This window comes from Gigantopelta aegis, chromosome 4 (assembly GCF_016097555.1).
Source record: "Gigantopelta aegis isolate Gae_Host chromosome 4, Gae_host_genome, whole genome shotgun sequence".
Classification (NCBI taxonomy): domain Eukaryota; kingdom Metazoa; phylum Mollusca; class Gastropoda; order Neomphalida; family Peltospiridae; genus Gigantopelta; species Gigantopelta aegis.
In genome coordinates, this window is record NC_054702.1 from 69,333,187 (window position 1) to 69,456,564 (window position 123,378).

The window sequence follows — 123,378 nt, forward strand, 5'->3', positions numbered from 1 at the left end:
TACGTAAAATTCATAAAGGTAGTTAGCGTTTGTTGTTGTTGGGTTTTGGTGGATTCAGTTTTTAGTTCAATTGGTAGAGCGTTCGCCTGAGATGCTCGGGCCGTAAGATCGAACCTCCTCGGCGGACCCAGTTGGTTTTTCCCCCCGTCCCAAATAATGTCCTACCACTGATTTGTCAGGGTCGTGGTATGTGCTGTTCTGTCCTGTCTTTGAGAAGATACATTTAACAAATCCCTTGCTTCTAATGACAAATGTAGCGGGTATTATAATCATCAAATGCTAGACATCAAATAGCCGATGATTACTTAAACAGTGTACACTGGTTGTGACATTGAACAATACCAACTTTAATGGTGCGATGATTACTTAAACAGTGTACACTGGTGGTGACATTGAACAATACCAACTTTAATGGTGCGATGATTACTTAAACTGTGTACACTGGTGGTGACATTGAACAATACCAACTTTAATGGTGCGATGATTACTTAAACTGTGTACACTGATGGTGACATTGAACAATACCAACTTTAATGGTGTGTTTATTTTGAGTCTGTTTTGTTATTTTTTTTTCTTCTTATGTAAGGAAGATAGTGGTAAAATCTGTGGAGGTGGTTTGGTCTTTTTAAACGAAAACTATACATCAAATTTGGTATGCATCCTATTTGCAACGCTTAATTGTTTTTTGGTAATATTTTTAAAATTGCGAACACCCTGAAAACGCTTTAAATTTAGATTAAACAAACAACAAGGTGACGAGGTGTAATGGGGATTTACAGTAAGTCTTCACTATCAGTAATCATGAAATAAATGTACAGTAATATTTAAAGGTGTTTGTGTTGCTGGGCGAGTTTCGACCGACGTGTAAAAGACTGCGAGCGCTCAAGACGATTACAGACTTCGGTCGTGTTAAACGGTCAGCTAATGAGCGCCATGTTTCTCTCGTTTCCGCACGATCGAGATTCGACTAGAGTTTCTTATTTGCACGGGCGTTTCTTGCCGTGATAAGACAGTCGAGTGGTATATATACTATTTCGTTCTCGACGTAAAGTACCTCTAACTGGATCTGAATTGATGGAGGGGGCGGGCTACTTAACGTATGTGAAGGACAGATAACAGATACAGCCCATATCAGAGAGGCGTCCGCAGGAAAGCGTGCTTGAATCTCAACTGAAAATTAACTTGAACTTAAATCATATTATTGATCTCAGGTAACATGGAATATCGCTTTTTTTGTTGAAATTATTGTAATAATGCAAGTAGACAAATATTGTACAAGAATTGTCTGTGAACAATTTTAAAACATTGATATATTTTAATAATATAACAGTAGACATATTGTTTGGGTGTCTGTCTGTCCAGGGGCGTATGATATGATATTTTACTTGGTAGTGGTCATGGTAGTAGTGGTGAGGCCGCTACCGCCCCCTCCTTAAAATTGGACTTGGAAATAATATAACGTGCAAGTTCAGAGCAAGCTGCTGTAACGAATCCCGGTCTTGAGCGCAATTCTGGCGTAGGCCAGTTCTTTCGTCTAGTAGAATAGAATAGGTGGTTAACGACACCCCAGCACGAAAAATACATCGGCTACTGGGTGTCAAACTGTGGTAAATGCAAACTAATAAAGTGATGATCAACATCAATATATATAAAATTCAAGTCAAATAAAAACACAGTATAAAGAACCGAGTTAAGAGGAAAGTTGGGAAGGAAAAAGGAGGTGGCTCGTACACTCAAACCGGCAAACGTAGGTGATCACAGGCAACCCGGTACGAGAACCAGAAGAGCACGCGAGGGTACTGGACCCCCCGTCTTTTACGCCAGGGTGACTGTCTGAAATTGATGAGGGGGCGGGCTACTTAATACATACCGCTGTTAAAGTCTCGTTAATTCCCACGTGCCATGTGTATCTGTCCTGTTTCATAATGACGCATTTGTCACACTGACTCATTTCCCCTCGTGGCTTTTAAATAAGTTATCTAGGTATCTGAATTCAGCTGTAATTGAATAAATCAAAAGTTAAGAGTCCTCTATTGCAGTTCATTAAAGATTTAGACAATTATAGCACGTTCTGGGGAAAATAAAAACCAGAATTTACTGCGACCAAGTTGCACGGCGATTCCCTGATGGTAACCTTGACGAAATATTCAACACGTTGAGGAGAAACTGTGAAGTTGTTTTGTTGTTTTTGGACAATACAAATAAAGATGTGATTAGTATTCGACGCACGAAGTAAGGAAGTTTGACTATCAAAGCTGCAACAATCTATCCCCAAATTTTCTTTAGATGTGTAAGAGAATTTAAGGGAGAAATCTTAGCTTATAAATTTGATAATAGGCTAAAAGTGGTGGGTTATTTTTTTTTTTTTTTTTTTTTTGGGGGGGGGGGGGTGTTTGTCTCCGCCTTTTGTACCTGATTTACAGTAAACAACATGCCAAAAATTAGGAAGATTGGACTAAAAACGACACAGTGTTTGTTTGTAAAGAAGGATTAACTGATTGATTAAAAAAAAACCCCAGTGAATATGTTTCAGCTAGTTAAATACAGAAGCGAAAGGGCGGGTACTTTTTTAACGTGCCCATATCCAATTAAGGTTCAGGCACGCCCACCCCGGACTTAGTCTCTGACATCGTCAGTGACCAATTCCAGGGCAGTTGGCACAACTCATACTAATGGCAGTTGCTGGACTTTTATAGACTAGTATTAACAATCGTTTTCCTTTTCTTCGGTAAACTGATTATGCATTCGTTGAAGTATTACGGTGGTTTTTGTTAGGCAGTTGTATCCAGTCAAGGGGTATGCATGCACCCACCTAACGAGACGAGACGTAGCCCTGTAGTAAACTGCCATCGGTCTAGGATCGATTCCCGTCAGTGGACCCACTGAGGTATTTCTCGTTTCAGCCTGTACTCCACAACTACGGCTGTCCTCTTTCATGATATCTATGCGATCCTTGTAGGCATATGTCTGAAGCCACATAACCGTAGATAAAATGTGTTGAGTTCGTCGTTAAAATATTTCTTTTTTTCTTGTATTTACCAACCAGAACACATTCTGAATCTTAAACATTAATGCGTCCATTTTCTATATTGAGATTTACACGTTAACACATTAAATGACTTTAATCGTTAGTGTGGGCGCTCGCCTGATCCGCAGTCTGTCTAGGATCGATCCCCGTCGGTGGGCCCATTGGGATATGTCTCGCTCCAGCCAGTGCACCACGACTGGTATATCAAAGGTCATGATATGTGCTATCCTGTCTATGGGTTGGTGCATGAAAATGTAGCAGGTTTTCTCTCTAAGACTATGTCAGAATTACCAAATGTTTGACATCCAATAGCCGATGATTAACAAATAAATGTGCTCTAATGGTGTCGTTAAACAAACATTAACTTTAATCATTAGTGTTGTAATATCAATGAAACTCGTGCAAATTGTTCTGGCACTTTCCGAGGTGACACCTGTTCAGGTAAGAGACACGTGGTTTGTGAGAAGGAGAAGGAAATACCTGAGTTAAGAAAGTTATCAAAGTACGAAAGTTCATCACATGCCGACATTTACTCCCACAACTTCACATTTAGAACGCAGCACTATTTGCAGGTTTCTGATCTTATCGCGGTCGCTGTCTGCTTTGTAAATGCTAACTACGTTTCGGTCGTCTGTCATAGTATATAGCACTGCATTTGAAGATGTTGTATGGTGTATGTATGCTGTGTGTATGTATTTAGTATATATGTATGTGGGTGGTGTATGTTTTTGATGTGTATATGGGTGTTGTGTGTAATGTATCTATAGTGTGTATATATAATATATATATTATATGTGTGTAGTGTGTATAGCATGTGTAGTGTGTGTATGTGTATATGATATGTGTATGTGTGTACTTGGTGTATGTATGTATGTATGTGGTTTGTATGTGGGTATAGTGTATAGTATAGTATCTGTAAGTATGTGTATGTATGGATGTATGTGTGTGTGATCTGCGTGTTTGTATGTGTGTGGGGGTGGGGGGTGGGGGGTGGGGGGGGGAGGTAGTTGAGCCCCTTGACCCTCCCCGTCTTATAATCTTATAATTCACGACACGGTACAACGATATGTCCCTTCTGCATTGAAACAATAATAAACGTGGAGACTATAATTATCGTTATCCTTCATCATGGAACTATTTTCCACAGATGCAATAACCTTCCGTCTTAGTAACCTAGTAACCTACCGTCCTTTTGGTACCCTCTGGTACCAAGAATATTGTGTGGTTAAGTTCATTGACTCGGTAGCCCCAGTTCATTGATGAATGTCCGCTGGAAAGAACGCATTCTTATATACATTCGTTGATACAACACCACTGCGAATCTCAGTGAATTTTGGAATTATTCGGATAACTACGTTATATCTCTGGCATATTTTAGTGTGTTCTTAAATCACGCAGTGCGCACCACCTGTTTCCTAGTCTGGATGCTAAATTACCTGTAATCCAAAGACATACTTGGCAGTGTTTGTAGAATGCAACTTTCATTTATTAGTTAGTTAAAGGGTAGCGCAAAAACAAATGTCTGTTGTAAATATATATATATTACGTCATCAGCTTTCCGTTGACGGTGTAATTAAATCTACATCTGATGAGTGAGAGCAATTCAACTCTCTCACGAAACAAGCCTGTCATGTAGAGAAAAACATACACTTTTTAACGATATATATATATATATATATATATATATATATATATATAACTGCAGAACTAATTCAGATGTGTTCTGTTTTATGTAAAAATAACGTCAATCGTAGTACATCGAAATTAATTTATTCCGTTATTGACTACTTGTAATAATAATATATAATTAAAATATATTCGACTTGAGCACATAGACTACAACACAAAACTAATTATGTAGAAAATATACAAATCTGTATGTATCATTTTCCATTTAACCAACATACGTGATTGTATATTGATAGAAAGAAATAGTAACACAAAGAGTAACAGCAAATAGTGACTGGAACCACATTTTTCAATCCATGACGTGAGAAGTTGACTGTGGTACTGGTTGTCAATTCGACTCAACTGACATTGAATCCCACATTATAACTCTGTATGAAATATAGACATTACTATGCTGGTAGTAAATTAAATTTGGTCTACAATTCCACATGTACCCTCATTTCTTTCCATCAGTATATATATATAAGTGGATCGAACGAATAAAGGAATATACGAATGAGTGAATGTTTAACGATATACATGTATGTTCCAACACGACCCCACCCCAAGACCAAAAATTGACTACTGAGCATTACATGTAGATAAAAGGAAAACCGAAAAAGCCAAAATAGTATTTACATGTATAAAAATGTAGTCACGTGTATATCTGTTAAAATAGCCATTGGATTTGTTTTACTATTATGTAAAGTATAAGTTTAAAACAAACAAACAAACAAACAAACACACACACACATACACACACACACACACACGCGCGCGCACGCACGCACGCACGCACGCATCCCCCTCCCGTCACAAAAGAAACAGGAGATGGAAGAAAACAGTATAAGCAAAGTCCAACAATGTACTATCGAACAGTATGTTTGGTTTATGTCTACAGCGCAAAACCCCGGTGGGAAAAGTACACCTTGCAGTATCCCAGTATATGTTTCGTTAGAAGCATTCGTTGCCAAGAATTAATCTTAATTAAAGTCAGTAACTCTATCAACATACAGATTAACGTGCTAACGAGTGGTTTTCATGACTTTCTGGGGTCATTTCTTCAGTGAAATGAAAACAACACAATATTTATTCGTTTACACACCTAATAGCACACGCAAGCAAAAAGCGCCAAATACCACAGGCAGCAAACAAGTAACCCGTCTGCAGACTTGATCAGTTCATTCCATAGATTTCATTCGTAAGAGCAAATTTATCGCCTCGTTGTCCAGTTGAACGCTGTTTGCGAAGACAACACAGTTGTTTAACCGTTTTGTGATTTTCAGCACTCTTGTAGCACACACTTGTTTCATTCTTCAGAAGTTTCATTTTGACGTAAAGATGTAGAAAATGTTCGTAGTTTGTTCTTGCTTTTAGGGAAGTTTACCGACTTAAGACGGTTACAAATTTAACATTTGTTAATGTAAAACAAAACAACATTCCAACTGGTTCAAGTTAATGGAAGTGTTCTGCGATGTTAAAAATCCCACATTAATGGTCTGTTGTTGAAAATGACTCTATAAAGTGTTTGTGTGTGTGTCTGCATGTGTGTATACGTAAGTATATGCGTGTGCGTATTTTTGTGTTTATGAGTGCATGCGTGTTCGTACGTGCCTATTAGCATTGTTTGATTTTTTAAAAATATAACATATTCAAATGCTATTTTGTTTATTTTCAATATTTTTATGAATTACATAAAAAACCAAAACATATACCGGTATATTCAAATGAAATTTATTTTATTGTCGTGTTTTTGTTTGTTTGTTTTTTGTTTGTTTGTTTGTTTTGTTTGTTTTTTTTGTTGGTTGTTGACGATATTGTTGTTATTTTTCTGTTTTGTTTTTTCATTGGTATTTATTATGACCTCTTGCCTCAAAAGCCCCTGAACCATGAGAGGATCTCTAGATATTTGATGTGTGTTTGCGAATGCATACGTGCGTGAAATCTTTCCTTTGACCACGGATGCTCTTAAACTAAACCAGTGGTAAGGAAAACAGTTTCATTAGAATGAAGTAGCTGTAGGTTAGTCTCGAGTGCCGTCGTTTAGCAGCACCTGTCAGTGACAGCCACTTCAACCCCACACTAGATGGCACAGTGGATAAAGGCTTCACTTAGCAAAAATGATCAACATCGGTCCATTGATCAAGCAGATCAAATTATTGTTGTAAGCAATCTTTTTTTATTCTCCCCCAGTCTCCAGTCACATCTAACAAAATATAAATGTGGTCGTAAATCCTGTTGGTTAGTGGAGAGCTCCTTTCAGCGTGCTGGTGGTCCATTAGTTCGAATCCGATGAGCGGAAGACAGGCACGGCGGAGCAGGGGGGGGGGGGCTACCCCCCCCCAATAATTCTGAATCAAAAATATTATTGGTAGTAAATCTTAAGGCAGAGATGAATCTTAGTTGTAGAATGCAGGAAATTGCATTTTAGGACATCTAGTTTTCAAAATTTTACGGGAAAGTATACCCCCTAAGCCCATAGAAACTTTGCTTTACGCCCTCGATCTCAGTCAGCCCCCTCCCCCTCAATGTCTACTTCCGCCGTTCCTGGGAGATGAGTTATTAATTTTGTTATAATAACTACTTTCAATGATCATGTGCTGCTAAACTTAATTAATAATCAGTCGCCCTGGATAAAATTATAAACATGTTTACTATTTAAGTTCAGTATTTAAAAATCGAAATGAATTACATGTATACATGTATATCAAATTACACATCTTCCTGTGAATGTTTTAAACTGCTATGTTTTCAAAGTTTTCTGATGTATAAAATATTTAGTAATTGAAGAATAGGAAACTTTTAAGATTCAAACTACTAGTACGCTGAGATCTAAGAGTATATATTAATGAGGGTAGACATATACCTGTTCCATAAACTAAATCTAATATATTGCTTTAAAGTTAAATAAGTTTGTTTTGTTTTACGTCACTACTGGAGTACATTGCTTAATTAAACATCAGCTACTGTGTGTCAAACACGTTGTATTCAGAGAAACACCGCTACATTTTTAATTAACAACAAAGGATCTTTTATAAGTACTTTTTCACAGACAAAACAGCACATACCACAGTGTTTGACATAGCCTGCCAGTTGCGAGGCACTGGTTAGGACGGGGGTAAAACAATGGAAATCCGCAAGCGACTGAGCTAAATCCAGTCCCTACATTGGTTGAAAGATTTTCTGTGGAAAATACCCTGCCCAATGATAATTCCGCCTTTAAAGTACACCCTACTCCCATTGGCTTAAGTTCTAAATTGACCTAAGTAACTCTGCCCCGGGTCCGACCCCTGGCTTCCAGAGGCAGGACCCGAGGTAGACATGCTCGAAACCTTAGTGGTATATGAGCATGTTAAAAACATTACGTTACGTTTCTAAAGTACACTTCAGTATTAAGTGGAATGGCTTAGGTGAATGATCATTACTTGCTGGCCCAAAGCACCAAATTTGGCACAACTTAAATCTTCAAAGCCGTGCCTGGCGAGATTGTTAGTGAGCGGTGTGGGGGTGGGGGTGGGGGTGGGGGTGGGGTTTTGTTTTGTGGTGGATAGAAGACGGTAACGATTTCAGAACAATACGAAAAGCACCCTTTTTTAACATTAACAGTCTCTACTCCTTGTTTAAGTAGAGCAGACCCTATAATCACTACCTTTTTTTAAAAATTTAAATGTATTTATCTCTCTGTACGAGCCACCTAACAAAGATGAACTAAGTGGTCATTATAGAAAGATATGATTGCACATGAATAAAAAAATAGTTCACACGAGACTATTAGAAACAAGACTGTAACAACTAATATTTATAGAAGTTGATTCCGATAAAATGACCTTTAGGAAACTGTTTGCTGCCCGTATTCTTTGATGTCAAGGTTGAATGATACTTCCATCAGTAACAGGACACGATCAAGCTGAGTTCTTTTGTGCATTGTTTTCTAAAGACGATGTACAAATACATAAACAGGTGAATTTTGTGTCTACTTAATCTACGTATCTTTGTAGCAGCTAAGACAAAATGGACCGGTGTGTGATTGTGACGTGGGCGAACGTGAGCGCATGCGAATGAGCAGTTAAAATTTGTTTTGTTTAACGACATCACTAGAGAACATTCATTTATTTTTAATCATCGGCTATTGGATGCCAAACATTTTTGGTAATTTTGACATATAGTCTTAGAGAGGAAACCCTCTACATTTCTCCATTAGTAGCAAGGGACTTTTTATATGCACCATCCCATAGCACATACCAAGGGCTTTAATATACCAGTCGTGGTGCACTATTTGGAACGGAAAATAGTCCAATTGGTCTACCGACAGGAGGGGGGAGGGGGATTCGTATCAGACGAGTGCTTTACCACTGGGCTACATTCTTCCCCGCGTATGCGAATGAAAATGTGATAGATTTAATTAGAACATGCATTTTACATTCATTAAAGTAATAACAATATTACTAGTATTCTGTAAGTATAACACAAACATATTCTACATAATGATCACGCCCAGACTGGGTTGTTTCAACTTGTTTGTATGTACTTTATAAACATATTGTGTACTCATGTAAGGTGAAATTAAAATGAAGAACTTGTTTTTGTCTACCGGCCTCGGTGGCGTCGTGGTTAGGCCATCGGTCTACAGGCGTGTAGGTACTGGGTTCGGATCCCAGTCGAGGCATGGGATTTTTAATCCAGATACCGACTCCAAACCCTGAGTGAGTGCTCTGCAAGGCTCAATGGGTAGGTGTAAACCACTTGCACCGACCAGTGATCCATAACTGGTTCAACAAAGGCCATGGTTTGTGCTATCCTGCCTGTGGGAAGCGCAAATAAAAGATCCCTTGCTGCTAATCGGAAAGAGTAGCCCATGTAGTGGCGACAGCGGGTTTCTTCTCAAAATCTGTGTGGTCCTTAACCATATGTCAGACGCCATTTAACCGTAAATAAAATGTGTTGAGTGCGTCGTTAAATAAAATACTTCTTTCTTTCAGATACACACCAATAATAACAGCTACTTTACAACTTCTAGGAACTAGCCCAACACTGATATACAGTGAAACCCTCTAAACAGGACACCTATGGAACAAGTAAAAAGGCCGGTTTTAAGAAATATCTGGTTCAGAGTTTATGTTCTGTGCTAGCAGCTGTAACTGATATTTCAAAAGGGACTGTGAAAAACATTAGGTTTATATGGAACTCTGGTTTAAAGAGGATCCGGTTCTGAAGGGCTTTACTGTACAACTAGCTTGTATTTTAGGGTCTAGAAACACCTAGAATAGAATAAAACATTTCTTTCATTCTTTTTGTTTTTGTTTTTGTCTAACTAATTTGTTTGTCTGTCTGCCTTTGTGAGCTTAAAGATATAAAGTATTACATGTAATTAGTGTGGGGGGTTTTAACTTCGAATTGGAATAAAAGTTTTAGTCTAGATCATCATTATACCAGTGTGAAGACGTATTTTAGCTAATATCACACAGTGATTTATAACTTATATTTTGGTTAAGAGATGTCCACCTTTTGCAGAAAATAAAACCAGAGACAGACAAAAAACCACAGTGAAAATAGCCTTTAGAAATCTGACTACAGTCCTTTCGCACTAGAACATCCCTAACGTTTTGATAGTCTTTTAATTACAGGATGAATCCATATTGACAAGAAGATGGTGAAAAAGGAGAAAAATAAGACGATTAAATTTTAAGCACGAACATAATACACACACACACACACACACACACACACACATATATATATATATATATATATATATATATATATGTATTTGTGCACTTGGCGGGATGTAACCCAGTGTGGTAAAGCGCTCGCCTAATGCGCGATCGGTTTGGGATCGATCCCCGTCGGTGGGCCTATTGGGCTATTTCTTGTTCCAGCCAGTGCAGCACGACTTGTATGTAAAGGCCGTGGTATGTGTTATCTTGTCTGTGGGATGGTGCATAAAAAAAAATCCCTTGCTACGAATGGTAAAATGTAGCGGGTTTCCTCTCTAAGATTATATGTCAAAATTACCGTATGGTTGACATTCAAAAGCTTATGATTAATAAATTAATGTGTTCTAGTGGTGTCGTTAAACAAAACAATTTTTAACTGTGCACTTTATAGATTGTATTTAAAGTCCCAGCAGAACTATGTGCAGTTTTAAGAAGTATGTTAAGATCGAACCCCCCCCCCCCCCACCAAAAAAACCCACCTCACCCAAACACCCCCCACCCCCCCCCCCCCCCACCCCCCCAAAAAAACCCCACCCAACCCCAATCCACCAAAAACATCAAAAAGAACAATACTTTGATATAAATAAAAATACTAAATGTTTCTTAAATGCCAATTAGTATTTACTGTTTCAAATGAGGGTCGTAGTAGCAGGGTATTGATACAATCATCACATTTTTAAAATTCCACGTTACCTTTAAAATATTCCAGAATGCACCTGAGAGCATTAATGATTCAAATATGCATTGACCCCACCCGATAACTGGCGGACTTCCGTTACTAATATTAATCATTAGCTCTTTATACATGTATATACTAGTATATGCCACTCCCTTTAATTGGACATTTTCTTGCCTTTACGATGCTTACTTCCGTCACGATCATTATTCTTGAAGGATAGGAATGGATTATTTGTTTTAATAACATTTTTAACTACCGATATTGAGTGTCTATTGTATTAATATAGTAGGTCTAGAATTAGAAAAGAAACCCACACTGCCATCACGAGCCTTCATATAGATTACTTTTACAGATTAGAAGCAAAAGGTCTTATCTCAAGCAGAATAGTACCGAGTACGTACATATACTTCATACCACCGCCTTTGATATACCAGTTGTGGAGCACTGGTTGTATCGAAAACCACCAAAATGGGTCTATACACCTACTTGTATCAATCCTAGGATCGACCTCAAATGAAATCTCTACCCCTGCACGACATCCCCGTAGATGTGATGTCACTAATTCTTAAGATATTTAATCTTAGTAAACGATTATCGATACAATGTCCATATCATCAACTGGTGTATTAAACAATAATATAATCGCTGATATCGGTGCATCGTTACACTTTTAATGAGTAATATACGCTAGAGTATTACGCCGGTTGAGCGTGTACAAGACAGCTAGTGATGTGCATCTTTATACAAATGGGATCGATCCCCGTCGGTGGACCCATTGGGCTATTTCTCGCTCCAGCCAGTGCACCACGACTGGTATATCAAAGGCCGTGGTGTGTGCTATCCTGTCTGTGGGATGGTGCATATAAAAGATCCCTTGCTGCTAATCGAAAAGAGTAGCTCATGAAGTGGCGACAGCGGGTTTTCTCTCTCAATATCTGTGTGGTCCTTAACCATATGTCCGACGCCATATAACCGTAAATAAAATGTGTTAAGTGCGTCGTTAAATAAAACATTTCCTTCCTTCCTTTATACAAAATTTGAAAATGTTTTCGCTTTAAGGTTGCACTCCACCATTCACTTTTGCATGGATTTCAATACAATTTCTATATATCAGTTACAGATTGTTTTGTTTAACGACACCACTAGAACACATTGATTTATTAATGGATGTCAGATATTTGGTAATTTTGACATATAGTCTTAGAGAGGAAACCCGCTACATTTTTCCATTAGTAGCAAGGGATCTTTTATATGCACCATCCCACAGACAGGATAACACATGCCACGGTCTTTGATATACCAGTCGTGGTGTACTGGCTGGAACGAGAAATAACCCAATGGGCTCACCGACGGGGATCGATTCCAAACCGACCGCGCACCAAGCGAGCGCTTTATCACTGGGCTACGTCCCGCCCCTTCTATATATCAGAATATATTCTGTGAAAAATATAACAATATCAATAGGGCTACATCACGTCTGGTTTAAATAAGTACCCTCACTTGATAACTACCAGGTCCAAAAAAATCAACATGGGTTGACAAAGAATTTATGAGTTATCCACCCTTATGCCAGAGACCCGCCTCATTTTGCTGCACAGTTGTTATATTAGTATTAAAACTAATAAGTAACTTCAAACCAATGGGTTATTTATATACTACAACGGTCAACCTATTGAAATAATCAAAACAAATTTGAAAACACATTTCACTATTTTATATTACTGTTAATCAGGAAATGTTAGCAAGCATAAAATGTTAGCGAATTTAGCGTGGACATACAAGACGTTAAATTAAAAGAGACATACAACGGACTGTTCTGAAGAACTTTTGTTTGTGATTAACTGAAGACACAACAATGGTTACATACTATTGATTAAACCAAAAGGATAGCAAACAACAATAGGTAGTTAGCATGCACATTACTGCAATTATTCTATCAAATTTAAGTTTTCTCTATGCTACTTAACGTCAAGATTCGTCAAAAACATTATTTTAGCTGAACTTAAGCTTATTCTTTTTTTTAATTTCTGATATGACGACCTCGCTAGTGGCCTATGTCGCTAATATATTACTTATTTGTATTTCGCTAAATTTTAAGATCACTAATATTTTATGATTTATGATTTATTGTTTAATGAAGAACTATTTCTTAACCTGGACCATACGCTGCTACAACTAGTAACAAGGCAAATTGTGGCGCAATGCCTTAATGCTAGTTAAGTAGTCAAGACTCATCTTTAGCCGCGAAATCTCCAATAGTGTACCGTCTGAACTTTCCCCTAATCACAAGGTAACGCTATATCATCTCCTTTAATTCCCACATAACAATGTGAATAGGTATCCCGCTGGCAACTCCGTTCAACAATGGCGGCCTCTGTTCGCACGCTCGATAACGTCTGCTTCCAACATAAGGCCTCAGACCACAATTAATTTCGCTATATGTTTCTATATAGCCTTAGTGGCTATAACATTTTTATTAATATCAGCAGGCCCGTGAAGTTTTGTATGTACCTTTGCCTGCATGGGGGACACATACCCTGAAAAGGACAACCCCTATTGTCCAGCTCTTTCTCCCAGCATATTGGTTTAAACAGACACACCCTCTAAACCAGGCCGGAGTACACCCATTTTACACAAAAAGCACTACTTTTGCATGGGCCGGAATTACCACAAACAAGTCTTCAATGTCAACAAGTTACACATGTTTACAAACTACATGCTATCCCCTGTCACTTCAGTCAAACAGTTGCCACTTCATAGCTGTCTGCCATGAAATAATCACAGTCAAACAGCAGACTACTTGCGCGGTCAAACTTCCGGATTTTCGACAACCAAATGGGAAGATAACTGTAATCTGAGGCCTATCAGTCCATTTTTTCCCCTAAAAACTGGCCCACACTAATGCATTCCAATGATATACATATTAAAGCAATGCTCGGTAAGTATCGGTATGTCACCTTTAAACTGAGAGTATACAGAGGCTGTGTTAAAACACCTACCACAGTGCCTTGCCATGGCCAATTTTAGCAATGGAAACTTGAGGGACACCAACTTCAAAATGTAATAACTTTATCAAATTTTGGAATTTCTTCATACAATGAGCAGCTATTTTTTCTTCTACATATGTTCTATCTGCACAGTGTTGTCTTGGAAAGATTTTGAAATATTTAAAGGAAAAAAAATCAATCATTAGATTTTACTTCATTTTTAATTAAATATTAAACTTAAATTTAAATTTTTGAGAAACAAAAAAATCTAAAACTGTAAAATTTTGCATTTTAGATATGATAAGTGGAGGCTTAGTAAAGATATGGTGACTGAATTCATGATACATTATTAGAAATGTGTCAGAGGGATGGTGAAAGTCACAAAATTGGGGCCATTTGCAACAAATGTTTACACACTAATTTCAGGGAAAATTAGACATGATAGGCCTCATATTCAATTTTGACCTGCTGTATTTACTTAATCTACTTCATTTACTGTATTAGACATGTAGCCACTTTGTAAAAGGCAAAACAGTCCATATAAATGCATATTAATATGAATATGCCCTACAGATATCACTTAGGTATACACCATAATTTTTTTTTTGTTGACGACAACTTTGAAAATGAAGATTTTGTCACAAAATGCTGATATAAATCCTACCAAGAGGTACTTGCACCATATTTTTCAGTTTCCAGTGATAACTGTTAACAAGTGTAGTCATGTGCCAGTGTCTGGGATACCTCAGTGTAGGATTTCTTGATTGGAAGGATGTTTGTAGTAATGACCACTGAATATGCATTATGGATTATTCTGCCATATGTATTACAAGCCAAATGTTAACCTTTTTGGCACATTTTCTGCAATAAACTTGACAAGTATACCAGCATCTGATTACTGAACACAATAAATACATTCAGACAGCATAGAATATTAGCCTATTAGATTTTCTAAGGATAAAAGACCATTTTTGAAAAATGACTGAAGTGTGTAATTTACATAAATGTAGGTGAAATGTATTATTAGAGTACTTAATCTTGTTAAAAACTGTATACTATTTATTTAAAGTGTTTAATTACATTTAGTAGTGATATATTCATTATATTTAGATCTTCTGTCCAATTGCAATAATTGAGAAACTCATTAAATTCAATATGTAAAAAAAATTAAAATCTCAATATTGACTAACAAAATCCAACTTTTGCTCTTTTTTACCAAATTATTAGCTCAAAACTGTTAAAAAATATTGCAACAACCTGTAGTAACATCAGAGGTCATCTTATGCTATTTTGGAGGATACTGAAATTTAAAAGTTGAAAATTTTAATTTTAATTTTTAATAAATTCAAAAAAAATGTTTTTTAATTTAATAAAATATTTAGAAAATAAATAAATTAGTTTTCATATTCCTTGTGGTATGCACAATCAGTCTGTGTAATTTCACCTCTCTGGTTATAATACTTTCATCAGAATCAAGAATTTAACCGGTGTAATAATGTGTGAACTATATCAGGCCTCAGACCACAATTAATTTCGCTATATGTTTCTATATAGCCTTAGTGGCTATAACATTTTTATTAATATCAGCAGGCCCGTGAAGTTTTGTATGTACCTTTGCCTGCATGGGGGACACATACCCTGAAAAGGACAACCCCTGTTGTCCAGCTCTTTCTCCCAGCATATTGGTTTAAACAGACACACCCTCTAAACCAGGCCGGAGTACACCCATTTTACACAAAAAGCACTACTTTTGCATGGGCCGGAATTACCACAAACAAGTCTTCAATGTCAACAAGTTACACATGTTTACAAACTACATGCTATCCCCTGTCACTTCAGTCAAACAGTTGCCACTTCATAGCTGTCTGCCATGAAATAATCACAGTCAAACAGCAGACTACTTGCGCGGTCAAACTTCCGGATTTTCGACAACCAAATGGGAAGATAACTGTAATCTGAGGCCTATAACATGTTATACACCTATGCCTGAATGTTTCGACCGTTTGATTCTTACAGTGTCCAGTCACTTCATCATTTTTATCTTCCCATCTGAGTTGTGCTTGACGCGGCGTTTGTTAAGTTTCCAGTGAGTACACACGCGGTCTTGTTGTCCTCACACCACAATTCTACTACGACTGTCTGTGATTAGTATCATATCTACTTCGTTATTGTTGCGAGGAATTCTGTAGTCATCAGAAACGATCACCTCGTGTACGTCCTTCAGTTGGTTCACTGCATCTTACTTTTATCTTCTCTTTTTTTGCATGTCATAACCTAAATAACCCGTCACGGCGGAGCAGGTCCTCAATCCCAGTCAGCCGCCCCCCCCCCCCCCCCCCCCCCCCCCCCTCTACTTTCTTCTGCCGTGCCTTATTTGAATAGAAGCCCATTTTGCCTGTCATCATTTTTTAAATATATACTTACCTTTGCTTAACACTATAGGTGTGTAGGATGCCACTTTCCTCAGCGGTCAAAAGGATATATTTAAGGGTTCTCTTATGTCTGCAAAAATAGGTAATGTAATGGTTAAGCCATCTGACTTGAGGCTGGTAGGTAATTCATTCGAACCCTGGTACCGGCTACCCCACTCCCCAGAGCTAGTTTTAAATGATTGAGAATAGAATAAAATAGAATAAATGTTTAACGACACCCCAGCACGAAAAATACATCGGCTATTGGATTTCAAACAATGGTAAATGCAAAAATTAAATGATAAACATTACAGAAGTTCCGGCGAGGCACTAAATGATTCAGCGTAAAGCTACCTCACTAACGTCCCTCTCACTAACCACTAGCCCATTATCCTGTACAGACAACCGACACAACGTGCTTGAACCTTAATTAAATATAAGAAGATTACGTGTCAAAATTACAAAATATTTGACATCCAATAGCTATGATTATTTAATAAATATGCTCTAGTAGTGTCGTTAAATAAAATATACTTTTTAACTTTCATTGATTCGTTCGTTCATTTATTCATTCATTTGACTGGATACATATACAAGCTTACGTCTTGGTAAGACACATTCATTCTGGCCAACCGGCCATTGTAGAAGGGTCCAGGCCACACAAATAATGATCTATTAGTAATCTAGGAAATAAAGGAAAATAACACCACTGAAATACAGTAAACATAAAACTATGCTACACGAGATAAACAAGAGAACAATTTGAAGTGCCATTCCGGCCAGAGACAAATGGTCTTCCTGCTCATCTTCTACTAGGACCTAATTGTGTATGTCAGTCAGTGTAGTTTATGTGTTGTGTAAAACTAAATGATGACCCTTCGTTAGCGAGACCATACTAATGAATATACAGATCTGTACCAGTAAGCATGTGCTAAACGTGTTGTTACAAACATCGGTCTATAATATAGTTATCTTTACCGGTAATCTGAAGTATGAGCCCATGCATATGGAGATAGAGACTCTTCTGTAATACTTTCGACCATTCATTCGTATACTTATCTCTGTTCGACACCCAACGGCCGATGCATTTTTTGTCATGCTGAACTGCTTTTAAAAATATATTCATTCGTTCGTTCGTTCGTTCGTTCGTTCATTCATTCTTGTATTTTTGTGCCGTTAAATATTTCTTCCTTCCTTCATTCATTCATTCGTTGGTTCGTTCGGACGTCCTTTCGTCATTCATTCATTCATGCATTCATTCATTCATTAACTGCAGACCAAGTCACATAATAAATTTGATAGCTAATAACAGCTTTTTAAACGATGCTCTAAGGTGTCAACTATTCATGTCTCCTTTCTTTTCCTATGTAGTATTAAAGAGACATTCCTGAGTTTGCTGCATTGTGAGATGTTTCCGACTAATAAAATATTTCTACGATTAAACTTACATATTAAATATATTTTCTTGTTTATAATATCAGTGTCTATATATTCAATGTGTTTCTGATCGTCTTAATATTTATAAGAAGCCCAAACTGGATTTTGTCTTCAAATGATTTTGTACGTACGAAAAAACTAATTTTAGGAAATAAAATGAACAAATATTAGAACGATCTGAAACACGTTTAATATACAGCCACTGATATGTTATGGAGGAAAATATCTTTGATATGTAATTACAATCGTTAAAAAGTCTCTGTTAGTCGATAACATCTTAAAAATTGCAGCAAACTCAGGAATGTCCCTTTAACGTAGCCAGGAGTCGAATATATTGAGTGGGGACCCTTACATTGTCGTGAGGCGATAGGCAACAAATATAAAAGGTGGTGGGCTTCATCCCCCACCCCACCCCCCGGCTACGTCAGTACCGCTACGCCAGTGGTCTACAGTGAATTGTACATTCTTTACATATACACTTTATATATTTCATTTATATCTTACACCTATTACTCAACTACCTGTAAAAAAAAGTATATTACGTGACACTGCATTTTGCGGAAGAATGCCGAGATGAAAAAAATAAATAATACCATTAACGTTACTTTGATGGAAATAATATTGCTTAAAGCTCTCTAAATGCCAGACAAATGTAAACGCATTATTCATCAGACATTTTGCTAGTAACATTGGAAATGCCACAGTAAACACATTTATTTACCGTAAATCCTCAAATAGAAGTCAGGAACGTCTGCGCTTTTGGAACCTAGCAGATAATCATATTGATCGTGCGTAACTTAACATAACTTGGGAGTGGGGTGGTGAGATTTAACGGTGAAAATGGTATCAATTCATTGATGTAGGGTCTTCAACTGGTAGACAAAAAGAGCACTTTTAAACTAAAAAAGTTAGTTTGTTTTGTTTAATGACACCACTAGAGCACATTGATTTATTAATCATCGGCTACTGGATGTCAAACATTTGGTACTCTTGACATATTATAGTCTTAGAGAGACAACCCTCTGCATGTTTCCATTAGTAGCATGGGATATTTTGTATACACCATCCCACAGACAGGTTAGCACATACCACAGCCTTTGATATATCAGTCGTTGTGCACTGGTAGGGACGATACATAACCCAGTGGGCCCACCGACGGGGATCGATCCCAGACTGACAGCGCATCAGAAAAACGTTTTACCACTGGGCTAAGTCCCGCTTCTTTTAAACTAAAAAGTAACGTTTCAATTTTATTTTATTTTTCTGTTTTTTGAACGAGGAGGAGGACGATAACGTATTTAATCAGCATGACCTTTGCCATATGGAAATCCATCGTTGTTATTCAGTTCATCTTAAACGGGCGGGACCTACATGTAGATCGGTCGGTAGAACACTCGCCTGAGAGCTTCAGTCGAAGGATCGAATCCCCTCGGTGGACCATTCTCTGATTGGTTTTTCCCTGTTTCAATCATTGCACCACGACTGATATACCAATTACCGTGGTACGTGCTATTCTGCCTTTTAGGAGGTGCATGTAAAAGATCTCTTGCTGTTTTATGGGGAAATGTAGCGAGTTTCCTTGACATGCAATAGCCGATGATTAATAAACCAATGTGCTATATTTTAAACAATTTTACAATAGTGGCCGCTGGCCGCGTTGGATAGGTGTCCGTTCTATAGAGGTCAAAGAAAGAAAGAAATGCGTTGGGGAATTCAGGGTGGCCGTTATGGACAGGTGGCCGTTAGTTAGAGGAGCCCGTTAGACCAAGTTCGACCGTACATCTTAATTGGTGAGGTCCTGGACCAAGGGATGTTATAAACAACCACACTTTACGCTCCAATTCTCGGTCTGCAATAGTGCTTTACACGCTTAGATAATTATAACATACAAGAGTGCCATCACTATATGTTTTTTATTGTTAGAAATCGGTTAGTTCAAAAACGAAATGTACTATAAAATAAAACTCGACCTTTATTGGAATTCCGGCTTTTATGCATCAAAGAACTGGCAGAGTTCAGTGGTAAACGCTCTCTTGAGATCGAAGGATCTATCCCCATCGGTAAACCCGTTGTTTTTCCTCTCTCGCGACCAGTTGCAGTTCTGCTTATGTGGAAGGAAGGAAGAATGGAAGAAAAGAAGGTTTATTTAACGACGCATTCAACACATGTTAATTACTGTTATATGGCGTAGGACATATGGTTAAGGACCACAAATATATTTAGAGAGGAAACCTGATGCCGCCACGCAATGGGTTACTCTTTCCGATTAGCAAGGATCTTTTATTCAGCATGGTCAGGTCAAGTCAGAGGGTTTTACGTGCACCTTCAGAGCAAGCTGTTGTAGCGCACGCCTGTCATGGGCACAGGTGCTGGCCTTGGCAGGAAAGAGTTTATTCAGCATCCTACCGACCTGTTTAAATATGGAGTGCATGCAACAGATCCATTGCTGCTATTCGGTAGGCGAAGTCAGTTTCCTCTCTCACTTTCTATACGTGCTGTCGAAATAACCATATATGTGCTACTGTATCGTTTAAGCAAAAATTCCTTTCCTTTCCTGTTTTGATTTTTAGACTCTATTCAAGACCGGGGCAGGATTTAGCTCAGTCGGTTAAGGGCTCGCCTGAGATGCTAGCATCGTAGGATCGAACCACCTCGGTGGACCTATTCTTTGATTGGGTTTTCTTTCGTCCAAACCAGTGCACCACAACTGATATATCAAAGGCCGTGATATGTGCTGTCCTATCTGTGGGAAAATACATACAAAATATCCCTTGCTGCTAATGGGAAAAGACTAAATATTTGACATGCATTAGTCGACGTTTAATAAATCAATGTACTCTAGTTGTGTCAAAATAAAAACAAAAACATTAACTATTCAGGGGGTGGACGTAGCCCAGTGGTAAAGTACTCGTTTGATGCGCGGTCAATTTGAGATCGATCCCCGTTTCTCCTTTCAGCCAATGAATCACGACTGGTATATGTTAGGCCGTGGTATATCTTATCATGTCTGTGAGATGTTGCATATAAAAGATCCCTTACTAATAATGAAAAAAATGAAGCTAGTTTCCTCTCTAAGACTATATTTCAAAATGACCAAATGTTTGACATCCAATAGCTGATAATTAATAAATCAGTGTGCTCTAGTGGCGTCGTCAAACAAAACTTTTCTGTTCAAGTGCCGGGCTATATTTAATGATTTACGGTAGCTATGATAGTTTGTCTGTATTGCGAGAACTGTTTCCAGATGAAAATTCTTTCACAACGTAACATAATGATTTGGACCATTAGCAGAGTGCGCGAGTTTTGGCTTTTAATACCACTTAATCCCAGTAATTTTGTCTTCTATCAAAAACAATTTGTGTTAAACTGTTAGACACGTCCATTGTTAAAAATGTTTCGTTTCCTGTGATCTATCACATCATTTTAGTAGTGGCTTTATGAGTATTAAAACTATATTATCTAAATTGTATTAAAAAAACAAAATGAATGAACAAATTAAAATGGCTGAAAAAGGTTCGTCCAAGGAAAATGTCAAAATTATTTTTTTAAGTGAGAAGAATCGACCTCAGTAATAGGAGTGGTAAGGTTGAGCGGTGAGGTAAGTGAAAGAATCGACAACCTCCTCAAGGGGTGCATTGGGTCATTTACTATTCCACTTCCACCTACGCTAGACTGGTGTTTGTGTCCATCGTTAGATAAATATATATGATAGAAGATGATGGTACCAGTTAAAATCGCCGCGATCACTCAGCCTTCTGAACACGCCATTACTAGGGCATTAGTGATTCGTGACTGATATTTTAAAAGCTGTGGTATTTGCAATTATCTTTGTAGATAAATGTGCATAATATTAAAAGACTCCACAGCAGTAAACGAAGGAATGGCAGTATAGTGTGGCTGTACCGGATTCCTTCTGTAACTCTCTGGACCGACTGTTACAATTACTGGTAGGGGCGTAGCGTGGTCTGAACCAGGGTGGATTTCCAATGTGAACTTATCGACCCACTTCGTCTACATTTTCCCTGGACACACAAACACAGAGAGAGAAAGACAGAGAGAAAGAGAGAAACACACACACACACACACACACACAAACAGAGAGAGAGAGAGAGAGAGAGAGAGAGAGAGAGAGAGAGAGAGAGAGAGAGAGAGAGAGAGAGAGAGAGAGAGAGAGAGAGAGAAACACACACACACATACACACACACACACAACATGCACATACACACACACACACACAAACGCACACGCACATGAAAAGCCTAATATTGCACTGTAAAACTCCTTTAGCCTCAGCGGGGTGGGTGGAGGGATTCGTCTGAACCTCCTACCCACACCCTACGCCCATGTACTATAATAACATGTTTTACAGCCACTGATAAAACAGTATGCTGAATTATCATTTTAGCAAACATTCCTTTCTTTTCTGTTATTGAGAGGACTACCTCAGTCTACCTGTACAGCCGAAGACGATACGTTTCCCGTTTAGCAAGATAGGCATGCGCACGAGCTTTAGTCATCCATGTACCTGCAGCTTGGTTCAGGGCCGATAAAGGCACTGGTTACGTAACACCTCAGAATGAAAAATAAACACATACCTAGCAAAGGTTTTTTGTTTCGTCTGTGCTGCATCCACTATCGGCTTATTGCCACCCAGGTTAACTTGGGGGAAATTCAGAAACAATTGATGCAGGATGGCATTAGACAAAGGTTCGAGGTGAGGATCAAAGAGCTAGCGTGGGAGTGCGCCCCGTGATGCAAAGCACACATGGAAGTGAACATGTTTCCTGATAAAGCAGACAAAATACACACCAATATAGCAACTGAACTAACTCGCTCTCCGCGCCGGTCGCATCTTGATTGATAACATGCTCCACGGAGAAAGGCGCAAAACACACACAGAAGAAAGGGTCCGGTTACCTGCGTTCTTCGCTTCGTTATTATGCCTAGAACAAGAGTCTGTCGGCCCGTAATTAAGATACGATAGTTTCGCTATAAAAAGAAAACAAAAACAGTATATGTAGAAGAAAATATTTCAACTTTAAAGTTAAAGTTTAACAAAACCACTATAGTCTGAGCACACTGATTTATTAATCATCAGCTATTGGATGTCATACATTTGGTAATTTCTTGACACATAATTGTTTTTCATTAGCAGCAACTAAAATATATTTTATATGCACTTCCCTACAGGCAGGACAACATATACCTTGCCAGTCGCGGGGCATTGGTTAGGATAGGAAAAACCCAGTCAGAGAATTGGTTCACCAAATATTTTCGACCCTACGATCCAAGTATTTCAGACCAGTGCTCTACAGACTGAGCCAGGTTCCGCCTTTTTCAATTTTAAAGACACTATCTTGGGTTTGCCTTCTCCATAATTTGACATAATTTTATTTATCTAAAAATTTATTACACAAACACATTGTTTTGATTAAAATAGTCTAATGGTGTGACTGCACGTTTACTATCTTTCCTTCTTTTTCTTGTATCTCTACTTTCTTTCAAAATCCTGTTGTATATATTATCTTTTTTTGACATAATAAGATCAGTAGTATTTTATTAATGCATTAATTAAAGACAACTACTAGGGCAGTATCTAATCTAAAATGACTGAGGCATTAAAACGTGAAAGCACAGTAATGCAGAGTGTTCTAAATGAATAAAAGTGACAGTTTGAAACTAAAAAAGACTTGTTTTCTTACACACCCGTTGTTGAGAACACCCAATCTAATTAAAATTAGCTCCACTATTACATGTGGCTCTAACAGCAACCCGTTGGAGCTCATGTCCAGGTGACCTTTTATTCGACCAATCAAAACCTTACTTGCAAAATCATGCCAGTGATTTGAAAGGAATTTGAAAACATTCGGGATTATGCCGAGGGTATACGAAATGATTCGGGTAAATTACGAAGTATGCCGGAAACTAACTGCAATATAAATTTTTATATAAAATTCGTTTCAAGACGAAACATTCCCAGTCTGGAGCTCCACGCGGTAAGACGTGTTTGTTTCGCTTGTGCACACTGCACGTGCTTTCGTGTGCTCGACTTGGGGGTCCTTCATTTCGTTGTTTTTGTCAGCGGCCATTGGAACTGACTGAACGCTGGAACGCTTCTCGTTTCGACAGCCTGCACCACCAGGTTGGATTTTTTTTTTAGCGAGATTCCTTGCCTCCACGTCATTTCTCCGTCTGACTGTCGACTTGTTTTTTTTCGTGACTCGTATGACGGCCATTCTGCAGAACGCCACGGTTGTTCGCGTTTAGTTTCTACATGTCCGAGCCTGTCCTAGCAGCACTGGAAGATTGACCGCCCCACTCTAAGAAGAAATAGGAAGCGGGGTCGGCCCCTACTACTCTTTTTCTATACTTTACCTTGCTTTATAGTGATACCATCTCGTATCCTCCGGAGTCGGGCCCGTCCGCACCACTATACCAACCCATGACGACTGGACAATACCCTAGTCTGATACTCTCTCTCGTTCAGACGAATCCGGCTTCTCAAGATCTGTATTTCAGCACAGCACTACACCTTCAACGTCTATCGACTGTCAATCTAGGGGTTTTCTTGACGGGATGCAACCCATCTCATCCCTTTAAGCTGTGCACCCAAATAGCCTTAACGAGGCCAGTCGCGTGGACATATCGATCGGACTTTAAACTTTTAGATCTGCGTTCAAAATTTTATGTCGAAATTACTTCTTTTTAAAAAATATTATTAAATAGTCCGATCCTCTCTTCTTTCTCTTATTTAATTTTGGACTGTCCTTCTAAAATGCTCCAAATTATATACTCTTCAAAAAAAGAAACGCAAAAGGGTACAAATGGGTTATAACTCCGATTTTATGTTTCCTACCGGTTCATGCTTTGTGAATATAAGGTCATTGCATGTCCCAAACACATTCCCACGGTTACATTCGATAAAACGCAGCTACTGTACAATAAAGTTCCAAAATGTGAATATTCGCAAAAACGCAGCCACGTGCAAACCATGTCACCACTGCACGTGCGTTGTCTGCACGTGCAACATGAACACCGACAGTATAAAAGTGCAGGGTGTTCGCTTGCCTGACCTCTGTATCTAGCCGACAGTTGACAATCCAGGACATGCCACGTCTCAGTGAATCGCAGAGAAACAATGCCATCGGCCGACTAGACGCAGGCGAATCCAGAACGGCCGTTGCCAGGGCATTCCATGTGTCCCCAAGCACCATCTCCAGACTGTGGGACCGTTACCAGCAACATGGATCAACACGTGACCTCCCTAGATCCGGTCGACCACGGGTCACTACCCCCGGGCAGGACCGCTACATCCGGGTACGCCACCTTCGGGAACGATTGACTACTGCCACCTCCACAGCCGCAGCAATACCAGGTTTGCGCAGGATATCCGACCAGACCGTACGGAACCGCCTACGTGAGGTAGGAATTCGTGCCAGACGTCCAGTTCGAGGTGTCATCTTAACACCACAACACCGTCGACTCCGACTGCAGTGGTGCCAGATTCATCGACAATGGCCTCAACTGCGATGGAGACAGGTGTGGTTCAGTGACGAGTCCCGATTTCTGCTCCGACGTCATGATGGAAGATGTTGCGTGTATAGGCGTCGTGGTGAACGTTATGCGGCAAACTGCGTGCAGGAAGTGGACAGATTCGGCGGGGGTAGTGTCATGGTGTGGGCAGCCATCTCACACACTGGCAGAACTGACCTGGTCCACGTGCAGGGCAACCTGAATGCACAGGGCTACATTGACCAGATCCTCCGGCCACACATCGTTCCAGTTATGGCCAACGCCAACGCAGTGTTCCAACATGACAACGCCAGGCCTCACACAGCACGTCTCACAACGGCTTTCCTACAGAACAACAACATTAATGTCCTTCCTTGGCCATCGATATCACCGGATTTGAACCCAATTGAGCATCTATGGGACGAGTTGGACCGACGCCTCCGACAGCGACAACCACAGCCCCAGACCCTGCCCGAGCTGGCAGCAGCCTTGCAGGCCGAGTGGGCCACCATCCCCCGGGACGTCATCCGTACTCTGGTTGCTTCAATGGGCAGGCGGTGCCAGGCAGTTGTCAACACACGCGGAGGCCACACCCGGTATTGACTCCAGATGACCTTGACCTTGGTGGTGTGTCCTATCACTTACTCACAATGGACTAGAGTGAATTGTGAACAATCCTGCAACATTTGGTAATTACCGGACTCACCATTCAATAATTAAATCAATTCTCCAAATGTTACGACAATGTGGTTTTGCGTTTCTTCTTTTGAAGAGTATATAAATATTCGGCCGAGCAGCCAATTCTTTTTATTTTTGGTTTGTAACCTTTTTTTTTTTTTTTTTATTCTATTAACTTTTTTTTACTAATTGCTATTTTCAAAATTCTGCCCATTTTCAACCCCCCCCCCCCCCCCTCCATCCCGAGTCAGCCACCGATCTTATCGGAGGTCGGACTCGGGATGAGCGTGTTCGAAACCCTAGTGGTATATGGGCACGTTAAACTAGTTATCATCATCATCATCATCAAGACGAAAAAAAAAAACGTGATGGTATGGCCATAAAATCTGTTTATACTAGTATACATTCCAGAGTTTATTATTGCACTTTTCACCCTGTTTTTTTTTCAATGTTGCATAAATAGTCTCGCCCGATATTTTTAGAATGTGTATGCTCCCGAATAACGCTATATAAGAGGCGAAGTGTAATTGGTTGATATTGAAATTGTTATTTATAGATGAAATGTCACCTGGACATGGGAGTCCACGCAATGCTGTTAGATCTACTGGTAGACCCAGTAGAGCTAATTTTAATCACATCGGAGAACACCATGCGTTATTTTTGATAACACATGGGTTGTTAAAATACGTAAGTTCTCCTAGGTGATGACCAGGTTGCCAGTGCCATGCAGCCAATGAAAAACAACATGGTGTAAATAGATTACACTGTAACGTATAGTTAACCTGACAATCATGTGTCTGTGACGCGTAAGTTATCTACAAGTGCAACGGCTGTAAACTACTTTTAGTTGAAAAAGATGATAAAATTTGCTTAAAACCTGGGTTTTGAAGATATGTAAGAAATAGAATAATACCTTTGTGTCCGTTAGATATCATTAAAGGGACACACCCTAGTTACGGCTATTTGTTAACCATTACGGCGTTGTTTTTCGCTATTAAACCCCATTTTTCACAAATAAAATTGCACTTTACCTACATTTTATTATTTAGAATACACATTTCCATTCACCTGAAGTGCTTTTTGGTAATCTTGATGTTTGTAAAACCACGAAATGCATTTTTTTGCATTTTTTCACAAGATGTGCTGTCGAGAAAAAACCGTTAAGCAAGCGAGGTCCAATCTATTTTTAGAGGGAATCTTCCTGTGTAAACGTCACAGATGTTGGTATACCACGTGACCGTTATCATTTTGGTTCGGTTTGTTTTCTCGTGCACGGTTCGCGCAATCAACATCCGATTTGTTGTTGTTCATTTGTGAGATTTTTCTTCACAGTTCGTGAACATTTTCAGTAACAATAAAGTTCAGACAAGTAAGTGTCTCAATACAAAACGTTACAAACCCTTAAAACCAATAATTTTGCTAAGTTTTACGATATCTGGAGAGGGGATACAACCAGGACAGAACAGTTGGAACATGTCCAGGAGAGGTGAAAAGAACGCACCCCCAAGTCTGTGCGCACTCTGTGAAATTTGTCGTGACGTAGGCATTGTTGTGCTTCGAGCGACATCTACCGGTGACATCAGAATACTAACTTTCAAAATTATTTCAAGCAATTGGGACATGGGGATTCCCATGGTATTTATCGATATAAAACCTGCTTTTTCACTCCATTTGATAAAAACGTGATCTAAGTGTGTTACAGGTTTGTAGATTAACCAAATTATAATTTATTTTCGCTGCACGGAACTAGGGTGTGCGGCTTTAATCTCACAAATCGTTGTTTAAAAACGTATCAAACTCGCTTTCGCTCGTTAGATACCTTTTAAAACAACTCGTAAAATAAATGGTATCTAACGGCCACTCATGTATTATTCTCTATTTAATTAATAGAATGCTGGAAACAGCAAACTGATTTAACGAATCTCAAAATGTTCTCTGAAGAGTAATTTCCAGGTTTTCGCAAACAAAAAGAGAAGAAAAGTGAAGCCAATCAACAGTCTCTGCAATGTTACAGAACCCGGAATTGAATATAATAGTAAGAGAAGTGTATTTGATTCCTGTTATTTTTTCATCAGTCTCTTTTATAAGCTTTAATCATTTTCTGAGATTGTATTACGATTCCTACTTCTGTCATTTTACCTTTTTACGTCAAAGAAGTAATTCATTACAAAACAACAAACAGGTTATGTGTGTGTGTTGCGTTTTACGTGGTGTTTTTTTCCTTCTAAATCAATGCAAGTCTACGATTGAAAAGCTTCATGGGCAGCTTCATCTTTGATCTAGGTGTGTTCTTGATCTCACACTAATATACTGTTCGTCTAGCGAGCCGCAGTCGTAGAGCTACACCTCAGGCGATTGATCGTTTTGGCTTTGGCGTGTTCGTGCGAGACCATTTTAATTTCCGTCGATACACGTGACAAACAGAACAGATGACGGATTTCGGTATGGTTTTAATGTATCATCTTTCTCGGTTAATTCAGGCCTGTAAACATTTTACGCATTAACTGGTCATGATGTATAATCATCGCGGGTATTTTCAGTTTTATTGACTAAATGTTCAGACTCCTGACGTTGGCCATTTACATCAACGAAAAACCCCAACCCACCCTCAAAGTATTATATTGCAAGTGATGCATTGACTACTAGTATGAGACAAGTACCTCTATGGCCGTTTGCAGTTTTGCAGGCCTCTTTAAATTTGAATGGTAAATTGTCACTGACTGAAGGTAGACCAAAGCAAAATAGTACGACAAAAACGAATTACTCTTTAAATCTGTCCTTTGATTTATTTATCTTCAACGACGTTTTTGCCTCGACCGAAGTACAGCATGATCAACACTGAGAAGACGTTAAAGGGACATGCCCTAGTTTTTAAACACTACGGCATATTTTTTACTATTAAAGCCGTGCTTGATAACTGCAATCAGACATTATTTAGATTTTATTTCCATTTCCGTTCATTCGAAGAGTTTTTGGTCATCTTGGTGTTTTTAATATCACAAAATGCATTTTCATATTTCTAAAAACGCACGTGCGTCTGAGAAGTAACAGTTATGGAGGTGAGTTTTATCTATTTTTAGAGGGTAATTCACCATTTCAAAGTCACAGACTCATATTTCACTCAATTGTAACTTTATCCAAATGTGTTACAGGTTTGTGGATTAACTAAACTTAGTGTTCATTTTCAGGGTTGAAACTAGGGTCTATCCCTTTAAAGGGACTGTCCTACCTATGCTGCCAGTGGAAGATGTTACCGACTAATTAGACCTTTTTAACTACTAAAATTACATATGAAATATTTTTGTTTGTTTAGAACATCAGATTAATATCCAATGTGTTTCTGATCGTCTTAATATTTGTAGTTACTTTAACGTTTTATTTCATAAGTATATATTTTTTTCATTAATGGGGGATAACATCTAATTTGTATTACTACAAACATTAGAACGACCATAATTACTTTCAATATACAGACACCTATATTCTAAACAAGAAAATAATATACATGTATTTAGTTGTCGTTTAAAAGACAACTAATCATGAACGTGTTACAATAACGACTACCAGAACAGTCTCTTTAAAATAATTAGTGATGCAAATGGCGACTCCATCATTATATTGATTTGAGAGGTTTTGTTTTTATCACCTGACCAACAAGTTTTAAAAGTGAATATTATTCTACTTTATTTAAAACAGTAGCAATAACAGCAAAGCGAAGATGACTGGGGTAGCTAGGCAACTAAATTCCCCCTTTTATTACAGCAGCACCGAACTATTTTCTTTAGTGTCTCGCCTACCAAACAATTTTAAGTCATTATAATGTTGTAGAAAACTACAATACAGTAAAATCTAGTGTACTTTCAAACAAAGTTTTCACGAATCCCGTCTCTGTTTAGTCTAGACAATGGGTGTGGTGCACTTCAGCACTAATAAATCTTCATAGATTTTTTTTTTTTTTTAGTCTTCGAATGTTGCCAAACTTCTAAAATAGTTTCCATGCCTCATTAAAAGGCTTCTCACACGGCACCGATTGACAGGAGTATATTACTGTGTTGGCAGAGAACGCCGATGATGAACGTAATGTGCATAGAATCCCAGATCCGGGCATTTTCTGTGAAAAGGTTCTGTCTGGTCGAAACACGTAGTGCAGGGCGTGCAGTGTTCTTCTGTGTGGCTATGAAAACCGAGGCAGTGGGACAATGCACTGTCTGGTGTAGTAGTGTGTTTATTAATACGCCAAGGAGACGGGTTTGCGTAAGCGGTTTTTAATGGCTCTATGCACACCCCTGAGTATCTGGTACATAAAGTGTCCCTTCGATACCATTTATCTTATGTCTGGTACGTAAAGTGTCTTTTAGATCTATACCTTTTATCTCATATGTACAACGATGTTTTTCAAAATGTATCGAACGAGAGCGAAAGCCAGTTGGATACATTTTTAAACGAGGTTTAAGATAAATCGTATCTAACAAACATAAGTATGGTATTTTATTTCTTATCTATCTTAAAAACAAATCACTTTTAAAAGAAATCTAATTGTATTTTCTAAATAAACTTATTCCCAGAGCATTCGTACTTGCACAGTTAACTTATACATACGCCATAGGAGAATCCGTTTCGCTAGTGTTAATTTCATTGAATCGTGTGGGTTTTTGCTTCTAGAAGTTAAAGTTTGTTTTGTTTAATGACACCACTAGGACACATTGATTTATTAATCATCAGCTATTGGATGTCAAACATTTGGTAATTTTGACATCTAGTCTTAAAGAGGAAACCCGCTAAATTTTCCCATTAACAGCAAGGGATCTTTAATATGCACCATCACACAGAACGGATAGCACATACCACGGCCTTTGATACACCAGTCGTGGTACACTGGCTAGAACGAGGTATAGTCTAATGTGCCCACCGACGTGGATCGATCCTAAACCGACCGCGAATTAGTCGAGCGCTCTACCAATTGGTTCTGGGCTACGTCCCGCCCTTTTTGCGTCCGAGTCATAACCAGTGATATGTCTTTAAATAAATCTCCCACATGTGTGATTTCACTTTGTGATACCAAAAACACACAATTCTTTCCAATGGATGTTGCAAGAAACTGATTTTTAAAATCCGTCTATTAGTTATAGAGCATGCAGTGGTATTTCCTATTCCTATGTTTGAAATTGCATCTAAATGATCCCATGATGCATATCAATAATTATTATAAATGTACCCATATGGGTCTTCCCATTAAGTGGAATTGATCCTATGACCCATGGTCCCCCAATGAAGCACTCTAAATGATCCCATGATGCATATCAATAATTATTATAAATGTACCCATATGGGTCTTCCCATTAAGTGGAATTGATCCTATGACCCATGGTCCCCCAATGAAGCACTCTAAAGATGAGACACATTCAGTCGGTGTTCCACAAATGTTGAGGATTGTTTCTTCTTCTTGTTTTCATTTTCTCGCTGTAGAAACTGGGCGTTACATGTGCTGTGTAAAATGAACACATTTAACCCGTGCTAAACTACATGTCCATTCTGAACGCCTTCATCTGATACGAATTCCGCCTCTTTTCACCCCAGGTAAACCTTACACGTGGCCCGTGTTTACTCCAAAAAGTAGTTTATTTTGTTTTTGTTTGCTTTTCCATTTTACCCGTGTGGAACTTATGTCTTCATTTGATTGCCATATGTTTCTTGTGCATCCTTCCTGATCCGTTTGTTTTCATAATTCAGTTTTTATCTATACCCTTTCCCCGTGCATATTTGTGCATCCAGGTGCTGTGGGTCAACATTGTGAGTTTCCGCCAACTGCTCACCTAGTCACGAATTTATATAAACCAGCGCATTAGAAGGTGTGTTTTGTTATTATAACCAACGAGAGAAGACGCTGTTTATCATGGAAGTGTAGTAAACCACAAACAAGTGAGTTTTCGGGTGGTTAATTTAATATGACAATATACTTCATAGCTCATCTAATATTATACTAATTGTGCCCTGTCAAGAATTCGTTCCAGGACTGCAAATGAAAAAAAGAGGTTTTATTAAACAAGTATTAAGACTACTTAATGTGTGTCTTGTGGATTTTGTTTTACTATAATGAAACCATTGTTGTGATTTGTGAAACATATGTTGTTACTGAGCACGTTTTTTAAATTTTTTATTGAGACCACTGGTTAAGAAACAATAGTTTTGAGTCTCTCTCTCTCTCTCTCTCTCTCTCTCTCTCTCTCTCTCTCTCTCTCTCTCTCTCTCTCTCTCTCTCTCTCTCTCTCTCTCTCTCTCTCTCTCTCTCTCTCTGTGTGTGTTGTGTGTGTGTTGTGTGTTGTACTTATATTTTATTCATTCATTCTGTTATTGTTTTTTTAATCTAGACAATAATATTTTCAAAATGATAAATGAATTGCTTAGTTGTTTATATTATTTTAACGCTGCAGTGTCTAACACAGCCCCGTCTGCTTGCAAAATGAAACACTTTCATCAGTTGTCACATTAATCATCATGTTGTGTGACTTCATTATTCTCTCGGCGTAACGTTATTTTAATGAGAAAAAATGTATTTAAGCTGCTACCGCCAACCTATTCTCCATCCATCACAATGCCCGTATACAAAATGTCTGCCACACGGTTTAATAAATACATATCTAGTGAATTCAGATTGTCACGGTAAACAAAAAAACCGAGTTTGGCATACACTAATGGCTTTGAAACTTGCTAACATGATTGTAAAACCATACATAATAACTAACGAAATAACATCTTTCGTATCATTTTCCGAAAAAAACATTAATTCTATCTGTCCTCTGTCGGGTTGATGAATTATATGTCTCCAATGGCTTTACAGAATGTCATTATTGTATTATATAGTGATATACACTGTGCATTGTGGCCGTTTCTTGTTTTTGTGGTACTTTCTATGTTTAAATTCCATTAGACACTTTATAAATAATTGCGATAGTATGTAACTTCTATGACGTTGCCATAGTATTCTGGCGCGGAAGTTATTTTTCTGTCAGTCCAAAATAATGTTAAACAAATTCATTTAATGCATTAATTTTAACGGGGTCAGCTCTATGTTCCCTCAGCTCTATATTCCCTCAGGGTTAGAGTTAGAGTTAGGGTTATTAGGGTTAGCTGGGGGTACACAGAACTGAGGGAACATAGAGCTGAGGGAACACAGAACTGAGGGAACATAGAGCTGAGGGAACATAGAGCTGAGGGAACATAGACATGATCCCTATTTTAACACGATTGTGTGTTTTTTGTGTTGTTTGTTTTTGTTTTTTGTTTTTTGTTTTCTTTTGTTTTTTTGTTTTTTGTGGGGGTGGGGGGGGTGGGGGATGGGGGGTTTAAAGAGGACCGAGATATATCTCAGTCGGTAGAAGGGCTCGCCTGAATTGCATGAGTCATAGGGCCCAACTACCTCGGTGGACCCATCCCTGATTGTTGTTTTTCCCACCCCAACCACTGCCCCACGACTGATATATCAAAGACCATGATGTGTGCTATTATGTCCGTTGGAAATTTCACATAAACGACCCCTTGCGACCGGCCTCGGTGGTGTTGTGGTTTAGCCATCGGACATACGGCTGATTGGTACTGGGTTCGCAGCCCGGTACCGGCTCCCACCCAGAGCGAGTTTTAACGACTCAGTGGGTAGGTGTAAGACCACTACACCCTCTTTTCTCTCGCTGACCACAAACAACTAACAATTAACCCACTGTCCTGGACACACAGCCCATATAGCTGATGTGTGTGCCCAGGAAAGCGTGCCTGAACCTTAATTGGATATAAGCACAAAAATAAGTTGAAATGAAATGACCCCTTGCTGCCTTTGAAAAAAATGTACATCTAATACGTAGTTTTAGTTACTTAAAAGACTGTTTTAGTCGAAAATATCTTACAACAGCTGCAAACTCAGGACCGTCCCTTTAATACATCCAAATAGTGCAATCTCGGCAGACGCGGATTTAAAACCGGTGGTGTCGATACACAATGTCCAGACAGATTTATTGATTTCCGCTATAATCTGCTTAAACTATCGTGTTCGGTCGTGATGTCGGCCATCTTGCAAGCTGTACCTTTTCAATTACGGTGCAAAAAGTCACCAGTGTATCGTGACCTAAAACACGGCGGGCGGAAAATCACCGGTTTGATTAAAACAAGTCGTGCATTAAATAAAGTTGGGCAATAACACATCCGGATGTAGAGTGAAAAATACCAAGGAATGCAGTGTCAGTGTGGTCATGATTGATTGATGAAGTGCGGGTATACTGAGCAGGGGAAAAAACCCAACGTATTTTCGGTAAGGGGTGTTCAGGGAAATCATTAATGGGTCAAATGATCGATCCCCGTCTCTGTGGAGTGTTGGGTAATTTTCACTTTTACTCGGTGATCTACGACGCAATTATAAAAAATGGACATGATATGTGGGAAAGACTTATTACTAATGAGTAAAAGTAGGCTATTACGTGTGACAATAACTGGTGATCTCTCTTACTCTCTCTCTCTCTCTCTCTCTCTCTCTCTCTCTCTCTCTCTCTCTCTCTCTCTCTCTCTCTCATTATCTCTCTCTCTCATTGTCTCTCTCATTCATTCTCCCCACCCACTCCTTCTCTCTCTCTCTCTCTCTCTCTCTCTCTCTCTCTCTCTCTCTCTCTCTCTCTCTCTCTCTCTCTCGCTCTATCTGTGTCTCTCTTGGTAGTGCAGTATATAGTAAAATATGCACTTTTTTCTTTTAAAACTTCCAATATCTCAGTGAGCGTTTGGTGTATAGATTATGCGGGCAGAAATACAAAGCAGAACTAACGTTAACAAGGCAGCCTTAAATGTTTTTAAATGCGTTTATTAGGATGAAGGTAAAATCAATAAACAACTTTAAAGACACCCGTAAAGTCATTATACTACATGTAATACACTTATTTCGTGATCAAGAAGAGTAACCAATGAGTTATTTTGGCGACACTTTACATGAAAGTCATTACGCAATGTAACGAGTTTGCGTGCGTGTCTGTTGGGATGCATATTTATTATAGCTCGTTAAAACCAGCAGCCATAAAAAGATCTAATGTAGTTACGTGTGTGTTCTGCGAGTGTCCAACTGAAGAAGATAAATTTGTTGCGCACTATCCAAATATTATTCATGATTACGTAAACGTCGATAAAGTGGATCCTCTGACTTGGCTAGTCGTTGTGAGCTTCCGTTGTTAATAACGAGGTGTGGTGCACCAGGACTAAATGGAGGAATAATGCTGGAAAGACACGATAATTGTTTTCAGCGGTTGTCGGGTCGTAATGAATGATGAACGGCCACATAATATTCATGAGCTGTTGTAAGAGTTAGCCATGTGATTAGGTTCTCTCTGATACCCAAGACATCAGTTAAACTTAATATTTAAAGACAGGAATGTTTGTTTAACGTTTCATTTCGACTTATTTTCGTGCTTATATCCAATTACGGTTCGAGCAAGCTATCCTGGGCACACACCTCAGCTATCTGGGCTGTATGTCCAGGAGGACCAAACAGTGGGCTGTTTAACGATATCACACAGACTAATTGTTGCCATTAACAAAAAGAAGTATTGTTTCTTGCACACCAATTGGAAAATAAATGTTTGTTTTGTTTAACGACACCACAAGAGCACATATATTTATTAATCATTGACTATTGGATGTCAAACAGTTGGTAATTTTGACATTTAGTCTTAGATAGGAAACCCGCTACATTTTTCCATTGGTAGCTAGTGGTCTTTTATGTGCACCATTTGACAGACAGGATAGCACATACCACGGCCATTGATATACCAGTCGTTGTGCACTGACTGGAACGAGCAATACCCGCTGTAAAGAAAACCGTTTTGAATATATGTGTCATTACTCAACGATATCATATGTATAGAGGTTCGATTTAAAGATATCTGATTGGCTTTTACACGGTGTTGACCTAGACGCTAAAATCACATGAGAAATCTACATGACTGAAACTGATTGTTCTGTCATGTGCAAATTAACTTTCTTACACACACGTTTGTTATTTTTTAGAACACATGGTTGGTGACACATGTACGTGTGTTAACAATTTCAAGACATACGACTGGCTGCTCCTAGGTGATGACCAGGTAAACAATGCCATACAACCAATGAAAAACTACTCAATGGAAATCGATTACATTGTGACGTATGGTTAACCTGACAATCATGTGTCTGTGAAGCGTAAGTTCGCTACAAGTGCAACGGTTGTAAATAACTTTTAGTCGAAAAAGATGTCAAAATTTGCTTAAAGGGACACACCCTAGTTTTAACCCGTGAAAATTAACACTAAGTTTAGTTAATCTACAAACCTGTAACACATTTGGATATAGTTACAATTGAGTGAAACATGAGTCTGTGACTTTTAAATGATGAAATACCCTCTAAAAACCAAAACTCGACTCCATAACTGTTACTTCTCAGACGCACGTGCGTTTTTGAAAATATGAGAAATGCAATTTGTGATATTAAAAACACCAGGATGACCAAACACACTTCGAATGTACAAAAATGGATAATATTAAACAATAAAATCTAAGTAAAGTATGATTTCAGTTATCAAAAAAGGGCTCCAATAGTCAAAAATATGCCTTAGTGTTTACAAACTAGGGCATGTCCCTTTAAAACCTGGTTTTTGAGAATATGTAAGAAATAGAATAATACATTCGTGTCCGTTAGATACCATTTATCTCACAACTCGTTGTTTAAAAACTTATCAAACTCGCTTTTAAAACAACTCGTTGTGAGATAAATGATATATAAGTGTCACTCATATATTATTCTCTATGTATGTGTGATTGGAACTTAAATAGGTTGTAGTTGAAAAGACGTTTAAAATTATTTTAAGACTGGCATTTGATGTTGCGTAAGAACCGGAATACCATTTATTTATCTTACAGCTCGTTGTACAATAACGTATCCAAATCGTCTTCACTAGTTCTATACGTTTTAAAACACTTCATAATAAGACAGTTGGTATCTAACGGCCACTCGTGTAGTATTCCACAGAAAGAATTACACAAAACACGACATTCGAAAACCACTTTGAGGAAACTGGTTCGGCCCAGGAAAGATTAGTAACTCGTTGGGTGCACAATGACCAGAGTACCAATCCTCAACACGTTGTATTTGAAGCAAGCACTCTACCCCATGCCCTACATGCCACGGTGTGTGCTAAAGAGTTCCCGAGAATGTGATCCAGAGTTCGTGTGAATGATTTGTTAAATTAACTATGGAAGGTGACGTTATCTAATATGGTGAACATGACGTTACACTTAACAAAACCCAAATATCTCACACCCTACTTAATACACGACATCCAGACTAAAGACGAATCGTTAAGGTAATTAAACAGTGACTTGTGAAAGAACAAGTAACACGGATTATACGTTTTAATACATGTAGGCCTACAATTCATGTATCGAAGTTAAAAGTTAAAGATTGTTTTGGTTAACCACACTATTAGAGCAGAACTGCACATTATTAATAGTCGGCTATTGGATGTCAAACATATACCGGTAGTCGTTTTTCATTAGCATCAATGAATGTTTTGTATTAACTTTCCCACATACAGGATCGAACACACCACGGCTTTTGATATGCTAACCGTGGAGAACTGGTTTGGACGGGGAAATAACAAATCAAAGAATGTGCCCACCCTTGACATTGTCTGCTTGATCTGGGGATAATAAATATTTTTTAAAAAAAAAAAGAAAGAAAAAAAAAGAAAAAAGAATGGGCCCACTAAGGAGATTCGATCCTGTTATCTAAGCACCTTAGGCTAGCGCTCTATCGACTAAGCTTGATCCCACCCCGTCAATGGAAAGATTTAATGCCACTACGTTAACTTTTCTCTCAGTATAACAACAAATTGGTGATCGAGGTGTGTACCTAGGACAGTGTGATTTAACCTTACTTTAGACAAAAAAAAAAAAGACAAAAAAAAAAGAAAAAAAGAAAAGAAATATATATATATATATATATAAATAAATAATAATAATAATAATAAATTGGAATAACAGAACAGTATGCTTTTTAACATAACTTTCGTACATAGAATTCCACAATGCTTAATATACTAATTGCAGAGCATAGAAAACAGTTACGAAAGATTAAAAATTAGTTCAATTTCAGCTAGACATAGGCCCAAAATTATGGAAAAAGTTTACAATGTAATATTTTAATAACAATATCACACCACACTCTACTTTATTCCAGACTGGTCAAATAGTACCTTAGGGATGTATTACTGCCCTTTAGTATCGTATAGCTCGGCGTGGGTGGACAGTGTTGTATGTGTCACTTGTGGTCCCTCGTCATCTGACCAGAGATCGCGACCAGAGGTCACTTGCATAGCAATTAAGCAGACGACATGATGTCACCGGGGAGTTGAACATTTACTCGTAAATCAGTGTGACCCGGTATTACGAGATCTAACGATCGTAAAATGACACGCATACGCCCACACACTTTATTGCTTTTCATCGTCAACATTGTACAAGAGACTGATGGGTTTTAATGATGTAACTTGAGCTGTAAGCTATTGATTTGAAGGTATAATGTGTACAAAAATGTAATTTAAAATTTAATTCACTTCATCTAAAGCAAATATGTATTACTGTTAAAGTCTTACAATGTAAAAGTAAGAAGTTACATAAAATAAAAAAACCGCTTTATTAAGTGGGGCTTTTGGTTGTTTTTTTGTGTTTTTGTGAGGTTTTTGTTTCTTTTTAGAAAGTACTATATTCAGTACTATTTTAAATGGAAAGTTTTTTTTCAAATGTATTTTCCGATTAAAATAAAGTGTTTCGTTCCACTGACATAATAAAATAAATAGTATTACATTTTATGAGTTCGTATATATAAGTAACATATTTTGCACTTAAACACAGATATTTTGTAGAATTAATAATAAATTATAATAAACTGGAAATACGATTCTTCAAACTACTAGGTGGGATATCTTTCAAGTACGAAACAATGTTGTTAAAGTGGTACTTCAAAGAGGTGCTTTTTAAATATTTAAATGGCGTCTTTCTATACCAAGCTTTTTTATGTGTTTCTAATAATAATATTACTTTAATCACCACATACGAATCTGAACAAGCCTCACTCTCGTATTTAGTGTCAATAGATTTTTTTTCTTTGAACCCCCCCCCCCCCCACCACCACCTAGAAAACACCCCCCTTAGACACGAGTGCATAAAACAGTGTCACAGGTAGTGTTTTCCTGGCTCTTATTACTGTAACTAATTGCCACAATGGTTATCGCCTAATCCAGATGATCGTTTAGGGATTGTCCTGTAACATTAACCTCGAAACACGTATTCCCTCCACTCCCCATTGCGTACGTTATTGTCTCTTACCTGTGAGGTCTACGAACGTAGGGCCGTGTGACTGCTGCCATATCTTAACCTCCGGTCGTTAAATGGTCTGTAATTTACCTTTACACATTCGACCTGTAGTTAAAAGAGACTGTACGAGACTTTTCATGGACTGCCATTACTTAAGCTTGCCATAATTTTAAACTGCAATTATTTGCAATAATACTAAACTGCAATTATTTGCAATAATACAAAACTGCAATTATTTACCTTAATTATAAGTGGCAAGAAAAGATAAACCTAGTTGAACATCTATAGGGTTGTTCCAAAAATAATTAAAGAGGGAGTAACACTTGAATACTCACTTACAAGAATTTAAAATTAAATACGTTACAAATATCCCTATAAAGTACACATTTTTTTCATACGACAGTGTACCTGAAGTATGTACAAATAAGTTTATTGTCAAAACTCAACATACAAATAAAATTGTATGCAGACATCAAGTTAATGTCAAAGTCGATTGGTTCGCCAAAAAATATGTCTTCAAAGTTTTTATTTTTGTTTTAGATTCGTTACTATTTGTAAGATTCCATGTGTGCGTGTGATCCTACTTGAACACTTGGAAGTACCAGTTATTGGAAAAACCCCTCCCCTAGAACAACAACTAATAATAACAACAAAACAGAAACCAACCTCTCTCTCTCTCTCTCTCTCTCTCTCTCTCTCTCTCTCTCTCTCTCTCTCTCTCTCTCTCTCTCTCTCGCACACACACACACACACACACACACACATGTAAACAAACAAATAAACCCCTCAACATCACACCAATTAATAAATGTGGAAATGCAGTTTGATCGAAAATAAATGTAGAACAAATAACCCGAAATACACGTACTACATCACAAAATATGTGAACAGTTCATTTCTAAACTATCTGGGAGGCAATGGCCGGAAGGGACAGACACATTGGATCCTTTGAAAGTATCTTAGTAAATTCCTCCCAACTTCTGACAATCTGTCTAGATAGTAGATGGAAAGAAACTGCCCGTCTGGTCTGTTAGGTATTATGAGAGGCCGGCTAAGATTAAAGACAACTTACAATGTAATTATAGTCATAAAACCGTGGATGAAATGAAGAGATAAGAGGCAATGTAGGCTATGACCTGTTATTCGTGCGTGCTGGAGTCCGACAAGGGGTAACAAGACGCCCTATGGCTAAAAGGATAGAAGGGGAAATATTTACAGTGCGGCCGGTCGCTTGCTCGTTAGATTATTGATGTTTATACATGTGCTGTATTGTATGTTCTGTCCACCGCGAGTTTATTATAGTACAGACACTGCGGTGTACACTGTTCACTAATTCAGTACATAAGTCGTTTTGCCTTCTTTATATATTCCATTCCCTGTGTTAATGTTCACAGTGTTCCATGCAGTTTTATCATTAGGAGTAGCTGGCCCCTCTGTGTTTGTTTGTCTATCTCTGGCTGTCTCTGATTGAGTGCTCGCTTGAGGTACCTGCGTCACAGGATCGAACCACCTCGATGGATACATTCAACTGCTTGTGGGTTTTTTTCTTGCTCCAACCAGTGCCCCACAACTGGTCAAAGCCGTAGTAAAAGTAGTAGTATGTGATTTCCTGCCTCTATTAGAAAACGTAGCTGGTCTCTGATGACTACGTGTAAAAAAAATGACCATATGTTTGACATCCAATAGCCGATGATTAATAAATCAATGTGTTCTAGTGGTGTTATTAAACAAATAAAATTTAAAAAATTGAACACACACACTCACTCTCTCTCTCTCTCTCTCTCTCTCTCTCTCTCTCTCTCTCTCTCTCTCTCTCTCTCTCTCTCTCTCTCTCTCTCTCTCTCTCCCCCTCATCTGTCTCATTCACATATCTAAATAACCATATATGTTAGACACCAAATAGCTATAATTCTAAAATGTGCTCGGATGTTCTTAAACAATTATTCCTTTCCGTCTAAACCCGTTCCTTGACAGACAGCACAGATAGCTGACGTTTGTCTCAAAGATCGCGTGCTGGAACCATAATTGGATATAAACACAAAGATAAATTTAAAATAAAATAAACTTAGTGTCGTCTTCGATCACATTCTGTCTGAGATTCATGGATAGTAGGATAGAATCCTCTTGGTGAACCCACCCCAATCAGTTCCTCATGACTGGTATATTAAAGGCTGTGGTATGTGCTGTTCTGTCTGGGGAAAAAATATCCCTTGCTGTTAATAGAAAAATATAGATGACTTCTTTTGAAGACTACGCGTCAGAATTATCAAATGTTTAACGTTCAGTAACTGATGATTAATAAATCAATGTGCTCTATTGGTATCTTTAAATAACACAAACTGTAACTCTCTTATTTTTTCTCGATCACATGCATCTTGGCACATATGGAAAACGACTACTATAAATATGCTACGGAAGTTTGTTGTAACCAGAGCGAGGTGAGGTTTAGAAATGAAATCACCACATCCATGAAATAAAATCAATATAGTCCGGTGCCAATGTTGACAAGACAGTCGAGAAACGAAAAACAAAGTGATCTATTAGTGTCTTATTAATCAATGTAAAAAGGCATCCAGCCAATCATCGTCTAATTACCCGTATTCTTCTTCCCATGTCTTGTTTGTTTACTTATCCAACATTCATGCATTCACTCAAAGTTTCTGGAATTTTCATTCTTTGTAGTCTCTCCTGGTTTTGTTGTCTAATGAGTTTGCTTTGGCACAATCTGTATTACCAAACAATATGTTTTAAGTCACAGTAACCATTTTTTGCAGCAAATCTCAATAGAGGAGCAGTAATTTGTTTTCTTTATAAACACACATTTTATTTTTGCCAAAAAATATACATTTTGTAGGCATACATACATATTTAATTATAAAATAATATAATGTGCACACTGCAGGGAATGGTATGTAGCATCGGGTTACAACCGATAAAATTCTATAGTAAATGGGTAATGCATGCATAGCAATAATATACAATAATAACATATGTCATGTATCAATGTTGTCTGTTCTATGCGTGGTAGCAGTTTTCAAATACTTACACAATTTAATTAGCTGTTTTGAATTGTCGCTGGATAGTAGTTGCGTTAATTTAAATGTTGATGGTTTATTGTACGCTCAGCAAAAATAACTCATTTATAGATAAATATTACCATCAATGTTTAAAAAACCCCGAGCTTTGCACCAGTAGCAGGCACACCTATTCTTACTGTATTTGTGAACATATATAGTATTAGTATTAAAATCATCGTCTGATGGAAATGTCATTGCTTTCCTTGAGGTCATAACACCAGAATTGGATAACATGTCTGTTTCTGATTTCTCATTAAAAATATATATACCTAACTGGCAGTCCAATAGCTGATGATTAATTAATCAATGTGCTCTAGTGGTGTTGTTAAACAAAACAAACTTTAACTTTATATCCGAAGGACAGTATGCTAAGACTTTCACTGATATAAGCACGTCATTTGCTAGCCTATATAATAATCAAATCATTGCCGTATTTAAACATGTATCTTTATTCAAGATAGTCCAGGGGGCATTATCTGATTGTGTTATTTCCTACCCCAATATGTAATCCCAACGACTAGTATTTCAAAGACCGTGGTATGTGCTGTCCTGCCTGTCGGAGAGTATATACAAAAGATCCCTTGCTGCTATTGGAAACATGTAGCTGATTTCCTCTAAAACTCTATGTCAGAACTACCAAATGTTTCACATCCAACAGCCGATGATTAATAAATCAATGTGCTCTAGTAGTAAAAATGTACTGTAACATGTAGGCCTTCACAAAGTACTGACCTGATTACAAACATGTACTGTAACATGTAGGCCTTCACGAAGTACTGACCTGATTACAAACATGTACTGTAACATGTAGGCCTTCACGAAGCACTGACCTGATTACAAACATGTACTGTAACATGTAGGCCTTCACGAAGCACTGGCCTGATTACAAACATGTACTGTAACATGTAGGCCTTCACAAAGTACTGACCTGATTACAAACATGTACTGTAACATGTAGGCCTTCACAAAGCACTGACCTGATTACAAACATGTACTGTAACATGTAGGCCTTCACGAAGCACTGACCTGATTACAAACATGTACTGTAACATGTAGGCCTTCACGAAGCACTGACCTGATTACAAACATGTACTGTAACATGTAGGCCTTCACGAAGCACTGACCTGATTACAAACATGTACTGTAACATGTAGGCCTTCACGAAGCACTGACCTGATTACAAACATGTACTGTAACATGTAGGCCTTCACAAAGCACTGACCTGATTACAAAAATCAGGGGGCAGAATGTAGCCCAGTAGTAAAGCGCTCACTTGATGAGCGGTCGGTTTGGGATCGATTCTCGTCGGGCTATTTCTCGTTCCAGCCAGTGCATCATGACTGGTATATCAAAGGCCGTGGTATGTGCTATCCTGTCTGTGAGATTGTGCATATAAAAGATCCCTTGCTACCAATGAAAAAACGTAGCGGGTTTCCTCGATAAGACTACATGTCAAAATTACCAAATGTTTAACATTCAATAGTCGATGAGTAATATATGAATGTACTCTAGTGATGTCGTCAAACAAAACAAAACTTTAAAGAATTTTTTTTTACAAAAATCAGTGTATACAGGATAATTCTTGCTAGACTAATTTTTGCGCTAACGAAATTGAAAACCACCGGTCTCGATGATGTGGTTAAGCCATCGGACACAAGGCTGATAGGTACTGGGTTCGCAGCCCGGTACCGACTCCCATCCAGAGCGAGTTGGGTAGGTGTAAGACCACTACACCCTCTTTTCTCTGACTAACCACTAACAACTAACCCACTGTCCTGGACAGACAACCCAGATAGCTGAGGTGTGTGCCCAGAACAGCGTGCTTAAACCATAATTATAATATAAACACGAAAATAAGTTAAAGAAAAACAGATTGAGAACCAAGCAAAATTTCTATGAAGCATTACTCGTCACTGAACGCAGGAAGTACATTCTTTACAAAATAAAACACTACCACGACAATATACTAGTAATTGTAGTCAGTTATAATAATGTAATTATTTAAAAAAAAGGGAACAAAGCCTCCAATCCTTATTATGATATTGAATATAATCATTTTTGCCTCAGGTCAGTATCAAAACATTAATAAATAGTTGAACGTATCTTGCTCCAGCCGTGATACTCGACCGGAGCATAGCCTTTTGTGTGAACTTCGTTCTTTGCACGAGTCTGATAATAACAAGTAAATATCATATTGTATCCGATATTATGTTCGTGAAAGAACTCTTAATCGACGTCAGTTATAAAACGTTTTGAAAGTCCCGGTAGTTTGTACTAGTCGTGTAAGGCCGATTTTAAGTCCAGATAGGTCAGATGAACTCTAAACAACAGTCTTGAACTTTAATTGAATAAAACTATGAATAATAGTTCAAGCGTAAATATCATCATCATCATCATCATCATCATCATATTCATCATATTCATCATCATCATCGTCATCATGACCGTCGTCGTCGTCGTCAACATCATCATCATCTTCTTCTTCATCATCATCGTCATCATCATCATCGTTGTCGTCATCAACATCATCATCATCATCGTCGTCGTCGCCGTCGTCATCATCATCATCATCATCATCATCATAGTGATCGATCTTGTTATCATCATCAACAGCAGCAGCAGCACCAACAACACCGCCAGTACCACTATCACCATAAGCATCATGATGATCATCGTCGTCGTCGCAGGCACGACGACAACAAGTAGACATTGGGGGAGGGGGAGGGGGGGCTGACTGAGATCGAGGGCGCAAAGCAAAGTTTCTAGAAGGTTCGGGGTGTGTGCTCCCCCGTAAACTTTTGAAAACTAGATGTAATGAATTGCAATTCCCCCCCCCCCCCCCCCCAGTTCCCCTGCTACGCCGTGCCTGTGTCACCATCGTCATTGTGATCGTCATCATAACGGAAAAGTGGGAGAATCTGTATTCAGTGACATAGTCAGAATGTCTAAAATCCCGGACACTCCTACTTTTGTAACGAGTAACCCCACCTAACACCTAGCGCCCAGGGGCAAATACCCACCAGACATAACTGCACCATCGTCACAACACCATTGAGCGTCATACAGCATGTTTCCCGTAGTAAAAAACCCACAAATAATAATAATAATAATAATAATAATAATAATAAATAAATAAATAAAATATCCAGCATTTTATTCTGGCGGCCAGTGGATCCGAAATTACAGTGTATCGCTATGCTAATTAAAATCTGAAATAAAGGTGGGTTTCTGGGGGTTTTTTCTTTGTTTTGTTTGTTGTTTTTTTTTAAATTTAGTTTCGTTTTATTTTGTTTGTTTGTTTTCGTGTTGATTTTTGTGGGGGTTTTAAAGTCCGTCTGTTAAATTTGTAACTTGTAACTTGTAAATCGCCATAGTTTCATATTCCATAGACTCAGTCTTTGTAGTATTTTTTTTAAGGATGTCAGTGTTTCTTTGATTGCAACTTACGGCCTGAATCCAGTTGGAGCCACATAGCATATTTTGTTTACTAAAAAGAAAGTTTGTTTTGTTTAACGACACCACTAGAACACATATATTTATTAATTATCGGCTATTGCATGTCAAACATTTGGTCATTTTGACGTCTAGTCTTAAAGAGAAAACTCGCCACATTTTTTTTTCATTAGTAGCAAGGGATCTTTTATACGCATCATCCCATATGCAGGATAGCACATACTACGGCCTTTGATATACCAGTCGTGGTGCACTGCCTGGAACGAAAAATATTCCAAATGGACCCACCGACGAGGATTGACCGACCGCCGCGCATCAAGCGAGCGCTTTACCACTAAGCTATATATTGAGAGAGGAAACCCGCTGTCGCCACTTTATGGGCTACTCTTTTCGATTAGCAGCAAGGGATCTTTTATATACACCATCCCATAGACAGGATAGCACATACCACGGCCTTTGATGTACCAGTCGTGGTGCACTGGCTGGAGCGAGAAATAGCCCAATGGGCCCACCGACAGGGATCGATCCCAAACCGACCGCGCATCAAGCGAGCGCTTTACCACTGGGCTACGCGTCTTGCCACTCATTAAGGAAAGAAATGTTTTATTTAACGACGCACTCAACACATTTTATTTACGGTTATATGGCGTCAGACAAACCCGCTGTCGCCACTACATGGGCTACTCTTTCCGATTAGCAGCAAGGGATCTTTTATTTGCGCTTCCCACAGGCAGGATAGCACAAACCATGGCCTTTGTTGAACCAGTTATGGATCACTGGTCGGTGCAAGTGGTTTACACCTACCCATTGAGCCTTGCGGAGCACTCACTCAGGGTTTGGAGTCGGTATCTGGATTAAAAATCCCATGCCTCGACTGGGATCCGAACCCAGTACCTACCAGCATGTAGACCGATGGCCTGCCACGACGCCACTGAGGCCGGTCGCCCCTCATTACTAATAATGCTTGATATAATATCATCTATGATTGGTTTATTTAAGTTATGTCATATAACTGTCTGCTTTATGTCTGTCTGTCCTTTATGGTGCGGTATTTAGCTCAGTCGGTAGAGCGCTCACTGAAGGTGCTTGGGTAGCAGGATCGAACCTCCTTGGTGGACTTGGCTTTCATTGAGTTCAGCAACATACCATGGGTGAATAATGAAGTGAAGTGAAGAGTGTTCTGTTATTTCTTTCGTGATTTTGTGTTTTGGTTTTGGTTTGTTTTGGTAGGGGTGGGGGTGGGGTAAGGATCTTCAAAATATTTTACCCTTTTAATTAAAATAATGGGGTTTGAAACCCCGAAGTAACATTAGGGGTTAGGTAACAAAAAATATTAATAGTTGTTTCTCTGTCATTATTGACTATAGTTTTCATCTCTGTCATTCGATTAGTCTACCAAAAGAGTTAATAAGAGCTACAAAGTGGGACTCGAATGTACGTATAGCCAAACTGGCGACAAAATGGTTCAAGTTACACCTGCCAGACCATTTTGTCGCCGGCAACAAAATAGGCCCATCGACAAAATGGGCCGTAACATAGGCCTGCCTTCACAACATACAACTTGTAGTCAACAAATGACAAGATATGTGATAACGCAGCCCCTGTAACTGCATCTTTCTTCAGTATCTCTGTAAGCAGACTAAATTGCTACGAGAACATACTGGCGTAAACATCAATACACACCAATTGTAATTACCTATTAATAAAACAAACAGTACATAACACACGGATACTGAATTTAAAAACATGTTTATTGAACATGACTGCCAGATATAATATTATTAATAACAAAATATACCATTCACCAAAATATAAATAAAAACATAATAATAATAATAATAATAATAATAATAATAATTTATTAACAACAACAATGATGAATTATGTCTTTATTATAAAAAAGTGTACGACATAAAACAAGAAACGTAATATCGTACATTATTGGTGTTTCGTTTTAATTGTTGTTGTTTGGAAAGAATCAAATCTATTAAAAGACCTAATATAAGTGACTGGTTTGAACAAAATGATATATCGAGATCAAATAGATGCATTTCCATACAGAAGAACCGAATCTGGACACCTTTAACAGGACTGACTTTGGCTTAATTTTTTTATAGTCATTATATATTGCAATGTAATGAATATCAATGAACAGTTAAAAACAATATATAAAACTTCTACAATTTTCTTGAGAATATTGTAGCTATTGGAAATTCAGAAAAAAAATATATCCACTTTCCAGGAAATAGTACATTCTCATGTAAACATTTGTAAAACACGTGATGCAAATTCAAAACTACAATACAACAAGTACATGTATAAATAATAATAATAATAAAAATACTGGTGTATTTAAAACAGTGGTTTGTACTTCTATAACGTGTTATAAATGAAGAAGTTAACAAATTATTGCTGGTTCTTTGACTTTCTTTATAAACTATGTTTACTTTCTTCTATTCATGTATAAAGAAAAATTAAAGATGGATAGAATAAAAAAAAGTGACAAAGAAACAAAAAAGGTAGTAAATGTAAATATATGAACCATAGCACCCTGTTGTAAAACAAGAACAACAAACCTAATAACTATAAACAGAAACAAATAATAATGAAACTACATCGTGTCTATAACAAGAACTGAGAATAACAGCGTGTAAATTATTAACAACGACAATGCTCAATATTGTAATAAGATATAGTAGTACTTGTATTTGAAAACGTAAGTAAAATCATGTAATTGTATCACACATTATTATGTAGAAAGGATTTATGGGTACGAAAAATATATTGTTACATGACAAGGAGCATAACTTTGCCTAATTCATGCTACGAAGAAACGTAACTCGACTAGTGTATGCTAAAGCACGATATTGCAATGTCAACATAGGCGTCGGAAGGGGTGGCAGAGGGGCACTGCCCTTAAATCCTGAAAAATTATATCTTCCTCCCCGTTTAAAATTGTATTAATATGTAACTGCCTCCCCTCTACCTCGAGCGTCTTCTAGCTGTGGTGTAAGTAGACCACGCTAGAAGGACACTCGAGCTACCTCCCCTCCTCATCCCAACCGCTTGTGACACCAGGTATCTTCCCACGTCTATAAATAATCAAGGACTTATAATAATGTACATGTACAGCAGTGAGTCCATCAGCAGTTCTAGACTACCACAATTCAAAATAAACCAATTATCGAGCACAAATAAAATAGAACATCTAATCTGTGAAGGGAAATAACGCAAACAACTATTTAAGCTAGTGGCGCCCCCCCCCCTCCAATTTCGTCCCATAATATGAAATACATGTGGTTGAAAATTAAAACCAAAGTGAATTCGTTGATGCTATGACAAACAAAAACCAACGAAGGACGGAAGGAAGAATCCATTGGAGAATGGATCGAGAAGCCTAATCCAATGCTTCCAACAGAACAGTCACACTCGGTATTACATATGGCATTGCATTATATAAAGTTGCCGACCCTAGTTTTAGAAGTACGGACCTTTTCTGTTTGATATAAAATGCAGCTTGAGCTACTACAAGTACCAGGACGACCAGGGCCCGTGCTTATAAAATGGTTAGAGTTCAGACTCAATCTCTAATGACGTCGCACGCATACAATTTGTATGGCGTTGTCATGACATTAGTGTTTCAGACTCTATTAGAGTCACGAGTCTAGACTCTAAAAGTTTTATAAGCACCAGACCTGAAATACTCTGGGACTGCCAAAATTGAACATTTAAGAAACATTTGTTTTTGGTAATGTGTAATTTAATTGTAAAAAAAGAAGATGTAATAGCCTAAAACATATTTTATATTGCACAAACGCTAGGGTCGGTGTCTTTAACAACACAACGTCGACCGAGAATTAACAAGGTATTTGATATTGTGAATAGATCTAGTTAATTCTCGGTTAACAAAATGTTGGAACCAAGAGATCCAATAACGCAACAACAAGACAGGTTTGAAAATATACAGTTCTGTGAACATATTGCTCTGTGATGTCGAGTGGAGCCTCTTTTTAAAAGAGAGTTTTAAATCTCTAAGTGAGTAGAAACTGGTGAAGCTGTCAGAAGATCTTTCTCTCAACCAGGATGTGGCGTGCCATGTTGTGTGCCAGAAACAACGAGAACAACTGCAAAGGATACAGAAATAAAATATCGTTTATTTTATGTTCTTTATGAACCGATTAAAACATGGCTTTGACTACAGCCCATGACCACATTAGTAAATAGAGTAGTTACTAGTACTCGTTTAAAAAAGGTGACAGATCCAAAGGAATGGCAAAGACTATCTACGTATAACGGGGTTTTTTTTTCTATTTAAAATGCACAACGACCATTCTAGATATGTAAGATGTTTAGTTTCAACCCGTAAACATGGACACTTAATCTACAAGCCTGTAACACGTTTGGATAAAATTACAACAGAATAAAACAACAGTCTGTGATCATGAAACGGTGAAATAGCCTTAAAATGGACTAAAACTTGAGTCCGTAACTGTTACTTCTCAGATGCACGTGCGTTTTTAAAAATATGAAAAATACATTTTGTGATATTAAAAATACCAGGATGACCAGACACATTTCGGATGTATAGAAATGGATAATCTAAACAATAAAATCCAAGTAAAGTATGATTTCAGTTATCAAAAACGTCTCCAACAGTATTTAAAAACTAGAGTCTGTCACAAGAGAGCACGCTGTGCTAATCTTCCACCTCAGTCTACTCTCCTTAAAACCCCACACTTATCTTACGGTACCCCTAACAACGTCGATGGATGACTGATCCACTCCTGACAAATTAATTATTTTCATATATACGTAACAAGGCCTTCGTATGCTGAATTTAATGAAATCTAATACATATTTACTACGCATCTTCAGGATCGAACGCAGCCTGAAAGAACTAGTGGAGGAAAAAGAAACCAGGAGTCGGTAACAATATAGTCTTATAGTATTATCCAGGTAAAAATGGGCTTTTTAAATGAAAACAAAATGTCACTTTTTATATGTTTGCTCCATAACATTCTTTAGTTATGGTCATGACCTTGTTTGTTTTCATACCTCCAGAAGTCCAACTGACATGGCGATGAAACCTATGATGACTAGGTTATCCTTGAAGATCACCATCAACACTCCTATACAGCCAGTATTGAAGATGAATTGTTCAGTCAGCTTTTCCTGAAACACATTAAAGTCTTGAATCTATACTTTAAATATTTAAACTGTTATTAATGGAGGGCTAGAGCATATTATTTAATGAGCGGTTGTAAACAAATAAAAATTGTTAGGTTCTTAAAGGGACAGACCTTAGTTTTTAAACACTAAGGAATATTTTTCACTATTAGAGCCGTTTATGATCACTGAAATCAAACATTACTTATATTTTATTGGTTAGATTATCCATTTCTGTACAACCGAAGTGTTTTTGGTCATCCTGGTCTTTCTAATGTCACAAAATGCATTTTTCATATTTTTAACAACGCACGTGCGTCTGAAAAGTAACGGTTATGGAATCGCCTTTCAGTTTATTTTTAAGGGTATTTCAACGTCACAGACTCTTGGTTCACTCTGTTGTATCCAAATTTGTTACAGATTTGTAAATTAACCAAACAGTTTTACGGGCTGAAACTAGAACCTAGGTGAAAAATATGCCTTAGTGTTTAGAAACTAGGGTCTGTCCCTTTAAGGAATTTTCTCCGTTCCATTCAATATTCGACATCTGATGTATCATTTACTTACGAGTTAATCATATGGACTTTTAGATGTGCAGGTGTCTATTTGATGACCGCAAATTATGTCATAAATGAAACATTTGAAGGCATCAAATGGACCCGCAAATCAAAATTCTATGGTTATCTCCACTATAAACTGAAACGTTTTCCCACGAAACCAGCTGAACGTCTCGTATTAACAAAGAAGAAGAAAAGCTAAAGTTTGTTTTGTTTAACGACACCACTAGAGCACATTTCTTTATTAATCATCGGCTATTTGATGTCAAACGTTTGGTAATTTTGACATAGTCTTAGAGAAAAAACTCGCTACATTTTTCAATTAGTAGCAAGGGATCTTTTATATGCACTATCCCACAGACAGGATAGCACATACCACAGTCTTTGATATGTATACCAGACGTGGTGCACTGGCTGGAGCGAGAAATAGCCCAATCGTTCCTAGATGACCGCGCATCAAGCGAGCACTTTACCATTGAAATACATTGCTACAATTTAATCATAGACCCTTGAACAGTTAACTTGGCCTGTTCCACTTTCTCATGGCATTTTGCAATGAGGCTGTTATTGTCTGTTTGATGCCCGGAAAATAATGTAATTAACCAATACATTACACAACATACATACCAATAAGTAAAAAGAAGAAGAAAAAAAACATACCCAGGAAGTGGTCCACTTTAAACGGTATCATGTCTACGTTCCCTCAGCTCTGTGTTCCCTCAGCTAACTCTAACCCTAACCCTGAAGGAACATAGAACTGAGGAAGTCTAACCATGACCCTGAGGAAACACAGAGCTGAGGGAATATAGAGCTGACCCCATTTGTGCCTTTCAACTACGTCTATGAAACGGAAACTGCCGATCTTGGTGAAGAGTAACCATCATGCTACTCACGGAATATCGTCGAACTCCGTAACCACAGTCGAATGACGATGGGATTCTGCAGCAGGATTTCGGGACTCCACACCTCGAGGTTGCGTTTGACGAGCAGTTGAAGTAGACATTAGACTCCCAGTCCTCATAGCTGGCCGCGCCACAACATGTGAACTGAAATTAAAATGGTGGCGCGTTTACAATGTGCGACTAGTAGTGACTATTGTCGTGTTCAGCAGACTAGACCATAATGTTCAGTTTTACCTTCAGTATTTGGTTGCTTTTCTTTACGCACTTATAAAAATGAGATGTTACTATTAAAAGTTTAATAATAATTTATCTAGTGCAACTTGTAGTAACTTATAATATAAAAAATAATATATGTATTAACACTATATCACGTTTTCTGAAATTGAAATACAAATGCGTTAATTAACATAGTAGCTAACATTATTTTGTCTCTTTGTGAACCACCAAGACAAACGACCAAAACGCATTAGTATTTATTTGGTCTAAAACACACACGTATACAGTTTGAAGCTGAGTTCATGAGATGGATAACACGTCACAAATATAATAAAAGATAAAAAGGGACATCATAAAAAAGACACCCTATCCTTAAATCCCCTACTCCCGACGAAAGAATTCGTTCTTCGTTCAATCTTGAGATGAACCATTGTCCATTGGCGAATCCAGCAGAGAGTGGAGGGATCACAGTGGTCCCGTGATCCCCACCCCCACCCACGCCCGTTTGAAGTGCCCTTTTAATATTTTGTTTTTGTTTTATTTAAATTGATTATCCACAATATACAACAGTAAATTGATTATCCACAATATACAACAGTAAACTGCCCTAAACACGCATCTTAGAGCATCTTTATTTCATTCATTTCTGGAAGGAAGGAAATGGTTTATTTAACGACGCACTCAACACATTTTATTTACGGTTATATGGCGTCGGACATATGGTTAAGGACCACACAGATATTGCGAGAGGAAACCCGCTGTCGCCACTTCATGGGCTACTCTTTTCGATTGGCAGCTAGGGATCTTTTATATGCACCATCCCATAGACTCATTTCTGGAGAACATGCTCCCTACCCCCTATAGATTTGGATCCTCTAGTGAGCTCGGCTCATTTATTTGCCTTCGATAAACTCAAATACATCCTACCTTACAAAATCCTGGATCCGCCACTGTGATCCCCTAACTCATCGTCGCAAGCCAACATACATGTACCATTCTGCATTTTGTATTCTATATACACGGTATGGTAACCAGGCTTGCGAAGATGCCCCTACCTCTTTTTGCAGAAAGTCGATGACGTCCTTGGTGTCTGCGTTGTTGAAGTAGTTGAAGACGGCCAGCCTCATGTAGTTCATCATCTTGTGCTCCACCGAGTCGAGGAAGACGAAGGCCACGATGCCGACAGCGATCTGCAGCACGAACACCAGCACGATGACGATGATGAACTGAAGGAATATAAAGACGTGCAATGCGCTACACGGTCTTGTGTGTAATTTTAGCAAATGATCCAAGAAAGAAAGAAAGAAATGTTTTATTTAACGACGCACTCAACACATTTTATTTACGGTTATATGGCGTCAGACATATGGTTAAGGACCACACAGATTCTGAGAGGACACCCGCTGTCGCCACTACATGGGCTACTCTTTCCGATTAGCAGCAAGGGATCTTTTATTTGCGCTTCCCACAGGCAGGATAGCACAAACCATGGCCTTTATTGAACCAGTTATGGATCACTGGTCGGTGCAAGTGGTTTACCCGTTGAGCCTTGCGGAGCACTCACTCAGGGTTTGGAGTCGGTATCTGGATTAAAAGTCCCATGCCTCGACTGGGATCCGAACCCAGTACCTACTAGCCTGTAGACCGATGGCCTAACCACGACGCCACCGAGGCCGGTTCAAATGATCCAAAGTCTACTGAGGGAATGAATTCGAACCCAGTACTCTCTGTGTGAATATGTTTGTTTTGTTCAACGACACCATTAGAACACATCGAATTTATTAATCATCGGCTATTGGATATCAAACATTTGGTAATTTTGACAAATAGTCTTAGAGAGGAAACCCGTTAGATTTTTTTTTCCATTAGTAGCAAGAGATCTTTCTATGCATCACAGACAAGATAGTACATACCACGACCTTTTAATATACCAGTCGTGATGCATTTGCTGTAACGAGAAATAGCCCAATGGGCTCACCGATGGAGATAGATCACACACCGACCGCGCAGCAGGCGAGCACTTTACAGCTGGACTACGTCCCGCCCTTCTGTGTGAAGGTTCAATGATGTACCAATTTGCCTGACGCTCCATAACACAACTCACAGTGTGGTACCCCACCCGTAATCCTAGCAACACCAAAGTCTTTTACTTCTAAGCTGTTCGTATAATAAAATGTGTCATACAATATAAAAGCTGAAAACGGACTATACATACAGGGCCGTACCCTGATCAAAATCCGGGGGGAGGGGGGGGGGGGAGCACTACAAACAAATGAAATACTATACAAATTAAACCCTGAGATGTGTATGCTATTTTCTAGAGTAAAAAAAAAGGTGAGATTCTCAGGGGGCAACTGCATAACCTGCCCCCCCCCCCCCCCTCCCGGAGGGTACGGCCCTGACATAGTATAATGTTATAATGTCACTTTACTGTAAATCTAGTGTAACGTAACATTATTAAAGGGCTGTTCCAGTAATAAGCATGTCTTCGGGAATAGGCAACAAACCTCTGTGTTTGTATTCTGTAAATGGTAGCCACTGGTTGCAATAATTTAATTACGGAACAGTCCATACCATAAGAAGAAATGTATACAAACCGTCTTCAAAAGGCAGATATTTTCCCTGAGCGCGCCGACACAGCCAAACACGCTGATTATGAACATGACGATACCAACAGCAATGATCATAAAAGCAGGGTCCGTGATGAGGTTGTCGAAGGCGCCGAGACCTTGTTTTTGCACACGGGCCCAAACGCCGATAGCAATCATAACACCTCCTAGAAACTGGGGGAACAAAAAGATTTATGATTCTAAATTTCTATTTAAAAAAAAGTAATAACAACAGAGTGATGAACATAAAACAGCAATATAGGCAAACAGCAAATTAACTTCTTTTTTTAAATAATTAAAACATTATGTCGCAATTATATTGTTCTTGATGGTCGTGATAGCTGATTGAGAAAATGGTAGTAGTAGTAATAATAATGAAGGTAATGGCGATATCATTTGTGGACAAAAGGATGCAGGGCCTTATTTGGCTCGAAAGAAGTGGTGTGGTAGTACAAAAAAGGATCATAACAATAGTAGGTGGCCATCTTCAGCTAAACAAAACGGGCACTTTTAAGCTAAAAAGAACAATTTAAAATAAATTGGAGGCAACTGTCCCATCCCCGCTTATTACGGTCCAAGTTTTTTTTCTTTCTCTGTGATTTTTTGTAGGCAATTTATTTGTTTAGGGTTTTTTATTTTGGTGTGTGTGTGTGTGTGTGTGTGTGTGTTTGTGTGTGTTGTGTTGTTTATTGTACGTATGTATATGTGAGTGCGTACGCGTGTGTGTATATGTGTGTGTGCTTGTTTTTTGTTTTTATTTGTATTTCAAGATGTGCAATACATGGGTTTTTTTTTTTAAGTTATTTTTTTTTTACAATTAAACTTACCCATACTAAAAAGTTAATGGTGAACAAGCAGTATTTAACCCAGAAATCACATTGCGTGCACCGGTCTGTCCAGGTAGGGGAGACAATTGCAGAATCACTGCGATATTGCACGCTGTCCGACGTTTCAAGAGTAATCTCCCCTGCATTGTCCATCCGACAAATTCATTTACATGTTCTTGTTCATGCTACCTGCAAGGATGTACATAATATTATGGTTAAACAACAAAAAACACCAAACAGACTAATATAACTGTACAAACATTGTACCAAAATTATATTGAATTAACTAACGTATTACAACATTTAAACATAGTTTAGCTTTAATAATATAAATAAGAAGAAGAAGAAGAAAATAAGAAATCAACAAGCCATTTGTTGGTTTTGGTGTCCATGACAAATTTGTATAGTATGTAAGTTAGTGACATTTAAATTATTATAAAAATTGAAACGCACAGTTTATTTGTTATAATATCATAAAATATATTTTAAATAGGCCTAACAATGCCGATCATGGCAATAAACCTACACCAAAATGAGTAACAATAACGTGACGTCACATACTTCAAATTTCCTACCCAACCTATAGTTTTATTGTGATGTTGTATAGGCCTATTTGTCAATTCCAACCGTATCCAACATTACACATGGCGCGTCACGGGAAGAAAGTTAAATTTGATTTTGTATTTTAAATCCGTGTTTTAAATATCGAACCTTTAAACTGATGGTGGGTGGCATACGTGGTTGGTGTTCCATACCTGTTCCAGCTCATCGAGTAGGCTATTATACAGACTAATACCCCACGACTGGTACATATCACTGGCGTAGAAAGCGTGTGTGTGTGTGTGTGTGTGTGTGTGTGTATGTGGGGGGACAAGGGGGCATGTGCCCTCCACACTTTGTAGCAGCATCGATGGTTTTTATATATTTTTCAAGTATTTATATACATGTGTATGTGTGTGTGTGTGTGTATGTGTGTGTATGTGTGTGTGTATGTGTGTGTGTGTGTGTTTGCCCCCCCCCCCCAATACACACACTTTTTGGCACCTCCCTACGTGCCATATCATAGTAAGATAAACTGCAAACCACAGTCTTGGCAATTCATGTTTCATCTTATTATTAGAACTGTTTTGGTGCAAATTGTTTTAATAAACAGTCAACCCTGCCTATACTTCTTTTATAATTAATTTGTCAAAATTTAGAGAACATAATTTGTTATAACTCAAGTATCTCTTGGGCGAGGAGGGGGGGGGGGGGGCATGTGCTAGGCACCAAATAGCCGTATTGTAAAATGTGTTGAGAGGTCGTTAAAGAAATATTCCTTTACTTTAAAGGTAGAAAAGGTTTTAACTCAGGAATACATTAGATGATATTAACTCTTCTTGAACATAGAACACGAGAAACTAGTGGATATGATATAAGTATTTACAATCAGAGGGTAATGCTCTTTCTCTGGCTCCCCTACCTTCTTGAAAACTACTGTACTCTCAATATTATATTATATCATATCATATCATATCATATCATATCATATCATATCATATCATATCATATCATATATCATATATCATATCATATCATATCATATCATATCATATGTAGGATTTCCCAAATCTGTGGCCAACCATCTTGTTCCTTTGCAATCTGGAATACAATTGGCTTTTCCAAACACCCCTCTCGGAAGTTTTCCCATACCACCGCGACGCCACTATATAACTCATCAACCTCAAAACGTTTTGTACTCGGCCCCTACTACTTCAAATGATTGCAATGCGTTTTTTGGAATCTCATCATCTTTAACTAATGAGGAAAGAAGTAGGCCTACTCGGGTAAATTTCGCAAACTAGCGAAATTAAAAATATATATCATATGCCAGACTGCATCCACATACCTGTTAACTCGTTAACCGGATGTTTTCGTTAAAACACGTCGACGACTGGGTCGCAAGCTGTTGTCCACGCTGAATCATATCGACCGCATCATTTTAATGCATCTCTGCCATTCTCAGTCTGTACGCCCTCTGTTGGCAAACGCAATCTAGGATCAATACATTGATTTCCAGCACCTTAATGCAGCGAGCCATTTTCATTTGTAAAAAATGTGCTGAACAGTTAGACTATAGCCGGCATAGCGACAGACATAGAAATAAATGTATCCGACCTCCCAGGAGAAGCAATCAAAGCAGCAATTAAATACTAAATTGGTAAATTAATATTATTACCAAATTAGCCTTTACATGATATAACATTTATGCACTACAACATAACTGTGAGCTGTTTGGAAAGAAAAGTATGAGAAGGGAGGCGTATGTCCCTCACACACAAACCCCCAACTCCACCACCCACACACATTTACTCCGTACGGCTGGATAAGTGAGACCACCCATTGCCCCAAGATTGGATTATCAAAAATTGTGGTATGTTCTGTCCTGTTTGTGTGAAAGTGCACATATAAGAACCGAGTGCGGCACCTGTGCCCATGACAGGCGTGCGCTAAAACAGCTTGCTCTGAATGTGCACGTTAAACCCTATGACATGACAATGACAGCGTATAGCGGGTTTCCTCTAAGACTATATATGTCAGATTTACCATATGTTTGACATCCAATAGCCGATTTTTTTAAATAATTTTTTTTAAATCAGTGTGCTCTAGTATTTTATTGTTGGAGTTTGTTATGTGTTTACTGCCAGGCGATTAGTTACTCTGACCTTTGTCCTGTTTTATTCTACATATGGTGTTTATTAGTCTCATACCGGACCAACCGGAGGGGACTATAAGTTTCATATCCGTCCTTCTGCCTGCCTGTCTGTCCGTCTGTTTGTCTGTCCATTCGTCTGTCTTCTGTCTGTCCGTCCGTCCGTCTGTCCCATATATAGTTTTCCGGACGTTCCACAATGCCTCAAGATAGTGATCTGAAATTTTGTATATAGCTTTTTCAAGTACTGTTACAGATCAAGTTTGACTTCCAAGTCGATTTACCCGTTTTTTTGACAGAGCTATGGCCCTTGAATTTAAGAGATATGAAAATTTGTTTTTGTAAAAAAAAAAAAAAAAAAAAAAATAATAATAATAATAATAATAATAATAATAGTAAAAAATCGGAATTGTGTACTGTTACAGATCAAGTTTGAATTTTTTGGTCCAACTATTTAGAGAAAACCCAACTGCAGTGATATAGGTTACCTCTACCGAATAGCAACAAGGAATTTCTTTCATATACCAGTCGTGGAATATTGCCAGGAACGGGGAAATACCCAATGGATTTACTAATTCCTTTGAAAACCTCTTGTGCAATGCATTCTGCGAGCCAGCAGAAAGACATAAATAACGACTGTCAACCGTTCGGGGCGAGACGTAGCTCAGTGGTAAAGCGATGGCTTGATGCGCGGTCGGTTTGGGATCAATCCCCATCGATGGGCCCATTGGGATATTTCTTGTTCCAGCCAGTGCACCACGACTGGTATATCAAAGGCCGTGGTATGTGTTTTCCTGTCTGTGGGATGGTGCATATAAAAGATCCCTTACTAATGGAAAAATGTAAAGGGTTTCCTCTCTAAGACTACCTGTCAGAATTACCAAATGTTTGACATACAATAGCCGATGATTAATAAATCAATGTGCTCTAGTGGTGTCGTTAAACAAAACAAAAAAATTTCTTCGGCATGTTCATTATATTTGAGTGCGAGTGCGAATAATTTTTACATGCTCATATACCACTAGAGTTTTTGAAGTATTTTTTCTTTCTCCTTTCTTTTTTTTTGGTTTTAATTCTGTTTTAACTTTATGAATTTTTTTTCACATTGCAAACAGGTTTGTATGTTAGTCATCAGGCGAGATTTTATTCTGTACATTCATACTCCTGCAAGCTTGTTTTGTTCATCGACACCACTAGAGCACACCGGCCACTGGATGTCAAACATTTTGGGAATTTTAACGTGCTCTTGGTGAAAACCCGCTAACTTTTTCCATTAGCAGCAAAGGGTCTTTTTATATGCACCTTCCCGCAGACAGGACAGCACCTACCACGGCATTTGATGGTTGGGACTGGGAAAAAGCAATCAGGGAATGGGTCGGTCCATTGAGATGGTTCGATCCTGCGACACAAGCAGCTCAAGCGAGCGCTCTACCGACAGTTAGATCCCGCCCCTAATACTCACGAATGCAGCCCAAGATTCGATTATTTGGAATTTGGTTTAAATTTTTCTTATTGCTTTTAGCTCATTGTTCTGTTCAGGTTTTGTGTTTGTGCAATGTGCCATTACTGTCGAGCACTGCGCCTAATCTTACGTATTTTGAACGTGTACTTTAAAGGGACATTCCTTAGTTTGCTGCAATTTTTAAGATGTTATCGACTAACAGAGACTTTTTGACGACTGTAATTACATATAAAATATATTTTTCTGCATAAAATATTAGTGGCTGTATATTAAACGTGTTTCTGATCGTTATGATATTTGTACTAGGTTATATTTCATTTTATTTCCTAAAAAATATTTTTTCGTACGTACGAAATTATTTAAAGACAAAATCCAGTTTGGGGTTCTTACAAATATTAAGACGACCAGAAACACATTGAATATACAGACACTGATATTCTAAACAAGAAAATATATTTAATAATATGTAAGTTTAATCGTAGAAATATTTTGTTAGTCGGTAACATCTTACAATGCAGCAAACTCGGGAATGTCCCTTTATAATCAGTTCAGAATATAAGCGGCAAGTATTGATCGCACAGACGTTAACGCAGACGACATGTTCCTTGTAATAAACAGTTAACGCGTAAGGTTATTAATATTATCACAAAGGCATTTATATGCTAACGACCATACCATGGAGGTACAGCTAGAGAGCACAGTTATTAATTTGTTAGAGGTCTAACAGAATTTCGCAATAGGTTATTGAACAGAAAATGTTAAAATTAACAGAGGAGGGTCCATAGGGATCACATGGACCTATCCACTACCCCTAACAAACAAACAAACAAACAAAAGAAACAAAAAAGTGCCCCCTTCCTCCCCCAGCAACAATTTCTTTACAGTTTTCATTTCACGCATATCAAACCAGGGCCGTACCCTGATCAACATCCTGGGGAGGAGGGGGGGGGGGGGGGGGGGGGCACTTCTTTTTATAAACAAATGAAACACTATACAAATTAAACCCCGAGACGTGTATGCTATTTTCTGGAGTAAAACAAGAAGAAGAAAAAGTGAGACTCTCAGGGGAGGGGGGAAACTGTCACCTGCCTCCCCCCCCCCCCCCGGAAGGTACGGCCCTGCAAACTATTATTAGAATGCGCAGTTTAGTAGTATATACTTGTATATAATTGTATGTATACGTACGAAATTATTGGAAGGTGAAATCTGGTTTGGGCTACTACAAACATTATGACGACAACAAACACCTTGTTTTTACAGATACAGAGATTTTAAACAGAAAAATATATTTTATATGTAATTTTAGTCATCAAAAAGGGTCTGTTAGTCGTAAACATGTTACAATGACAGTAAACTCGGGACAGTCCCTTTAAAAAACAAGAAAGAGTAAAGCCTATAATTGACAATGAAATATTTAGCAATAAAATATCACAAAGCAATGAGTTACTCACATGCACCATATTATGTACTCTATAAATGTAGATTTATTTACTGTCGTCTGTCTTGAAAAAAAAGAAGGTAATAAATATGTATGAACGGTGGTTAATTTACAACCTGCACAGATTGTTTCTACCCCCCTGTGTTCGGTGTAGGATCAATTGTAGAGGTACAAGTGCTGATCAAGGGTTAAGTATTTAAATCTTATTGATTTACCTAGCAGTTCAACGTAGTGATAAAATACACTTAACTTTTAAAGCATATTGCTGTTCTATAAAATATAGTATTCAACGTATAGCTATAAATAACGACAGCATTTAAGACCACGAGACGAAAATTATCGATGCAAAATGATCTGGCCTGAAAACTTTTTTAAAGAGACTATTCTGAGTTTACAACCATTGTATCATATTTCCAAATAATAAATAATTTTTAACAAATAAAGTTTTATTCTTGAATACAGTATATTGTTTAGAATATCAATATCTGTATATCCAATGTATTTTTGATCGTAGCTCAAATTATGTTTGTAGTAGCTCAAATTTCATGAATTTTATTTTCTAATATAATTTGTTTTTATACGTACAACATGATTTGGAGGTAAATTACAATTAGGGATACTGTAAACCATGGCAGTACCCTGATCAAAATCCGGGGGGGGGGGGGGGGGGGGGGGGCACTACTAAATAAAACACTATACAAATTAATGTGTATGCTATTTTCTGGAGTAAAAAAAAAAAAAACGGAGAGTACGGCCCTGTAAACACCAGGATAACAAGAAACATAGTGTATATATACAGACACTCACAATTTAAACAAAGCAAATGTATCTAATGTATAATCGTAGTTGTTAAAAACGCTCTTAGTTGAACACATGTTACAATGATAGTTAACTCAGGACAGACCTTTTAACACGAACTTCCATCATTCTACTCACAATATTAGTTGTAATTCATGTATAAATGCATAGTTATGTTTAGTTGTACATGCATTTACAAATATGAATAACAGTTGTTATCAAGATTAGGGCATTTTCGTTTAATTAGAGCACAATTCAGCCTCCCACCACAAAAACCGGCCTCGGTGGCGTCGTGGTTAGCCATCGGTCTACAGGCTGGTAGGTACTGGGTTCGGATCCCAGTCGAGGCGTGGGATTTTTAATCCAGATACCGACTCCAAACCCTGAGTGAGTACACCGCAAGGCTCAATGGGTAGGTGTAAACCACTTGCACCGACCAGTGATCCATAACTGGTTCAACAAAGGCCATGGTTTGTGCTATCCTGCCTGTGGGAAGCGCAAATAAAAGATCCCTTGCTGCCTGTCGTAAAAGAGTAGCATATGTGGCGACAGCGGGTTTCCTCTCAAAAATCTGTGTGGTCCTTAACCATATGTCTGACGCCATATAACCGTAAATAAAATGTGTTGAGTGCGTCGTTAAATAAAACATTTCTTTCTTTCCCACCACAAAAATAGGAGCCTGTACGCCTATGAACGACAGGTCCGTAGGAGTCATGTTTTTGTCCTGCTACGTGTGTGTGTGTGTGTGTGTGTATGTGTGTGTGTGTATGAGAGAGAGAGAGAGAGAGAGAGAGAGAGAGAGAGAGAGAGAGAGAGAGAGAGAGAGAGAGAGAGAGAGAGAGAGAGAGAGAGAGAGAGAGAGAGAGAGAGAGAGAGAGAGAGAGAGAGAGAGAGAGTGTGTGTGTGTATGTGTGGGGGGCACAGCCTGCACTGTGGGTGTGGGTACTTTTTAGCATGCTTCCATCAGAGACCTGTTAAAGCACGCCTGTAGGAACAACCTCTGACTTCGCCAGAGAATTCTGTCCATGACAGGGAAGCCTGCACTGGATCATCCTCTCTTAAGTACTAGCAATTTATATCCAAATAAGTCTTGATTATCCTAGATTGCTATTATAATATCAAGATGCTTAAGAATGAAAGATTAAAATTTTACCTGTATTCCCGTCCCCCATCCCACTTAATTTGTAGCCCCACCCCACTACCACCACTACAGATATTGTTCATACGGGCCTGAACCGGCCTCGGTGGCGTCGTGGTTAGGCCATCGGTCTGGTAGGTACTGGATTCAGATCACAGTCGAGGCATGGGATTTGTAATCCAAATACCGACTCCAAACCCTGAGTGAATGCTCCGCAAGGCTCAATGGATAGGTGTAAACCACTTGCACCGACCAGTGATCCATAACTGGTTCAACAAAGGCCATGGTTTGTGCTATCCTGCCTGTGGGAAGCGCAAATAAAAGATCCCTTGCTGCTAATCAGAAAGAGTAGCCCATGTAGTGGCGACAGCGGGTTTCCTCTCAAAATATGTGTTGTCCTTAACCATATGTCTGACGCCATATAACCGTAAATAAAATGTGTTGAGTGCGTCGTTAAATAAAAAATTTCTTTCTTTCTTTCATACGGACCGGATGAGTGATTGGGGTGGGGGAGGGTCAAATCGGTGTCTAAAATTTTAGTGACTCAAACTTTGGCAGAAATCGAAGGTGATAGATGCTAAAAGAAACAATTGAAAGGAGAAAAGTTGTATGTTTTTGATAGGGATTGTCGGGTTTTTTCTCGTAGTGTTTGTATTTGTCACCGACATTTAAATTCACTGTCATAAATGAACTTTAAAGAAAAAATAAAATAAATTAAGTATGTGACATCAGACTTGGAAAACGGTATGTATTTAAGACTTGGAGACATACATGGAGATAATGTGGTGGTGAAAAACTGACACTTTTTTTTACACCAAGTGTATGCTCTAGCTAGATCGAAGTATATAACTGTAGTAGGGTAGGGGCACTTGACCTAGTGTGTACCCAGGATAACGTGCTTGAACCTTAAATGGATTATAAGAACGAAATTTTTTTATAAAAAATAGAAAGATAAAGAGAAGTGCATTAATTGTTATATGCACTTATCAGTTTGCCTGTAATAATATCTTTACCTTTACAAAATGCATGTTACATATTCGTACAGTAAAGCAGATCTTTGATCAGCGAACCGCAAAAAGCGATAACGTGGTCTAATCTGACAAAACTGTCATTGTACCCGCCTAGACTAATACGCTGCATGCAGTTGAGACTTTCTCTTTTGTTTTCACCACGCATGCGCCAGGTGAAAAGCGTGCCTACCAACGGGACTTGCGTTTATGGGAAATTTATGCGTAATTAACGAAGAATGTATGATAGCTTCTTTTGAAAGGTACGGTAAAACATGACAGTATTCAAAAGTGAAGACACAAAACTGTATCTGGCCGCGTAAGTGATTTACAAGTTGTTTGGCATTCGGTGATTGTCGGTCTTTTTTGGATCAAAGCCATTTACCGCCCATTGACCCCCGCGACCTACTCGAGTGAAAAATCACACCTGGAATTAGGGGACGAGTACGAATGAACTTTTGTGTTGGATATGTGTAAATATGTTGATTAATTCTGTGTACGAAAAGTCGCCGACAATCACTGTATATTTTCCATAAATGTTTTCGATCGAATGTTGTTATCTGTTAAACAGTTTAATATTATATTAAGGTTAAAAGATCGAAAACGACGCTAAGATACTAAAGAAGTTTAAAACTTTCTCAACATTCCAGATCCACAAACATTTACTTATGTTTTGTGAAAATATTGAATTTGCAAGTACTTTCATTACTTAACATTCTGTTAAATAATAATAATAATAAAAAAATCTGTGTTAATAGGCTTGTTTACTATGGCCTACTTACTATGGAAGTGACCATGGGAGAATGTTCAAAGTGAAAATGGAATTTGATGTTATTCCTATGAGAATAACGGATTTGAGTCTTAACATGGATACAGACAGCCACTTTCTCTCGCACCAGAGGCCACTGAGCCCGTTGAAGGAAGACGAGAGTCCCGCGACAACCACACGGACGGACAGACAGAAGAACATACACATGGACAGCATCGTGTTGACCCCCCGGATGGGAATCATGAACCCGCTGCAGGAGATAATGAACATGAGAGTGAATCCGGTGACCATATCCTTGTCCAATGACTCTGGCTATGTCAAGTCGGAATTCTCGCATGCCGATTCGCACGCTGATTCGATGATCAGTGTGGAAAAACGCTTGTTACAGATACAGAACAAGGATATTCAACTTCCTAAACTGAATCTGAATGAGGACGGGAATATTTCTATGAGAGACAAGAGCAAGAAGTGTAGTCAAAGGGTAAGTTTAGCTCAATATTGAATGAAAGAAATTTTTATTTAGCGACACACTCATCACATTTTATTTATGGTTATATGGCGTAGAACATTTGGTTAAGGACCACACAGGTATTGAGAGAGGAAACCCACTATCGCCACCTCATGAGCTACTGTTTTCGATTAGCAGCAAGGGATCTGTTATATGCACCATCCCACAGATGGGATAGTGCATACCACAACCTTTGTTACACCAGTTGTGGAGCACCGGCTGGAATGAGAAATTGCCCAATGTGTCCACTGACGGGGATCAATCCTAGACCGACCATGTATAAAATGAATGCTTTACCACTGGGCTACGTCCTGCCCCAGCTGGACATTGGTGTAGAGCAATAAATACACCGGGTACTGTGAAAGCCTTTATTTTAGGTCCGATGACATATAACCGTAAATAAAATGTGTTGAGTGCATTGTTAAATATAACATTTCCTTCCTTCCTTTATTTTAGTGGGCTTACACAACCCTTGCAATTGCCAGCGACAATCGGCAATGCTGTGGGAATTGCCGTGAAGTTTTTCGTTCTCTTCAGAATTTTTTTTGCCATGCACTACAGCGCCCTCAATAGTTTAAAAAGTAGCAGGCTACAACAGTGATGATAGCAGGGGGCAAAGCGGGGGGTCTGGGGGCCCTCAGTCACGTGTAACGATGAACCAACCACATCACCCGAAACGGTAATGCTGCTTGATAAAAATTTCGATGTGAACTAATCGCGTTTCAAGACAAATAAACAACTATTTTGGCACCTTGTTTGGATCCCTTTTGTAGGAGACTTTATTAAAGAAGAAAAAGTACTTTTTTTTTACCATCAACAAAAAGTAGGCGGCGGCAAAAGCTCTTTCAGGCAGCGATTTGCCGCCGGAGACCGGGTACTTTTGAGGGCTCTGCACTATATTGGATTATTTTTTTCAAGATATATTTTTTCCTTATTGTTAAAAATAAAATATACTTTGTGAACTGAAAACGGATTAAAAGTATCTGAATCTCAGTGTTGGGTATGATTGTAAATACATGTAAATTACCAGCATTAAGTGAGTATCAACTAGGTCATTGAACTCTGTTGACTTTTCATAGCATGCGTTGCAGGGGTCACTGCACTGTGGGGTGGGGGTGACAACTTATGCATCGTTGAACCATGGCTATGGTGCATTTTGGGTGTTTTATTTTCAGGAATATGTTTAACATACACTCCTACAAGTCACTTGAAGTGTTATGGTCAGCCTGATGATGAGTTATTTGTAGATATACTTATATATATAGAGAGAGAGATCATTCCAATAGTTTAATCAAAATTTCTGCATCATTTATATTGGCAAAATATGCTACTCTTTCTTGGTGCCGAGTGGCCTAATAAAACAAAAACAAACAAAAAACATTACCAATTTACTTGGGTTTGAAAGGGGGGCATTTGGTCTTGGTGACAGATTTCCTAACAGAAATAATGCCATTATTATGGAAAATTATTTTAATTCTATATCACATTAAATATATTCTGACACTTTGATGTAATATTTAAAATATAAAATATAAAGATTGAACTGGCATGTCATTGCGGATTAACTACGATGTATATATTAAATAGTCAACCCCTTGCAACCCCATTGTTCTTGAACGAGCATATGTCATTCGCAAACGAATACTGCCACTGGTAAAAATAAACCTTACAAGCATATTGGCAAATAACACAAATAACAAATTAATCATTCAAATTTACTTACAATCCAGAGTTGTAAACATGTTGATGAAAAAAATGCTATGGAAAAAGCTGTGGACACTATTTTTCTTAATTGCAGGGGTTGAATACACATTTTATTTAAATTCATGGATTGAAAAGGTCATATCATAAATTTGCATTTATATGTATACATACATGTATTATATTTCCGTTGTGTTCTTAAATTCATTAACTGCACTAGTCCACGAATAGCACGAAACTTAGACCACCAAGAGAAAAGTGATTTCACAGTAATTAGCAGATTAGAAATTTTAAAGCTTGTTTTGTTTGGGTTAATGACACCTCTAGAGTACATTGATTTATCAGTTATTGGCATAATGGAAGAAGGAGAAGTTTGTTTTGTTTGGGTTAATGACACCTCTAGAGTACATTGATTTATCAGTTATCGGCATAATGGAAGAAGAAGAAGTTTGTTTTGTTTAACAACACCACTAGAGCACATTGATTTATTACTCATCGGCTATTGGATGTCAAACAAGGCCATTTTGAAACCTGCTACATTTTTCCATTAGTAGCAAGCGATCTTTTATATGAACCAACCCACAGACAGGATAGCATATACCACATCCTTTGATATGCCAGCCGTGGTGCACTGCCTGGAAAGAGAAATAACCCAATGGGCCCACCGATGGGATCGATCCCAGACTGACCGCGCATTGAGCGAGCTCTTTACCACTGTTAACACAATGGATGTCAGACATTTGGTCATTCTAACACATAGTCTTCAGAGAGTTCTTTTATATGCACATAACCATAGTAATGACAGCAGATGTTGATAACCTATTAACATGCTCCCATCCTCAAACGTCCAGGCATGTCTTCCCTGAGCCTAACATCGCCAATAGCTGAGTCCATTTCGGCTCATTCTGTGTCCTGTAATATACCAGCCTCGGTGGTGTCATGGTTAAGCTATCGGACATAAGGCTGGTAGGTACAGGGTTTTTAGCCCAGTATCGGCTCCCATCCAGAGCACATTTTAATGACTCAGTGGGTAGGTGTAAGACCACTACACCCTCTTCTCTCTCACTAACAACTAACCACTAATAACTAACTCACTGTCCTGGACAGACAGTCCAGATAGCTGAGGTGTGTGCCCAGGACAGCATGCTTGAACTGTAATTGGATATAAGTACGGAAATAAGTTGAAATGAAAACATCAGTTGTGGGGCACTGGTTCTGATGAAAATAAAACCATTTGGTCTACCAAGGGTTATCAACCCTATGATCCTCCATCAGTTGAATAAAGCTACAATTATGCTCCCCAACCCCAACCCATATCAGTATAATCACCAAAATTAACTGGGGTTCTTTAGCTTATTTGACAGTTTGGCAAACAAATCTTAATGCCTAAAATGTACTTGGAGGATTAGAGTGTTTAGTTACATGAAGTTAATAACCAAGATCAATACAGGTGGGCACAGGTGCAACTAACGAGATGAGGTAGATTTTAATCTTGGGGTTTTATACTGTTTACGACTTTACATCCTTCTGTTTATTTATTTTTAGATCTCACACAAAGTTCTTGTAGTACCAGTAAATTGTACACCATAGGTTAGTGGACACAATAATTGGAGACTCGGTTTGTTTTGACTTTTATACATATTACTGTTTGCAAACATTACAAAAGACTGAGTTTTCAGTGCTTTAGCCATTGGATTTTTACATGGCATGTAGGTACTGGATTCAGATTTTAAAATATTTTTTATGATGGGGAAGTGTAATACCATTACACTGATTTTTCTCTCACTAACCATTAACTACTAACCATTAACCCAGTCTTTGACAGGTATTCCAGCTAGCTCGGTTGTCAGAGATCAAAATAAGCACATGTATGTGTCTAGTAACCCATTTAGTATGGATTACCACAAAATTATAGGTTATGACACATATATTTCCATTAGTATTCCTATACAATTCCCCCACAGACACGTTGATACTTTGCTATTAATTCATATCACTGTTCTCATGTACTGACACTTGTATTTATATCTTATATTTAAACACAGATGTAAAACTGACTTCCTTCAGTAGACCCATTGGATCTTTTCCATATTCTGGCCAACGTCCAACGATTTGTACATTAAAAACTATTGTATATTAATGCTATTATGTGTGTGAGAAGAAGGGCAGGAATGTAGCCTAATGGTAAAGTGCTTGCCTGATGCACAGATTGGTCTAGGATTGACCCCCATCGTTGGGCCCATTGGGCTATTTCTCAGTTCAGCCAGTTCACCATGACTGGTATATCAAAGACCATGGTATGTGCTATCTTGTATGGGATGTGCATATAAAATATTCCTTGCCACTAATGAAAAAAAAAAATTGATGTGGCATGTTTTCTCTCTAAGACTATATGTCAAAATTACTAAATGTTTGACATCCAATAGCCGATGATTATTAAATCGATGTGCTCTAGTCGTTTTAACTTGTGAGAAGATGGCATACAGTATATTAAATCAATAAATGCCCTTTCTGAGCAGCCATTTATAAAATAAGGTATTATATTTCATTAAAAAATCGTATTCTAAACATGATATAAACAGGAATTTCATTTATGTAATTTCTTACTCTAATAACACATAAATCATTTCATTACAATTATATAATCGAGTGTGAGATTCGGAATGTGTAAAATAAGCATACAAATAGAACAATTTCTTTGACTTTAACACAATGTTATTAAAAACCTTCCACTTCATTGAACAAACATTTCTTTTCATTTATCCTTATTGTTCACTAAGGTTGGGAATTGGTAGGAAATTTCATGATCGATCACTGGTTATAATCGGTTTACACCAACTGATCAATTATGGATTATATAACTGGTTAGAATTATATGAACTTGCAAAGTATGGATTACATCATGAACTTGCAAAGTATCGATTACGTCATTGGTTAGAATTGTATGAACTTGCAAAGTATCGATTACATCATTGGTTAGAATTGTATGAACTTGCAAAGTATCGATTACGTCATTGGTTAGAATTATATGAACTTGCAAAGTATCGATTACGTCATTGGTTAGAATTATATGAACTTGCAAAGTATCGATTACGTCATACGTATCGATTACATCATTGGTTAGAATGTATAAGTATCGATTACTCATGCAAAAGTATCGATTACGTCATCAGAATTGTATGAACTTGCAAAGTATCGATTACGTCATTGGTTAGAATTATATGAACTTGCAAAGTATCGATTACGTCATTGGTTAGAATTGTATGAACTTGCAAAGTATCGATTATATCATTGGTTAGAATTATATGAACTTGTAAAGGATTTGAAGAACCGGATCCTCTGGGAAAGATCCTACAGATCATATTTTACTTTTAACAGCTACATGTATTGGTGAAAGCAAACGCTTTAAATAAGATGTAAAATATGGCCTGCGTTTATATTTTCAAAATAGCAGGCCAACAGAAATATTTCATGCTAAGAAAAAAATATGGCTTGCTGGAAACAGGACAGCATGTAGCATTGGGAAAGGAAGTGTGTGTGGGGGGGGGGGGGGGGGGGGGGAAGCATGTGCCCCCTACTTTGTAGCAGCAGTGATGGTTTTTATATATTTATACATGTATTTTTATATTATGTGTGTGTGTGTGTGTGTGCACATGTGTGTGTGTGCCTCCACCTTTTGGCACCTTCCTATACCCGTGATGTAGTTTGGAATAGTGTGTAAAAAAAAATTGGGACCTTTGAGGTGTGTTTTAGAGCATTATGGAATTAAAATATGACAGAATCCTGAGCTAAATAGCAGGTGAGATAATCGTACGTAAATCTGTCTTGTGAAAAATTACCTGCAATATTTTGATGATTTTAACAGGCGAATTTCTATTTCACATGCTAGGTCTAAAAAAACCAGACTGCTTTTCGTAGGCCACTATTTCAAGCCCTGAAACACCAGTTTATTTACATGAAAATTCCGTCATCTAAACTGTTGGAACATTAGTATTAACATTTGCTACAACAGTCGATTACGAATTAAATTATTACTGATCATCAGATTGGTAGAACGCAACCACTGAATTTTAGATTATAATTGTTCCTTGGACCATCACAATTATTTATTGTTTTGATAATAAAGAATCATCAATCATTCATTTGACTTGAGGATTCTTTATGTCTGTTATCTTAATAATAGCTGATTTTATAACATCAAGCTATGCCCCATAAATTAACTTCGATAAGTGGTGGACGGTTAGATATATACTGCAGATATTGTACGGCTCACCAACACCTTTGATTAGGTTTGGTGAAGCATGGAGGATCTGGTATTGTTCCAGTGGGTGGTTTGTAATGTGCTTACTCTGATATAACTTTAACTTTGGTTGCGAGAGCTTTCGTGTGGTTACTGCAAACAAGGCAGAAACATACGATCTCAAGAACTGCATTACCAGTAGTATTACATCTTTAACATCGGGAGAATTGGGGTTTCCTGTAACCATTCATCCATCCATCCATCCACCTACATATACATACTTATATGTGCATGTATCCATCCATCCGTCCGTCCGTCCATCCGTCCATCCATCCATCCATCCATCCATCCATCCATCCATCCCTCCTCCCTCCATCCACCCACCCACCCACCCATCCATCCCTCCATCCATCCATCCATCCTTCCCTCCCTCCCTCCCTCCCTCCCTCCATCCCTCCCTCCCTCCATCCCTCCAACCATCCATCCATCCAACCATCCATCCATCCATCCATCCATCCATCCATCCATCCCTCCAACCATCCATCCATCCATCCAACCATCCAACCATCCATCCATCCATCCATCCATCCATCCATCCATCCAACCATCAGCAATAATATAGGCATCAAAAGTGGACTCAAAAGGGGTCGGGATGTAGCCCAGTTGTAAAGCGCAGTTGGTTTGGGATTGATCCCTGTTGGTAGGCCCATCCAACCACATCACGACTGGTATATCAAAGGCTGTAATATGTGCTATCCTGTCTGTGGGATAATACATATAAAAGATCCCTTGCTACTAATGGAAAAACGTAGCTGGTTTCCTCTCTATATATCTCTATATGTCAAAATTACCATATGTTTAACATCCAACAGCCGATGATTGATAAATCAATGTGCTCTAGTGGTGTCATTAAACAAAACAAATTTTGGACTCAAAAGATTATGCATCCCCCTCCCCTCACCAGTTGAAGGTCAACTAATATAACTTGTTCTCCCCTCCACATGTGTTGGCAACATCTGCTGTTTACTGGTGTGTGTGTCTGGTGTTAGTAATTAATGCCTTTTATTTTGGTAAAACTTAAATGGTTGAACATTTTAATTCAAACTCAAATTCCTGTCTGTGTACAAGTGTATACAGGAGACTCAGGACTAAGTCGTGTGGTGACAGTGTTCTGAATGTTTTTTTCTTCATTTTTAACACCAAATGTAATATATGTGTTTAGGGCTGCAAATAGGAAGCACAATATGGCATGCTGTTACGTCTTAAAAGTAGCAGGCCAAAGGAAATATGTCCTGCTCCAAATAAGACAATACCAGGTGGGTTTTTTGGAACAGTGTGCTTAATTTACCATTTATTAAACACTACAAACATACTGATTAAATAATGTGCTGTGTGGTGTCACATTCCTGTTCTTTCTCTCCATGTGTGATGTATTTTCCACGGCCAGCCATGTTACTTATTGTTCTGACATTTTAAGCTCCTCTTTGACTTTAAGCTTGTGGTAGTCCATCTTCCAGTCTTATTTATCACTAAAGTCTGAAACACGTCAAATGTATCACGCCATGCCGCTTGTATTTGATATATGTCTCTGATACCCTTCATACCCATTGTAAGACTATGTTTGCACTGTCATCATGCACAGGTGACAAATACTTGTGTAACTACTTGATTGGAAATCTCACACAGGTACATATGTAACACCCTATAAACACTGTGACAGGAAGTTGGCTTCAAACATGTAAATGTTATATTTACACAGTAAACAGCTACACAAGAGTGAAATTTATTAGTCTCCTACCGGTCCAACTGGAGGGGACTATAAGTTTCATCTCTCTCTGTCTTTCTGTCTGTCTGTCAGTCTGGCCCACATATAGTTTTCTGGACATTTTTGAGAATGCTTCAAAATACTGAGCTGAAATTTTGTGTATAACTGTATTGTGTACTGTTACCAGAGCCGGTTTAGCCTAATAGCACATGTAGCACTTGCTATGGGCTCTGCGGTGATGTGTACATTTATTTTTACTAGGTCATTTTTCCCCCACTCTCCAAGAGGGTTGTAAAATATATATCCTGGGAAGGGGGTCCTGCTGATATTTGTGCTACAGACCCCGCAGATCCTTAAACCGGCTCCGACTGTTACAGATCAAGTTTGACTTTCATGGTGATTTACACTTTTTCACATAATTATGGCCCTTGAGAGATAGGAGATATAGAAATGTGTTGGCCCAGTAGAGGACATGTATTGCTTTAGCAGTACTCTCAGAATGCTTGTTTACACAATTTTATAATAGATTTGTTTGAAAATTAAAAATTTAAAAACAATTGGAATCTCATGTCATAATATTGCACAATAAAACATGAGTGGATTAAATATAACAGACAATTGGTGAAAACAAATTTAACTCTGTGTGAACTGCATTTGTTTATTATGCTTTAAGCTGTTGTTTGCTAAATAAGAATTGAATTAAAATTCAGTGAATTTTTTTAATGGTAATTTTTTCAAAACGCAATTGAGAATTAGTATGTTTAATAAGCCTTATTTCTAATTTTATTCGGTAAAACAAGTTGGATTTGACTATATTGTCGGCTCACAAATCTTTTTGTGGAACATAAACCATGATTCAGCATAGCATTTACATGTATTAATATATATTTCATTTGCTTGGCCTTATATACTACACACACAATGTAGGAAATAAATATCATAATACATTTGGGTTGTGTTTTGTCTTTTAACATTGATAACATCAATATTAACTAAAGCATTACTTTATAATATCCATTCAAGACAAGAATAATATTTTATTTAGGTATACATTTTATTTTTTTGTACTCAATATGAAAAGCTTTGGCTATTTGCGTGAGGTGGTTTATTCTGTGTTGTACTATAATACTTTCAGGTCGTGGACTGATTCTATCTGCATGACGAGTTTACCTGTGATTAGTGCTGTAATGACATGCACATTGAGTCTGCATGACTGTATGCCAGTTGAGCCTGTTCATTCGGGCTTTTGTTGTACAACACAAAGTGAAATATATATATGCATGTCATTGTGTAATAGCTAGGGGAAATGCATCATAAACATGCTTTAAAAAAAATGTCTTTACTTCTTTAAAAAAAAAAAAAAAAAAAAAAAATCATTAAAGAATTTTTTGTTTCTTTACTTCTTTAAAAAAAAAATCATTAAAGAAAATTAAATGGCTGTATACTACATAAATAGTGGGTTAATTACATTTGCTATTTTAACTTGATTGTTAAAGTTTGTTTGTTTTGTTTTGATTTATAAATCACCAGCAACTGGATGTCAAACATTTGATAGGTTTTGACACACAGACTTAGATGAAACCAGCTACGTTTTTTTTATCTTTTATAAATGCACTAAGTTTCACATAGACAGAATACCACATATGGGACACTGGTTGGGATAGGGGAAAACTCAAGAAGAGAATCGGTCTACTTAGGGGATTCAATCTTTTGACCCGACTGAGCTCAAGATCCCCCATCCCTCTAAGTTGAATTGGTGCTTTAGTTATCTGGTTAGTTGTTAGTGGTTAGTAAGAGAAGGCCATGTAGTGGCATATATATTCACTTCCCTTTTTGCATGAGGCTTGTAAATAGAGGGGAAATTAGAAGGGGTTAACCTTTCCCCTTGCACCAAGAAATTGTTCTTTTTAAAAAATTATTTTCATTGGAAACATGACCCATTCCCCCCCCCCCCCCCCCCCCCCCCCCGCCCAAATGCTTGCCACAGTCTAAACCACCTGCATAATTTTCTGCACATGTACCTTGTGCATTTAAAATGTATTTTGGTTTTGAGCTAGTACTAAGATACGAACCCAGTACCTACTACTTTAATGGTCGATGCCATGCTTAAAACTATGTCACTGTCATGGCTGCGACCAGCTAACATACTATACTTAATGGAGCATAGGCTGAGTCTAATCAAACTCTCAGATTTCCTGATATACTGACTAACAAATTGTCTTTGAAATCATTATTTACCTGAACATGTACATCAAAAGATCTGGTTCTTAAATCTAACAAGTTAAATCACACACACACATGACATTTTATATTACTATGTTTACTTACACTGGTCAGTGTAAATTTCTAGTAGATTATCATTAATATAGGGTTACAGATGTGTGTGACTCTTAACAGTGTTTTACTCATGTAAAAGAAGAAAGAGATTTTTATATTGGTCAGTGTACATTTGTAATAAAAAAAAAATAATATCACGTTACTATATCATCCTACTTGACCATATTTGACCAACTTAAAACCATGTACTGGCCAGTACTGTATACATACTTTATAACAGATTTTCAATGGCAAACATTTTACAATATTGACTTCAGAAACATAATATAATGGGCCAAATTTATGAAGCATGTTTTTGTTAAACACAGGTGTTTAAGCACAATAAATGTATATAGTTGCATGTGTGTAAGTCTAAAAACAGGCTTTGTAAATTCAGCCACAAATATTTGTATTATTTCCATTTAACAGGTTTTAAACAAACTCTCAGTTGATCAAATATGATAAAAAGAAGTTTTCATTCAAGATTGTTTATGCTTACGATGTTCTTAAAGCACTTTACTCTGATGTCTGTTATTGGTATTTGATTTGATTTTATCTTTGATATTATGCCAACCTTTCCTAGACCTACCACACTGTGATGACTTTACAGGGTTCGACAGATCGACTGGCCCTCTATCCAAGCTAGTGAATTTTTTATCTGTGCTAGTGGAAATTATCAACTATAACATACAAGACACTAGCCAAAGCTTCTGTGAGAGCTAGTGACTTTCTCAAACATTTGTCAAACATTGCAAGTTTGTATACTATAATTTACCAAAAATGGAGTTAACCTTGCACACAATTGGTAAAAAAGTGAATTATTATACTTACTGAGGAATCTTAAACTGGTTTGGTTATGGTTTTCTATGCGATCGACAGTCCAGTTGACAATCATTGTGAAAATTATGTGTTTATTTGTATTCATGCAACAGTGTGACTGAACTGAATTTGAGTGTGGGTGTTAACTGTATAATTAACATACCAGTATAGGATAATGGTTTCTCTGAGGAACTGGTTAAAACCCCATCAGAATACAAGTTATCTGCTTATTTCGGTGCTGGCTTTTTGACACATAATTGTGCATTCCACCGCTAATTTTAGAACACCATGACCACATTAGAAGGTGATAGCTTCCCCGGTGGAAGCCAGGGTATTAACAATGATCAGTCAATAAAACTGCCTATCAATCAAGCCATCTGACTGTGACATCGATTCTCTTGATGATATCTTCCTACGAACATGTAACATTGATCTGACACACAACTGCAGAGTAGAAAGCACACATGGGACAGTAGTTTTACTAAAGAGACAATGTTTGCATTAAATCAGACCGCTCGTGAAGAAACAAAATTACACCTAGAGGAGGTAATGTAAACATTTATATGTTTCTGTTGTCCTGTTTAAGAAGAATCTCTCTCTTTTGTTTTTAGGATGATAAAAATCTGTTGCTATAAAGAATGAGGTGGTGTTTTAACTGGAGTAAAATATATCAGTTATGGGATAGACAAGTTTCAGTTACTAAACTACTTGGTTTTATTTCTTTGCATGTAGTGTAGTGGTTGTGTGCTACTGAGGTGCAGTAGATTGTAGGATTGATTCCCATCAGTAGACCTAATGTTCCATGACTGGTATGTGCTGACCCCTTTCTACTACTGTAAATAAGAAATTCTTAGCATTCTTAAAATTTAGCTAAATTCATACAAGTGACATATTAGTGACAAAAAACTTCATTGATGTTGTCACATCAAATTTAAAAACTCAGGGGTGGGAATTCTCCTCGAATCAGCTGTTTTCCTCTAATGGAACATTGCGTTTCCTCACATTTTAATAGTCCTTTCCTCCAAAATGTGTCAGATGGCATAGATTTTAACCTAGTATTTCAAGAATTTATGGGACCCCTCTAGATTTCCTCTTTTTTTACAATTCACCAATTCCCACCCCTGAAACTTCAAGTGTCAGTTTGCAGGATTCAAACCTACAGCACTGATTCACATGACATATGACAGTCTGCTATGTTAACCCCTTGGCTACTGGGTCTTCTACAAAAATGGAAGCTCAATTAACAGTAGTTACTGATGAGTGCTGGCAGACACTTGGTTTGAAACAAATGCAACGGTTTGGTATTAGTATACAGCAATTTTAAAATTAGAACAGGGTTAATAATGTACTCAGGGACTAATAGTCCACCAGCAGAAATATCCACCCAATAAATATAATATTTAAAAGTACCAATGTCAGCTGGCAGGATTCGAACTTACTACACTGTTTCGTATGATATAAAGAAGGAAGTAAGGAAGGAAATGGGTTTATTTAATGACACACTCAACACATTTTGTTTATGGTTATATGGCATCAGACGTATGGTTAAGGACCACACATATATTGAGAGAGGAAACCTGCTGTCGCCATTTCATGGGCTACTCTTTTCGATTAGCAGCAAGGGATCTTTTATATGCACCATCCCACAGATAGGATAGTACATACGACAGCCTTTGTTACACCAGTTGTGGAGCATTGGCTGGAATGAGAAATAGCCCAATGGGTCCATCGATGGGGATCGATCCTGGACCGATCGCACATCAAGAGAACACTTTATCACTGGGCTATGTCCCACCCCTGATATAAAGAAGCTTAAAGGGATAGTAAACTCAAACATGAGCCTTATGTGTTGGAAAGATGCATACCCGGACCACCAACACATACTGACACTTTAAAGGGAGAGTAAACTCAAACATGAGCCTTATATGTTGGAAAGATGCATACCCGGACCACCAACGCATACTGACACTTTAAAGGGAGAGTAAACTCAAACATGAGCCTTATATGTTGGAAAGATGCATACCCGGACCACAAACACATATTGACACTTTAACAAATGAAAAATACGTAATTGTAGAGTTAATAAAAAAAACTTGATTATTCCTGCTAATTGGGGGGCAACCATTTTCTTTTGTTTTCGTTGCGTCCGGAATTCTAGCTTGGAGCAAAGTGACGTCAGCTCCGACCAATTCCTGGCTGCACCCGTTGTATATAATAGCCATCATATTTAACCGTTTTATTAATTAAATATAAGATTATACTTGTTGATATTAAACAATAATATACATTATATATCACTGAATATGCATACAGTCCAAAAGCCTTCTGTGAGCATTCCTTTAAATTATAGAATTGGCTGAATTAATACTTTTGATTAATTTTGACATTATGCAGCTTACAGATAACTTAAATTTAGAAGAAAATTGCAGCAATGTGCATGCTAACTAATTATTGTTGTTGGCTATATAACATGTAACCATTGTTGTGTCTTCAGTTAATCACAGACAAAACAATCACATAAAAGTTTTTTTCAAACAGTCTGTTGTATGTCTCTTTAAATTTAGCATCATGAAATATTAGTGTTTTGTATGGGCTTACTATAAATTCGCTGAAATTTTATGCTCACTAACATTCCTGATTTACAGTATTTTGTAAGAGTAGCCTATTGTGCAGCAGTCGTTTTCCTGTATTTTACTCAATACATAGAGGATATATATATATATATTATTATATAGTTATATGTTTTTTGTCAAATATGATTTATATCTCATCGAGTGAAGTTTGAAATCATATCTCACGAGTCACACTTGTACAGCGAGTGTGATATGATTGCAAACTTCACGAGATGAGATAGAAGTCATATTTGACAAAAAAACCATGAAATTTTCTATTTATTATATAACTTTTGGCAATTTACCTTTATTTTAAAATGCCAGCAGCAAAATAGTTCCGGCTTTGTTACAGTGAAGATAACACTTTCTACAGTGACGATAACACATTTTAGAGTTAAATAGTGAAAGTTTCACTCTGAAATGTTTTATCATCACTGAGTGACTGATAACACTTTTATTTCACTGATATTTTAAGATATTTCACTAAATGTTATATAATACCAAATGTCGACATTCCATTTGGAATCTGGTTGCCACCATAGTTTAAAATGTATGGAGGAGTCATTGAACAAACATTCTTTTCATGTCCCTGTTACTTTTATATTTTAAAACTACATGTTATAAAGTTAAAAAGTTAAAGTTTCTTTTGTTTAAAAGGACATTCTTGAGTTTGCTGCAATTTTTAAGACGTTATCGACTACAGAGATTTTTTAATGATTATAATTACATATCTAATATATTTTAGTGGCATTTTAAAAAATGTGCATGTTTCTGATCGTTCTAATATTTGTATTAGGTTAAATTTCATTTTATTTCCTAAAATATTGCTTTTTCGTACGTACAAAATTATTTGAAGACAAAATTCAGTTTGGGCTTCTTAGAAATATTAATAAGACAACTAGAAACACATTGAATATACAGACACTGATATCCTAAACAAGAAAATATATTTAATATGTAAGTTTAATCGTAGAAATAAGTTATTAATCGGAAACATCTTACAATGGAGCAAACTCAGGAATGTCCCTTTAACAATCCCATTATGTGGATTTATCATTGGCTACTGAATGTCAAACATTTGATCATTCTGACACGTAGTCTTCAGAGGAAACCTACATTTTTTTCATTAGCATTAAGGCATATTTGAAATACACTTACCTACGAACAGGACAGCACATGCCATGGCCTGACCTGTAATAAAACAGTCATGGGGCACTAGTTGGGACGGGTGGGAAAAACAATAGAGAATTGGTCTACATTGTCCATTAATTTTCCGTATAAAAAAGTGTACATTTTCATGGTATTTGTGTCACCATTTCCATGTGTGTTTTCTTCAAATTATCCAAATATTGATGCATGACTAATCTGGCTAATTGCAGAAAAGTAGTGTGTGTCAGGCAAGGATTGGAGGAGGGTAGTAGTCATGGCTTAAAACTTTTTAATTCATCAAAATATGAATGCAAAAAAGTAAGCACCGTTTCACCAATCAGATTACCATAAAATGTATAGATACAAAGAAAATTTAATTATAACTAATTGAACTCCTCTGGAAGTTGCATATTGTTTGGACAACACGACCATGCAAATGTTAATACATTTAGATAAAGATTTGCATTAAACTACATATTATATTTCTTTTTCTTCACAATTTATAACATATAACAGTAATATTATATTTTTGTGTATTAGACAGATACTGAACCAGCTATATTCTTCAATTGGCAAGCCGTTATGCTTACAGTGTTAATAAGTACATCTAAATGTAAACTTATTAATACTGTAACAGTACATTCAAGATGTAATATTACATAATGTTAGCTGTTCTTATTTAGTATGACATTAAACCATAAATACAGCTACAAGAGTTAAGGTGTGGGTATCTGTTACAACACCTAATTATTATCCTCACCTATGGGCTAGACTATAGGCTAATTATGAAAGACGTAAATACTTCCTTTATTTTCTCGATTAATTATAATCTACTTATGGGAAGGTTGTTTAGGACTGATATATCATTGCCACCCCCCCCCCCACCCCCACCCCCCACCCCCCGTGGTCTTTACCAGAAATATTTGAAAAGGGTTCGCTTTCATAATGAACTTACAGTAAAGTACTCTTATAACCAACCGAAAGGGACCATGATAGTTAGTTCGTTATAGCAGTGGCTTGTTATACACATTTGCATAAGTTGGTTATTAATGTATAGGGAAATAAAACAAGACTTTATGATCTGTTCGTTCTATGCAGTACATCATTCTAAGCATGTTCGTTATAAATGTACTTTACTGCAGTACTTTTTTATGGTTAATATATAAAACAATTTTAAGATAAAGAACTGTAAGAAAGAAAATTAATCGCCGAAATGAAGTTTGTTCACCCCCTTCCCAAATTCCTTCATTTTTATTTGCAAGAGGCAATTACTGCACAAAATACACAGTATGCTTTTTGATAATCAACTTCATGAGCAGATTTTCCACTTCATCTTAAATGTGTTATGTTATATATCTACAAAATTTATATCAATCAGGTGTAGAACTGCTTCTCATTTTTTAGCTTTTGTTTCCAATTTAATATCTGAGAAAAGCAAACATTTCTCCCCACTCTACATAGCAAATTTTGAGACTTGTGTATCAAAGTATTGGGGTTTAAGCTGGACAAAAAATATTAATAACTGTTTGGTGAATTTGATAAAAACAAAATCTGTTGACAGACTCAAATTTCAGTTGGCTAAAGAAAATACATTTAATTGTCAAATTCCAAATGAGCTTTTTGGTGTTTTGTTAACCTGTCTATTAAGGACACCCAATTTACCAGCTGAAACTGGCATTTTAAGAGTAAGTGGCCATTACACAAATTAGAACACATTTGTATGCAGAATTTACGCAGACAGGATATTGTTAATCCCATTATGGCAACCCAGGAGAGCTATAAAGAAAATTGTATGCAAAAGTAATTGTACATGCTTTGTTTAACAACACTGAATACATTGATTTCTTACACACCCTTGGTGAGAACACCATGCATTATTTTTGGTAACACATTGATTGTCAACACACGTATGTGTGTTAACAATTTCAAGACATACGACTGGCTGCTCCTAGATGATGGCCAGGTTACCAGTGCCATGCAGCCAATGAAAAAGAACAGTGGAAATAGATTACACTGTGACGCGTAAATTCGCTACAAGTGCAACGGCTGTCAATAACTTTTAGTCGAAAAAGATTTGCTTAAAACCTGGTTTTTGAGGATATGTAAGAAATAGAATAATACAGTCTTGTCCATTAGATACCATTTATCTTACAACTCGTTGTTTAAAAACATATCAAACTCGCTTTTGCTCGTTAGATATATTTTAAAACAACTCGTGAAATAAATAGTATCTAACAGCCACTCATGTATTATTCTCTATTTATTTATTAGCGGCTATTGGATGTCAAGAGACATGCAAAAGTATTTTAATGTATAGTACCGGTAGGTTCATATGTGCTTATTCTGTATTTTATTAACTATATTACCACTTCGTTATTGCATGATACTAAAATGTTTCTTAATTATTTAACTTTTTTTATTTTGTAGCTTCGACATTTAAAACGGCGAAGTTTAGAACCTGAAGATCCCGACTTTAATGTGAATCCCGACCCTGTTCCATTTTTACCTCAGAATTTCATGTGAGTGCCAACACTGACTTAAATACATGTAATCATTATTGGTTAATACACATATTATCATTACCTTTATTAATGTTAATATTGGGATTATGGTTAGTAAGCTAAACAAATAACATACATGTGCTAATTTATACATTTGAATATACAGTCACATACACCACAAGGTGAAAAGTTTTTTTTTAACGACATCACTAGAGCACATTGGATGTCAAAGGCACAAATACACACGTACAATACCAATATCATTGATACAGGTTTTATAAATCCGTTTTGATGCATTATAAGTTATATTTCTAGTATCTTGTTCAGACTGCTATAATTATTGAAATTTATAATTCAACATGTTTAGAACAATGAATATTTTAATAGTTGTTAAGGTTAAACACCATCATTACTTACTCCATGTAGTTCAATACAATTTCTGTCAGAATATATTCTGTGAAAAATACAAGACTATTCAGATGGTCGTGTGACTACTAATTTTAGGGAGTGCTCTCAACTGACAAGTCCTGTGTAAAATATCTACATACATGTAGATCGACCATGAAAATTTTCAGTTAACAGCCCTCATGTCTGAGCACTACCTCATGTTGCTGTTATACATGTGGCACTATACCACTTGCACAGTTGTTATCGGTTATAACTACATACATGTAGATCGATCATGAACATTTTCAGTTAACAGCCCTCATGTCTGAGCACTACCTCGTGTTGCTGTTATACATGTGGCACTATACCACTTGCACAGTTGTTATCGGTTATAACTACATACATGTAGATCGATCATGAACATTTTCAGTTAACAGCCCTCATGTCTGAGCACTACCTCGTGATGCTGTTATACATGTGGCACTATACCACTTGCACAGTTGTTATCGGTTATAACTACATACATGTAGATCGATCATGAACATTTTCAGTTAACAGCCCTCATGTCTAAGCACTACCTCGTGATGCTGTTATACATGTGGCACTATACCACTTGCACAGTTGTTATCGGTTATAACTACATACATGTAGATCGATCATGAACATTTTCAGTTAACAGCCCTCATGTCTGAGCACTACCTCGTGATGCTGTTATACATGTGGCACTATACCACTTGCACAGTTGTTATCGGTTATAACTACATACATGTAGATCGATCATGAACATTTTCAGTTAACAGCCCTCATGTCTGAGCACTACCTCGTGATGCTGTTATACATGTGGCACTATACCACTTGCACAGTTGTTATCGGTTATAACTACATACATGTAGATCGATCATGAACATTTTCAGTTAACAGCCCTCATGTCTGAGCACTACCTCGTGATGCTGTTATACATGTGGCACTATACCACTTGCACAGTTGTTATCGGTTATAACTACATACATGTAGATCGATCATGAACATTTTCAGTTAACAGCCCTCATGTCTGAGCACTACCTCGTGATGCTGTTATACATGTGGCACTATACCACTTGCACAGTTGTTATCGGTTATAACTACATACATGTAGATCGATCATGAACATTTTCAGTTAACAGCCCTCATGTCTGAGCACTACCTCGTGATGCTGTTATACATGTGGCACTATACCACTTGCACAGTTGTTATCGGTTATAACTACATACATGTAGATCGATCATGAACATTTTCAGTTAACAGCCCTCATGTCTGAGCACTACCTCGTGATGCTGTTATACATGTGGCACTATACCACTTGCACAGTTGTTATCGGTTATAACTACATACATGTAGATCGATCATGAACATTTTCAGTTAACAGCCCTCATGTCTGAGCACTACCTCGTGATGCTGTTATACATGTGGCACTATACCACTTGCACAGTTGTTATCGGTTATAACTACATACATGTAGATCGATCATGAACATTTTCAGTTAACAGCCCTCATGTCTGAGCACTACCTCGTGTTGCTGTTATACATGTGGCACTATACCACTTGCACAGTTGTTATCGGTTATAACTACATACATGTAGATCGACCATGAACATTTTCAGTTAACAGCCCTCATGTCTGAGCACTACCTCGTGATGCTGTTATACATGTGGCACTATACCACTTGCACAGTTGTTATCGGTTATAACTACATACATGTAGATCGATCATGAACATTTTCAGTTAACAGCCCTCATGTCTGAGCACTACCTCGTGATGCTGTTATACATGTGGCACTATACCACTTGCACAGTTGTTATCGGTTATAACTACATACATGTAGATCGACCATGAACATTTTCAGTTAACAGCCCTCATGTCTGAGCACTACCTCGTGATGCTGTTATACATGTGGCACTATACCACTTGAACAGTTGTTATCGGTTATAACTACATACATGTAGATCGACCATGAACATTTTCAGTTAACAGCCCTCATGTCTGAGCACTACCTCGTGATGCTGTTATACATGTGGCACTATACCACTTGAACAGTTGTTATCGGTTATAACTACATACATGTAGATCGACCATGAACATTTTCAGTTAACAGCCCTCATGTCTGAGCACTACCTCGTGATGCTGTTATACATGTGGCACTATACCACTTGCACAGTTGTTATCGGTTATAACTACATACATGTAGATCGACCATGAACATTTTCAGTTAACAGCCCTCATGTCTGAGCACTACCTCGTGATGCTGTTATACATGTGGCACTATACCACTTGAACAGTTGTTATCGGTTATAACTACATACATGTAGATCGATCATGAACATTTTCAGTTAACAGCCCTCATGTCTGAGCACTACCTCGTGATGCTGTTATACATGTGGCACTATACCACTTGCACAGTTGTTATCGGTTATAACTACATACATGTAGATCGACCATGAACATTTTCAGTTAACAGCCCTCATGTCTGAGCACTACCTCGTGATGCTGTTATACATGTGGCACTATACCACTTGAACAGTTGTTATCGGTTATAACTACATACATGTAGATCGACCATGAACATTTTCAGTTAACAGCCCTCATGTCTGAGCACTACCTCGTGATGCTGTTATACATGTGGCACTATACCACTTGAACAGTTGTTATCGGTTATAACTACATACATGTAGATCGACCATGAACATTTTCAGTTAACAGCCCTCATGTCTGAGCACTACCTCGTGATGCTGTTATACATGTGGCACTATACCACTTGCACAGTTGTTATCGGTTATAACTACATACATGTAGATCGACCATGAACATTTTCAGTTAACAGCCCTCATGTCTGAGCACTACCTCGTGATGCTGTTATACATGTGGCACTATACCACTTGCACAGTTGTTATCGGTTATAACTACATACATGTAGATCGATCATGAACATTTTCAGTTAACAGCCCTCATGTCTGAGCACTACCTCGTGATGCTGTTATACATGTGGCACTATACCACTTGCACAGTTGTTATCGGTTATAACTACATACATGTAGATCGATCATGAACATTTTCAGTTAACAGCCCTCATGTCTGAGCACTACCTCGTGATGCTGTTATACATGTGGCACTATACCACTTGCACAGTTGTTATCGGTTATAACTACATACATGTAGATCGATCATGAACATTTTCAGTTAACAGCCCTCATGTCTGAGCACTACCTCGTGATGCTGTTATACATGTGGCACTATACCACTTGCACAGTTGTTATCGGTTATAACTACATACATGTAGATCGATCATGAACATTTTCAGTTAATAGCCCTCATGTCTGAGCACTACCTCGTGATGCTGTTATACATGTGGCACTATACCACTTGCACAGTTGTTATCGGTTATAACTACATACATGTAGATCGATCATGAACATTTTCAGTTAACAGCCCTCATGTCTGAGCACTACCTCGTGATGCTGTTATACATGTGGCACTATACCACTTGCACAGTTGTTATCGGTTATAACTACATACATGTAGATCGATCATGAACATTTTCAGTTAACAGCCCTCATGTCTGAGCACTACCTCGTGTTGCTGTTATACATGTGGCACTATACCACTTGCACAGTTGTTATCGGTTATAACTACATACATGTAGATCGATCATGAACATTTTCAGTTAACAGCCCTCATGTCTGAGCACTACCTCGTGATGCTGTTATACATGTGGCACTATACCACTTGCACAGTTGTTATCGGTTATAACTACATACATGTAGATCGATCATGAACATTTTCAGTTAACAGCCCTCATGTCTGAGCACTACCTCGTGATGCTGTTATACATGTGGCACTATACCACTTGAACAGTTGTTATCGGTTATAACTACATACATGTAGATCGACCATGAACATTTTCAGTTAACAGCCCTCATGTCTGAGCACTACCTCGTGATGCTGTTATACATGTGGCACTATACCACTTGAACAGTTGTTATCGGTTATAACTACATACATGTAGATCGACCATGAACATTTTCAGTTAACAGCCCTCATGTCTGAGCACTACCTCGTGATGCTGTTATACATGTGGCACTATACCACTTGCACAGTTGTTATCGGTTATAACTACATACATGTAGATCGACCATGAACATTTTCAGTTAACAGCCCTCATGTCTGAGCACTACCTCGTGATGCTGTTATACATGTGGCACTATACCACTTGAACAGTTGTTATCGGTTATAACTACATACATGTAGATCGATCATGAACATTTTCAGTTAACAGCCCTCATGTCTGAGCACTACCTCGTGATGCTGTTATACATGTGGCACTATACCACTTGCACAGTTGTTATCGGTTATAACTACATACATGTAGATCGACCATGAACATTTTCAGTTAACAGCCCTCATGTCTGAGCACTACCTCGTGATGCTGTTATACATGTGGCACTATACCACTTGAACAGTTGTTATCGGTTATAACTACATACATGTAGATCGACCATGAACATTTTCAGTTAACAGCCCTCATGTCTGAGCACTACCTCGTGATGCTGTTATACATGTGGCACTATACCACTTGAACAGTTGTTATCGGTTATAACTACATACATGTAGATCGACCATGAACATTTTCAGTTAACAGCCCTCATGTCTGAGCACTACCTCGTGATGCTGTTATACATGTGGCACTATACCACTTGCACAGTTGTTATCGGTTATAACTACATACATGTAGATCGACCATGAACATTTTCAGTTAACAGCCCTCATGTCTGAGCACTACCTCGTGATGCTGTTATACATGTGGCACTATACCACTTGCACAGTTGTTATCGGTTATAACTACATACATGTAGATCGATCATGAACATTTTCAGTTAACAGCCCTCATGTCTGAGCACTACCTCGTGATGCTGTTATACATGTGGCACTATACCACTTGCACAGTTGTTATCGGTTATAACTACATACATGTAGATCGATCATGAACATTTTCAGTTAACAGCCCTCATGTCTGAGCACTACCTCGTGATGCTGTTATACATGTGGCACTATACCACTTGCACAGTTGTTATCGGTTATAACTACATACATGTAGATCGATCATGAACATTTTCAGTTAACAGCCCTCATGTCTGAGCACTACCTCGTGATGCTGTTATACATGTGGCACTATACCACTTGCACAGTTGTTATCGGTTATAACTACATACATGTAGATCGATCATGAACATTTTCAGTTAACAGCCCTCATGTCTGAGCACTACCTCGTGATGCTGTTATACATGTGGCACTATACCACTTGCACAGTTGTTATCGGTTATAACTACATACATGTAGATCGATCATGAACATTTTCAGTTAACAGCCGTCATGTCTGAGCACTACTTCGTGATGCTGTTATACATGTGGCACTATACCACTTGCACAGTTGTTATCGGTTATAACTACATACATGTAGATCGATCATGAACATTTTCAGTTAACAGCCCTCATGTCTGAGCACTACCTCGTGATGCTGTTATACATGTGGCACTATACCACTTGCACAGTTGTTATCGGTTATAACTACATACATGTAGATCGATCATGAACATTTTCAGTTAACAGCCCTCATGTCTGAGCACTACCTCGTGATGCTGTTATACATGTGGCACTATACCACTTGCACAGTTGTTATCGGTTATAACTACATACATGTAGATCGATCATGAACATTTTCAGTTAACAGCCCTCATGTCTGAGCACTACCTCGTGATGCTGTTATACATGTGGCACTATACCACTTGCACAGTTGTTATCGGTTATAACTACATACATGTAGATCGACCATGAACATTTTCAGTTAACAGCCCTCATGTCTGAGCACTACCTCGTGATGCTGTTATACATGTGGCACTATACCACTTGCACAGTTGTTATCGGTTATAACTACATATAACAAGTAACTTCAAACCAATGGGTTATTTAAATACTACAGCCTACATGTAATCATCACAGAAAAGTTTCAAAAAGCACATCAGAATTAAATTTTACCGATATTAAATTTGATCTCCTTCACTACATTTCTATGATCAACGGACTATTGGAAAGACTGGATTTAATTTCCATTTCAGTATAATTACAAACTTTCCGAATTTATACGATTTACTGCATTCTGATTGGCTGACGTCACTAAAAAAAACAAGTGTTATCCTTCCATAAACCTCATAAAAATACGTCATCACGGAAGACCAAGATCGAAATAACCGCACAACACCAACAGTCACTACACGTAAACAAAAGTTAATATCAAGGTCACTTTGCGATAGAAAAACACAAGACAAATCTGCACATGAAATTGTTTCATTTTTTAAAAAGAAGTTATAATAAAGATATATACACTGTTTTTGTTGATTCAATACTTATTTTTATTTTTAGCAGACAATTTCCAATAGTATGTATACATGTATTCCTACGCTTATTTACAGAACATGGTTGACAGTAAGAACGAAAGAAATAAGTTTTGAGTGTTTTAAGGTACACTTCTTGTACTGTTTGTAATTATAAGAATTGTTTCTCATTTTTTAGGAATTTATCGATGTATAAAGTCACAAATGTAGTATAAAATCACTTCACTACGCTACGCGATTTTATACCATTTGTGACTTTATACATCGATAAATTCCTAAAAAATGAGAAACAATTCTTATATAAAACTACAAACAGTCATGTTTACAATTTGGTTAATCTTTACATTTTGTAAAAACATTTTTATTTTAATGACACTTGTTTTAATTTATATCTTTTCAGGTCTTCCACAATTCTTAAAAAAATCTCTGTACCCAAAAGACACATGGATACATTTGGTGGCATAGAGTATAACCTGACCAACACCAAGGGTGTTATACTCCATACAGACAGATACCAGGTTTAAAACAGTTTTATCTTTTATAAACTGTGTATGGTGTTTTTAGTTTAAAAACTTGTTTTATCTTTCATGAAGTGTATATTGTGTTTTTTGTTTGTCCATGCGAACACATGTTATTTGATGGTTAAATGTTCACAACAAGAGTTTTTAAATGTTAATACAAATAGAGTATTTGACTGTTTATATTTATGAGTATTTAACTGTTTGTGTTTTCAAAGTATTCAACTTCAAACTATAACCATACCTGCCTCCATATTATATTGTGGGGGGGGGGGTTGTTTTTTTTTGTGGGGGTGGGGGTTTACAGTTTATCTTGGTATAAAAGGAAAAGTGCTATGGAAGTAACAAAAATGTTTTATTTATATGTGCAATATGTAAAACATATATTTAGTATATAACTAAAACAGTAATATAATGAAGAATGTCATCTGCTTGTGGAGTTTAAAGTTATGCACAGACAGGAAAGCACACACCACTGCCTTTGACCAGCTGTGGTGCACTGGTTGGAACATAAAAAAAAACCCAGTCAGATGAATGGATCCACAAAGGTGGTTCGATCCTGCAACACAAGCACCTAAAGCGAGCACTCAACCTACTGAGCTAAATTCCCATGGGACCAAGTAAAAAGTCCACTTTTAAGAGATATCAGATTTAGAGTGGTTACGGTATGTTCTGTACAGATATTTAAAAAGGGACCGTAAAAAACCCACATCCAGTTTTGAAGGAATTCCAGTTTACAGGGAGTCGGGTTTTGAGGGTTCCACTGTAATTGTATTTGTTAGCATGCACTATTTTGTTCCATTGAAATATTTTCTGGTTGGACTAAATACAGTATGCTCTATGTTTCATGTGTTCTGGTTAGGTAACAGACTAAGAGTGCACTGTATTAAATATCTTATGATCATGCTGTACACCTCATGTGGTTAGACTGTAGACTCACACAGACACAGTGTTCACTCTGTGATTTTTTTGTGTTGAGTTGAACAGTACTGCTGTGTTCTCTCTCTGCTCTAAAACACTTGAATGTAATCCCGACAAGAGCCTGTCTTGATATGACAATGCCAGCCTTATGGACGTCACACCTGATTACCTGTACATACCTGTATACAGGTGATCAGGTGTTGCATTTCCTTCGATCTGTTGTTACACCCTGATTGTCCTGTCAACCACCATTATCGCAAACATCAACATACACACACAGACACAGAGACTAAAACCTGGCCATTGCCATAACTTACACGATGGATTTTGGATAGTCAGATATGGAATTTAAAAATATTTTGATAATGATTTTAAAAAATTAAATCTGTGGTACTCCTGCATACATATGATAGAGTGTTGCAAGTAGTGTGCTGAAAATGCCACTGTTTACTCAGTTTGTGTTACGAGGGACTAAGCTGCATACTCCGAGGGACACTCACATGCAGGTATGATAGGTATATTCCCAGGTATGATAGATATATTCCCAGGTATGATTGATATATTCACAGGTATGATTGGTATATTCACAGGTATGATTGGTATATTCACAGGTATGATTGGTCTATTCACAGGTATGATTGATATATTCACAGGTATGATTTTTCTATTCACAGGTATGATTGGTATATTCACAGGTATGATTGGTATATTCACGGGTATGATATTCCCATGTATGATAGGTATATTCACAGGTATGATTGGTCTATTCACAGGTATGTTTGGTATATTCACAGGTATGATTGATATATTCACATGTATGACTGGTGTATTCACAGGTATGATTGGTCTATTCACAGGTATGATTGGTCTATTCACAGGTATGATTGGTATATTCACAGGTATGATTGGTCTATTCACAGGTATGATTGATATATTCACAGGTATGATAGGTATATTCACAGGTATGATTGATATATTCACAGATATGATAGGTATATTCACAGGTATGATTGATATATTCACAGGTATGATAGGTGTATTCACAGGTATGATTGTATAGTGACAGGTATGATTGCTATATTCACAGGTATGATAGGTACATGTATATTCACAGGTGTGATAGGTATATTCACAGGTGTAATAGGTATATTCACAGATATGATAGGTATATTCACATGTATGACTGGTGTATTCACAGGTATGATTGGTATATTCACAGGTGTGATTGATATATTCACAGGTATGATTGGTATATTCACAGGTATGATAGGTGTATTCAGATATATGATAGGTATATTCACAGGTATGATTGGTATATTCACAGGTATGATAGGTATATTCACAGGTATGATAGGTATATTCACAGGTATGATTGGTATATTCACAGGTATGATTGGTATATTCACAGGTATGATAGGTGTATTCAGATATATGATAGGTATATTCACAGGTATGATAGGTGTATTCACAGGTATGATTGGTGTAGTCACAGGTATGATTGGTATATTCACAGGTATGATTGATATATTCACAGGTATGATAGTTATATTCACAGATATGATTGATATATTCACAGGTATGATTGGTATATTCACAGGCATGATTGATATATTCACAGGTATGATTGGTATATTCACAGGTATGATAGGTGTATTCAGATATATGATAGGTATATTCACAGGTATGATAGATGTATTCACAGGTATGATTGGTGTAGTCACAGGTATGATTGGTATATTCACAGGTATGATTGATATATTCACAGGTATGATAGTTATATTCACAGATATTATTGATATATTCACAGGTATGATTGGTCTGTTCTCAGGTATGATTGGTATATTCACAGGTATGATTGGTATATTCCCATGTATGATAGGTGTATTCCCATGTATGATAGGTCTATTCACAGATATGATTGGTGTAGTCACAGGTATGATTGGTATATTCACAGGTATGATTGATATATTCACAGGTATGATAGTTATATTCACAGATATGATTGATATATTCACAGGTATGATTGGTATATTCACAGGCATGATTGATATATTCACAGGTATGATTGGTATATTCACAGGTATGATAGGTGTATTCACAGGTATGATAGGTGTATTCACAGGTATGATAGGTGTATTCAGATATATGATAGGTATATTCACAGGTATGATAGGTGTATTCACAGGTATGATTGGTATATTCACAGGTATGATTGATATATTCACAGGTATGATAGTTATATTCACAGATATTATTGATATATTCACAGGTATGATTGGTCTGTTCTCAGGTATGATTGGTATATTCACAGGTATGATTGGTATATTCCCATGTATGATAGGTGTATTCCCATGTATGATAGGTCTATTCACAGGTATGATTGGTCTATTCACAGGTATGATTGATATATTCACAGGTATGATAGGTATATTCACAGGTATGATTAATATATTCACAGGTATGATAGGTATATTCACAGGTATGATTGATATATTCACAGGTATAATTGGTCTATTCACAGGTATGATTGGTCTATTCACAGGTATGATTGATATATTCACCGGTATGATTGGTCTATTCACAGGTATGATTGGTATATTCACAGGTATGATAGGTCTATTCACAGGTATGATAGGTATATTCACAGGTATGATAGGTATATTCACAGGTATGATTGGTATATTCACAGGTATGATTGCTATATTTACAGGTATGATAGGTATATTCACAGGTATGATTGGTATATTCACAGGTATGATTGATATATTCCCATGTATGATTGGTCTATTCACAGGTATGATTGGTCTATTCTCAGGTATGATTGGTCTATTCACAGGTATGATTGATATATTCACAGGTATGATTGGTCTATTCACAGGTATGATTGGTCTATTCACAGGTATGATAGGTATATTCACAGGTGTGATAGGTATATTCACAGGTATGATTGGTATATTCACAGGTATGATAGGTATATTCACAGGTATGATTGGTATATTCACAGGTGTGATAGGTATATTCACAGGTATGATTGGTCTATTCACAGGTGTGATAGGTATATTCACAGGTATGATTGGTATATTCACAGGTATGATTGATATATTCACAGGTATGATTGATATATTCACAGGTATGATTGGTATATTCTCACAGGTATGATTGGTATATTCACAGGTTTAATTGTATAGTGACAGGTATGATTGGTATATTCACAGGTATGATTGGTATAGTGACAGCTTTGATTGGTATATTCACAGGTATGATTGGTATATTCACAGGTATTCATGGCTGGTCATTAGATAACAAACACCTGCATTGATAGCTATAATGTATAACATCAGATTGTGTATTGATATTGGTATAATAATGACAATGATGATGCTACTAAATACTACAACTATCACTACAAAATTAACTACTACTTCTACTACTATACTCTGCTATACTACTACGTTTATAACTATATACAATAGTAGTAGTAATATTAGAGTAGAGTATAATAGTAGAAGTACTACTACTACTACTACTACTGTATATAGTTATAGAAGTCGTTGTTGAAGTAGTAGTAATTGTAGTAGTAGTAGTAGAGTATAATAGTAGAATATGCAGTATTATCTCCCCATCTTATAATAATATTTCATAATGCATGCATAATTAGTTAAATAAGCTCATGTAATTTCACCTAGACTAGTGACTGCATCCAAATGATACCAAAGAATGGCACATCATAGTAAAACAAATATAATGTGTATGATATTGGACTCAAGTACTCGAGGGTCAAACTAGACTCAGACCCGAGTACCCGCCACTTACACTTGTAACACATATTTGTTTTCTTTCAGTGGGACACTGTAAGGCCATTTGATGGGTGAGTAACCATACATATTTCTGTTTAATATTGATGGTGTAGATGAGACTATTTTTCTGTTGAATATTCATGGTGTAGATGAGACTTTATTTGTGTTTAATATTGATGGTGTAAATGAGACTATTTTTGTATTAATATTGATGGTGTAAATGAGACTATTTTTCTGTTAATATTAATGGTGTAAATGAGACTATTTTACTGTTTATTGATGGTGTAAATGAGACTATTTTTGTATTAATATTGATGGTGTAAAGCAGACTATTTTTCTGTTAATATTGATGGTGTAAATGAGACTATTTTTCTGTTTAATAATAAAGGTGTAAATGAGACTATTTTACTGTTTATTGGTGGTGTAAATGAGACTATTTTTGTATTAATATTGATGGTGTAAAGCAGACTATTTTACTGTTAATATTGATGGTGTAAAGCAGACTATTTTTCTGTTAATATTGATGGTGTAAAGCAGACTATTTTTCTGTTAATATTGATGGTGTAAAGCAGACTATTTTTCTATTAATATTGATGGTGTAAAGCAGACTATTTTACTGTTAATATTGATGGTGTAAAGCAGACTATTTTTCTGTTAATATTGATGGTATAAAGCAGACTATTTTCTGTTAATATTGATGGTGTAAACGAGACTATTTTTCTATTAATATTGATGGTGTAAAGCAGACTATTTTTTTTATTAATATTAATGAGGTAAATGAGACTTACTTTTCTGTTTAATATTGATGGTATAAATGAGATTCTTAATTACTTCTTTTTCTTGCTTAGCATGAGTCAGCGAGACCGCTTACTGGCCGAACTAAATTACATGGAAAAATTACGAGGCTCGAGAAGAAGACATGAAGTGGTCCCCCACCGAGCTCAGCTCAACCTGGTTATGGGCGGCAAGAAAATTGAAATGGAAGAAAGGTAGGACCAAAATGACCAATTCCTGCATATAAACGTGTTAAATGGTGATTTGTAAAATTATGTTAGTCAGTTGTCTGTTAATCTTATTGTGTTTGGTATTCTTTTTTATATAGAATTTGAAATAAAATGGAATAATGGAAATATTTGTGTATTACTCTCCACATAAAGGTATAACATGCTTATATTTTGCATAAATTAGGCTTTTTGTCCCTTCCTTCCATCTATGTCCCAACATACATGTACAAGTATATCTAGCCTACTGTTCATCAATGCAGACATTTTAGGCATCAGTATTTTATGAACACATTGCTAGTTTTAATACTGAACTTCACTTGTAGACTATTCTGTTGTTTTGCTCTCTTGGTGTATAGCTAAATGTAAAATCATAAATTAATTTCGTTTTCTGCCAAAGTCTGCTTTTAAAACAATTTGCAGTATTCTGAAGAAGGAAGGTTGAATGTGTAGCTGCAGAAATACAAAACAATTCTTCTAGTTACAATTTTGTAGAACTATCATCCAACACCAAGTTTAATGACACTCAATTTACATTTATAATGATCTTTTGCAGTTCTAGTTTGCCATCCATTTCTTCAAAACAAGGAATATGTAAAGTTGAGGTTATACTTTCGGTATGGAGGTGAGGCACCAAATAATGTTTACCTTCTGGTTACTAGACATCCCCTCTCTGTTATTGTGTATAGGGTTATTATCATTATTAATTCTGTATGAGTGAATGTGACTTGTTTTGTTACTGTTTAGGTTTGATATTCAGCGTGAGGTGAACAAGCTGAAGGCTCTAGTCTTACCGCGACATGCCAGAGACTTGTATCTGGGGCGAGGAATCCATCTACCTCTGTAAGAACTCACATACAATAAACAATAAACAATAAACTAAACTTGCTATTTATAACTACATATAATAACGTGTCAAAACTCATACATGTATTTTATTACATGAAAATAAATTTGTTTGTTGTATTTTGACTGACCTTGTAAATTCAATTTATTTTGTTCACACATTCTTTTAGTTTTTTTCTTTTCAATATACTATTGTTAAGAAGTATAATAAATAAAATACGTTGCTCATTACAAAACTAATAGATTGGGATTTAGCATAGAATTGTTTTTACTGAATAGCATTACTAATTATTTTTATTATTTAGACTTACTGTTAGCAAAATGGGAACAACACACTTAATAATTAAAATTTAAGAAAATAAAATATGTTGAATATATTTTACATATCTTTGCGTGATTACAAATCTGACTTGTACCATAATATTCAACAATTCTGTTTATTTTTATTTGAAGAAACCATGCTTCTATCAAGCCAAGAGGTTCATTGTCAGTCTTAGACAGTGACAGTGATGACTATGGTAAGCAGATGCATAGAGGGTTTGTTACAAGTATTTTTAAATAAGTGAAATATTAATTAAAGTGGTATTAATCTGTATTTGTCTAGCCTTTTGTAAGACAAATAAAACATTAATGGCCCAAATTGATATTTCTTATAATGACAATAATGACAAATGTTATTTATTATGTTTTTTTATAAGCATATATATATATATATATTTTTTTTTTAATGGGAATGGTGAACAAATACTTGCTTATATTAATGCCTTTCCATATTTATCACATAACTTTCAATTTTGTTTGAAGGTAGATTTTACAAATATTCATTTAACTGATGCAGTTAAATAACATATTTGTGGGTGAAAGTTTGTTTGGGGTTTTTTGTTTGTTTTTTGGGGGGTGCTAGTGGTGGTGGTAGTGGTCTTATTCAATTTTGTGCTATTTATTAGAGAAAAAATCCTCCCATACTCCATTGACATAATGTTTTGTAATTGTTTTAATTTATTAATGTGTTTATAATTATTATAATGTCAGACACAAATAACCTCAGGTATTTAATGTTTTTCTTGAAACAGAAACAATGTCTGCTCCTCACATGTACCGCTCTCAGCTTTTGGATTTGCATTCAATGAAACGACAATCTTCACAACACCCTTACTCTACTGGATCCTCCCTGAACCCCAGGAGGGTTGTACCAGGCATTAATGAGAGATACGACACAGGTAAACACAGATCTACCTTTAAAGGAACATTTATCTGTCCATTAGTGTGTGTAGTTCTAGTTGCTTTGATATGATATGATATATAGCAAGCTTGAGATTTGGTTTTATGGGGAGGTATATACTGATGTCTTGCTTGCAATAAGTGTCACCAAAAATGACACCCATGTTTACAATGTGTGACATACAAATAATGAACTTGGCTGTAATAGACATGTTTTTTTTCCCATCATTTAATTTTTTATCTTGGCTGTAATAGACTCGTTCTTTTCTCTTTTCATTTAGTCTTGGCTGTAATAGACACGTTTTTCTCTCTATTCATTTTTTGTCTTGGCTGTAATAGACTCGTTCTTCTCTCTTTTCATTTAGTCTTGGCTGTAATAGACACGTTTTTCTCTCTATTCATTTTTTGTCTTGGCTGTAATAGACTCGTTCTTCTCTCTTTTCATTTAGTGTTGGCTGTAATAGACACGTTTTTTCTCTTTTCATTTAGTCTCAAAGTGGCTGTAATAGACATGTTTTTTTATCTCTTTTCATTAGACTTGGCTGTAATAGACATGTTTTTTCTCTTTTCATTTAGTCTTGGCTGTAATAGACATGTTTTTTCTCTCTTTTCATTTAGTCTTGGCTGTAATAGACATGTTTTTTTCTTTTCATTTAGACTTGTCTGTAATAGACATGTTTTTCTCTTTTCATTTAGTCTTCGCTGTAACAGAAATGTTTTTTTTCTCCTTTCATTTAGTCTTGGCTGTAATAGACATGTTTTTCTCTGTTTTCATTTAGTCTTGGCTGTAAAAGACATGTTTTTCTCTTTTCATTTAGTCTTGGCTGTAATAGACATGTTTTTCTCTTTTCATTTATTCTTGGCTGTAATAGACCTGTTTTTCTCTTTTCATTTAGTCTTGGCTGTAATAGACATGTTTTTCTCTTTTCATTTAGACTTAGCTGTAATAGACTGTTTTTTCTCTCTTCATTTAGTCTCAAAGTGGCTGTAATAGACATGTTGTTTTTCTCTCTTTTCATTTAGACTTGTCTGTAATAGACATGTTTTTCTCTTTTCATTTAGTCTTCGCTGTAATAGAAATGTTTTTTTTCTCCTTTCATTTAGTCTTGGCTGTAAAAGACATGTTTTTCTCTTTTCATTTAGTCTTGGCTGTAATAGACATGTTTTTCTCTTTTCATTTATTCTTGGCTGTAGACCTGTTTTTCTCTTTTCATTTAGTCTTGGCTGTAATAGACATGCTTTTCTCTTTTCATTTAGACTTGGCTGTAATAGACTGTGTTTTTTCTCTCTTCATTTAGTCTCAAAGTGGCTGTAATAGACATGGGTTTTTTCTCTCTTTTCATTTAGACTTGGCTGTAATAGACATGTTTTTTCTCTCTTTTCATTTTATCTTGGCTGTAATAGACATGTTGTTTTTTCTATCTTTTCATTTTGTGTTGGCTGTAATAGATATGGTTGTGGAAAAAAAAAGAAAAAAGTTTTATATCTTTCTTACTAAATATGTGACTTAAAATTCATGATGTTTGATATCAACGTAATGGGTAAATGAAACGGGTATTTTTGCTTAGTTCTGGCTCCAGTGGAGATTATTTGAAAAGGAGATATTTTAACAACCTGTACACACAGTTTTGATCAAAACAATGGACTTGACATCTATAGTCCGTGCTTTTTATGCTGACCACTGCTTAGGTAGAATACACTTAATATTCATCAGAAATGAAAGTTGTCCATATTTTCATGTTATTTAATTCAAACTGTTCCTGTTCATGATCTTTGGTAAAGGATGGGATTTATCTCAAATGGTAGATGACCTCAGTTGGTTGAGTCATAGGATCAAATGTTGTATGTCAACCTATTGGGGTTTTCCCACCCCAGTTAGTGATCCATGGAAAAATGTAGCAGGTTTCATCCAAAGACTGTGTGTTATAACTACCACATGTTTGACATCCAGTAACTGATAATTAATGTCAGACGTCCAATAGCTGGTGATTAATTAATCAATATGCTCTAATGGTCTAGTTAAACAAATAAGACTTTGACCTTTGGCAAAAAGATTGCAGGAACTGGATTTATTGTCCCAATGTAATTTTCTCCTTTGGTTCATCAAAGACCTAATATCATCATTAGATAAGTCATGAGTGGATGCCATAAGCTAATGGTTTTGTCATTTGAATTGTCAGGCCAGTCTTAGAAGATTGGGTGTGGGTAATGTTTGACATGCTTCCATCAGAGAACTATTCAACAATGCCTGGAATCAACACAACCTCACACTTTGCTAGAGACTTTTGTCTAAAACAGGGAATTAGAAGAGTGTTCTTCCAACCTAATGGTCTTGCATGCACAGTTCTATCCATCTGATTCATTCTGCATTTTGTGAACACTTGTCAGTGATTCATGAATTCATGATATCATGGATTTGTCAGACTGTTCCTTTCTTGTTGTTTGTGTATCCAAACGAATGATGAACTAAAGGTAGAACTAATATGAAATACTCCATATATCCTTAACATAGATAATGATTCAAGGTTCATAGTCATGGAGATCCTGGAAAATCATGAAATATTTTAGTTGAATCATGGAAAGTTATGTCAAATAAACATTGGTTGAATTTCATTTGAGTTTGGCATAAAATTAATTTTGAGTTGCTTACAAAACACAAGCATGTTGGATTTATCAAAACTGATTATCTAAGCAAAAAGTTGCAAATAATGTTCACTGTAAAAAAAAGCTGTAATTGCTAAACATATTTTACATTGCTAATAACTCGGGTCAACATTGTCTTATAAAAACACAAGAAGAGTTAAGCAATTCACATGAGATCATTGTGATCTTTTCAGATTTTGTCGCTCATGACAGAAAAAACCACTTGAAAATCTGAATAAAAGGTCATTGATAGATCATCACTGACAGTCATAGAGTTTGGTTCATAACAAAGTGTATGGACCATGTGATTCCCCGATGTTAATGTTAAATTTCTTTCATACACAGGTGCTATAGGAATTGGACCACCTATCCTATTATCAAATGAAAGACGAACTGTGACAATATTGCAGGCCAGACTGAATCTCCCCCGTAGTAGGACATGCGTGATTGTATTTAGATGTGATGGGTTCTTGCTAGCTTGTTGTAAACTCTATATGCAACTAAATGCAGGTAGTCTGGTGAAGGTTAATAACACAGGCTGTGACTTGCAACATTAAGCCTTTAACCTATTCAAATGTATGCCTAGTTAATCAGCTATTGTCTTTTTTGTCCTTTTTGTCTCACCTTTATGAAGTAAAAAGGTGTGATACAGATATTATTTTTCTGATGGCAGCAGCATCAACTTTTGTATTAAAGTTTCTTACACACCGTTGGTGAGAACACCATGCATTATTTTTTATAACAATTGCAAGACTTACGACTGGCTGCTCCTAGATGATGACCAGGTCACCAGTGCCATACAGCCAATGAAAAACAAAACGGTGGAAAGAGATTACACTGTGATGTATAATTAACCTGACAATCATGTGTCTGTGACGTGTAAGTTAGCTACAAGTGTAACGGTTGTAAATAATGTTTAGTCAAAAAAGATGTTAAAATTTGCTTAAAACCTGGTTTTTGAGGATATGTAAGAAATAGAATAATACATTCGTGTCCGTCAGATACCATTTATCTCACAACTCGTTGTTTAAAAATGTATTAAACTTGCTTTCCCTTGTTGGATACATTTTAAAACAACTATGAAATAAATGGTATCTAACGGCCACTCGTGTATTATTCTCTATTTAGCATTAAAGTTTCATGTTTAGATTAGTTTCTCACAAACTATAAGTCCTACATCAATAAAACTTGGTGTATAGTTGCACCTATGGATTTTCATCACAGTGCTCTGAAAACATTTTATGGTAGTCGAGACATTTAATTCCTCTGAATTTGTGTTCTATATTAATATAAATAAACGTGAACTCAAATTGATACTGTTCTGTCTACAATTTCCTGATTTCCTGTTCCTGTTTTTTACTTGAAATTTTTATCAGTGGGTTGGTTTATGGATGCTTTTATTTTGTGTGTGTGCCTTCTTCACAAATGGTCATTTCAGATATACAGATTATAGACTTTAGATGGTCAAAATCATTCACTTAAAGGACAAGATCAAACATGTTATAAGTAGATAATTAATATTAATATAATGAAACCCTGCATGAAATCCTGTAACCCTTCTAGATGATGACCTCTGCAGATCCTGTACTATATATATTCTGTGTTTTTGGCTTGAGTCGAGTTTAAAAACTACTAATATGGTTCTTACTGGTAATGCGATGGTGACACTAACATTTGGTGGCTGGATTAATACTGGGAAGGATGGTAACCAGTATGCAGTATGGTGTGTTATCTACAATCAGTTACTCTGAATTCCAGTAATCAAGATCATGACTACTGTAGCAAGACTTGAAACTGACAGAGAGCAAGAGGCAAATTCCACTCCAAATACACCAGTTTTTGCTAATATTGATAATGTTCATTGTACTGGTTTTTATGCAACACTATGTCAACATTAGGATGACCACTATTAAATTGCATAATACAGATAGAGATATTGTAAAACAATAAACTGAGTTACCACTTCAGGAACCAGTCAAAAAGGTTTGCAAACGTCGATGAAAACAGCTGGATGAATGCAGGTCATATTGCTCTTTGATAATCAGTTTCACAAAACAGGTTTTGCTTTCTGTCTTAAAGCATTGTATAACTACACAATGTATTAGGATTAAAAAATCAGGGTCAGCTATGTCAACATTAGGATGACCAGTATTAAATATAGATAATACAGATATTGTAAAAAGAATTTTTTATAATATGATTATTTTAAATTTACATAAAATGAGAGTAAAGTTTGTTTTAATACAAATGATCTAGAACTGTGTCTGCATTTCTAGCATTTGCTTCCAGATTAAAATGGTCAGAAGCAGAGATTGCTTCCCAATTTCACAAAATGAATTTCAATTAGCCTTGTATAGGATTCTGCATACATATATAGTTGTCACTGTCACTGAGTTCAGCCACCATTACTGGTGCTGTGGGTAAGCTATTGGGTTCAGGTACTTGGTTTGTATACCAATACCCAGTACCATTTTAGTATTTTTGATATTCTTAATTGCAGTATTATTATTAGTACAATTAGGGTTGGAGGTGAATGTGGGGTTGTTGTTTTAGTTCTTTTTTCCCCAGCTACTTGATGTATGCACCAGTATTACATTTTTTAATGGATCAAATTGTTTGTTTACTCAAGAAACATTTTCAATGTAATAATTTGTTTGATGTTTAAAAAACCTACTGAACAAATGTATACCATGATAGTAAATTTTATTGACTTTAAGTATTTTGTCTTCGGTACATAATCTACAATCCTCAATAACCTGTTTAGGATGGGAAAGTTGGACATGAAAATAATACAGGATAGAATAAGGAAATATGATCTGTTATCTGGCAGAATTTCTTTGAAATAATACTAGTACATCTTAATAAAAGGGAAGTAACTCTTGCACATTTTTACTTTTATGCTTGACTGAATTGTTTTTTTTTTAAAGATAATGTTTTTATTTAATACAGGACTGAAACATGACATGACAAAAGCGAGTAAGGTGCACAGTGTGGACGGCAGCAGGGACCCGTCAGTCTGGGTGGCGGACCAGAACCAAATGTAAGCAAACAGTACATGTAGGGTGGCAAGAAAGAGAGATCACCAACATTACTGAATGTCATCTTGCTTAATACCTAATTTTAAAGCGCTCGCTTGATGCACGGTCAGTTTGGGATCAATCCCCATTGGTGGACTCATTGGACTATTTCTCATTCCAGCTAGTGCACCATGACTGGTATATCAAAGGCTGTGATATACATGTGCTATCCTGTCTGTGGGATGGTGCATATAAAAGATTCCTTGCTACTAATGGAAAAATGTAGCAGGTTTCCTCTATAAGACTATATGTCAAAATTACCAAATCATCCAATAGGTGATGATTAATAAATCAATGTGCTCTAGTGGTGTTGTTAAACAAAACAAAACAAAAACATACTTAATTTTATTATTTATGTTTTATAAAATAAGTAGATTAATATGTTATGAGATTTTTGTTTTTGAAATGACAAAATGAATGCTGAAACAATGATGGTCAGTGTCATGGATGTAATCCATTATATAGATATTGTACCTGTATTTAAGATGGACTCGGAATGTAACCCTGTATTAAAGTGACCACCTGAAGCATGATTGGTCTAGGATCGATCCCTGTCGGTGGACTCATTGGGTTATTTTTCGTTCCATCTAGTGCACCACGGTATGTCAAAGGTCATGGTATGTGCTATCATGTCTGTGGGATGATGCATATGAAGAGTTTAGGCGCAAAACGCGATATATCCATTTTTCATTTTCAGTAAAAGTGATTTGATAAAAAAAAAACCCGGGATTTATCCAATACAATTTCATACGGATCAATCATGTTTTGCAGCAAATTGGCAGGCCTTCGATTAGCCCTCACTGACCTACAATAATGGCTTTAACTAAAAACTAGAAAGAAAATGGTTTATATCGTGTTTTGCGCCTGAACTCTTCATATAAAAGATCCCTTGCTACTAATGGAAACAAATGTTTGACATCCAATAGCTGATGATTTATAAATCAGCTGATGATTTATAAATCAGTGTGCTTTAGTGATGTCATTGAACAATCCAGACTTTTTTAACTTTGTGTTTAAGGCAATGTCATATTAATATAAACTGCATTCTAAACATCTTTAGAAACAAAACATGTATTTTGTTCAAGCATGTCCTTAGAAAAAAAAAAAAAAAAAAGGCAATTATAAATGATAGATGACATTCCAGCCATATAGAGTACATATTGACTTGAAAAATTTTTCTTTGACAGCATGAACGAACAGAATTTGACGCGAGTGGACTCCAAAGACCGTGTTGAAATACACATGCCGGATAACAAACAGAAACAACCAACAAATGGGTAGGTTCCTTTTTGTTCATTTTATACATGTACGAAATGTTCAAATAAAACAATTAATAGCATGTATTCTTTAGTTGATTGATTAAAACATAACTGGCGTAGGAAACAGGGTTGCGAGGGGGGCATATGCCCCCCATTTTTCAGATATTTTGCTTCATATTTGCCTTATAATAGTGTAGAAGTGAGTAAATATAAAAGTGCCCCCACTTTTGGCACCTTCTTATGCCACTGAGCAAATACCTTTAAATCAAGAGATATCATTTTGATTTTATTCCAGTTTCTATCCAAAATATATTTAGTTTCTCAGCAGTGGTCAATTCGATTTTTTTCTTCAGGTTTTAAGATATTTATATTTACATTTTAGTGATCTAAATAAGTATAAGACTTAGTACAGCCCAAGTACTAATGTTTCTGATGTTGCTGATCGCTATTATTTTTTATCAGAACATTATTGTGTTTTAACGTTCTGATTCATAGAATTTAATTTCAATTGGCAAACATATTGAGAAAAAGATATATAGATATTACATGAAACTATATATTGAACAAAATTAATTAAGAGCCAGTATATATTTTTACCATTTTTCTTTATGTATGGTACAAAATACGAAAAAATGACCACATCCATAATTTTTGCCTTCATCATTGGTCAGAATTTATCGGCCTCGGTGGCGTCGTGGCAGGCCATCGGTCTACAGGCTGGTAGGTACTGGGTTCGGATCCCAGTCGAGGCATGGGATTTTTAATCCAGATACCAACTCCAAACCCTGAGTGAGTGCTCCGCAAGGCTCAATGGGTAAGTGTAAACCACTTGCACCGACCAGTGATCCATAACTGGTTCAACAAAGGCCATGGTTTGTGCTATCCTGCCTGTGGGAAGTGCAAATAAAAGATCCCTTGCTGTCTGTCGTAAAAAAGAGTAGCCTATGTGGCGACAGCGGGTTTCCTCTAAAAATAGTGTCAGAATGGCCATATGTTTGACGTCCAATAGCCGATGATAAGATTAAAAATCAATGTGCTCTAGTGGCGTCATTAAATAAAACAAACTTTACTTTTTTTGGTCAGAATTTCCTCTAACCAATTTTAGAAATCATCTGTGATCAAAGCTTGTTGTCATAATATGACACTAGCAAAACACTGACCCAGATATCTACTGGCCAGTACTTACCGTAATTTTGTTGAGTATAGTGTTATTATGGCAGTATTCATTTGTAGCGGACCTGAGAGCAAACTGATCAAAATATGTACTGGCTCTTAATTAATTTTGTTGAATATAGTCTAACCATGACAGTGTTTATTATTCCATGTTGTCTCATAGTGGTCCCGAGAGCAAAGTGACTAAATTGTCTATGCATGGGCCCTTAATTAATTTTGTTGAGTGTAGTTGAAATATGTCAGTGTTCATTATTCCATGTTGTTTCCTAGTGGTCCAGAGAGAAAACTGAAGACTGACACTGAGAAGACCAAGGCCAGTCTAGAAAAACATACCCCCGTCGCTCCACCTACAACCGCGGTGGAACCCACACGAACATCGACCTCACCGTTATACAGTCGACAGGGCAGTAGTCCAGTCAAACCTGTCAATCTGCATCCTTTGAAGGTGAGAAAGTGATCTGTTAGACATAACCTTCAAGTAACATCTTTTTTTAAATTAATGTTTTTATTGAAAACCTTCAAAACACACAGTGCAAAATAAAAAATATATATAATCATATTTTATTTATGTATATCATAAATAAAATATGATTATATATTTTTTTTTTCTTCACAAAACACGTTTAAGTTACATTTTAAAATTGTAACTTAAATAGTTAATTGCTATATGCATATTAAAAAGTGACAAAAATTATTACCAAAACATTTTTCCATAAAACAGTAAAAAAAGGCAAATCACACATACTGAGAAACAGTTAGAATCCAGTTGATTTGTCTTTTATTGGAAGAATATTAAAAACTAAACTAATGACTTGTATATAATTTGTACATGACATAATACCAGGACACCCATCTATGAGAAAAAAAGTATTTTAATCTAGAGATGAGATATTCGGAATTATTACCCATACATGTATGGGCTCAAATATATGGGTAATATTTTTTCGATCTCTGCACAGTGTGCAGATTGCTTTTATAGCCACTGATTGGCTGGCTTAAAAATCACGGCCTTTGGTTGGTTGCTTGCCGTGGCTGGAACTTCACTTTCATTCGTATAATGTTACATCTGGCTGTAAAAAGAATGCCGTTATGCTATGATGTCACTTTCATTACATCATGTAATGCATGTAAGATTATATGACGTAATGGCTGATGGCTTTGTTGTAGACTGCAGAGGAATTTTTACATTAAAAATCAGTTAAAATTGACGATGGGTAATAAAGAGAATAACCAACTCGCTACAAGGAGTTACGAATTATCTGTTCCTCGTGAATGAATGTTGTAAAACCCTCGCCAAAGGCTCAGGTTTACAACATTCATTCACTCGTGACAGATAATTCATAATTCCTCCTAGCTCGCTAGTTATTCTCTAAATACCCCATGTGTAAATATGTATGTACTATCAGGCCAGGAATGTTATTTGTGACTTCACATATTATATATACCAAATGTATAAATACTAACATACTGGGAATCTGTTTTTACATACTCTGTTTTATGTTAAGTAAATCTTTTCTAGGGAAGTGAACTAGTAACTTCTGTTCCTGAAAATGAGAAAGATGAGCTGAGACAAACATTTGAGCGGCTAGACACAGACATGGATGGGTGAGAGTTTCACGGTTTTACATTTTCTATAATGTTAAATGTGTAGTTATTTTGATAAAAGTCATATCATTGATTTTTTTTTTCATTTCACCTGTGCTATCTGTCCAGCACATTAATTGTTTAGTGTTAAAGAGAAAATCTGCTGCCATTGTATGAACTTCCACTAGTACTACTGATTAGCAAAGAGAAATCTTTTATGTACACTTTTTAATATTAAAATTTTTCTGAGGTTGGTTCTAAAATCAGTCTTCTTCTTGTTTTTAGAACATCATGTCCTTTTACATTAATATTTTAACTGTTAAAATTATTTTTTCTTCTTTCTTTTTTATTTTATTTTGGGTGTGTGTGTTTCATATATGACTATTCCTATTAAGGATTTCATAGATAAATTACTGATAGTAAAAGCCTAACTGATATGTTCAATATAAATTAAAATGACCAACTCCAAAGCTAAGCAACACTAAACAACTGGCATTTCAAATGTATACTGTAAACTGGGGGAAAATTGCGTGCTTATTAATTTTGCGTTGTTGGCGCACAACCTGAAATTGCTAAATTTATACACACACATTATTTTTTGCAGATGCCTACTGTCATTCGCGAAATGTTAATGTCGCGAACATGCACTAAGGTGCATATTCACGGAAAAAACATGTTGCAATATTAATCCAGTTTACAGTATTAAGTATTGTGTTTTATTTTGTAGACACCTGAAATTCAGCCAGTTGAAGTCCCAGTTGCCGGACGCTCTGTCCCAGAACCAAGAGCGCTTCCTGAAGGAGGTGTACGAGATCACGAGTACGTCGAGCACCATGTTCGGGGTGGACGAGTTCCTCACCATGTCGCAGCTCACCAAGATGGTGGAGAATCTCAGGTATCAACGGTTTAACATCACACAAATCTTGGGCTTGCATAAATAACGATGTGTTACAGCTCACCAAGATGGTCGAGAATCTCAGGTATCAATGGTTTAACATCACACAATTCTTGGGCTTGCATAAATGTAGATGTGTTACAGCCCATCAAGATGGTCGAGAATCTCAGGTATCAACAGTTTAACATCACACAATTCTTGGGCTTGCATAAACGTAGATGTGTTACAGCTCACCAAGATGGTCGAGAATCTCAGGTATCAACAGTTTAACATCACACAAGTCTTGGGCTTGCATAAATGTAGATGACACCTGTATGTGTCACAGCTCACCAAGATGGTTGAGAATCTTAGGTGGCAACCATTCTCAGTGTAATTTCAAGGTTTAAAGTTTTGACAAGTCTCGGGCAGTCATAAATCTAGATAAAACCTGTGTGTGTCTCAGCTCACCAAGATGGTGGAAAATCTCAGGTGACAGTGGTTCTCATTATAATTACAAGGTTTAAAGTTTTGACATTAACATCAAGTCTTGGGCTTGCATAAATGTAGTTAATGTGAAATGTTGTAAAACATTCATTCATTAATTCATTCATTCATTCATTCATTCATTCATTCATACCCATCTTTGCAATGTTAGAATAAGCTAGTTTAACAATCTGTTTTAGTCAATTCAATTTAAACAAATATGTTGTTTTTTTATTACAGAGGTGAAGCACAAGATGCATATCAGAACTTGGAATTTGATACTCTGGAAAAAGAAATTCAAAAGTTTGTGGTAAGTGAAGACATTTTATGCAAAATATTTTAAATTAGCTTTTTATATACCCATCTATGGGTCGTATTATAGTATGGCATTGTAAGTCTGTCTGTCTGTACGTCTACCTGTTAACTTTTTCTTGTCCGGACCATATTTTGCATACAGATGCATACAGGACCATCACACCTCACATGTAGGTACAACTTGGGATGGCAGTGTGTCGCATACTATTACTAGGTCACTATGACCTACTTTCCACAGTCTACTGCATATAACAGTAAATCCTTGTCCGGACCATATTTTGCATACAGATGCATACAGGACCATCAAACCTCACATGTACGAACAACTTGGGATTGTGGTGTGTCACATTCTATTACTAGGTAATTGTGACTTACTTTTCACAGTCCACTGCATATAACAGTAAATCCTTGTCCGGATCATATCTTGCATACAGATGCATACAGGACCATCAAACCACATGTAGGAACAACATGGGATGGTGGTTGATCCAAAACAAACTCTTCATCCATCCCATTGCAAAAACTTCACATAATTAGAATTGAATCAAACCCGTAAAATATTCATTAATATAGATATGGTTTTCCATCAAACTTCTGATGGGTGTATCATGTACCTCAGCGGTACTCTTGTTTTGTTTAGTTTGTAGTTTAGGTATAAATGATTGACTGTCTGGGGTATAACATCATACTGTGATTGTTATTTTATAATGTAATTTTCATTTCATGATTAACTTATGAACAAAAAAAGAAAGAAAGTTTGTTTTATTTAACAACGCCACAACTTATGAACAAAGAATGGATTATGAATTGGATCATGAACTTGTATCAGAGAAGCATTGGTTTATATTTATACTGGGCAAAGCCAAAAGAATGTTTGTTGCATTTGGTTCTGCAGTAATTATGACACTCTTATTAAGTTAACAAGCTTATTATGCTTGTCTGTCCATCCATCTGTCTGTCCATCCATCCATCCATCCGTCCGTCCGTCCATCCGTCCGTCCATCCATCCATCCATCCATTTGTTCATCAAATTGCACAAAAATGACTGTGACCCTTTTTTATGACCATCTTGAACATAATACGGATTATATATTCACCCTGTACTGTATATTTTATATTACAAAAAATCAAACTCAGTAAAACCACACATTATTACCTGTATTAACAGGTGTTCTTTCATTTCATTTCAACTTATTTTTGCTTATATCCAATTAAGGTTCAAGCACGCTGCCCTGGGCACACACCTAAGCTACCTGGTCTATCTGTCCAGGACAGTGGGTTAGTTGTTAATTGTTAGTGGTTAGTGAGAGAGAAGAGGGTGTAGTGGTCTTACACCTACCCATTGAGTTGTTAAAACTAGCTCTGGGTGGGAGCCAGTACCGGGATGCGAACCCAGTACCTACCAGTCTGATATCAAATGGCTTAACCACGACACCACTGAGGCCGGTAGGTGTCCTTTCTATTGGTGTCCAATATATTTGGGTGCAGAAGTGATATATCAGAAGTGTCCTTTATAGAAAAGTGGTTGTTATGCAAAGTATCACTTAATGCAGTGGCAGCCACAGGCGTACGGGCTCCCATTTTGAGTAGGGAGCATGCTGGTGTTTGCCCAAATTAAACGAAAATGCCCGAATCTGAATAACAACATTTATTCATATTAGCATTACTACCAAACAGCTATATAGGGTTGCAAATGAATCTCTATGCATTTTTACATGGATTCCAACTAATTTTAAGTGTAGAATGATGGAAATGCATGGTAAAAAGGTCTCATGTTAGCACATTTTGCCCGAATATCTCTATATTTTTTGTTTTACTCCAGCACACTTATGTCTCATACACTTATGGTGGCAGCTGGCCTTATATAAATGTATAAATGAAAGTCCCTTGATTAATTTATTGGTTTGTTTGCAGGAACTGTTTCAGTCGGTGGACAGGACTAATCGAGGTAAAATCTCCATCGACTCGTTACATGAAGTGTTATCTACAGTGTTGGAGAAGGACTTCAAAGATGATGAGTGGCAGAAGATTCTCAACACAATATCACTGGTCAGTGTGTCTACTAACAGACGGAAATAAATCATCATTGATTTGGTTTAGTTGTTTGTGCATTAGCACATGCACATAACTACAAAACCAAGCATATGACTGTGTTCTAACTTAATTATTCTCCTTCCAGTTTAACATAATTAAAATATATTAAATTGAGAATAACTAGTTAATCATGTCGGATATCTGCTTTATCCTGTGTTGGTAAGAATGGGAAATTTCACGAGGCTACGCTGAGCGGAATTTCTCATTTGGCCTGAACAAAATAAAGCAAGTATCCGATGTCATTAACTAGTTATTATCTTTATCCAGCAGACGATACAAATTAAGGGGAAAAGCTATTATTTGTGTTATTTGATCCAGATTGTACGATGACCTATAGGTCAAATGAGTGATTTTGTAATGTAGCTATGCAAGTAATGTTACAAGAGTGACATCAAAAGTCATACCCTGCTAGTAGCAGGATATATGACTTTGCTTTATCTGACATCATATTCTGTTAATAGAAACGGTGGATAGAGGATAAAATATATTATATACTGCATATAGTTAACGTTTGTGATCATTAGGGTTATCACAATACACCTACCTCACGATATGATACGTATCACAATACATAACCCACAATACGATTCGTGTTTTCACAGTAAAACAAGGAAATTGAAGCTTAGATGAAGTGATTTAAAAATAAAAAATAAACTTGATAAAAGTAGGAATATCACATCATAAGACATATTGACATAAGCATGCACACATTCTGTCCACTGTCGTTTTTTGGGGTTTTTTTTAAAGAAAATAACTTGTCAATATGTACACACCAGTACAAATTAGTGTTAGTAAATGAATACAGAATTAAAATAGGAATAGATACATGGTCAAAATAGGAATCGATACACAAGCAAGGGTATCGTGTATCGTATCATCAGCAGTATTATCGTAGGACATGATGCATCGATGCATCGGTGTATCGTAACACCCCTAGTGATCATATATATTTACAGAAGAAATCTGAATATATATATTTACAAAAGTAATACAAACTTCTAATTAATTGATGATTTGAAATATGATATTATAAGCATCTGGTGTAATATTGTTTTAATGAATATGTCCTTTATTTGTCAAACTTTTTTCTTCTATATTTTTGTATTTAACTTATTCTTATTTGTTGTTTTACTTTGCAGGAGAACAACTCTCAAGTCAGCAAAATTGAATTTCTGGCCCATCTGCCATATTTTCTTGCTTCAAAGGAAAAGGTGTGAATGGTCTATTCTGTAAAATAAGAACAAGTACTCAATCTGTGGTAGAATTCACACTGAATGTCTTTCAAAAGAAAATTACACCAAAACTCAATGCTTTGTCTGAAATTGGATTTAGTGCTATGTTAATACATTATGACATGGGAAGAATGGTACAGCAGATTCTGCAGCTCAGTCTGTTTAGATTTGGAGCTGCAGCATTCATTTAAAACAAAGACTTCCACCACTTTGCACTTTTGTCTCCAGTTCTCCATATTCTAATTGAATTGTTTTTGTGCCCTTGGACAGAATAGACTCTTGTTTAATATCTGCTGGAGTGGTTTTAGTAAATATAAATTATATTTGTGTGATTATAAATGCATCATCTCGGACAAATTCAGAAAGAAATGTCTCCAAGAATAAAGATGTCCATCAAAATGCACAAGTCTGGTGTCTATTAGTGACTGTAAGAACAGTTGGGATGAGAATGATCAAACATTATAAAGATTTTATGTTGACACTTGTTTCATTGTTCCAGAGTCTATGCCAAGTCCCATCTTGGGTTCAGACTTGTGTAGAATAATGTTTCTCATTCAGATTTACCAAGTATCCCACCCACCTTTGTATTTAATGGCTTGATCATATTATTCATACATGAATTTCAGGGTGTTTTTTTATTTACTAAAGTCTGTCTTTCGTTTTGTCTGTTAGTATAGTCTATGAAAATAATACACAAAAGAAGTCAAAACCAAGGTAAATATCCATGACTCTTAATACATGTACTTAAAGGATATTAGGGGTTTTATACGCCAATCTATGATGCATCGTATTATGGTATGGTGTTGTCCGTCTGTTAACTTTTTCTTGCATACAGGACCATCAAACCTCACATGTAGGAACAACTTGGGATGGCGGTGTGTCATGTACTATTACTACGTCACTGTGATCTACTCTTCACGGTCTAAAGTAAAGTTTGTTTTATTTAACGACGCCACTAGAGCACATTGATTATTTTATCTTATCATCAGCTATTGGACTTCAAACATATGGTCATTCTGATACTGCCACATAGGCTACTCTTTTATGATAGGCAGCAAAGGATCTTTTATTTGTGCTTCCCACAGGCAGGATAGCACAAACCATGGCCTTTGTTGAACCAGTTATGGATCACTGGTTGGTGCAAGTGGTTTACACCTACCCATTGAGCCTTGTGGAGCACTCACTCAGGGTTTTCAGACTGTATCTGGATTAAAAATCCTATGCCTCAACTGGGATCCGAACCCAGTACCTACCAGCCGGTAGTCCGATGGCTTAACCACTGCGCCACCGAGGCCGGTTTTCACGGTCTACTGCACATAACAGTAAATCCTTGTCCAGATCATATCTTGGATACAGATGCATACTGGACCATCAAACCACATGTAGGAACATGTAGGGATGGTGGGTGGTCCAAACCAAACTGTTCATCCATCCCATTGCAAAAATTTCACAATTAGACCTGAATCATACCCGTAACATATTCATTAACATAGATACGGTTTTCCATCAAACTCCTGATGGGCATATCATTTACCTCACTGGTAATACTGAAGTTTGCTTTCTTTTCATCTGTTATATTCTATGTAAATAATACATAAAATAATGCACAACACAGATAATCTGTGCACTTCTAAAACACCTCAAGGACTCCAGAGCAAGAAAGCAGTGAATATAGGATTAGGATGGGCAATTTGTAACACCTGCTTCTTACCACTTCTTATCAACCAAGGAGTAGAAAAACTATTGATTGTGACTTTAAAAAGTGTTTGAAGTATGTTATCAAGTTTAAGTATTAAACTGAGAGCAAGGAGTAGTTTTTTAAATCGGTACAAACTTGTGATATAATTTTGGAGTTGAAGACATACATGCCAAAGGGCTACTTTAGAAGTAAAAGAGTTCTGGTTTATTTTTCTGTCAACTCCATCTAACACGTTTCAATAGACATGCATGTATTTTAGTTTACTTATGCTGTAGTTATTTATGCAATGTGATATTGTGCAAGATTACAAATTTAGTGATTGCTAAAATTTACAAAATGAACAGTAATCACATTGACAAAATCAAGTATTCAATATATATCATATATATATCAGAGATGGTGTAATATTTATATGCTGGTGTGGAACTGATTTCCAGTCATGAAAACTAATCAGTATTACACAGAAAATTTCCAGTCATGAAAAGTTTCCAGTATTACTTGGTGGAAATTTCCTGTCATGAAAAGTTTCCAGTATTACTTGGTGGAAATTTCCAGTCATGAAAAGTTTCCATTATTACTTGGAGGAAATTTCCAGTCATGAAATGTTTCCAGTATTACTTGGAGGAAATTTCCTGACATAAAAAGTTTCCAGTATTAATCTGAGGTAATGTTAGTCTACATCCAGATAGCATCTGTATGATGGCCCAAAATTGAGTTTGGTCTCAATGGTCGGAGAATTGACAGTTGCACCAGCATTTGTTAATGAAAAACAGATTACAGATGTCTCTACCTCCATATGGAATGAAGGATCGTCCACTACTGGTACAACAGGCAACCAACACCAGTGACCAACTACCATTGAACCAATGTGGTCAGCCTCACCAAAAATGACATTTGGCCAATGATGAAGCCACTGATAGTCTGTCTCTGACCCCCAAACAGCATACCATCTGGGATCCAGTAATCTTGTTATTTTGACAACTGTTGATTCACATTGATTATGTTACCATATAGCAAGTTATTCTTCATTCTATACCAACAGATGTGTTTAATATGGAGGTTAAATTGTCACTGGTGGCACAAAGCTAATTTTATTTTAACTTTGCCCTGATATATGTATGTATGTATATATATATATATATATATAATATATATATAACACAAACTATTGAAAATGTATATTGTGCCAAAAGGTGTATTTTGTATTTATATTAACAATAAACCTATGTTTTGAGTGAGACTAAATATGTGGTCATAACTTAATTTAAAACATATTGTATAGTTAAACTGTACATATTAAAATAAAGTTATTGATTATAGAACTGAGATTTCTAGTGTTTTATTTTTCGGTTCCAAAGACATTGATTCATGGCTGTATGAAACCACAGACATGAATGTTAGATTCACATTAGATTTCTAATACCCCCTTCACATACACAGATTTTTCTTACGAGTCCTTACGGATTGCCAACTCGTAGTTAATCGCAAGCATCCGTAAATAACTCGCTGGTATCCGTAAATAACTCGCAGACACTCTTAAGGATCCGTGAAAGGAGAGGCAATTTTTTTGACATGTCAAAAATCTTCTTACGATTGTCCACGGATTGATTTTTCCGTAAATAACTCGTAACAATCCGTAAGTATCGTAAACCACTCACAACAACACGTAACCATCCGTAAACTGCTCGCAAGAATCCGTAAATGACTCCTAACAATTTTTTGTACGATTTGTTACGGTTAGTTTACGATTTATTTATGGATTATTATGAGTGCTTACGTGTTCTTTACGATTTCATTTGGGTCGTGTTACGATGGCTTTACGGATTGTTACGAGTTATTACGAGCACTTTACGTGTAGTTACGAGTACTTTACGAATAGATACGTATACTTTACATATTCTTACGTATTGTTTACGATTTGGGGAAAGGTATAAAAGCTGCAAAATCGAACACTTCATTTTCAGTTGTTATCAAGAAGTCATAGAAGTGACATCTCTGCATATAATTGTTGATATAACTGCAATCTGTTTCTCTCATATGCCATGTTGTCTCTCTGGATGTCAGTTGTCGAATGATGATACATTGAGATTTGCAGGATTTATATATTTTTTGGCAAAAAATCGTAAGGACTCGTAAATACTCGTAACTATTCGTAACAACACGTAAACAGGTCGTAACTAACACGTAAAAGCTTCGATGAATAGTAACATTCCGTAATATACTCGTAACAATCCGTAAAAAGCTCGTAAAATGCCCATACGTTGCTCGGAGTTATCCATGACAACTCGTAACAAATCGTGGAATTTTGCGGTAAATACATCGTAATAACTCGTAATAAACCGTAAATAGCTCGTAATAACTCGTAACAACTCTTAAATCGGTTGTAAAAGTGGCCAAATCGTAAGGATCCGTGAATTTGTGCGATCTGTAAGAACTCGTAAGAAAAATCCGTGTATGTGAAGGGGGCATTAATGACATCAGAATTTAATGCAGAACATCTGAACAGACTGGCAGAATAATTTGTTTTAAATGACACTATATTTTTGCATAGCCCGTCCAGTAAGAATTTGTTTTAATAAGTAGCCTGTAGTTCTTAGTGACTAACAGAGTGAAGGCTATAGTTCCAAAAATAACAATACAGTATTACATATACTTAGGGCAGTACTGCATTCTCTCCACAATCACTGAAAGTACATGGTATTGTTTTAATATGCTGGAAGGGTTAAGTGCCACACCATGATAGATGGGTACTGACAATTTTATATCAGAAAAGAAACCTCCTGCCACAGAGGTGGAACCAGTTTTAAAAAGAAATGGAGCTGTTTAATATGCACACAATCTAGCAGATAGTTTTCTTGGAAATTTATTTAATATCTTCAAAAGCTGATGAAATCTTAAAGGTGCTATATCAAAGTTGCAATAATGGCAGTTCCCGCCACAAATATGTATTATTTTTTGCTTTAAAATATAAAGTTTATACCTTCAGCTATTAAAAATTACAACCAAATAATTCCATTTACTAGTAGAAAAAAGGTTTTTTTTTTAGGAGGGGATCTGGAGTATATCTCGTACATTAACTAGTGACGTCACTGTTTTATGCATACACTTTCAACACACCAAGTTTACCCAGAATTTGTTTTGCTGTCGACTAACAAAAGAAACATATTGTGGCCATGCTATATTTAGCCACAAATTATTCGGGGAAACGTCTCATCCTGTGCAAGACTTTTTTTTGCTTGGGATCGATTAATTTGTAGTTATTTATGACAAATGTGAAAATAATGAAATATTGTAGTTTCAACTTTGACATAGGACCTTTAAGAAAATAGTTGTTCTGGACAGTTATGCTCAGCATTTTCCTGAAAATTATTTTAAAAGTTTTATTTAAATTTTATTAGCCAAATACTAAATGTTGTAGGCACTTTGTATAAACATTAGTAACTGGCCAGTTTGGCCATGAGGCAATTCTTTTATAGGAAGTTTCATGAAAATTGGATGAGAAATAAAGTTAGAATGATGATGTCATCATTTTTATTTTTAGTATCGGGGACTTTGATAGTGGATGCAAAGAAGCAAAATGTGAATTTTTTAAAGAGATCATGATCCTATTCCTATACATGTGTCAAGTTTTATGAAAATCAAATGAAAACTAGTCACTAGAGAGTTGAAACACGAACTCATTAAACATAACAAGTTTCATGAAAATCAGATTAGAAATGAAGTTGCTAGAGGAGTGAATTCACATTTCTATTTTTATTAACAATGACCTTCATGTTTGATACAGAGGCAAAATTTTAACTCGTTCAAGATATGATCTTATTCCTGTATGTGAAGTCCCAACAAGGAAGGAAATGTTTTATTTAACAATGCACTCAACACATTTTATTTATGGTTATATGGTTAGGGACCACACAGATATTGAGAGGAAACCTGCTGTCGACTCTTCATGGGCTACTCTTTTTGATTAGCAGCAAGGGATCTTTTATATGCACCATCTCAGACAGGATAGCACATACCACGGCCTTTGATATACCAGTCGTGGTGCAATGACTGGAACGAGAAATAGACCAATGGGTCCAGCAATGGGGATCGATCCAAGACCGACCGTGCATCAAGCGAGCACTGTACTACTGAACTACATGCTGCCCGAAGTCACAAGAGTGGTGTATGTACATACATACATACATATAGGCAAGATGCAATAACTTACGATGACTCATCACAAGGGGAAAATAATGTTCAGGCACTACTGCAGAATATAATTTACTTCCTTAGATTGTAAAAAAAACCACAGACACAATTCCAGACCTCCCAAAATATTTATTCCAATACAACAAACAAGCTTTTATAACTGCCATTCACCTCCCCCCCACCCTAAAATATATTGATATACATATATTTTTTTCACACAACCAAATACGCCAAGTTACAATATATATATATTATATCACAAACTGCAAATAATACTTTCAGTAACTAACAGTTGAGTTAACACCTCATCTTTGGTTTATTACAGATAAGAGGTCTTAAGATAAGATATACTTAGCAATCTAAAGTGTGGACTGCTTAAAGATGGCATCCAAACTCTTACATCTGAACCCTGAATTCAAACTACAATATTAAAGGCTTGGGCGTAGAAAGCAAGATGTTTATATGGTAACTCGACAAGTAATTAATTAAAAGCTTTTTTACAGCATAATCATTTTGCAATGCTGTATAATAGTAAATGAATACACACACACATTTAATTTGCAACCACAAATAATTACTAGACCTATTTCTCTTAAGCTGTAAAATATTCCACAAATCAAGTCAAAGATGGGTCTTGTACTCAACCAAATGAATTAAGGGCTAGTAGACATTTTGTAATCTTTTGACGGTGTCATATTATTTTAGCAAGTTTTGATCATAGATAATTTCTTAACATTTGAGTAAAATTTGATCCATGATACACATAAAAATCTTGCACATGGTTGGCTTCCATGCATTTATTAAAAAATACTGATATGTTCATAATGAATAGTTGTCATTTAGTTCACTCTAAATTATTGTTTAAATAATTTAGAACATGCCACATGTCAATACATGACAATGGAAGAATCAGCATTTTACTTTTTTTTTACATTTACAACAAACTACTGAAAACATCTACTGGCTGTTAATTAATTTTTTACTGAGTATATTTTATTATAGTCTCTTCTTCTTATACACATTGGTTCGTTTTCTTGCATAATCATAGTAACAAAACAAAAAACAAGTCCAGGAATCTGTAAAACATTGAACTGAACAACTTGGAAGTGTTACAAAATAAATAGAATTTGCCACTTGTGCTTTTCAATATGTAAGTATCAACCATATCTAGTTAATCAGTATTAGTTGAGACAAATACTGATTAACATTGATTACGGTAGTGTGATATTTTTCATATTAAAAAGCACTCATGAAGAATCCTCTATATACAGTGTAGTTGCAAATTAAAAATACATTTTAGCATTTTAATGATTCTGAGGTTTACCTTTAATGGTGACTACTGTAAAGAGAAAACATGAAAGCAAACAAAATAAAAAAACGTAGAACCACCAAACATTAGTAAATTAAATAAAAACTAATTGCAAATAAACACAATAAAAAAGTATCAAATGAAAGATCACAAATTGCTGCATACTTAAAATAGGCTGTAAACCGGTTCTGTAGCCACATTATAGGAACAAAGGAATGCATAATTATAATAAACAATATAATTAAAGAAAAACAAAATATTGATGACACAAAAGTTACATAGCAAAATTGTTAGATTATCACATAAAATATTTTTAACTTAGTTTACCACCATTCCTATACTTTTGAAGTAGAATTAGTTACAAGTTAACTTTATAATAAAGCAAAGTTAAAACCAGTTAAGTTGTAGTTAAATATCAGATGACATTATGTATGTTTTCATTTCAATTTTATTAAATAATATTGATAATCCAGTTTTAAAGGGACATACCCTAGTTTCAACCTGTGAAAATTAACATTAAATTCAGTTAATCTACAAACCTGTAACACATTTGGATAAGTTACAATTGAGTGAAACACGAGTCTGTGACTTTGAAATGGTAAAATACCCTCTAAAACTGACTAAAACTGGACTCCATAGCTATTACTTCTCAAATACACAGGCATTTTTAAAAATATGAGAAATGCATTTTGTGATATTAAAAACACTAGGATGACCAAAAACACTTTGAATGTACGGAAATGGATGATCTAAACAATAAAATCTAAGTAAAGTATGATTTCAGTTGTTAAAAAACGGCTATAATAGTAAAAAATATACCTTAGTGTTTAAAAACTAAGGTATGTCCCTTTAAAATTGGTTTGGGCTAAAGGAAAAAGGACCAAGAGTTAACTCTCATGATCATTGATGGAGTTCGTTTGGTTTTCTTTTCACTAGTGACATCATTTGTTTGATTTGTGTATTGTATTTATACTGAACATATTAAAATGTGTCCTTGTTTTCGGATAATGCTTGGAACGTTTAGTACAAGTATTTTGTAAGACACTCTGCAGCGCTTACATGAAAGCAACAGTAAGAAATAACTTTTTACTCGTTACTGGGAATTTGAAGTACTATACAGTAAAATAAATTTAAACCATAAAGCTCATAGTTCATAATTTTATTATAAAGTTAACCTTTCAGACCAACATAACTGTACTGTAAATCATAAAATATTGGCAATCTTAAAAGTTTGTGAAATCCAAATAGGTGATTTGCAACAAAAAACTTTAGCAAGGATGTTCAAATATGTTTACCTAAATGCTAGGATTGATAAAATAATACTATTGACAAATGTTGACGTTATGCATCTTAGAGACAACTTAAATTTAAGGTCGACGACAGTCACTTTTCGCACCCTTGTTTGGCATCATACACAATATAACATATCCAAAGGTAATTTTTTGATATGATATATTTGACAAAAGGTACTTTTTAATTATTTTATCTTTTAAAACAGCATTGTCTGTGTTATAGAATTTTGACAGGGGTCAAGGTTAGTAGACCAGAAGCATTGTAATAATATAGCTAATTCTGAATCTGAATGACATCAATATTCCAACAACGTCATATTGCATTTCCTTACAATAACCATAAACCAAGTACATGACGATTCCGGTTTTAGAAAAATGAAAAAATTCCAATGCAAAATTGCTATTGAATTTTTTTTTTTTAACATTATTAATGCACCTGTATGTGTTTGAAGAAAATTTTGTAAATAAAAAATTGTACCTTTTACGAAATATGGATTTCAAGTCAAATTACGGTGAGATATGCTTTATTATTGTGAACGACGCCAAAACAAGAGTGCAAAAAGTTACTGTTGTCGAGCTTAGTAGAACACTGCAGTAATGTGCATGCTAAACAACTATTGTTGTTTGCTATCCTTTTGGATTAATAGCATGTAACCATTGTTTTGTGTTCAGTTACATCAACGACAAAACAATTGTACGAACATTTTTCAGAACAAGCTCTGGTGTGCCTCTTTAAATTTAGCATCATAAAATATTAACATCTTGCACAGCCTCACTAAAACTGCTATAATTTTATGCTCGCTAATATTTCCCAATTTACAGTATATAATGTTTGAAAACAAAGTCAGTTAATGATTAATTGCTAATTTTGATTAATACAATTTTGATTAAAAACAAATAAACATAATTTGAGACTTAATTTAGTTCAGTATATGTCGTGGTTAATTAATAAGAATCAAGTCATATTTATCAACAAATATTTTATATACTAGTATCTGTTACACATTTTCTTTAATACCAACCTCTGTGGTAGCACTGGGTTTCCTCTCTCGACGACGTGAAACAATTACCATGTTTTAGACACTAGATATACGTAGTATAAAATAAGCTTAGGTTTCATTACACAGATATTCCTTTCCTTCCATAAGGCCCACTTTCCATTAACATGATTTTACCGATACATTGCATTTACATAGTACTTTTTCCATATGCGCGATTCCACTTACTGAAAAAAAAGTTGATGAGCTATGAGGTTTTTAGTGTGGTGACATCACAACACAAAGTATTTACTTTCGGCTTAAAAGTACACTTTGAAGATTTCACATGTTGTATAGTAATCCGCTTGCGAAAACACAGATATGGAAAAGCACATATCCGCACGGGCAAACGTTCATAATAAAACGTGTGGAATTGTGTTAATGGAAAGCAGGCTTTATACCAATATTAATTTTAAAAAAATTCCTGTTTCCATTTATGTAAAAAAAAAAAAGAAGAAGTTATTACTTGGTATAAATCCATATCAGACTACCCTGTAGATGCTTTGGAATGCTCAACACTTTGGCTGAAATGTATATCAGATCCTATCAATATGGCACCAAACACAGCTTCTCATTAAATGGAGGTGCAAGCATGAATTTGGTTGGTTGATTGGCTTGATGAAAAATAAAGTCTGATTTCCAAAATTAAACTGGATAGAAGCGTGTATACATGTGAAAGAGGTCTGAAAACAAACTCTGTGGTTACATCTGACAATAGACACGATGAGCCACAAATGTGAAACACATCTGGATGATCATGTAAAAATGGTGGACGGAAGAATCGATCACA

General features: G+C 36.6%; 2 protein-coding genes across 5 annotated transcripts; one reads left to right on the forward strand and one right to left on the reverse strand.

Moving 5' to 3' along the window:
- Positions 1–47,897: 47,897 nt before the first annotated feature.
- On the reverse strand, positions 47,898–58,309 carry LOC121371003 (tetraspanin-33-like). 2 transcript variants are annotated; one of them, XM_041496597.1, is made up of 7 exons: positions 58,187–58,309; positions 56,299–56,487; positions 55,460–55,645; positions 53,918–54,088; positions 52,638–52,790; positions 51,077–51,193; positions 47,898–50,145 (listed from the first exon to the last, which is right to left on the reverse strand). In XM_041496597.1, the coding sequence occupies exons 2-7, from the start codon at positions 56,449–56,451 to the stop codon at positions 50,080–50,082; spliced, it is 846 nt and encodes a 281-aa protein (XP_041352531.1). In that variant the 5' UTR covers positions 56,452–56,487; positions 58,187–58,309; the 3' UTR covers positions 47,898–50,079. The 2 variants fall into 2 exon arrangements, with proteins under 2 accessions (XP_041352531.1, XP_041352532.1); XM_041496598.1 differs by lacking the exon at positions 58,187–58,309 and adding an exon at positions 56,668–56,805.
- Positions 58,310–65,503: 7,194 nt separating this feature from the next.
- On the forward strand, positions 65,504–114,107 carry LOC121372220. 3 transcript variants are annotated; one of them, XM_041498506.1, is made up of 17 exons: positions 65,504–66,083; positions 83,140–83,231; positions 90,423–90,540; positions 95,304–95,329; positions 96,107–96,247; positions 97,007–97,102; positions 97,559–97,623; positions 98,179–98,325; positions 101,315–101,401; positions 103,919–104,009; positions 105,234–105,323; positions 106,749–106,923; positions 107,998–108,083; positions 108,790–108,957; positions 109,660–109,729; positions 111,649–111,783; positions 112,968–114,107. In XM_041498506.1, the coding sequence occupies exons 1-17, from the start codon at positions 65,637–65,639 to the stop codon at positions 113,043–113,045; spliced, it is 2,112 nt and encodes a 703-aa protein (XP_041354440.1). In that variant the 5' UTR covers positions 65,504–65,636; the 3' UTR covers positions 113,046–114,107. The 3 variants fall into 3 exon arrangements, with proteins under 3 accessions (XP_041354440.1, XP_041354441.1, XP_041354442.1); XM_041498507.1 differs by lacking the exon at positions 101,315–101,401 and having other exon boundaries at positions 65,505–66,083; XM_041498508.1 differs by lacking the exons at positions 65,504–66,083; positions 83,140–83,231; positions 90,423–90,540 and adding an exon at positions 91,737–91,967.
- The last annotated feature ends 9,271 nt before the right edge of the window (positions 114,108–123,378 follow it).

Excerpts from the sequence above, each read along its gene's own strand:
- LOC121372220 (XM_041498506.1), top strand. The coding sequence starts at position 65,637 with ATGTTCAAAGTGAAAATGGAATTTGATGTTATTCCTATGAGAATAACG. Across the intron at positions 90,541-95,303 it reads TCCATACAGACAGATACCAG|TGGGACACTGTAAGGCCATT; the intron begins GTTTAAAACAGT and ends GTTTTCTTTCAG. Across the intron at positions 108,084-108,789 it reads CTAGACACAGACATGGATGG|ACACCTGAAATTCAGCCAGT; the intron begins GTGAGAGTTTCA and ends TTTATTTTGTAG.
- LOC121371003 (XM_041496597.1), bottom strand. The coding sequence starts at position 56,451 with ATGGACAATGCAGGGGAGATTACTCTTGAAACGTCGGACAGCGTGCAA. Across the intron at positions 55,646-56,298 it reads CCATTAACTTTTTAGTATGG|TTTCTAGGAGGTGTTATGAT; the intron begins GTAAGTTTAATT and ends TTGTTCCCCCAG. Across the intron at positions 50,146-51,076 it reads TGTCAGTTGGACTTCTGGAG|TTGTTCTCGTTGTTTCTGGC; the intron begins GTATGAAAACAA and ends TATCCTTTGCAG.